At 36.9% G+C, this 144,179-nt stretch overlaps 3 protein-coding genes and 1 long non-coding RNA gene across 11 annotated transcripts in view; all 4 read right to left on the bottom strand.

Moving 5' to 3' along the window:
• The window catches only part of prom1a (prominin 1a), a gene marked incomplete at its 3' end in the record, with an annotated part of 61,921 nt that extends 25,779 nt beyond the window's left edge, over positions 1-36,142 (bottom strand). For 2 of the 6 annotated variants that reach the window (XM_082177851.1, XM_082177849.1), the window contains exons 1-3: positions 35,531-36,140; positions 7,828-7,886; positions 3,519-3,724 (exon numbers count right to left, since the gene is read on the bottom strand). In XM_082177851.1, the coding sequence (XP_082033977.1) occupies positions 3,519-3,724; positions 7,828-7,886; positions 35,531-35,762 (497 nt within the window). In that variant the 5' untranslated portion in view covers positions 35,763-36,140. Of the gene's footprint in view, positions 1-3,518; positions 3,725-7,827; positions 7,887-35,530 lie in introns of all 6 variants that reach the window. The other 4 variants (XM_082177848.1, XM_082177852.1, XM_082177850.1 and 1 more) reach the window with 4 other exon arrangements.
• Positions 36,143-40,137: 3,995 nt separating this feature from the next.
• On the bottom strand, positions 40,138-58,909 carry tapt1a (transmembrane anterior posterior transformation 1a). Of its 2 annotated transcripts, XM_082177867.1 has the most exons (15): positions 58,679-58,909; positions 57,377-57,525; positions 54,458-54,576; positions 53,164-53,196; positions 49,761-49,923; positions 45,958-46,093; positions 45,517-45,614; positions 45,316-45,385; positions 44,183-44,263; positions 43,814-43,923; positions 43,593-43,652; positions 43,352-43,420; positions 43,043-43,119; positions 41,981-42,144; positions 40,138-41,842 (listed from the first exon to the last, which is right to left on the bottom strand). In XM_082177867.1, the coding sequence occupies exons 1-15, from the start codon at positions 58,896-58,898 to the stop codon at positions 41,598-41,600; spliced, it is 1,794 nt and encodes a 597-aa protein (XP_082033993.1). In that variant the 5' UTR covers positions 58,899-58,909; the 3' UTR covers positions 40,138-41,597. The 2 variants fall into 2 exon arrangements, with proteins under 2 accessions (XP_082033993.1, XP_082033994.1); XM_082177868.1 differs by lacking the exon at positions 53,164-53,196.
• A 657-nt stretch (positions 58,910-59,566) lies between these two features.
• ldb2a (LIM domain binding 2a) lies at positions 59,567-118,311 on the bottom strand. Of its 2 annotated transcripts, none has more exons than XM_082177882.1 (9): positions 118,048-118,311; positions 103,174-103,276; positions 81,345-81,517; positions 76,610-76,732; positions 74,243-74,326; positions 72,287-72,410; positions 68,562-68,615; positions 67,779-67,912; positions 59,567-61,509 (listed from the first exon to the last, which is right to left on the bottom strand). In XM_082177882.1, the coding sequence occupies exons 1-9, from the start codon at positions 118,177-118,179 to the stop codon at positions 61,279-61,281; spliced, it is 1,158 nt and encodes a 385-aa protein (XP_082034008.1). In that variant the 5' UTR covers positions 118,180-118,311; the 3' UTR covers positions 59,567-61,278. The 2 variants fall into 2 exon arrangements, with proteins under 2 accessions (XP_082034008.1, XP_082034007.1); XM_082177881.1 differs by having other exon boundaries at positions 67,773-67,912; positions 118,048-118,310.
• Positions 77,896-80,860, bottom strand: LOC309504682. Its single transcript, XR_014208141.1, has 2 exons — positions 80,204-80,860; positions 77,896-78,348 (listed from the first exon to the last, which is right to left on the bottom strand). It is a non-coding gene; the product is annotated as an uncharacterized lncRNA (long non-coding RNA).
• Positions 118,312-144,179: the final 25,868 nt, after the last annotated feature.

Here is a 144,179-nt window from a genome sequence, read left to right as displayed (position 1 = left end):
TCCATAAAGCAGAGGCACATCAAACACTCTATTCAGTGTGCCGTTGCTATCCTGGAGTTCCTGCTATTGTGCGATCCTGCTGTATTTCTTTCTGTGGTGTACACTCGTCTACAATATGCTTTTGGGAACATGGCGACTTTAGGACAGGGAGATTAACTGCAAACTCAAAAGTATCCATGCTGAGGTCTTTGATTGAACTTATGAGCTTTTGAATTTTGCTCTTGATGATTTAATGTCCTTGCACACAGAGTCCAACATTTTTGCACGTAAAAAAATAAATACGACCTCACGTTGTGTCAATCACGTTTACACACTGCCTCCGAAACTTTTGTCCGTCAAAAAAAAAAAAATCGGATTGGGTCCGATTATCTGTGTTATTCACATCCGTAGCAAGCATTTTGAGAGGTGTTTTGACAATTCAGAGCTACCGAATGACAAATACAAAAAAACGCATACGAAAATTTCGGACTCAGTGTGCAAGGACCTTTAGGCTGTGTTCCAAAACTACCGAGCTGCCTTTGCTGTCTACTACATACATAGTTAGCTGCCTTTTAAGTGGCACCTCATACATGACCAATTTGTAAGGTTTGCACAATTAGAGACATAATTGATTTCAATAGAGCTTGATTTTTATTTTATTTTTATAAAATCATTTATTTAAAGCAACGCCATGGAGTTTTTCAACCTTCATAATATATTTCCAAGACCCTTGTGATGGTACATCGACTTACAATAGGTTGAATGACACGTCTGCCATAGCCTGACGGGGTCTGTATCACTTTTACTGGCACTACGGAACTTCGGGGTTCGGGTAGTAACCCGAGCATAAAAAGAACTACAAAATTCGACTGCTTTACGGCATACCTCACTTCCTCCACCACCCACCACCCCCCATCCCCCATTTCCTCAAATTCGGACGTGAGAGCCCAACTAGCGTTTGTTTGCCGGCTGGTATAGCGTGTTTATGTTGTTGTCATGGCTTTGTACAGCCTAATGTTGGAGTAGTGTTTTATGACAAAGCCCCTTTTTTTAGGACAAAAAAAAAAGTCAGAAGTAAGCCTATGTCTAAACGGTGTGTACAAGTTTGGTAGGGGCTGCATTCTTGCAAGTAAATAATACATGATTAGACGGACAAAATCATCTTTTAGTCTAACTAGCCTAATGACTGCAGGCTGATAGTCATGTTTGTTTATTTATTTTTCTGGTGAAAGTGTCTTGTCTCAGGCTATAATGCAAATCGATTTTTCAACTTTGCAGATTCATCTATGGTAGCTTGATATTATAATATTGACGATATATGGCTATTACCTACCACACAAACATTGAATTGAATTAGCATATCCATTCTGTAAAACAGTAGCCAATAGGCTACTATAATGACACTGGCTTGTAAACGTGAGCTACACGATCTTTTGGCGTTTGAAAAAAATAAAACCCATTAAATTATATTCATATGACATGCTGAAATATATTTATTTATTTATTTATTTAGTACCACTGTACTTGGGATGAAGACATTTCAAACGCAACGCAGGCAGTCTGCCCAAGATGTGAGAACTCCTTCTGCAGAGTTCAGGGGTATCGGCTTGTCAACAAATGCAGGTGTATCCCCTGGTGTAACCATGACAGATTTTAACAGTAGTAGAAGACAATACTGTTTCCCAACTGTAGGGGGACCCCAAGAGCAAAACTTACATGGTGTTGCTTTAAATAAATTGGCAACACTTTATTTTAAGGTGGCGCAGTTACACGTTGCTGTTAGTGATGGGAAGTCCAGTTCTTTTCCGCGAACCGGTTCTTTCGGACAGTTCGTTTCAATGAACCGGTTCACCAGTTCTTTTACGTCATCACGTAATGACGTCAATTCTATCATCCCGGCGGATAAAAATACATTCAAATAAAGGCATTTGTAATCATAACTTCAGTTAAATAATAGTACTCATCGTCATAATCATCTTGGATAGGTTTCTTACATTTACGTTTTGAAAATGAACCCTGTAGTAGGCCTAAGGCGATGCGCAAACGCGGATGTTTTACATGTCTTGAAGTGAATAAACTGGTCTTCATCATTTTCATTTTAACTTACATTTCGCCGAATTCGGCCCCTCATTCAAGTCCTTGGTTCACCTGTGCTCATGTATCAGCACAGCACATAGACAGTATAAACACAGCATCAGTTGGCCAAAAGAAAGTTCGGTTCAGAGACGCATGCGCAGTCTCTCCAGCTCGTCGGTTCTGCATCGAACGCGTCCGAAAGAAACAGTTCTCGGTTCTGTACTGGTGATCCGAGAACTGCTGCAACAACCAGTTCTTGACTCGAGAACCATAGCATATGCCTGTGTGTGAGCTGAGAACTACTGAAACCAGGCTATAGCCTTCAGTCGACAAAACTAAAAACTCGATGCATGTCTTCAGTATGTTTAATACGTTATGTTTTGATTAACACATTATAAACATTTACTTTGCACCCTTTAAAACCTTGGCAAGAGTTTACGTCAAAAATGTATATCAACTTACTTAGAAATTAAATGATCTGTTCCAGAAAATAATGTTTTAGTAGGCTATAATAATAAATGTTTAGTTTTACAATCCATTCATTGTGTTTCCAATCTTTAAAATAATACAGTGAAAAGGCAGTAGCCTATGTGATAAACATGTTTCTAACATGTTTTATTTTGTTACACTTATTGATGTTCAATAAAATACTTAAGAAACATGCATTTCGTCCCTCTGAAAGAATTGCACGCATGCTCAGCTCATCAGCTCATCGGTTCTCCGTATCGAACGCGTCCGAAAGAAACAGTTCTCGGTTCTGTACTGGTGGTTCGAGAACCGCTGTACCTGTACGTTCGGTAGTGTGCGCATGCTCAGTATCAACTGCTCGTGCTCATCACTTCTCTCAGCACAACATGTCTCAGTTCAGTGAACTGTTGGATTTACTGGAGTAACATATATGCCTACTCCGGGATATTGGTTTATTTTGAGTCGAAGGGACTGTCAGGACTCAGGCATGTCTGAAAGTGAGTAACTTTAGTAACTTGTTGTGGATCAGTGCTGACGCAAGACGCGAACTGTTTCGAACGATTCAGTCCGATTCAGTGTACTGGTTCGACCAGTTCACTAAAAAGAACCGGTTCAAAAGAACGATTCGTTCACGAACCGGACATCACTAGTTGCTGTAATAATATAGTTACACTATAGTAATAACTGTAAATTATATATAATTACAAGTAACCAACCCTAAATCAAACCCTAACCCTAACCGTCACTCTACATGTAGTTAATTAATAATTACTCATAAAAAATGAGTAAGATATATGTGATGATTTGAATACTAATCTGCTCAAAAGAAGGCATCTTGGTAGACAGACCTTTTGGAACCTCCTTTGCCTTTTTGTGCATATGATACCTTAAAATACTGCCTATGTAAGCATCACACTAGGTTTTGAAACGGAAACCGTGTCAAAGGTTACGCATGCAAGCGCATCTGCGCATTCAGACAAATGCAAAAAACTTACGTGATAATGAAGGTGGTTGTGAGTAACAATGTGGTCAGCAGTCCTCTAAGGCAGTCTGCGTTCTTCCGCTGTCTCTGGTGCATCTCTCCTCCGCAGTTATCACAGCATCGGCACAAACAAAAGAGAAGTCCCACCAGCGGCAGCAGCACGGTGAACAGCAGGCCCAGTGCCGCACACACCACAAAACCAATCTCATAATAAATCACCTGCACACAACACAAAGTTACACAGATTAGAATGTTCAATAAATGCAAACAAATTGAGTTATTATTTGAGATAGTTTCCTCAATGTAGTATAAGCCTGATCCACAATGAATTTCAGGAAAATAAATCTCAGTTAAGTCTTAATTTGCATTAAGTTATATAGGTTTAAATTTTCGGATTAGTTCATCCACTACTAAAAGGAAGGAAAGAGTGTCGTGTGTGTATGTTTTAGAACTATAATTACACTAAATGAGTACTTCATATAGAGACATATTATATTATAATGTTATTATATTATTATTATTATGTTAAACTGTTTTTAAAAGGAACATCAAGATATATCTAACAAGATACAAAATATTTTCATGGTTCATAATTTAAAAAAAAAGGCAATGAGACAAGCAAAACATTTGCTAGAGGAAGCTTTTTTCTAAGTGAAGCAACTATCCTTGTCTCAAAAGTCTTCCAAGGAAACTGCATTTTAAATGAGGGGAATTAAACCATGCAAAATTTCCATACTGTATGTAACATGATGGAATAATGTTAAACATTTTATCCATATGCTGCCATTGAATCCGTTTGCACGTCCCGAGGCATTATGGACACTTCTGAATGAGCAGGGCTCTCCTCAGGCTAGTCTGCGGATAAGCTTAATCCGCTGAATAAACCAGAGGCTTTGTCTGTCACCAATAACCCTCGCTTCTCCTCAAGGGTAGAGCCTTTCCATATTTAAAATTCTCTAAAAGTGGTTTTAAAAGCTCATTTCCCCTCATGCCTATGTGGGTAAGAACTGAAAGTGTCGCTGGAAATTACACAAAAGCTTAGCCGCTAGACTATCAAGGGGGACTTCACACATATAGCATAACACCAGGGCATGAGTTTATTGACCGTTCTGACCCTCTGCTGAGCTTCTCTAGTATCAGCATATTCAAGCTTCAGACTGGCTCATCTATGGATGTCATCCTCCCTGTTAGCGCAGCCGCACACCTCACTGGGTCATAGCTAAGCGAAAAACTGCAGGCAGCAGATGAGGACATTTCTGTGTATCTGTGATTATCTTACCAATTACAGAGATGAAAGAGACATTTTTTCGGTTCCTTGCCACTGTTGCCTTTGGCTTGCTCAGTTGGGGATATTTTGGGGATATTTAATTTAATTTTATCAATCAATAAATTCCTCTTGAAACAAACTTTGTTGTATTATTTTAATTTAATACTGTGAAGCTGCTTTGATGCAATCTGTATTGTGAAAAGCGCTATACAAATAAACTTGACTTGACTTGACTTGACATTTAATACCTGTAATTGTAATATAGGATGGCCAAGAAAAAAGTTCAATGAATTAAATTCAGTTATAGTTCAATTATTCCCCATTTTAAAACTGTATTAAAAGTGTGTAATGTTGATTTCGAGCTAAGGTGTAGCAGTTAGCGCATGGATATGTGGTACTTGATCCCAGCCTGTGTTCCCCTGTCTTGAGTGAGGACTTTTGTGTTATTTCCTGTCTTGTGCCATGTGTTGTAGTTCTCCCCAGGTGTGGCTTGTTAGTTCCCTTAGTTACTCTCTGTGTTCCCATGACAATTAGCCACTCCCCCTTGTTATCTTGTTAACCTTGTTTTCCCTTTGTGTATACTGTATATACCCCAGTGTTTCTCTTGTTCCTTGTCTAGCGTTGCCAATATACAGTTGTATCGTGTGTGTTTGTTAGCTTCTTGTTCATGTGCCTGCTGGATTTATCTTGTTCCTTGTCTAGAGTTATTTCAGTTGTCCTGTTTCAATAAATGTGTACTGCACTTGGATCCAATGCCTTTTGTCTCCAGCCGCCACATTACAGATAAATTGAATTCAGCTTGCAGCATCTTAGAAGAAAAATGTTTTAATATGCTGCTTTTTTATAAATTAGGAGTCTTTATCATAAATAATGGAGGCATCAGGGCTCGATAGTGCGAGCATTTGCGACTAAACAGAGGTGTTTGCAAACTTTCAAATGTATTTAGGAGCATGTGTGTGAATGAGAAAAGTCCCTGCAGGTTCTTAGTTTAAATAAAATGTAACATCATAAAAAAATCTTAAATGGAAAAAAGCCTGATTATAACCTGAAAACTGATTATATTAAGAGGTCTTTAATTTGGGGATTATGAATTATTGTTTTTCCCTGTTTTTTTTTAGCACACTAAACAATATCTGCCATTTAATTCCAACGTAAACACTTCCTGTCAAAAGAAGGAAAGACTAAAAAATATATATTTAACTTGTATTAAATATAAAATAACACATTAAATGTTAAATATATTTGCACATTTAACACATAAATAATTAAATAATAATTAAATACAGTTTGAAGTAGAAATATTCAAAATCTAGTGTGATTTTTGTATAAATTAAATATTTTTGTTTGCAAATCATTTGCTATCCATTAAATGGAATATTAAACAGCTCTAATTGGTTTTTCTTTAATTTGGGTGTCACAATTCCTCTTTCTCTAACTTTCTGTCTCCTTTCTATTGCACCTGTTCTTTAAATAACATTAAAAACATAAATGCCAGAAAATATTAGTTCTGCTTTTGTTCATAAATACCTGCAGTGACATTGACAACGAAACTGTTGTCATGTCACCATCAATGTCCCAATGTGTAGTGAGCCAGGGCCCTTACTGTCCTTACCAGTGCACCCTATGTCTATTACAATTTTTTTAGCTACCTAATGTTGCATTATGGATGACATAACCACAATAAAAATTAGACCATAAAGTTACACTGAAACAAACTTGTGAACAGCATGAGTACAGGGCTGGGTTCTGTAAGGGTTAGGAGGAACTAAGGGATGAGGGTGGTCAGACTTGGGCCCGGTTTGGCCCTTGACACGACTAGCAGGACACACACATTACCTGTAGCGTCAGAACAATGTTTTCTGGCTGGGAGATGCCAGATGATGAGGCATGCAGAACAGCAAAAAAAAAAAAAAAAAAAAAAACAGAACAGATGGTAAGCCAAATCAAATAAACAGTCAAACAAATAGGCAAATAAAATCACTTAAGAACTAGGAAGAACACTTGTCATCTGTAATGGGAACCAGACCCATTTTGACAGTCCCAGGGATTGAGTGAATCATGGATTTGGCCGACTGTCACATCCATATCCAGCTTTCCAAATTCTTAAGTGTTACAAGAGCAAAACAGAGCAAAACTGAAAAGTAAAGCGTGATTTTAGGTTAATTGGCTGATGTTTGACAATTTTGAGATAATCGTTCTTCAGCCTTATAAAATTTCACTACATACTTTGTAAAGACATGCTCATTTAAATTAAAGCCAACTTAATAATACATTTTAAGTGATTACCCTTGAATAAAATGTGAATAAAATTAATAAAAACCCTTCATTCACATTCTTCAGTGTCACATGATCCTTTAGAAATCATTCTAAAATGCTGATTTGGTGCTCAAGAAACATTTCTTCATATTATTGATGTTGAAAACAGTTGTTCTGCTGGATGAATTCAAAAGAACAGCATTTATATGAAATGTTTCGAACAATGTAAAAGCCTTTAATGTAATTTTAAAACAATTTAATGTGTCCTTGCTGAATATAAGTGTGAATAAAAAAACTAACTTTTAAATGATAGCCATTATAATATATAATAATTGTAATATAATATAATATAATAAATGTGAGAAATAAATGTGGTAAATTGAAGCACTTTGAGCACTATAATCGGGCTGTGTTTCTCCGGGATCATATTTCCTCTCAACAACACAGGAAATGTTGGCGAAAGTGATTCATTAAGTTTTGCCCCATATGTTTGTTTGTTCCCAAGAGTAGGATGCTGAAACTTCAAAGCAAGAGCTGTTGTTTAATTAAACTCATTTTCGTTATTAAAAAGCAACAAATAGTTTCTTCCTCTATTTACTACAGGCTATAATGCCAAAAGCAATTAACAGCTCTTCCAGAATAAGAGCATAACAGGGCAAAGCTCGCTCCGTGGCTTTCATACTCAATTAAAATATTGTTTCATAATAGATGCGTCGAGACAATGTCCCCACAACTTAACTTCGGTGGCGGAGCACGTAATGGCATGGAGGTTCAGGTAGGCACAGTCACATGCACTTACCTTCTGGTACTCGGATTGTATGGCTCCGAATTTATCCTTCGCCACTCTGATGACGAGATCTGCAATGACAGGGGAAAACAAAGTCAGCATGCTTCGGCCTCTTTCAGTGCCACCACGTCAGAACAGGTTACGTAATGTTATTCAGCATCCAGATGAAGAAAAAACACACCACCAACAACGAGCCTACTGTGGATGAGCGTAACCCTTCAGTACCGTTTCATCGAGTGCTTAGCCCCCAGCTGCCCCCAGTGCCACAATCTTGAGAGAAAATATTAGTTGTCTTCATACAAACAGACATCATAAAATTTCCTCCGGGAGCATCTGAGTTTTGTATGACTGTGCTAATAAAATTTGCATTATGATGCATTAAAGATTTAGATTACAAGCAAAAGCAATAACAAATCATATTAAAATTACAGTGAAAAAACAGTGCTCTGTAACATTAAAATGTGTGTGCAAATGTATCCACAAACAGAGACAAAGTTCAGGGGGAGGTGACAGACCACTTGTAAAAAACAAATGAATGGGAGAAATCTGAACACATAGTAGGTCAACTGTAAAAAACTAACATTTTCAGATTGCATTTTGCAGATTTTGTTTTTTTCTCCATTTCAGTAGACAGGAGCAGTAGTATAACTCTCTAGATCCTGAAGGTTCATGTTTTCCATTCCCATTGCACCATAGTCTAGTAACCACCAGCATTCAACATACAAATCACCTGGATACAACATCACATACAAAAGAAGCAATGGTGACAAACATCCCAAAACACTGAAGGAACAAGCCTCCAGTCCCACAGCTGTATGTAGACAATCATCAGCACAGAGAGGGAAATGCCTTTAACACGCCATTACAAATTAGATAGCAGAATATAAACAATGCATTGTGATGTAATATTTTAACGATACAGTAACTAAATTGGCCTTATAAAAATGAAAGAATAAATTAGAAAAATGTTTGTCTTTGTAAAGTGTCATCAAAATGGAATAATTCGTAGCGCCTCTTCTTATTTTACAGACACTCCTCTCAAACAACCTGTCATATAGAGAGCATTTCTTCTCACCATCCAATCAATTCCCTGTGGAGAAAATTAAATCTCATCCAAAAAAAAAAATATATCTCATTAAAGTCCTGCTTCAATCGGAAATGCCACATTTGTAGTGGAACACATTTCTTTTAAAATTGAGTCTAAGCCTTATAGCATTAAAGTGGGTTGAAAACATCATAAGAAATGAGTGAGAGACAGAGAGGTACATCCTCCACTTGGTGCATTGCAGGGATTTTCAGTCTGCTACGAAGAGTAGCAAAGAGTCAATAAAGTATTACTAAAGCTATTTTTGAAATGTTCAGGGCTTTGAACAAAACTAATATGTTTTTTTAATAATCTTCACTGTACCTGTACAGCCACCCTTAAAGTGACAACTTGACAAGTCTTTTTTTTTGTTTTTTTGTTGTTGCAATAATATGGGTCTAATTGCCTTCATGCATTTTCTGTAAAACATTAGAATACAGCTCCGTCATTAATGAATAACTACAGCGGAACAAACGAGCAACACAATATTAACACTCTAGCTAAGATTAACTAACAAGAAACTGATTAATGAATTAGTAAGTAATAGTGCATAGTCGAATGTGGTAGTCCAGCTAATCAATAACTACTATTTTTCATTCCTCCCAGATGACTACTAAGAACTACTATATACAGGTTCATAATTAATATGAATAATGCATAATGTATAGTTAATTCTAAAGTGAAGGTTATGACAACCCACTAGTAATGTTAGTAGTTATCAGTAGTTACTGATTAGCTAACCTTATTCAACTGAGCACTATTACTTACTAATTTATCAATCAGAGTTTCTTTATAGTTAATAGTAACTAGAATGTTAATAGTGTGTAACTCATTTGTTCCTTTGTAGTTATTCATTAATAACGGAACAGTATTCTAAAGTGTTACTGCATTTTCTACAGAGACCTCCAATGATTCCTGAAGGCTTACTCATCTTCAAAGTCAGACAGATGCAGTAATGTTTAGGGGATCATATGGCCATGAAAAAAACATCACCCATCACTGCATTAGCCAGTCTAACTATATTTTGCCGGTCCCTATAAGTCCCTGGTTAATTAGCATGACCTTAATTCAAGGAAAGAAATCTTCTTTAAAATCCCTTGGTACATGATTGCCTTACTTTTGCATCATACCCAACAATGAGGAATTAATTATACAGGGAGGAATGACTTCCTCAAAGAAATGTGAAACTCCTTAATAAGTGGCTCCCAGTCATCATGTCTAACTTCTTTTTTACCTTGAAATAACCCATGAAATAGCTTGATTAGCAGTTTTTAATATATTTCAGACTGAAACCTTCACACCTTGTGTTTTTTACCTTGAAATAACCCTTGAAATAGCTTGATTAGCAGTTTTTTTTATATATTTCAGACTGAAACCTTCACACCTTGCATGTGTAGCGAGCTTATTTCATGTATTATGAATGTTGTTCTGTTGGTATACCTTGGTTTGGCTTGTTGTTATTTTATCATGTGATCGATGTAACCTTATGACTTCTTATAGCCTATTAAGATGGCTCCTGCACTGAGTATTGTTTATTAGACATTATGTGTGGTCTTACGTCGCTGCTCAGACCGATCATTGCACATTTTTGTCTTAAATATCATAAGTATGCAATGTACTACAATATTTTATGTTGGTCAAGCATTTCATAAAAAATGCTTCATTTCATTTCATAATATTAACACGCAGACAGAGAACGAGAGAGTTCAGTGGTCTGTGGGCAGATTGGATTGTGGGTAAGGAATCAGTGGGGCATGGTCCTCCAGCTGTCTCTTCCAGAAAACTACAATTCTCAGCAAAAGGAGAGGACAAAAAGGATGAAGATTGCTGAGAGGAGAAAAAGAAGATCAGTGTAGAGAGGTGGAACAGAAGGAGTGTAGAAGAGAGAGATTAGAAAAGAGAGGCGAGAGGTTGAAGCATGTCTCTTCTTATCCTTTACCGATCGATCGGGCTGTCACATACTGTACACATACTCACACACAAACGCACAAGCAAACACACACTCAGAAATATACAGAAGCATATACTTTATCATCCAGCCACTATCTGAAAACACCCTATAATCTCTTGCATTTCCAAATGCTATCCACCAAGCCAGCTGACTTCTTAGGGTGCGTGCACTGACAGCGATTTGCAGTGACAAAGCAACTGGAAGTAATTTGTTTTCAATGAGATTTGAGGTGACATGACAGGCAGACACTGATGTGGATATGACAAGGTTAAGCAGAGTTCAACTTTACGTGATGCACCGACTACAAATGCATTTAAACGTTTAAAAATTCATCTTGTCATGTGCTTTAATGTAATTGTAGCCACCTGAATAGCTACTTCTTAATGGCAACTTTTTACTTTACTTTACTGTCTGTCTAGCCTCCATCAATCCCACCCGCAGCATCACTCAGTCAGTGTCCAGAAACTTCAAAAAGGCTAAACAAACTGTGCTGGCAGTTTCTCAGGCCTCAGGTCTATTTCTCATGGTCCTCTCTGTGAGTACATCTTCTCGTTCCTCTCTCTCTCTGACCTGGCTTGATTGGCTGTGTTTCCATTCATCTCACAGGAAGTAAACAGACTATACAGGGCTCAGCGGTGAACAAAAGAGGGGCCAGAGGTGCTGAGTGACTCAAAATACCAGCGCACAGACACACACCTCAATTTCTATGGGGTTACTTGTGGTTCCCTGAGGTGATGACATACGCCTGGTACCTTTTGATAAATATGTACACTACCATTCAAAAGTTTGTGTTCAGTATTCAGCAAGTGACAGTAAAGGCATTTATAATGTTACAAAAGTTTCCACAAAAAACACAACGGTTTTAACGTTATTAACAATGAGAAATGTTTCCTGAGCACAAAATCGGATGATTTTTGAAGGATCATGTGACATGTCATTGAAATATGAAAATTAAAATGATGGGTACATATTATGACAGAATTTCTATCCGTCAAAATGACTGACAATGATAAAGTCTAACGTTGTTCTGAATGTAGTTTTGTTACTTACAGAATATTATGTGGTAGAGAATGAACATCTGAGCGTGTCTTTGCATGTACATGACTGTTTGTTCACCTATTGGTATGCAATGTATGCCACAGTCTTCTTGTGACACCAATCCCTGCACATCATCATCACGTTTAATAAGCCATAATCAAGATGTTTGCTTCACACTAATAGCTCCCTTCCTCTTTCTCTCTGTTAAGCTTGTTTAGACTCTTTAGCAAGGAGTTGTTTGTAGCAGACAGTGGTTCTCTTTTTTTTTTGTCACACTCCCCATTAAATCTGGAAAAACGGTTGCCAGGACTTTTTATCAGTTGGCCTGCATTGTTATTCTGATGTTTTTCTGTAAAAAAAAAGAAGAAATAAACGTACAAATTTAAAAATTAATAATTTTGAATGAAATATTTTTATTTTTTTATTTTTTTAAAGGGCTTTAAAATGTATAAAAAACATATATAGTAGAATAGCCTATAATATATAAAAAAATACATAATAATAAATGAAATTATTTTTGTCAGTGGAACACAAAAGCAGATGGAAAAGGAATAATTGTTATTATAAATATCAAGCTAAAAGTAAACATAAACTTGACTTAAAAGTACATTTTGAGTATTCTGAAGCCATTCGACAGCTCTGTGTCAGGAAAAGAAATACTTTTTTGAGGCTTTATAAACATAAGAGCAACAGTGAGCGCACTATAGAGAAATAAGGAGGACAACGCAGCACATTTGAATTTAAGGAAGTGCCTTCCACACTTTTAGAACCACTTAATTATAGATACATTTTTGTCCTTGATAAAATGTGGCACCTTGTGGTACATAAAAAAAACGTGTATTAATTCTAATCTTGTAACGGCACGCATCACGTTCTTTCATCAGGGCAAACTTCTCTTTGATTCAGCCATTTTGTATCCATCCTCCACAGCACTCGTTCCTTCCTCCTCTCATCCTCCCAGCAGGACGCACACTCACATCCACGACTTTGCTTTTGAGACGTTTCTCTGCTAGTGCAGAAGAGAGAAAGAGATTTTCTCAGAAGTACGCTACTCTTTTTTTTTAAGTTAAAAACCCCACCATATCTTCATAAATATTTCATCATGAAATCTCCTCAAGGTGGCTGTGGAGATAAGCAGCCTTGAATACATTTGTAAGCCACATCACCTCACATTATCATGGCATGCCAGAGACGTGAAACTCTAAAGGGTTTTACATCTCTTCTGTTACACCTAAGACTAATATCTGTCAAGAGAAAGAAAGTGATTACAAATGCCCTTTCAGGGCACAAGTCTTCTGAAATGTGCCAAGCAATAGCTGAGATGACAATCTTGTGCCAAGAACGTACTGTAAATTTTATATGCTAGTTCTGCTAATGTTTAAATTATTATCTAGCTGAAAGCAGACACTAAATATTAACTAAACTCTCTTACTCGAAGACTGTCAAAAACCCCCCCAGCAATAATCACTTTCAATTGAATTTCATTGAGAGGTCAGAGTGAAGTAACCCATGCCTAAGTCCCTTTAAGGGGACATAAGCTATTATATAGGCAACATGTAAAGTTCTGTAAAATATATGTAAAAAAGGTGGCAAATAAAGTTAAATTCAATTTGCAGAATTTTAAACAAGTTAGGCCATTTCTTGACTCCAAAGCTGCCAAGTTGTTCTTACATACAATGATTTTTTTCACATTACTCATGCACAAAATAACCTTCCTCAGTGAGTATCAGAATACAGGGCAACTCAAATTGCTCTTTGTATATTTATATCTACATACACATTACAGGTAACTAGCATACCTTCTCTTAAAGGGATACTCCACCGAAAAAAAAAAAATTCTGTCATAATATACTCACCCTCATGTTGTTTCAAACCTGTATGAATTTCTTTCTTCTGCTGAACAGAAAGGAAGATATCTAGAAGAATGTGAGTAACCAGACAGTTTTAGATCCCATTGACTTCCATAGTAGGAAAAAAATATACTATGGAAGTCAATGGTATCTAAAACTGTCTGGTTACTCACATTCTTCTAGATATCTTCCTTTCTGTTCAGCAAAAGAAAGAAATTCATACAGGTTTGAAACAACATGAGGGTGAGAGTATATGATGACAGAATTTTCATTTTTCGGTGGAGTATCCATTTAAAAGCATTGAATCTCTATTTAAGAAAGCCATAAAAACTTTTGTCATTTCACCATTGCGATATTTTAGAGAGACATACATTTTTAAGCTTTGACAATTTCAAACGTTTCAAGTATGCTTGTTTGCTATATAAGTGTTACATAATCTTGCCCCCCCTCGGCTGCATGGCTTTTTCCAAAGACTTGAAAGCGGAGGTAGTACACGGTCCTCTGTAAAAGGGGACTGTGTGATACCATTTAGACGTACCACTTTTGGACAAAACGTATTGTCAATAATAGGCGGTAAACTCAGGAATAGCTTGCCCCTCCCGATAAGAGAGTGTCCTACATTCAACACCTTTAAAACTCACTTAAAACAGTGGCTTCTAGAAAACCAGAGATGTACTCACTTAACTGTCACACATTTATCACCCATACACTTTCACTGTTAAATTAAATGCAGTATAGAGGTGGATGAACAATGTCTTTGTCATCATGTATTTTTGTTTTGTTTGTTTGTTTTGTCAATGTATATTGTTGTCAATGTATACAATATTGTTTTGTTATAGTGAATGAATGCTGTATTATTGTTGGCTGTTGTCTTATGTTACCGGCCTAGGGACTGCAGATGAAAAGTAGTTATTTTGACAAATTCTGGCATATTTACATGGGTTAAAAAACACTTTCTTTAAGCATACTGCACTAGGTTTGTCATTGCATGTCACATGACTGATCACGACGTGGCAAGTTTAAAAAAAATTTTTTTCCATCTCTTCCAAATTACAGTAGTTATGGCGTGAACGCAGCAAAAGCTTGTTGTTTTGGTTCAGGAGAAACTGTAAAAGGTGGCTGCTGTTTCGGTTGCGGTGCTTGTTGACTAATGTCTGTCTAACTCTGCATAGCATGAAACGTGCTGCTGAACGTGCTGTATGATGTCTGCGCGAGGCTATGTAAAAACATACGTTGACAGGCAGGTAGGACATCCTTTCGTAGCCCTTGGAACGCAGTCTATGATTGGATAAACATTTTATGGTCCTACGCCTTCCAAAGACGATATAAATACATATAAATACATTTAGACCACTTAAAGGACAAGTTCGGTATTTTACACTTAAAGCCCTGTTTACAGATCGTATCTGATGAAATAGAACGGTTCAGATTAATATTTGGACACATGCTCCTGTCCCGAGAATTTTAGGTTTATTTCGCTTTTGTGGACCTATTTTGCCAAACGCGTCACACCCGTGATTCTTCCGTTGAGAGCTTGAATAATAGACACTCCAGCCCAGTTGGTGGCGATAATGCACCTTTGCCAATTGCAAGCAAACCACGGGCATTTCATTGAATACACAGAAGAAGCAGAAGAAGAAGCGGCGGAGAAATACCGTGAAGGTGCTGCGGTCTCACAGCACGTCCTATGGAGTCAATGGAGTTGGACAAAAACTACGATAAAACCTGTTGGAATGCATCTTTTTCAGCGATTTTTGATGGAACATATCAGTGAACACCCCTGACCACTCGGTGAGTTTCACGTCTTTGTAAACGAAAGTTTAATGTGTTTTTAGGACGGAATGTTCCAGTGCATAAAGACAACCATTGTGGGGGTGGGGGGGGGAAGCGAAATAAACCTAAAATTCTCGGGACAGCAGCATGTGTCCAAATTTTAATCTTAACCGTTCTATTTCATCAGATACGATCTGTAAACAGGGCTTTAAGTGTAAAATACCGAACTTGTCCTTTAACTTAGGCCCTGTCCCAAATGGCACCCTAAGCACCCGCGTTCTTTCTATTGTAAGTCCACAAGACCGAAAGTGCATATGAAGTGTGCCATTTGGGTAAGGGCCTTAGTGATCGCTTCAGGATGTGAAGAGACTTTCAACCTTTCATAACAAAAAAAGTTTTTGAGGCAATACCCTGCCTTTAATTCCTGAACAATTTCTGAATATTTTACATTATCTTTTATCATCAAACATGACGTTAATCCTGTGGAATAATCGTTTTAGAATGGGACTGATGGCAAGTCAATGCTAATAATGCACCAAATGTCTGCAAAGTCACCAAAGATTCCTGAGAGGCATTACTGTTATTACCAGGTTTACAGAGCTAACAGACGTCCAAGAGAACTGCATGAATAAGAGGATTATACTGTAAAAAAGTGCATATCAGAAAGATGCATTTCTAAGGGTGTTCTACATTTTGCTCTTGTATCCTATTTAGTGCGCCAAAAGCCTTAGGGAGATGCGCAGAGAACTAAAGCTGCCAGACTTCTCTTCCAAACAAAGCTATCGGTGCTCAGCAACCAGACTGAGGCATAGCAGTTGGCTAAACATGCTGTAAGTACTATATTAAAACATTCATTCAAAGATGAGTATGCCTTTTCTGAATGTGTCTTTATGGGTTTTGAGTCCTCATAAATACATCAAATTGAAGAAAAATACAACTAATTTAAAGTACATAAAAACTGATTAGATGACATACAATACCGTTCAAAAGTAAAAGGGCCAGTAAGATAAAAAAAAAGAAGAAAATTATTGCTTTAATTCAGAAATAATGCATTAAATTGATCAAAAGTGACTGTACAGACAAGACATTCATAAAGATTTATATTTTAAATAAATGCTTTTTTGAACATTCAAAGAATTAATCCTGGAAAAAATGTATCATCGTTTCCACAAAATTATTAAGCGGAACAACGGTTTTCAAAATTGATAATAAGGAATGAACATTTCTGAAGGACACTGATGACTGGAGTAATGGTTGCTGAAAATTCAGCTTTGCCATCATAGGAATAAATGACATTTTAAAGTATATTAAAATATAAAACAGTTTTTTTCATTTTTTAAAAAACAAATTTTTAATTGTAATATTTCAAAACAGTAGTTTTTTTTTTACTGTATTTTTGATCAAATAAATGCAGCCTTAGTGATCATAAGATCCTTCTTTCAAAACATAAAAAAATCTTACCAATCCCAAACTTTAGCAATTTTCAGCAATTTTTACAAATTCACTTGATTACCTTATAACACCAAGTTGGAAGCGTTAATTCTCAATCTTAAAATCGGAATTAAAAAAAGTTTTTGTCTGAAGCCTCTCAACTTAAATATTTATTTATGTATTATTGCAACATTGTGGCTACATTCACACTACAACAAAACAAGACTGCCACTCCTATCAAATGTTAATCCGTTCTGTACAGTGTTCATAAGGTGACAACTGCTTTCATCTTGTGACATTATATCGACACAGTGTGTGAACTGAACTACTACTTCTTAATAATGTAGTGATATAATTACCGCATATTACTGTCACAACTCAACTGACACTCTTTTGGACACTGACAGCTCACCTGAGATGTGTTTTTCTTTTCCTTGAGGTACTTGCAGTAAAAGCAAATCGCAGATACGGAGGTACATGTCTTGTCTCCTTTGCAAATTTTGATATGGCCTGTCTTGCTCTATCACAGTTGCTTCCTTCTGAGCCCTTCGGTGTAGTGGTAACCTACATAATACGTTGGAGTGAACAGCAGCTTACACAAAACAGCTATAAACAAAATACTGGTTCATTAAAAATAGCCTAATTTTGTTAATTCACATAATATTAATTTGGTGAAACACAGCTAACACCAAAGGTGTTTCTTGTTTATACACTACTCAAAAGTTTGGGGTTGGTAAGATTTTTGAGGGTGTGTTCACACTTGTAGTTCGGTTCGCTGGGTTTGTTTGGTCCAGACCCCCCCCAAAAAACCAAAACACTTAGTCCTGGTCCGCTTAGCGTTCACACTGGCATTTTTAACACTGAACCTAATGATACAGAACCTAAAGGCATAAGGATAAGCATACACAACTTGATTGGTCGAACCCAACTGTGATGGGCAACATCATGACTATGACGAGAAAAAACAGGTATGCTTGAGCATTCAGTCCTTTTTAGGGTTGCCTCTTGTGACATCATGTCCTGTTTTTGGTACGTTTACATGTCTTTGGTCCATGTTGCGCTCATGTTTCATTCTAACTACACCAGAATTCGTTTGGAAGCGGACCGAGACCCATCTTTTCAGCTTAGCTTAGAGAAAACTTAGCTCATCTATCACATGATTTCATGTAAATACACAATTTGAATTCTGCCATCTTTGCATTCAGTTCCAGAAATAGTTTCTTTTAGCCAATCACTTTGGAGTCATACAACTTACATCATGACACCGCCGATTGGCTGATGGCACCACAAGAACAAGCTCAGTCCCAAACCCTTCACTAGCAACTATACTGAGCTGTGGCCTACGAACATCTGTTGTTAGTGACTCCATTACTTGAAAATCTTCAGTTGCAACTTTGTGACATTAGCCTGAGGTTTTTCACACAGTAGCTTTTGCACAGCAGAGAGAATCAGATGTGTTCAGAATATTCTGAAGGCTTAATACCCTTGAGACTTCTGCTATCTATTTAACATGAGTGATCAAACGTGTCACTTCTCACCACCCTAATGCCATGAAGCATCCCTCCCTGGTGCCTGGTTAGAGTCCCAGAGGGTTACAATCTGTACCTGAACATTAACAATAACAATCTGTTGAAGCACACATAAAGCAATAAGGCTCCTCTGTAATTAAGGAGTCGGTTACCAAGAAGAGGAACCCAGTGTCACAACCAGAAAGAATGAATAGGAAGAGGAAGAAGAAGAGTAAGAAACTAATAGAAAAAAGAAAGTGAGGGTGGTACAAAATGTACAGTTCTCTCTTTCAAGCCCAGTATTAATAAAAACGGAATTAAATGCATGAGCGAGTTCAAGCCGCAGTTGGAAACAACACCAATCTCTTCACAGCATCTACAGGCTTGCACTGCAACACAGAAGGTCATTTTAGATAAATATACAAAGAGCAATTTGAGTTGCCCTGTATTCTGATACTCACTAAGGAAGGTTATTTTGTGCATGTGTATGTGAAATGAGTATGTACATGCATGATATATAATATCCTCACATTATCCCTGCTTTTGTCAGTTGCAGTGAAAAGGTAACAATATGTTCTCTGTAGACAAAATAAAGCCTTCCAAAAACATTCAAAATACACATACATGTACAGTGTTACAGTGCTCTATCAGTGTTTTCATCAGGAAATCAGCAAAAACTAATGCATGCATCATATGCATGATATATTGATTATTGGCCAATAAAGAATCAAATAAAAGAAATCCCTAATAATTTAATAACATGTTATCCTTAGAAAACCTCAAAATGAATATCTAGTTCTCATAGCTGTACATTCTAATAGTGTAAATGCACTTGATCGATTCTATTTTGAATTTATTTAGACAAAATAGTATAGAATTTTAATATTAGCCATTGAACGGTTTTCAGCCAGCATGAAACAGAAAATTAATTATGGGCTTATTGGTATCGGCCAGAATTATAATATTAGTGCATCCGTAATTGGAAAAAAAGGTTCAAGGTTATTCACACAATTTTAAAGAACACTTTATTCCAAAAAGGTTATATATTTTGAGAAATGTCTTAAAAGGGTACTTCACTGCTGGTAAAAAGGGCTGCCTATACAGTAGAAAGGCAAAAAAAATTTATATCGGTGCTACCTATAGTTGGGGATATTTTGGGGATATTTAATTTAATTTTATCAATCAATAAATTCCTCTTGAAACAAACTTTGTTGTATTATTTTAATTTAATACTGTGAAGCTGCTTTGATGCAATCTGTATTGTGAAAAGCGCTATACAAATAAACTTGACTTGACTTGACTTGACTACCTGACTAGAGAAATCAGAGAAAAAAGGCTGTTGTCTTCCCTTCTGCCAAATAGGTAGGAAAACTTCAACACCCATAATGCACTGGGCATGTTGCCGTCCAAGGCCAATCCCACTAGTCTGCTATGGATATGCTCACCAGAGTCAAATACTGCCTTGCTTTAGTAGGATATACTTATTAGCAAACTTTTAGTCATAATTGCGTCAACTTATATTGTTCCTGAGTGCAAGAGTTCAAAGAGTAAATGTTTAGCGGGAGGGAGATACTTTGGGTTTCCAATGAAGGATCCAGCGCATGGTAGGCAGTGGCTCAATGGAAAATCTTTTTTTCGCACCTGACAGATAAATATAAAGTTCTATAAAGTTCTAGAACCTTTTCTTCTAATAATGTACAGTAGAAGTGAATAAACCTATACAGCAATTATTGGACTCTGAGTGAGTCCACCTAACTTCCTTGTATGTGCTCCATTTCTTATTGCAACATATATCTCACTTGTTTACATCTACACAGAATGACTTTTTCAACTCCCCAGGAGACCTGAGGGGCAATAACTGCCACTTCCTTGTGGTGAATTTTTATGAGAATAATGGCTTTTGGGCGGAAAGGAAAAACACTTGCTCAAAAAAGAAACAATGCCATCCCTGGGCCATCTACTAATTAACGCACTGTACATGGTTTTTAACAGACATAACATCATGGTTTATGGCACAGATCCGCATTTATGAGGAGATTCACACATTGCTGATGACTTTGCTAAACTGGGCATTTGTGTTTCAGTTCACACACGAATAGGCTCCAAAACAAAAAGAAGGAAACTCTGTAAGTCTGGTTCAGTGACATCTAGTTTCTCCACAAGCCTGTCAAAATGTATTTATATCAATTTCAATGGCATTCAGAATATTTATAAAAACAAATATTATAGAAACTACAGATTTATACTCAGTTCTATTCTGAGAACAATCATAACCTCAAACTATAACTTACTATGCAAGCTTGAACTGTTGTCCTTACAAACTGTGCAATTCACGAGTCAGCTGACCGGACTATTACATACTGTTTTTGAAAAATGTATCAGTATTATTTTTAGGTCCACATTCAAGGTTAATGAATTAGGTGGCAGAAACTGATGGTGATCAAATATGATTATTTTTGTACACTCTTCATATAAAAATCCTTCACTGGATTGTGATGTTTTGGATCAGTAAAATGTGTATATTCTTTTATGTTCAGTTTGAGACTTGTTTGCTTTGTACCTGTTTCCTGCCTGTCTGAGTTCTCATTAGTCTCCCTGATTGGTCATTCTGTTCAGCTGTTTCCTAATTAGTTCCCTTTGTTTGTTCCATGTATTTAAGCCCTGAGATCTCCTTAGCTCTTGGTCCGTTCTTGTTTGTGTAAGATGTTTTGTATTTCTCCACGTTCTCCAGAGTGTTTGTGATTAAAGACTGTTTATTTTAATTCTCCTTCATTGTGCGATTTATATTCGCAACCGTCACGTGACACTATCTGAGTCATAATCAGAAAACAGACTGTTCTGCCCGCATTAAATATAATTAAATCTTAAAGACACAGTGAAATGCCTTGATAAGTGTAATTTTCTTTACTACGCATTCCCAAAGCTATGGAATCTACATCCTCAGAAAAAAACTGCTTGTCAGAGGGGAAGGGACCATCTTTGTACTTTATATACTCATAAAAGTTCATAGCAGTCCCTTAAAAGTTTATACTATTACTACTCTAAGGTACTAAAATGCACCTTTTAGGTGTAAGATAGGGTACAAAGTTTTCCTTTTAAAGGTACTACCCCAGTGAAAAGCTGTTGTACCCCTAAAGGTACAATATTTGCACATTTTTTCTGACAGTGTATACTACTGGTCTACTGGTCTACGCATTGCAGAAGTGTTAAAGGTAGGGTAGGCAAATGCAAGTTAGCATTGAAAGCATGAGATCCCACCCTCCCTTCAGAGCATCTCCAAAGACACGCCTCCTTCAAAACACATGAATGGGCACAGCAGAGATGGGATGCGCCGATCCGATACTCAGTATCGGTATCGGCTCCGATTCTCGCATTCTTTGCCGGATCGGGTATCGGTCATAATCAGACGAGACACATCCAATTCGGATATTTTGTGAGTATACTATTCTTTGTTATTGTTAAGCCCCACAAAAGGCACAAAAACATTATAGAGCACCATAATGTTTTCATGCACTATAAGTGTTCTGAAGCCATTCTATAGTATAATGTGAGGTAGAAATTAATATTTAAGTCGTTAAATTCAAGTTCACGTAAACTCTTCCTTCCGCTGCGGCAGTCAGTCATTCTCCATTCAGCATTGAAACAGCGCGTTGCGTTTTGTTACGACAGTCAACACGCTGAAACTCTCTCTAAGATGATTCAATGTTACTATTATTGTACTTAATAGATATTGTATAAAGGTCTATTGGTTTGCATAAAACAACTTTATCTTGCTGGACTTTATCATGTTACTTTCTACCGGTTGTCTGTTAGATCACAAAACTGGAGTAGAGAGCACTATAATTGTTCTTCACGTGCACAATAACTGAAATTTAAGACTGTTAAAAGAAAAGGCTCAATAAACTATTTCATAGATAGATACTGTATAATACACTACACATCAATATGTCTTTCCTTTGTGCTTTGAACTTATTAATGGGGACTCGAAGCGCTGCGCGGTGTGACTCCATGTTGCTTCAAGCGCATCATTCTGCGCACGGGATGCGCATAATCACTTTGTGCCGCGCTGTATTGGAGCCTTTCATATTATAATACTTTTGCGCAAGGAAAGATAATTAATAGCCTTTCTTGTTCTGTCCTATCTATCATATGTTGCTGCCTCATTAGATGCACTATACATTTAAAATATGTCTTAATTTTATAGTATATACTTGTTTTTCATGAATGTATTTTACAACCACACAAAGAGCAATGTGTTACGTTTTACCAGATATAGTGCTACACTTATTGTCTCTTATTTGTTCCCCACTAAATAATGTGTTTTTTTTTTACTAAATGATCAGATTTTGTACAATTATTGTGCACTCCTGATTTTTCTAGAGTAACTTTTACTGCTGAATTATCTACTAATCTAGTTTATAATAGCATTTTTGTCATAGATTGTGATCATATATTTTTTTGATTTGTTGTTTTTCTTGAAGTTGTCTGTATTAAGTAGATTGTGTGTAACACACAAAAGAGTGATTTTCAGTTCAACACACAGAGTTATAGAAATTCTACTTGATTTAAAAATACTCGGTCGATACTCAGAATTTTTGGTACTGGATCGGATCTGAAAAAATGGTATCGGTGCATCCCTACAGCAGAGTCTGCAAAGCGTCGATGTTTACCTCATGTCTCAAACCACATATAACGTTACAATAATTATGAACGTAAACAATTTAAGGAGCTCCTACTTGTACCACCTTCCTACTGCAGAATAATTTCGGCTTTGATAGTATTGACAGAGATGCATTAATCCGCGTCTGAGGATATTTACTGCTCCGGGTAACGTCACGGGTTGCCATCTCGTAATTACGGTTACGACATGGCGTGAACGCAGCAGAAGCTCGTTGTTTTGGTTCAGCAGTAATTGTAAAGGGTGGCTGCTGTTTGTTTGTGGCGCTCGGTGACTGTGTCTACAACTCTGCATAGCCTCATGGACCGCGCTGATGACGTGTGATGTCAGCGCGAACAGGTGCGTGGAAGGTATGAAAATACATATGTTGACGGGCAGGTAGGACATTGTATGTAATGATTGGACAAAAAAATGTTTTGGTCCTGCGACTTCCACAGAAGACATGTACATGTTTTTATGTTTAGACCACTTCTATTACTGATTGCTATGAGGATGTGAAGAGTTTCAACCATTATAACAAAAAGTGTTTATAAAACACTTACCTTTAATTTGCCATGACAGAAATTGGGACTCTCTCTCTCTCTTTGGACACAGAATAAACGCAATCCCTGCTTAATATCAGCTTACTGATCATGGCAAAGCTGATATAAAGATAAATAAGGGTCATGGAGGTGTTACTGATTAATACTGATTAGCACATTTTTGCCTTTGTTTATGTGTCCACAGTGGCTTTCCCTGATCTACTACTTTGTGATGAATTAATTGCACAATTCTGACATGTGCAAAAACACTGTTCTGTCCCTGTTAAACAGAAACTGCATCAGAACACACAATTCTAGTCAGGCATAATTTTTTTTTTGATTTTCCCATGTATTGATTCTAATGAACATACAAGAAGCACAAATTTTCTTCATGTGAACATTTGCTTACTTTTAACAACGGCACAGTTTAAAAAAAATCTAAATGAAGAGCGATATTCAACTGACATATACAGCTGAAACAGCCTCAAGGCAATAAATGTTGCAAAGAGGCTAATTTCAGCTGGGAAATGCTAGCGAGTCACGTGACAACACAATTACGTGCAATCTCCCTCTTGCGCTGTGAATTTATGGTAAGCAGATAAGCAAGGGCATACATTTTAATGAGGAAATATCAGCATCTGTAGTATTTGTACATTATACTCTTAATGCATGTTTTTTTTTAAACTACAGCCCACATGGGATGAAGCAGTGCTAAATTAGATCAAAGCTAGAGGAAAGGATGAATATATGTGTGAATATTTGGACTCAGATTGCATCTGTGTGGGCCAAGTTTTGCCAACAAAACCCACAAAGACATTCAGACCTGAATCATCCTTTTGGGAAGCAGCCAACAGAATAGGAAAACAACTTAAAGATGCACTACCATTAAAAATTTTGGGGTAAGATTAAAAAGAAAACACTTTTATTCAGCAATTAAATTGATCAAGAGTGGGAGTTGTAATAGTAATTTATAATGTTACAAAAGAGGTTACTCCTTTTTTCATATCACGTATGCTCATTTGAGCTTTTCTTTCTCATTATTATACACCATTATCGCTCTCACTTACAGTCTATATAATCCTATCAGCCATCTCACTCTGCCCATAAATAACCCCTCTGGATTTTCCCAGAAGGCCTAGTGACGTAGCTTTAGAGCCACCCTCTCCTGTATTCCCAGCTGGGATGCCCTCTCAACCTTTCAGAAGCACTGCAACTCCCTGACCTCATGTTCATGACATTCTAGTGTTACCTGGAAATGTCCTAGTATGCTTACATTCTGTTAACCAGTTATCTAAGGCCACTTTGCAGGCGTCACCTCATAAAGAGGATTTCTTGCCTCGGTTTTGATTAAAGTGGTCATATGATGAGGAATATTGGGTGTGTCATACCTATTCGGTGATCAGATATTTGATATTCCTAAACTAAACTAGAAAAAAGAACAAAAATAAGAGTAAAACGTGAAAAAAAAGTGAAACTCCAATGAAAATCCAAACTTTTGTATGTAGTACCAACATGATATCACGACCAATTCGTACGAATGATAAAAAGGTGGCTAATTCGTATGATTTGTCTAAACCCACGTGATGGGTAGGTTTAGGGGTGGGGTCAGGGGTAGGTCATTCGTATGAATTCATACGAATTGGGCAATTCGTAAAATATGTACGATTTAGCAAAAATCGTATTAATTCGTACGAATTAGCCACCTAGTAGAATTTGTATGAATTGCCGTGAGATCAGGCTGGTAGTACCTGCTGTTCTACATATGCTTCTGAAAATCCCAATATTAAAAAAGAGCAGCTGAACTTTCAGCTGGGGGTTGGTCATTACATGTGACAGTATCAAAACTTGCAAAAAATGTATTAAACTTGTTGTTAAATGGATAAAACTGAAGTTTGTAAAAGGGCTAGTTCACCCAAAAATGAAAATTCTGGTATTAGGCTAATTACTCACCGTCATGTCGTTCCAAACCCGTAAGATCTTCATTGATCTTCGGAACACAAATTAAGATCTTTTTGATGAAATCCGAGAGCTTTCTGAACCATCCATAGGCAGCAACGAAATTGCCACTTTCAAGGCCCAGAAAGGTAGTAAAGACATTGTTAAAGTAGTCCATGTGACTACAGTGGTTCAATCTTAATTTTACAAAGTGACGAGAATATTTTGTGCACGAAAAAAACAAAACAAAAATAACGACTTTATTCAACAATTTCTTCTCTTCCATGTCTGCAACATGACATCATGACTTTGCGTAAACATACACGCCACTTTCAAGTCAAGTGGCGTGTTATTTATACGCATTTTGAGCTATCCGCGTGTATGTCCACGCCGAAACGAACCGTCATCTTCCGCGTGTATGTCTACGCCGTTAAACGTCAGAGTGATTCCGCGTGTATGTGTACGCCGTTAAATGTCCGAGCGAAACTGACCAAAATGTATATCTACATCTGGGGAGCAATATTTTTTTTCCTAGGATGGTAGGGGAACACTCATAAATGGTATTAACCCCAGTGACGGGTAGGTTTAGGGACGCGGTTGGGGTAGGTCATATATATTTAGTCACCGGCGTTGATAAACACGCTGAAAATCGATTATGCGTGCTGATAACACGCCAAAAATGGAAATAGGAATTGGCGTGTCATACATACGCCATTTCATGAGATCAGTCTGTCCATGTCAGTCTCTGATGCTGTTCACGTCAGAACGCTGGCTCATTATTGGCTGGCTCCTGCGTCAGCATCACACACATGTGTCGTTTTTTTTTTGAACCACTGTAGTCACATGGACATTTTAAAGATGTGTTGACTACGTTTCTGGGATGAGGGTGAGTAATTAATGACAGAATTTTAATTTTGGGTGAACTAACCCTTTAATATTTTCCTGTTTTGTAATGTATTTCAATACCTTGATAATATTGTATACCATGATGAAATTATTGTGATACAACATGTCTAGTAATGACCAACCCTATATTCACGGATTCAGAGAAAATACTACTACTAATATTTTTTTAAATATGTGATAATACACCTTCAAGATTTGAACAAACCTTTTGGATGATGCAAAATTGTTTTTGAACGGTCTGTGTCTTTGCTAAGACTTCTGTATCTCTGGATGCCTAAATAGCCCCTTTGACTTGGCTAAATGTGGTTGTATAATCGAGGGCAGTATAGCTCAGGATCACTGCCAGTCTTTCATTACACTCTCTCAGTTTAAGCCTTTGTTTCCCTCTCTAGAGAGAGAAATCCAACCCACACAACATGCTGGAGAGTGAAAGTAACTGTGTGTATGTGTGCAGCTCTTCTAAAAATAAGTATTTCATTCAGAGGCTACAGCAATCCCACTTTCCTCTCAAAAATGCTGCAGAACAGAACACCTGATGGGTTCACTGTCTGACATCCCATAATGCCATGCTAACATGAGGCAGTGGAGGAAAACACTCACTGGAGTTTAAATGTAAATGCGATCATCACATTAGCAGCAGGAGCAGTTTAGTTATGACAGTCTAAATCTGAGGCACTCCAGAGAGGCTTACCATCAACACACAAACATCACTAATGTGGGCCACACAAACACAGAGGTTCCCGTCCCACAAGATATTTGGACATTAAGACTGAATGAATTGAATTGGACAGTTAACACAATTTCAAACCAAATGGTGTCTGTAAACAAAAGCTTAATTAACTTTTTCAGTGTTGGGGGTAATGCAAGTTACTTAACCAGATAATTTTTTCAAGTAACTAGTAAAGTAATGCATTCATTTTTAAATTTACAACAAAATATCCGAGTTACTTTAAAATAATGTTTTCCCATTTATTGACTGACACCTCTCCAGTCCCCATGTTAAGAGAAATCGGACGTGAATATTTGTGCGCCGTGTAAACATGATGGTTATTGTAGTTCTAGACTAAATGTAAACATTTATTCCTCTCACTTGCACAAAACAGATTCAATATTACTCAAAACGAATAAAAACAGTGAAATGCAAACTCAGAATATTACACAAACCTGTAATCAAAATGTTAAATAACAAAAAATACTTTATGCATTTAATTACTTTATTAACCAATATCTTCGCTGCTGACCTTCGATGATCCAATTCAACCATACTAATAAGCAAAAATGACATAAACATCACATTTGTGTTTGGTTTGTTTGAGCTGCACCCTCTACTGTACAGGCGTGAATGCAAGGCCAAATTTAGACAAAAATAAAATGGTCTAATAGTCTATATATAGTTCAGTATGGTTGCTAGATGTGTTGTCACTTTAGACAGTCATAATTAATCTGTTGTGAAGCGAACATATGACCACTTATGACCTGGTCATCATTATGCAATCAGTCTGAGATTCACACACCACAGATGCCTATAGCCACTCTCTCAATGTGGCTCAATGGCTACAAACAGTTTGAAATCCTCTTAAAGTGTTCTTGTGAATTGGCTTTCATCCAGAACCCCAGGTAAAGCACACCAAAGGTGCGGAGCAAAAGAGCAGGAGGGCAAGATCTAGGGCAGCTACAAGCCCTGCAGAGCTTAAGCACATCCAGACAGGAGCGTATCAGCTCTCAGATAAGGGACAACATGCTGCAAATAACCCTTTTGCTTATAACGTCTAAGCCAGGACCGGAGTGTTTAAGCTGTAAGCATGTCCAGGCGGAATCAGCATACTTATTCTGCGCTGATTTTTGGGAAATCTGCCAGTCTGTGGGATGTATTTAAATGAGGTAAAATGATCAGTGGGTAGCCGGAAGCATTAGTAAATATTTAATAATCAAAAATTTTTTAATAAGAAAAAACAGTCATCCTCATCTATTCACACTTTAAAAAAAAAAGATTCCGCTGCCTGCTATATGAAAATGATAAATTGGCGATGGACTGATAATAACATTTTGGCTGATACCAATGAGGAGATAATTATTTTCACTATGGCTGTTAACTGATAAAAGCAGAGATTAAAATTCTATACAAGTTTCTCTAAACAGATTTAAAATAAGAACACGGTAAACAAACTTTTAAATGCTTCTGGTACAACAGATGACAAAACTCACGGTTCTGATCATATTATGTTTTTTGATTAACTGATCGAATAATTGAGTTTTTGTTTTGTTTTGTGTTTGTTTCGAGAGTTCAAAACAGCCACCTCTGGAAGTTGTAATTCTAATTGAAAGAGTTTTTTCATGTTTAATATCGTAACGCTGCCTGCTTTTAAACAATCTATTGCTTCACGAGTTTGTACTTACATACAATAAGAAATAGTATAAAATACTACACACTTTGCAAATAAAATACACTTCGCAGTGAGTATATCGGGGCCTTCAAGTCATTCAGTCATTTATTCAACAGATTCATTCAAATTGCTGATTCATTCAGGAACGAAGCAATGACCGTCTTTATGAATGGGTCTCTGAATCAATGGCTCACTCGATGAGTTAAAAACTGTGGATTCATTCAGTAATGCATCACCAGTGTGTGTTGCTCAGAGATGCACAACAGTTCTGCTGTGGTTTTGTTTGGAACCATTTTCATTGGCGAAATTTTGCAAAAACATACAATATATTGACAATATTGTATCACATTTGCAATATCACATTTGCAGACATTCGGGATGTGTGTGACATTGCTAACCTATGATAAAATATAAGACAAAAAAACATACAGCAGCATTTTTGGGTCTGGGCCGGGGCGAGGTGCGTTAAAAGCATTAATAATAAAAATAAAAAATGTATTCCCATAATTAATCACACCAAATTAACGTGTTAAATTGATAGCCCTAATTTTGGTCCATTGGAACTCAGTTACCATTGTAATTTTTAAACAATTACTAACTAAATTAAATGCAAATTTACATTTTTTTGACACTTGATATACCTAATTTTTTATAAAATTCCTTAAAATCTAGTTTTCAAAAACCATTAAATTCGTAGCATTTCTGTGAGCAAACTAACTAACTAGCCCTCAAAATGAACCAATCACTTCGAAAAGCTTTCACTGATGATGACTAAATCGAGCCACAAACAAGGCAAAACAGTGCAAACATTAATGCATTTGGTAGGTGCTTTTATCCAAAGCGACATATTCAAGGTATACACTTTATCCGTTCAAGCATTCCCTGGGAATCGAACTCATGACCTATCACCATGTTGTTAGCACCATGCTCTTCTGCTTGAGCTACAGGAATGCATTTAATAGTATTATTAAATTAAATGGTCACACTTAAGATTAGGGTCCAATTCTCACTATTAACAAACTATTAACTGCGACTTTTACCTCAAACTCCTAATCACTGCTTATTAATAGTTAGTAAGATAGTTGTTACGTTTAGGTATTGGGTAGGATTAAGGGAGGTAGAATATGCAGGATAAGGTATTAATATGTGCTTTATAAGTACTTATAAACAGCCAATATCCTAGTAATATGCATGCTAATAAGCAACTAGTTAATAGTGAGAATTAGACCCTAAACTTAATTGATACCAATTAAATATAAACAAATAAAACCATTAATACTGATTAATAACCAATATGCTACTGAAACACCAACATTATTTCAGGAAACAGAAATGATCAAGAACGTTACTGGAAACCCAAAATAAGGTGTTTTATTAAGAACATTTTTAGAATATTATTAGGATGCCAGCTCATTTTGATAATGCTGACAGTTGGGCACTGGGTTTACTGGAGCTCATGGGCCTCATGCTGGGTTAAAGATACCCCGGGAAATCTAGTGACATGTGCCAGTCCCTGGAGCACCACAGTCATGCTGGAGTCATGAGAACACGTGACCAATCACACGCTCCCAACATCTCCAACTTCCTCCTCAAACATCTATAATGCTCACTACATTCAAATATGTGGGATGTATTTCACAGCTGCTCATAAAATAACAACCATAGTCTGGCACACTCCCACTGTAATTTTAATGTATGAATATGATTTACTACAACAACTTATTTTGAAGGTTTCTCTATTCTATTCTATTCTATTCTATTCTATTCTATTCTATTCTATTCTATTCTATTCTATTTTGAATTAAACATTCCATTCATTTGGATTTGTGTCCAAGTCCCTAGCATCAGAATTGAATATATTTGTAATGACTGTCTATTGTTTTTTTTTATGCCACCTCTAAAAATAACAGCAAAAGCCTTTAAACATGACTCCTTTTGAGGAGTTCTGGACATGAATATGTCTGGGAGGGCTTGCTGAGTGGAGGCAAGGAGAAGAACGAATGAAGGTCAAGCAGAATGAGATAACTGGGGTATGGAAAGAGGGAAAGGGAGCAATAGAGAGGAAAAAGTTCAATTTAATTTCCCCTCAGCCTCAGTGAGTGTCATAACTGCCTCTCGAGATGTAGAGGAGCAAGAGGGAGCACAGCAAGCTGGCGGCCATCTGCCATCAGCACTGATGCTTCATCCTTCAGCAACCCTGCTGGGTGAATTTTTGAAAAATATGTCTATTAAGTTTTTGTTTTTTTGTTTTGTTTTACTTTGAGCATGCAAAATTTCTTCGGACACTGCAACAGTCGTGATATCATATGACGTCACGCTCTGCAGCGTCTTTTTTTATGAACATGAATTCAACATATAACAATTAGTAATACATTCAAAAAGTAAAAATATACAATTGACTTTACTGCAAAAATATATATGTTTTATTAAATTATAATAGCCCTGGTATAAGCACTTTTGCATACTTCCTGGCATGAAAAATATTAACATAGTCTTGGTTGTCCTGTGGTTAAACAAGGATTTGTTAAGATCTACTAAAGCAGTGCTCTTCTAGCAGAAAGCACTGGCTATCCACACCTTGTATAACACTACAGCATTCAGACATATGTAGGCCAATGGGAGAAACTTATGTTGCCCTGGCAACTGCCTCCACTGCATATGTCTACTTCAGATGGACTCAGCTCATCACCTGGAATGCTAGATTTGGGATCTGCCATATAATCTGAGATGGAGCTCAAGGGTGTCCACATTACAATAGCCCCCTAATGGAATTCATAACTGACTACTTATACATAACCTTTCAAAAGTTTGGGGTAGGTACGATTTTTTTGTGTTTTTGGGTAGAACTGAAAAACAGTAATATTGTGAAATATTGTTAAAATAACCGTTTTCTATTTTAAAATAATTAAAAATATATTTCTATGATGGTAAAGCTGAATTTTCAGCATCATCACTCCAGTCTTCAGTGTCACATGATCCTTCAGAAATCATTCCAATATGCTGATTTGCTGCTCAAGAAATATGTCTAATTATCAATTTTGAAAAACATTTTTTTAATTGATTTTTGCAAATGTCTTCACTGTCACTTTTGATCCTTGCAGAATAATTGTATTTTTTTGCAAAAATAAAAAGAGAGAAAAATGAAATCTTACTGACTCCAAACTTAAAGGTCCCATGACATGAAATTTCCACTTTCTGAGGTTTTTTAACATTAATATGAGTTCCCCTAGCCTGTATATGGTCCCCAAGTTTCTAAAAATTTTAATCGGTGTAAATCGAGCTTTTGCTATCTTTCTCTGCCTTTGAGAAAATGGAAGCTCAACCGGGCTGATCTTGAATCTCCTCCTTATGACGTCATAAGGAGAAATGTTACCTCCCCTTTCTCTGCTTTGCCCGCCCAGAGAATATTTCTCGCCCATGAGAAAATGCGCTAGGAAGTAGAACGCGCGCGCGCGATTTTAGTTAGATATCATGGCTTTTGAGCGAGTGAAGCATAATAATTGCTCAATAATTGGATGTACAAATGAACATCGAATGGTCAATACAGAGCTGGGCTTGCTGAACGTCGGACAAGTAAGTCAACAAATTATATATAAGTGTGTTGCTTTACTGTTTATGGTTACCTAGCTTCTTACACGTAGAATGTGGCTGTCACATTAGCTATGCAGCTATGCAGTTACTTGCGCTAATGTAAAGGTAGACAGCATCAAGTTACACATACTGTAACGCGAGTGTTGTACATTTCTTTGTTATTTGGATAACCGTTTTCCTGTTGGTTATATGGCGCGCGCGATATCCGCATTTCAAGATCGCAGAGCTTGATGTAATTGTAATAAGATAAATTACAGACGTTACAGATCTCATGAAAAGGCAACAGTAGGTTCGCGTTAGCTACATGATAATAACTGTAAACCATCCGAATAAAGTACCGTATCCAAACATAATATTTTAAACTAACCATTCGGAAACGTCCTGCTGGAGCCGCTGAGTTGCAACTTCTTCATCCGTTGCTTCTTCATCTGGATCAGATTCTGGGTCAAACTGAAATGCTTGAAAGACTGCGTGTCTTCGTGCCATTGCTATATCCAACGTAAAAATGCACGCCACGGTACCGTTGGAGGGTGGGTGTGGCCTTGACCATCTTGCGCCGCCTTTCTCCTCCTCATTATCATTTAAGGCTACAGACACCGAAACGGCCCGTCTGAAGGAAGCTCATTCTGGGACTGGCTTGTAGTGCCTATAATTCTGCACCGAGGCTGAATTTTTGGAAAGAGATTTCAGATACAGTACTAAGGACCACTAAGGACTATATTAAAGCCTACAAAAAGGTAGCATGTCATGGGACCTTTAAGCCGGGCTCAGAGACTACAGGAGTTTTTAAATTGAGAAATCTGGAGAATCTTCATAGATTTTCTTTCAAATCTCAAACCTGCGCACAAAACAAGATTTTAAAATCGTGCCGCATCACACACTACAAGATATTGTTAAGATGATCATGCCAGATTTAGCACCTCAAGTGATCTCACGGGGAAGCTGATTTAAATAAAACGGATACTGTGTCGCGGCAAATTGCTGTAGACATTATATAAGGAGACATTATAAAGGCAGTCGTGTTGTTGGCACATTTGGACCAGCCGTTCCACCATCTCCGTTGTCCTGGACCCGTACAGCTGCTCGTTGTTTCATGGTCAAAATTTCAAAAGTTTCGTCGCGTCTCCTTGTACAGAGACACTTGTCTCTTATTGGCTATTCTGGAAGTACTAACGTAATCAGTCGCATTCATCCCGATTTAAAATCCTAAATATCAACCATCGGAACCGACTGATGCCCTGGACGTGATTTCGGGAGGGGTAAATCGGGCATAAATCGTCCCGAAACCTCAGTAGTCTGAACCCGGCTTTACACGACCAGTGGCAGATGTGGGAAATGTTTGATAAACCTGTACAGAAACAATCATTACTTTAACATTCGTTTGGTGACACTAGTGCTATTGAAATGACACACCATCTTAAAAGACAAAAATTTGCTTTGAGGAGCAAAATGAGATACAGCCCAAGGCTCAGGGAACAGAGAGAGAGACCAAAGGTGGCAGTCATGACAGCCAGGCCAATGTCTGAGAACAAAGAGATCCTAAGTCCCCCCTAATATATTTCCTGGCAATATAACTCTGTGAAACCAGAGACCTTCACATAGAGCAATTAATAGGCCATTACCGAACCATCGTCCCCCGGCGTGTTTTGATCTTACGAGTAGTTTTGAAGGTCTAAAGACACTGTTTCTTTTGAAGGAGACAGGGGGTTACCATCACACATCAGTGTCCTTACTTTCACTTGTCAAAGTCCATTCAGATTTAAGGATCAAAGGATTTGAGCATGTCTGTCTATGTCTAGGTGTGACGTGACCAGGCTTCTTAAATCAGCCCTGAAAATCCACGCTAAGAAATGACTTCCAAGACTGGCACAAACATAGTGGCAGAGAACAAATCAAGCAGGATTGGCGTTATGACGAGACTGCCGCAGCTGTACGGCTGTCTCTTTTCTGCAAATCAAACGCAGTGGGCTGAATTATCATATACTGGAGGCCTGTCACAGAGCTTTTATCATTCTAATTAATTTGCCGAAAGGCTACAGCTGTGGCTATTTTTATTTGAGAACGGAGGAGGAGAAATGAAAACAAAATGCCGACAGTGTTGCATGGGTTCAGAAGACGTATGCACAGATGACTTAGACCTACTGCTAGAGGGGGGCCATCACTACCAGATGAGGAATTAACGAGCTGCAGAAAAAGAAGGAATTATAACCTCGGAAATAGAGTAGAATTAAGTGAAATACAGAGCAGAATGTAGAATAAAAGTATATAATCCTTGCAAAAGTATGCAAGATCTATACACTCTTAAAAATAATGTTCTTTATTGGCATCTACAGTTCCATGATGAACCTTTAACATCAATGGAATCATTTCCATTGGATAAAATGTTCTTTATAGTAGAAAGTGGTTCTTCCGATTAAATGTTCTTAATGGTAAGAAAGAAATGTCATCTTCTATGGCATTGCAGTGAAAAGCTCCCTTTTGGCACTTTTATTGATAAGAGTGGGTGCTTGGTGGCTTCAGTTGTTGATTATACCAGCCCTTCCCAACCCTGTTTCTAAAGGATGACCAATAGCACACATTTAGGATGTCTACCTTATCAAGCACCTGACGCAACAAACCAGCTCTTTAGTAAAGTTCTCCAAGATCTACTATTGTGTGTATGTTTGGGGTCCCTCCAGGAACCGGGTTATATCCACCTGTGGCATGCTGGAAAATAAAAGCGCAGCAACATATGGCATTCAAGATTAGCCTTTTAGCTCATTAGGATAGTGACTCACAGGGTCACTCACAATCTTAATCTCAAGATCTACCAAATAATGACGAACACAGTGGGGGTGGAGAATATGCCAGACCAGCCACATTCACACATTCTTATTCACCATGGAGAGAGATATCACAGGTGGCAGCTCTCTCACACACTACTCGTGATATGGTATTGCTATTGGAGAAATAGTGTGGTAACATATAGAAATAACCTGCTTCAAATTAATTAGTAAGTGAGGGAAACATCAAATTGATTCTTAAAGGTGTCCAGAAGTTCAAGAAAATCACAGGATTGAGCTCACCTTCAGGAAACGGGTTAGGCTGAACCACATAGAGGAAAGCGTGCATCATGTTAAATAAAATCCCAATGGCCCCAGGCTCGTAATAGGCGACGGTTTCGTAAACTCCGGAGGGGACGAAGCCGAAATCCAAAGTTCTCCGCGCTGGAGCAGCAGGAGTGCCGGACTGCCGGTCCTGGAGTTCCCCAGACGACAAGCCCCAGCACAGAATAATCAGTCCCGTTTTCCACAGCATGATTAGTTCTAGTGTTAAAGCAATTCCAGATGATGGAAGTGGAGGAAATTCTGGGTGTACTGTGGAAGGACAATCTCGGTGATTGCAGATAAACCGCAGGTCTCAAGTCCTGCTGTCCGGCGAGCGATTCATGATGACCATGGTCCCCGTGGCGAGCGGCTCCTGCAGGTTCACCTCGCGTCTCTCTGTCGGCCAGTCAGTCAGTCAGATGCTCCGCTATAACAACACGGCTGGTGAGCGTGAGCCAGTGAGGTGTGAGTGAATACAGACTCGCTCGCGCTCGCGCTCCGCCTGCCGGGTGCTAAAGATCAGTGACGCGATTATTTAATTTAGGCAGTTTTCAATCATCTTTACCACTTTCAAACACTGATGAAAATTTGACTTTTTAAACACCCTTTTGTCCTTAATGATTCCCTCTAGTTCAGAACACGACACTGCATGTTTAGTTGTTGATATGATTTCAGTTTCATGTTGACATCAAACAAAAGTATGAAATGACATGAGGGAATTTTTTCTTCTTCATGTAGGCTATTTAAATAATTCCACTACTTTCCCGTCTTTTTAAAATCTCCCTAATCAAAAAAAGCAATGACATCATCCTCTAAGTGACATTTTGTTGTTGTTAGAAAACAACGACACAAACATCAATATTAGCAAGATTTAATAAAATATGTGATGTTTTGTGGTAGCTGGTAGCCTATTAGATGGGTTGTCTCACTCAACAAAATGTTAATATTATGGTTAAATATCAAAATGAACTATGTCTAAAATGGCCCTGTTTCATACACTATTTCATGGTAAAATTTCTCTAAATTATAGCACCAAAATAGCACTGTTATTATAATTCTCGGTGTGGCAACTTAATATGACTCTAAAAATGCAATTAAACAGACTCTGAAAGTTTCCTATTCGGTCTGAAGGAAAATCTTAGGCCTATTTATTTTGATTTACAGTAACACTAATTTATATAGCCTACATGTATCTTGGTGGAAACATCATTAGTGAAAATCTAACATCTTCCTTATGACAGAGGCTGAGTAGAACATCATCCTGGATCAGCATCTTTTGTTAGTCCCAGAACATTGTTTCCTGTCACACAAACATATTATACCGCACATTAGCCATCATAAAATCATGAGGAAATGGGAGGGTTGGTAAAATGATTGTTCAAGCCCTACAATCCGAATTTTTATAAATGGGAATCCTGGCAAAATCCATCTCCAGTCATAAGGTGCTGCACAGGGAATATGGATGGTATCATATAGTGTTGTCAAAAATATCGATATTTCGATAAATATCGATACTGAAATATCTGAACGGTACCAATACTAATTTCCTGAAGTATCGATACTAGCCGAGCTGTCGCTTTCACTTCTCTCCAAAGGCGCGTTGACAAACACCACACACGCACTCGTCTCATTCGCTCTGATTAAATAGCAAAAGTGAAGTAAATGGGGCCGATCACACCTGACGCGTTTTTTGCAGTGAGAGGCGCCTATTTTAAATTGGTTTCCAGCGAGCGTTCTGCGCGCTGGTTATGCGCCTGCTGCGCCTCGCAGTTCTTCCGTTTTAATGATGAAAGCTAGTTGCTTGAGCGCCCGGAGAGTGCGATGATGGAGGATAAACTTGTGGTGCTCTCGTGGGTTACCAGGAGCTTAACGACTTCACGAACCGTAACTACCACAACGTTAACAGAAAGTAAATAAAGTTAATAAAAGGCTGATTTGACGTTTACTTGACTGACAGGACAGCTGTTTCAGTGGTTGCCGAGCAACATAACAAACGCAGCGCACTGCTCGTTCTGTGTGATGAGTGCTGTGTGCCTCGCGTGTTCGAACCTGAAAAACGCGTTAGGTGTGATCTGGGCCTAATATAGCAAAGCACCTGAAAGACCGACACCGGGATCTATATAAATTATTTCGAGAGGTTGGTAACTCTTCTCATTTTAACATTTCTGAAACATTAACCAAGATGGCCTAGTATTGTTGTTGATATGAGTGTGTGTTGTCTCGTTTTTACACCGTAATTCTTAAAGTTAATATAATCGGACTGAGAAATCTTAGACAAGTAACGTTAAATATTTTAACTGTGGTCAAATGTAAATTAACTTGTGCTTATTTAACTTTATTCAAAAATTAGTATTTAATTCTGCAATTTGCCTTATCTTATCATCAATTTGATTACACAGATACTAATTAAACTAAACTGAGCTATTGAATGACATCTTTGAATTCAATAATGCAATGCCTTTAACTGAAAATGTAATGTTTTATCTTATTATTATACATTACTGACACTCTATCCTCCAATTTGATACTGTTAAGTGCTTTGACACAATCTGTAGGCTATTGTTAAAAGCACCAATAGCATTGTTTTCGCGTGTAATGCACACACGTTTGCATTTAAATCTGTTCATCAAAAAACGTTAATGTATTAACCAGCATTAATGCTTTTGAACCAGTGCACTACTTCAGGACATTTGTGTTCATGTAAAATATACCTCATTGTCATGTTCTAGACTTGTTATATTTAGCTTTAAATAAAAAAATAAAAACTTAATATTGTGGCAGTTTTTTTCTCCGTGGTATCGAAAATGGTATCGAATATCGATATTTTTCAAGGTATCGTATCGAAGTTAGAAATTCTAGTATCGTGACAACACTAGTATCATAGCAACACACAGGGAGGATGTTTATTTCAAACTTCTGAATTGTATCTACTTTCTCATGCAGCTTTTCATGTGTTAGCCAAATAAATTCACCCACTGAGTGGGCTCAGATTTCCTAATATGACTCATTTGATTTCTCTTTATTAAGGCATAAAGACTTGAAAACAAACAAGAACAGAAAGTACTGTACCGATCCATGGAGAGTACTTTATATTACACTACTAAACTAATTCATTGATCACCACAGACCAATTTAACGTGACAGCATATGTTAAGATAACAGTTATCATTCATAACTTGGTCATCTCTTACTGTTCAATTCCAAAAAGCCAATGGGATCAAAATCTACCAGACTACAGCAAATGGCCTTTCATTTACCACCAGGAATGTTATTCCCTACTATACTCTGGGGAAACAACTGCTTAATTCATAAAGAATGTGAGGAAGGTTCAGAATGCTGGGAGTACATGATATCAGAGCTGGAATCCACATGATTACATTCTCTTTCTTGTAGTGGATTAAAGGATTCTGTAAAGAATGCAATGGCTGCAGAATGTTCTGTGTGTCAGACATTGCCGAACAAAGGCAAAATCCAACAGTGTCAAAACCCTGACGATCTGTTTGGAGAAGAAACAATTCTTTTCCGACATGGCAAACAGTAAGATGACAGATTACCATGGTCGCATCAGTGGGCAAATACACTGGGTAGGTCCAGCAAAATACTCTCATTAACACACATACTTTGAGATAAAATACTATTAAGGATATCTATATTGATATATATACTTGATAGATACTCAAGAGTAAAATTACAAGAGGATTTCTTTATTCTAAAGCCAAATGGCCATACAGTTGCCTTAGAAACAACCTCCTGCTCTGCCTCCTCCGCGCTTACTGTATGTCTAAGCGTCAAGTAGGTAAGTTGGTATCTGTAGATCATGATGGAGAAGGAAAGGGAGGTTTGTGGTGGGTGTAAGGGAGGCTAACAATACCTCATGAACATAGAGATGCTGGCGGCGGCTGAGGGCGGATTTACTAGCTGTCCATCAGTCTGTGAATTCTGTAGGAGAGAAGGTCACAAAGTTGGCAGATTACGGTCTCAGGCTGCCCGATACAGTTAAAACCAGAGCATAACATGGACTGACAAAACTAAAAGGTGAATAAAAACGTAACATACAAGATGATGCCCAGCAAGCAATAGCCGTCATTTCACCGTCTAGGTTAACTGTATCTATAGTCTGGCTATGAGTAACCCACTTCTAGCCAAAATAGCCTTGAATTTGGTTAATGTCGTTTTTTTTACCAAAATAACTTGCGAGATGTATGATATTCCATCATGTAAGCAAAGTTAACAGTGATAAGGCGTTTGGTTTAATTTCTTTGACACGTTCAATGCATAGCTTGTGCGTAGGCACGATTGATGACTAGTCTAATCTTGGGCTATGGTTAGACATCTATTACATTTTCACTGACAGCCCAGATTTTGCCTTGTTTTAGCCTAGACGTCAGGGCTGTGTTTGGACGGCTATTAGACGTCTTTTAAACGCAAAATTGCTTGCTGGGTGGCCAAGAAAAATACACACTTTTCCTAATAAATTTGTATAAAATTTCACCTAAAGACAACAAAACAATATGGACATACTATTGGACACTGACAGCCAAACAAAAATTCAAGAGATGACTGTAAAAAAAAAAATAAGGCACAAATTGCAAAACAACTTTTATTTGCTATCCCAAAAATGGCATTACATAAAAAGTTTAGTCGTTACCCTTTATGTATGAAACCACTTTTTAGTATTATGGTACATTTTAAAAACAAAAAGGTCAACAACCTGTGCAACCCTGTTCAGAATCTTTTCAAAAATGGTCATCCAATTTTTACAATGATAACAGAACAAACTACAATATACTGAAATGCAAATGACACACACATTTCAAAACATGGCAGGAACGCTTCCATTTAGTTATTAAAAAACAGTTTCAGTCAAAAGAGAATGACGGAATATCCATTTCAAGTCACTTGGCTTTTGGTACCTCTGCACCACATGACTGTATACCGGAGGTAAATTCTAGACAGGCTGTACGGACTTAGATTGACATTCAACTTTTCTCATTGCTAAATCAACTTCTAAGCAACATTATAAAATAGTATAAACATGATATTGAACTATTAATTACTCTATAATACTTTACTTACATTTAAAACAACAAAATAATTATATCAAACAATATAGTCTCTCAGTATGTGATTGGTCACAGATGATTTGAATTTTAAAATACATAATGTGCATTAAAAAAAACATTCCTATTTTATGTTACACTTCATATGAAACAGTTATTTGCTCTTTCATAGCTGGTGTAAACGGGTCAATATCATACTCGTAAACAAAACAAAAATATTCTGTACCGCTTAAGACAATATGGCAAATCAGTGCAAATTGAAGTCTGCTGGATTGGCACCTTGTATATTATACAGAGCTAAATTATCAAGCAGCCTGGCGTTAGGCTAGACAAACATTCCCTTTCTTTTAAATTAACAATGAAAAAACACAGTAATGTATCAGTAATGCATCTAACCAAATAACACCTTTACAACTTATTAAAAACAAATTTGGCAGACTGAACAAATCTAATGGCAGCATTATTGGCAAATCTGTTTAGCATAATATTCTAAGCCAAAAGTGTCAATATGTAGAAATGTCAATATATCTATTCATTTGAATCAGATGTGAATTAGTAAATGTTTTTTTTAAGTGTTTAAAAATAAATATATAATTCATGTTTTTTATATTCTACTCAGACAAGTTTTGAATCTAGTATGTAAGACGTTCATGCCTCATTTATTGTTCAATATGTTCTGTCTCGGATAAAAATAGAGACAAACATATCCTAGAGAAACATTTACTAGATGCTGTTCCATGTGATATGCCAGCCTGCCGAGGGTGAACAGATTCTTTATTTTGATTTGAAATGCTTGACGCACTCGATCTGATTCCTTTAGTAGATATTCCACAGGAATAGAAGCAGATTCATTTTTCAGTTAGAGATAAATAGTAGCAACCTCTGAAGAACTCACTCGAAAGCCCCTCGCAATTATGCCAGACTCATACTCCTGAGTCTCCTCGACTTTAGTTCCTGAGCAGTTACTGTGGTGATGGGGTTAAAGTTCACCCGATTCGGTTGCCGCATATTGTGAAGCGGTCGATCTCCAACAGATCTTTATTTGTGGTTCTGTGTTTAAGTTCAGTAGATTGTGGTGTCTCGCTGCTGCTCTCCTCTGGTTTAGGGGGAGAATCTGGTGGCGGATCACTGGTCACCTCAGTTACAGGGGGTGGAGCCGGGGGAAAAGGCTTCGCCCTGGGGGTCGGCTGTTTGGTGATGGAGGTGGAGGGCCGCTGAACTTCAGGTTCAGCTAAAAACAGAGGTAAAGAAACAAAGCAGAAAAGCAACATGATTCTTTGAAAACTCTCCTCCACACAAAACATCATGTGTTCAGAACAGAACGACAGAATGTCTGAACAATAACTTGAATAATCCAAACTGGTGTTACCTGAGGGTGGGGGAGATTTGGCAGGGTTGGCTTTCTTGGGAGTTTGCTTTGAGGTTTGAGCAGTCGGTCTTTCAAACAGCTTACCCTCCATGTTAGCTTCTTTCACATATCGACAGGATTTTCCCAGAATAACTATACTATTCAACACTTTCAGTGTTATCAATCTGCAGAATCAGACCACACAATTAAAAAGATTAAAGCTTGTTTCAGGCAAGCTAAACACAAAATATTGCCAAAATGTTATAAACTACTCCACAGAACAATTAGCGGAAGTAGCAGGTCAGACTACATTACAGCTAACCTCAATACAAAAGTTTGAGGTTGGAAAGATTTTTGTTATGCTTTTAAAGTCTATTATGCTCACCATGGCTACATTTATTTAATCAAAAATACAGTAAGAAGAGTAATTTTCTGAAATATTACAATTTAAAATAATTGTCTATTTTAATATATTTGAACAATTTATTCATGTGATGGCAAATCTGAATTTTCAGCATCATTACTCTAATCTTCAGTGTCACATGATCCTTCAGAAATCACTCTAATATGCTGAATTGGTGCTCAAGATGTTGTAAACAGATGTGCTGCTTAATATGTTTTGTGATAGCCATGGTACTTTTCTGTCAGGATCCTTTGATGCATAGAAAGTTCGAAAGACCAGCCTTTATTTGAAATGGAAATCTTGTGAAATGTTAGGATGGTATTTACTATAAATTATGATCAATTCAGTGCATCCTTGGCTGAATAAAAGTATTATTTATTTACATTACTGGCCCCAAATGTTGAACAATAATGTATAAAAAAAAGAGCCCTATTTTCACTACATGATTTGAAAACTATACTGGCACAACCACCTCTACTGAGAAATGTAGTTTGTATTTGTATTTGTACTACTTGTATTACTGCCCAAAACTGTTCTCAGAATCCGTTCACAGACTGTATGTTAACACAGCAGGAAAACAAAACATCAAACACTAGGTCTGTCGAGATTGGGTTGCACGGTGAGTTATGCGGTAAAAATGATACATTATGTGATGCCTACAATTAGGTAATTGATTTTACCCAAGATAAAAGAGGAGCAGACAGACAGATGAGAGAGCGCCCTGGATCTTCACTGAGCTCATCACCACCCGAATCAACTGAAGGAGATGAAAACAAAACCGTATCCTCAGTATCAGAATCACATATCAGTAATATATCATTTGTTGTTTAATGTGTCATTTTACAGTTTGGAATAAGCATGTTGGTAATCTAACAACATGATACTCTAATAAGCATCAAAAATACATAGTACACATATTGTTTCAAAGAGTATTTTTTGGCTAAAATTCAAATAAAAGAGTAGCTAAACAAGTGGAAAGATTTTCTCACCAGTACAGCAAGAGGCAAGGGAATGAAGCCCATCCTTCTCGCCACTGAATCGCTGTAGTCTGTGTACGCCTGTCCGTGAATAAACCACATTTGTATTCTATTATTTTCTAACTTTTTTTTTGCCATTTTATGCTGTTTACAGATACTAGTGCGTTCAGATTTCTTTTTCAAATAGAAAGCATTTACAAATACCTATGATTACATATTACATTCACAAATCAGACAATAAATGATCACTTACATTTTGTTGTCGACTGCTGACAAGTTCAAAGGCCAAGCTGGCTTTATATTCACTGTAGACCTTAAGAACATGATGGAAATGAAGTGTTAATATGTGGTGCCTGTGTTTCTGTATATTTTAGTGCAATTTATGGCCCGGTCTAGAATGGCACACTTGATATGTACTTGTGGTCTTGAGATCGATTATCTTTGAAAAACAAATTACAAATCTGTGGCTCTCACATCAGCTGTGATGTCATTGAATTTTGTGATGAAGGCATGCTTGACGATGTCAACCGCAATTTCAGACAAGATTACCATGAAGACATCAGGAAGCAGAACCCAGAGGTGATCTGCAAGCAATATCAACACTGTTATTAGATTAACCAAGCATTTTTGAAATAGTAGGTTATGTAAGTATCACAGTCATTATAAATCTGACTGGATCTGCCTCATAAAGATGCCAAGGACCCAAAAGCTTCATTCTGGCACTACAATAAACCAACTACTAGACTAAAATGAAAATAGATTCTACTTTAAAAATGTCTGCCTTTTGAATCAAGAATAGTTTTAATCTTAAGAGTTTTAATAATTAAGAGTCATAATCAAGACCTGAGTTCCATGAAAACTGCTCCATGTTTCTCAGGCACACGATGAGGAGCAATACGTAATTGGTGAACCGTTCCTTGATATCTGTAAGACAGAAATATAAACCCAACACATGAGCAACAATGTCTGCACATCTTATATATTATATCCTCAAAGCCACTCTCTCTGCAAAATGTGAGGGGAAACCACGGTCAATAAATAAAGCTTTTAGATAGTAGGACTTCAAAGGATGGTAATCCGTACGACGCGTGCAGAACTTGAGGATTTCTTCCAGCACAAAGACTTAAATGGACGACCACAAGACTTAGTGGCCATTTGAAGGTGGGGAGAGAGTAAACAGCGGAAGGCAGAATAGGTGCTGATTACAGTATTCATAAAAGGATGGGCTCTGTAGGAAAGAGGACCTCAAACGCACCACAGCCTGTCAGCATCTCACAGAGCGTTATCAAAAAGCTCTTGTGAGCTTTGATTAGCATTTCAAAAAGATGCTATCATGTTTCTGAGTAAGCCCACACACAACTTCACCTTGCTTGTCGATCAAAGAGTCTCTAAGTGATTATAATAACGTACAGCTTGGTAGTAATTTTGAATAACCAGAACTGACGCACACTGCTGTAATATTTCCTGACTGTGTATAATCTACATTAAAACCATGTGTTGCACAAACAAAAAGGGTATGACCATTATTTTTTGGACATTTTGCATGGTTATAACAAAGTATTCTTTGCAGCAACTTAAATAGCATGGTACATGAACATCATAAATCAATTTCAGCCATTTCAGCAGTAATCATTTTCATATGATCCTTGAAATCATTCTAATATGCTGAAGTGGTGCTCAAGAAACCTTTCTTCTTATAATCTATATTGAAAATAGTTGTGCTGCTTAATATTTTTGTGGAAACATGGAAACTGTGACACATTTGTTTTTCTATGATGAATAGAATGTTCAAAAGAACAACATTTATTCAAAATGGAAAACGTTTGAAGCATTATTAATGTCTTTACTGTCACTTTTGATTAACTTAATGCACCCTTGCTAAAAACAAAAATTAATACTCTTATTAATCAAGGGTGCATTAAGTTGATGAAAAGCAACAGTATATATATATATAAAACTTGGTTTTTAAGACTCACCGCTGTTAGACATCTGAAAGAGGTTGTTCTTCTCAAATTTCTTAAACACACTTCCCTTGATTTCCACAAACTGAAACATGAACACATGCCTGTAAAAACCATGATTACACAATTCTAAATGTATATAGTGACAATAGTTCTTGAACTGAGATTTAAAGATTCTGCCGTTTGCAGAATGAGTTTGTGTGTGTGAACACTTACGTTGTTAGACATCATAATTGTGAGTAGAGATTTATTATGGGAGTTGAAGGCCACATTTAAAGTAGAGGCCTGGACCATGATGAGAATGGCATGCAGAACTGAGACAAATATTCACTGAGGAAAACAATTATATTGAACTACTTTTGTCATGGATATTATGTTATGGTGCTACAAGTTGCAGTATATTGAATCAGATTCAACAGAATATTATTTATATCAGAATCTTGAAAGTTCAGACAGGACATTCTGTTTTGATAAGAAATATGACCAGGGTTTGTGGAAATCGCTAAATTACAATTACAGCACACCTCTTTCAACATTAATATAGAATTAAAGAATAATAAATTATGACACATCATGAAATATTTGATCAAATGGGTTCTAATACGCATTATCAAAATTGTCTCAAGTATCCTAAGCACTGTAGACTGAAAAGGATACACACATAGAAGACAGCCATGAAAAAATGAGGGATAACTCCAATGTGGGCTCTCTTCCGTGACTTTGGCTCAGTGGCCGTCCAGTAGAGAGCGTCCAGAATGTCTTGCCCAAAAGAAGAGAATAGACGGTCTGCCACCTGAGAGATGAAATAACACAGATATTGAACAGACCCTGATGTCGTTCGAAAGCTGCATGCTGCTTTTTGTTATATATAAATGCTGCGAGAAAAGTTGTTCATGTGTTCAGAATACAGGTTTGAAACAAACTAAGTCAAGGCAAGTCAAGTCAAGTTTATTTGTATAGTGCTTTTTACAATACAGATTGTATCAAAGCAGCTTCACAGTATTAAATTTAAATAATACAACAAAGTTTATTTCAAGAGGAATTTATTGATTGATAAAATTAAATTAAATATCCCCAAAATATCCCCAACTGAGCAAGCCAAAGGCAACAGTGGCAAGGAACCGAAAAACTCCATCAAGTGACCTAATGGTGTCCTAAAACTCCATCAGGTGACCTAATGGAGAAAAAAAAAACCTTGGGAGAACCCAGGCTCAGTCGGGGGCCAGTTCTCCTCTGGCATTTATGAGCTAGAGGCCGGATTGTAGTTTGAACTGTGGGATTATATGAATGCCTGGCTGAAGAGATGCGACTTTAATCTAGTTTTAAACTGGGAGAGCGAGTCTGAGCAACGAACAGTATCAGGAAGACTATTCCAGAGTTTTGGAGCCAAATGTGAAAATGCTCTCCCTCCTTTGGTGGTTCTGAATATCCTAGGTATGACCAAAAGCCTTGAATTTAGTGATCTTAAAGAGCGCGATGGATTATAGGGCGATAGAAGATCCGTTAAATAGACTGGAGCTAAGCCGTTTAGGGCTTTATAAGTCAGTAGCAATACCTTGTAATTAATACGGAACTTTATAGGTAACCAATGCAGTGATGATAAAATCGGTGTTATATGATCATATTTTCTTGATCTCGTAAGAACTCTAGCGGCGGCATTTTGGACTAACTGTAGCTTGTTTATTGAGGATGCAGGACAACCAGCTAATAAGGCATTACAGTAATCCAGTCTCGAGGTCATGAATGCATGAACTAACTTTTCTGCATCAGAAACTGATAGCATATTACGTAGCTTAGCAATGTTTCTAAGGTGGAAAAAGGCTGTTTTTGTAACATATGAAATATGATTTTCAAAAGACAGGTTGCAATCGAGTATAACACCCAGGTCTTTTACTGTAGCGGATAAAGTAACAGGACATCCTATGATGTTAAAGTTGTATTGTGCGAGGTTTTGTGGGCGGTTTTTTGAACCGATAAGTATTACCTCTGTCTTGTCTGGATTTAATAAAAGAAAATTACGCGTCATCCAATCTTTTATATCTTTAACACACTCTGTCAATTTGGAAAATTTAGCGTTTTCATCCGGCCTTGATGAAATATATATTTGAGTGTCATCAGCATAACAATGGAAACTAATTCCATGTTTCCTTATAATATTTCCAAGTGGCATCATATATATTGAAAATAACAGAGGGCCTAACACAGATCCCTGCGGCACTCCATAGTTTACTGGAGTTATGATCGATTTTTCTCCATTTAAATAGACAAAATGGTAGCGGTCAGATAGGTATGATTTGAACCAGCTTAGTGCTTGTCCTTGAACACCAGTATAATTTTGTAGTCGATCTAAGAGTATTGTGTGATCTATAGTATCGAACGCAGCACTAAGATCAAGTAAAACTAGTATTGAGATACAGCCTTGGTCAGAAGCTAAAAGTAAATCATTTGTGATTTTAACACGTTTCAGTGCTATGATGCGGTCTGAATCCAGACTGAAACTTTTCATAGATATCATTTTGTTGCAAGAAAGAGCCCAGTTGAGCGGACACCACTTTTTCTAATATTTTAGACATAAATGGAAGATTTGAAATGGGTCTATAATTTGCTAGATTATTATGATCTAATTGCGGTTTCTTAATGAGAGGTTTTATAACTGCCAGTTTAAATGTTCTTGGAACATGACCTAGAGATAAAGACGAGTTAATAATATTGAGGAGAGGCTCTTCCACTACAGGTAACACTTCTTTCAGTAGTTTAGTTGGTATAGGATCTAATAAACATGTTGTTGTTTTAGATGAAGTGATAAGTTTATTTAACTCTTTTTGTTCTATAGTTGTAAAGCACTGTAATTGTTCTTGCGGGGTGATAATTGAAGCTGAATTATAAGGCGCGATTGAAGATTGAACGTTTACAATTGTGGTTCTGATGCTTTCTATTTTCTCAGTGAAGAAGTTCATGAAATCATTACTACTGAACTGTAACGGGATATTTTGTTCGGGTGACGTCTGTTTATTTGTTAGTTTAGCCACGGTGTTAAATAAAAACCTTGGATTATTTTGGTTGTTTTCTATTAGTTTGCGGAGGTGCTCAGCCCTGGCCGCTTTTAGGGCCTTTTTATAACGTGACATACTGTCTTTCCACGCGATTCTAAAGACCTCTAAATTAGTTTGTTTCCATTTACGCTCTAAAATACGGGTTTCTCTCTTTAAAACATGCGTAGTATTGTTATACCATGGTGCTTTATTTTTCTCTCTGACCTTTTTTAATTTAATAGGTGCAACCACATCCAATGTTCTAGAGAGAATGGTGCTCATAGTGCTAGTTAGTTCTTCTAGTTCATCTGTTTGTTTGGGTTCAGGCAGCAGCTGAGACAAATTAGATAAGCAATTTGAGAAATTATCTATGGTGGATGGAAGGATTGTTCTGCCTGGTCGATAACGCGGCGCTGCATGACATATTACAGCAGTACGTAATATGCAAGTTACCATGTAGTGATCAGTGACTTCATCACTTTGTGGAATGATATCTATATCGGTTGGATCGGTTCCATGTGATATAATTAAATCGAGTGTATGATTAAGACGATGTGTTGGTCCGGTGACGTTTTGCTTGACCCCAAATGAATTTAATAAATCTGTAAACGCAGCTCCTAACGCATCATTTGAATTATCTACGTGTATGTTAAAATCTCCAACAATTAATGCTTTATCGACATTGACTAATAGGTCTGAGAGAAAATCTGCAAACTCTTTTAGGAAATCAGCGTAAGGCCCTGGCGGTCTATATACGGTAGCCAAGGCTAGAGATAATAGTGATGTTTTTCTAACATCTAAGAGCGTAACATTTAGTACAAGTACTTCAAATGAAATAAACTTATAACCCGTTTTCTGAGTAACATTTAGAATATCTCTATAAATGGTTGCAACACCTCCGCCACGACCAATCAGACGGGGCTCATGCTTATAACAGTATCCAGGAGGAGTAGACTCATTAATACCGAAATAATCATTTGGTTTAAGCCAGGTTTCAGTAAGGCAAAGTACATCGAAGCTATTATCTGTGACAATTTCATTTACAATAACTGCCTTAGGTGTGAGTGATCTAATGTTTAGAAGACCTAGCTTTAGAAATAGTTTTTGTTTACTAATAGCAACATTTTCTGTTTTAATAACAATTAGATTTTTCCTAGATCCTGCATTAGATTTATTATTTGATCTCACTAAACGAGGAATAGACACGGTTTCTATGCAATGTTCTACACTAGTATTTATATCAGTTGAATTGGTGCAGCAGAGACTATGATTTGGACTTTTGGTTACTAGTCAAAGGGTATTTAACATTTTGGAGATGTTATCTGACAGAAGAGCCACGGGTTATAAGGATTTACTAAGTGTGGTTAGAGTTTTCATTTTTGGGTGAACAATTTCTTAAAAACATGATCCAAAAGAGCAGTTCGATACCTCCAGCATGTTGTAGATGATGTAGAGTTTGATGACCGACTGGCCGCGGATCAGGTGGTACATCATAGCATAGTCGACATAGTGCATCATGGAGTAACAGAGCACCATGATTAAACCTTTCAGCAGGTCACACACCTGAGCCGGCTGCAAGAACCGAGAGCCACTGGTAAAGCAAACACACAGCAGAAGTGTATTAAACAGGCCTGGGAGTCAGAACAAACTGCAGAGAAAGCTTACTGAATACATTAATTATAAATAAAACTTATGAGTTTACAAAATGAGGCCAAAAGCAATGATTACACACTAACACCACCGCAATGAAGAAAAGCTTTGGCTTTCTTTCAAACTAGAGAAACACACAGATGGGCATTTCTTCAACTACAGTCCAGGGACTAACACACTTGAATGTCACATCAGAATTAAAATGGCTTCATCATTATTTGCATTACAACGTCCAAGACTTCGATTTAAATAATTAATTATGAAAACCTATTTGAATTTTTACAACGATAATGATGCAAACACATGAAATATTCAACGATTAGTGTGTGAAAAGGATTTACATGATTGTTTTTCTATGCATCTTAAAAAACAAAGTAGCAGAGTGTGAAAAGTGTGTTTAAAGTGAGTTAATAAACATCACAAGGTCAAAAGTGGCAGTAGTTGGAGAAAGTCCCAGATGGAGAAAAACATCAAGGCACAACTCAAAACCCATGCAGATGTCTGATGTATGGTCTTCATGTACAGACAATGAGAAAATATAACAAATATAACATCGGTTTACACTGACGTCTATCACACCTTGCTTAGTTCACAGTTAAGACACTTTCAGCAGTAGATAAATGAACAGAAGGTATCCGATTTATTTGAGGAGCAGAGCAGCGATTTAGAGGTGTGCAGATATCCTGCAACCAAGGTGTGGGAAGGAGAATAAAAAAGGAAAAACTTGACAGATTTTTCATTTTCACTTGAGGCATCACACTCCCACTCACGAGGATGAATCTACATAATAATCCTAAGGAAAACGGCAAGACTGAGAACTAGCAACAGAAAGCTGAGGAATATATACATATAGATACATGTATGTTTTTGATAGAAGTCCCTTATGCTAACCAAGGCAGAATTTATTTGATCAAAATGAAATATTATTACAATTTAAAAGGACTATTTTCTATTTTAATATATTTTATAATGTTATGTATTCATGTGACGGCAAAGCTGAACTTGCAGCATCATTACTCCAGTCTTCAGTGTTACATGATCCATCAGAAATCATTCTAATATAATAGGAAAAACTTCATATTATTAATGTTAAAAATAGTTGTGTGGCTTAATATTGTTGTGAAAACAGTGATACATATTTTTCAGGTTTCTTTGATAAATATATAAAGTTCAAAAGAACAGCATTTATTTGAAATAGAAATATTTTGTAACATCTTTACTGTCACTTCTGTTGGTGAAAATCAAGCTTTTAATGTTGTTTATCTGTCTATGTGTCTCCTTAAAACTGCAGTGAACCAAAGACAGTTTAAAAAAACGCGATTTGTAATCACTGGTGTTTCTGATGTCACAAACTACCTTGTAACCAATCATGTCAACGTGTGATCGTCAACGAGTGGATCTCTGAGCTGGTGGGAGTGAGTGGAGGCGGGGCTAATTTGTATATTTATAGAGCCACATATACTAATTGAGGCAAGGGTGTAGAGTTACATTCAAGCTATTTTAAGGCATGAAGAATTTTTGGTCCCACTTTATATTAAGTGGCTTTAAGTACTATGTACTTGCATTGAAAATGAATAATTTGGTACAATGGACTTATTGTGTACATACATGTTTTTACATTGTACTTATATTTTGGAAATACCTCCATTTAATTACAGCTGTAATTAATGTACGTAATTACATTTGTAATTATACTGTTGACTCTTCCCTTACACCTTAACCAACCCATACCACCAAACCTGTCCCTAACCTTACCCGTATCACACCTCAACAGCAGCTAAAGTGTTTTACAATACAACATGAACACAATAAGTACATTGTATTTATTTTTTATGTAAGTACATAGTACTTAAAGCCACACATTTTTTTCAAGGAAAAAACTTTTAAATAAGTCATTTTGGTGATCAAAGATGAGTTTTAAGGGATATAATTATTGACTACAGGGGGACTTTAAAGCATCCTTGTTAAATATTAGTGTTATTTATTTTTATGTATATATATTTAAATGACAAAGCAGAATTTCTTTACTTTCTGAGTATAACTGTGAAGCTCAAATACTACATTACCAAAATACATAAGAGAAACTATATTTGCCACTACAATAAACAATATAATGAAATAGCACAAATAAAATTCTTTGTATCTTTAAAATATTTACATTTTTACACAAGAAACTCATAGAAAGTATTCAAATGGGTGACAGCTGGGATATGAAATCTGTCTCTATGTAAGCAAAGACTGCGCACATACTGATATTAGCCTTTTATCTGCGAGAGCTTCTGCTTGTGCTACAGTGCCAGGCTTAAGTGTAAGAAGGCGTTTCTATTCTAGAATAATGTTGAGGTAATGAGATGCAGAATTTTAATGTTGACTGAGATGTTACTGTTCATTTGCAGAATTAAAACCAAAGGCTACTGAAAGGTCTCATCCATTGTGAAGGTAGGTCCTAAAAGTAGCAGTAAATTTAATCAAGATCTTACCAAAACAGGAGTGTGACTTGTAAGCTCTTCAATTATATTTAAATAGAAATATTTTTTAACAATCTCCTAGTGCTGGAGATATGACCGTGAGGTATTATACAATCTTAAAGTGTAGCTATGGATCTGAGGATCCAGTTAAACCTCTTTGCTGTTTGATAAAGCAAAGGGAAAAGCTGCTATGACTCGAGAGATCGTCACCAAATGCACCAGAGAGAGAAAACCCCCCAAATTTTAACAGTATAAACCAGCCTATAGTGGATTGCTGATGTGGCCACCAAGTTAGTCTAGCTTGTTGGTTATGGCAGGTGGTTAGACAACAAGATAAACCAGCTTAAACTAAAATAACTAAATTTACCAAACTATATTTTTTCTTTCAGCAGGATGGCATGTAGCACTTCAATGTCATCCAGGTGCCAGACACACACTCAAGTCACACTCTACAGAAATGAAACACAACCACTGCCAGACTAGAAACTTAACAGTTCAAAAACCACTTAACTTGCCAGAAGCTGACATTTAAAATTAAAATGACTGCACCGTCATATCGTAAGCTAAACCACTCACTGAAGAGAGTTATCATGGGCAGTGACATATACACCGTACCAAGCTGGCAAATGCTACAGTGACATGCTCGTTATGTAAAATACATGGATCAAACAGAATGAAGAATGGGTCACAGTCGGTGAAGCCAGGCGTCCTACCTGCTCCGTCTGCAATAAGGGCAAACGTTAGCGCTGAAGGGAGGAGGGAGAAGCACACATTAGGCACTTTACCGCACTCTGATATGAGGAAATGTCAATACACAATTGTTCATTATGAACATGGCATTATCAAAGCACAATGAGGAGAGAGCAAGATTTGGGGCTTCATTTATAAAATATTGCGTAGAAAGTGTCCTACACATCTTACGATCTTTCCTCCAATGTGCGTACATGTGATTCAGAGAACGAACGTACACAAAACGTGTCAATCTGATTCTGAAATTATTCACAATGCTTCGAACAACTTTTATCTGCAGTCGCAAATCTTTTCCAAGTAAAGGTGGGTCAATGCTAAATACACTAATTTCTTGTGTCTTGTTGTTTGAAGACACTTGGCTTCACTGCATTTATGATACTGTCCTTTATGATTGTTGTTTGTCAGATTGTAAAATGTGACACTCCGTAATTTACCTGTGAAATTGAAATGCTAATGTTAGCAATGTTTTTTCCACAGACGAAACTCTAGCTTAAAAGATTATAAAGATGTGCATATGGGTTATAACTTGTGGCAAGAGATGTGTATGCGTACATGTCAAATGGAGTATACCGTGAAAGGATACGTGTACAACTGTACATAAGTATACTTTGATACATATTACTACTTTAAGCTACTAAAATGCACCTTTAGGGGTAGGCAAGGAACAAAGTTGTAATTTTAAGGGTACTGCCCCATTGACAAGCTGTTTTTGCAAAAAATTTTGACAGTGTACTGGTCAAAAGTTTGGGGTACTTTTTTTTTTTTTAAGAAACACTTTTATTCAGCAAGGAAGCATTCAAATGATCAAAAGTGACAGTAAATACATTTCTAATGTTACAAAAGATTTCCATTTCAAATGAACGCTGTTCCCTAAAAAACCCTAAAAAAGTATGAGAGTTTCCACAAAAATATTATGCAGCACAACGTTTTCAACATTGCTAATAATGAGAAATGTTTCTTGAGCACCAAATCAGCATATTATAATGATTTCTGAAGACACTGAAGCCTGGAGTAATGATGCTAAAAATTCAGCTCTATATAATATAAAACAGTTATTTTAAATTGTAATAATATTTTACTGTATGTTTGATCATATAAATGCAGCCTTGGTGAGCATAAGACTTTCAAAACCATAAAAAAAAATCTTACCAACCTCACACTTTTAATGGCAGTATATCTTTTTGAAGATAGATGAGTTTTGTATGTGTGTGTGTGTGTGTGTGTGTGTGTGTGTGTGTGTGTGTGTGTGTGTGTTACCCAAGGCCGCAGCAAGGTATCGTCAACACCCTCAGGAAGGCCAGTAGAGTTCTCAGGGGCAGCAGAGTGAACACGTACAGAAAGGCATCCAGACACAGACAGACCCCGAAGATCATCAACTGTAGGAAGACACAAACAGAGCTGTTAGCACATGCACTCACATATGCAATATGCAAACCAGAAATCCATTTGTTTAGTCGCATTCGGTCATGTTATACAGAAACCGCACTGACATCATACTAAGAAACCCCTCGGCCCTGAATCCTGATGCGTTACATGCTTGAGCGCACCGAGGCGTGTAATGTGTTGAAGGAGGCTTTGAATATGTCTGCCAGCACTTCGTAACCTTAAAATATTTTTCATCTTCAGAAGGCACTCCTTCGTTTCAGAGAAAGACCATTAAGACTAAATTAAAACGTTAACATACACCACAAGCAACTGGCTCTTTAAAGTCTGAGTGTGAATCCTGAGGGACAGTTTTTACCAGCAGCAATAAAATAAGGAGTGCTTGTTGGGAGATAAACACAGACCACTAGAACCCTCTCAAAAAAAGGCAACGAAAATAAAAGGCCAATACTTTTACAGACCTCTCAATAAAACTACATATCCTTTATATGTCAGAATTTGTAATTACATTTACGGTTTCTCAAATTTTTTAGTTTAATAAATATTTTGCAATAATAACGTGAACTATACAGTTATGTAGCTCAGTAATCACTACACATTTTTAAACAAACAAATATGTAAAAAAATTTATAAATTATACCAACCAAAGTTTTCTAGAAAAAATGGTCTCAGAAGTAAAATATTTTTCATTACATTACATTGAAAGTAATACTTTTATTCAGCAAGATGCATTCAATTGATCAAAAAGTGACAGTAACAACATTTATAATGTTACAAAAGATTTCAATTTCTTTTGATCTTTCTATTTATTATAATCCAAAGAATCCTAAAAAACAAATGTATCTAATATCAATATCAATATCAATGTATCAAATGTAAATATATTAAGCAGCACAAATGTTTTCAACATTGATAATAATGAGATTTCTTCAGAACCAAATCAGGATATTAGAATGATTTCTAAAAGATCATGTGACACTAAAGACTGGAGTAACGATGCTGAAAATTCACAATTTTACCGATTTAATAACTAAATGCAGTCTTGGTGAGCGTAGGACACTTTTTACAAAAACATTTAAAAGTCTTATTGAGTGTTGGAACGGTAGTGTAAATATATGACAAAATTTTTGACAAAACTTCAGCTGTCATTAATAAAATCTCGAAATCCACTGTTGAAGTTTGCAAAGCATAAAAACATGGTCCACACTTTAGACTTTAGATTAGGGTCTAATTCTCACTATTTACCAACTATTAACCACGACTTTGGCTTCAATAAATTCCTAATTACTGCTTATTAATAGTTAGTAAGGTAGTTGTTAAGTTTATGGTATTTGGTAGGATTAAGGGATGTAGAATATGGTCATGTAGAATACGGCATTAATATGTGCTTTATAAGTACTAATAAATAGCCAATATCCCAGTAATATACATGCTAATAAGCAACTAGTTAAAAGTGAGAATTGGACCCTAAACTAAAGTGTTACCAAACATGTTGGGTAAACTAAAGTGGCAACAAAATACTGGTCAGTACGGTCAAGTGACAGTTTCATCAACCAGGGCCCATCAGCCATCTTTATAGTTGAGCCCTGCGAGATGATGGAAGCATCAGCCTTACCTGCTCAGAGAAAACACACTGGCCGACAGCAATCATTCTGAATGAAGGTGGATATCTATTACACAGCTGACATTGACTGAGTGGATGTTAGTTCCAGAAAAGCGTGTAAAATCGTGGCACACGGGAAGCAGCAAAGCTGGTTTTGGGTTGTATTGTCTTCAGTCTATCTGTACTGACCAGGAATCAGTAGTTCCAGATCTAGCCTCTCATCTGTGCACTGGAAACATAATGAACAAACTATTTCCAGGTGAGCACTTGACTGTCGTCTCACTGGTGTTTGGAGAGTTTGCTGAGCTCTTTCTAGGGTTTAAGGGGCGGTGCGACTTCAGGGTCACAGAGCCGTCTTTGTGTGCACATACCTCAGCTGTCAACATAACACACAAACCTGAGTAGTGCGAGTGTGATCCTGAGGTCTTGCTATGAGAAAATACGACATCTGATACACACTATATGAATCATTACCATAAGGCTAATAAAATAAATGTATTTGACCATCCTTCAAGGGTTATTGATTTCTTATTGATTAATGAAATTCTGTCATTAATTACTCACCCTCATGTCGTTCCAAAACCGTAAGACCTTCGTTCATCTTCAGAACACAAATTAAGATATTTTTTGATGAAATCTGAGAGCTTTCTGTCCCTCCATTGACAGCAACGTCATTGCAACTTTCAAGGCTCAAACTAACCCTTTCAATAACTCAATATCTGTTTTCAATAGCTCAATATCTCCATCTGGTGGCAATAAACACTTTTATTGTGTTTATTAAGGAAAGGTGAAAAAAACTGAAAAATGATCTTCAGAAAATTTGGACTAAACTGCTCAATTCATATGGATTAGTTTTACAATCTCTTTATGAACTTTTTGAAGTGTCAAAGATATAAAAAAATACCTTCATTTGTGTTCCGAAGATGAACAAAAGACTTACGGGTTTGGAACGAAGCAAGGGTGAGTAAATGATGACAGAATTAAAAAAATTTGGGTGAACAAACCCTTTAGCTATTTGGAAAAGTATCAATGCATGAAATACATGTGTTGTATTGTATTTGTATTTGAAAATGCAGCTATTTGTCCTCGGATTTACTCAATTCACATGGGTCACACTTCAGAATCGTTGCCATGCTGAGGTGCTCCTTTAGGTTCCACCTCAAAAGAAAGAAAAGAATTGTGGGACCCACCCTCTCCAGCTCTCTGGGGATCCTCATGCAGGTGTACACCCTTTCCCTCCGCTCCGTGTACTTGGCCTCGTTGTGCTCCAGGAAGTATCCCCTGGTCAGCTCGGCACACATGAACCTCAACAGAGACGGCTCGTCAGAGTCATCCAGGTCTATGGGGTACAGAGGAAATAAGGGGTTCAATGCTATTCAATTAAAGGCTTAACATTTAAAATGGTGATCATCATAGAATCATTTCAGCATTTCTGCAAAAATCTCAAAATTACAAACATAACATGCATAACAGACTAAATAATTATTACAATAAACTGGAAAGTGGTAAAAGAAATCAAGCATGCGAGTGGAGAGAAAAATAATAGTGATAGCAAGGCTAACTATTCAGACATTTTGACATTTTCGGCATCTGAAAAGTGCAAAGTCTGATGACTGCCTTCTCAACAGATAACAGACATTCTTTTATATCTATTTAGTAATGTCAATGCTCATGTTAACTTAAATATACAAGCTTACTGAACTTGGATATACAAGTAAAAACATTATTTGAATTTATAGAAAGCGCATACGACATTATCCCCCCCTCATAAGTTCAAGTCCCGAAGCTGGTTTCCTCATGTTAAGATGAGTTTGCACCCCTGATATGTCCTGCAACATTAGGCTACATATGCTGCATTTGAAAAGTAACTAGTTGCAATGCAATGATTTAAGTTGTAACATCAGATACTTGTAAACAGATTTGGGGGGAATGATTTTAGGATGCCCAAAATCACAATAAAAACAACGGGCATTCATGTATACCCCTAGATAGATAAAAAAAATAATAAAAAGTCAAATTTGTCCACTCATTGCAGTTCTTATCTTCTTTAGTCTTTGTAGCAAATACATATCCTCTAAATAGGGCACATTTAGAGGACACCCTCGGTCAGCTTTTAAGTGCACATTTCTCTCTGGAACTGTTTCTAACCCCATGTTTACTTTGGAACAGAACTAGACAGGCTGTTTAAGAGAAATTATTCGAAGACCTCAAATGACCCACTCAGGCTCCCCATGAGCACTTTAGACTAGACACAGAGACTAGCAAAGTTGATATCTGAATGAATGCAACAACATATCTGCGTTCTGTAAACATTAAATTAACACAATTTAGAACTGGTTTCAGTGACTGCTTAGTATTCACCTAAACATCATTGTAAACGCTTTAGATGTGACCACATAAAAAGACTGGCATATCCATTTAGTATAATCAGATAAACTAAAGCCACGCTGGAAGCAAAAGGCGAAGGTCAGTTGACAGATGCTCAAGCTCACCTGAGTGCTCGTGCTGCTCGTCTTTAACGGCGGGTTTCTCGTAAAATCCGATAGTTTCCGTCATTTTCGCTGCCGACCCAGATACGTTTGCCCTCCTCGATATCGCTGCATCACCCCAGGAACATTTGACCCTTTTGTGGTCGTCATTTTCGGAATCTTTTTCGTCTGACGTCCCGACACCCAGCGAATCCGCCATCTTCGCTGTGGCGTCATCAAACATTGTGCACACGTGATATTGATAAACAGTGCACAATTGCGATCAAATAAAAGTATGCAGAATAAGCACGTTATAGAAATATCACAGAAGTTGCAATAGAAATTATAGCACACAAATAACTTATATATACTTAACTCGAAGAAGTTTTCACCCAAAAAAGAAATGTAATTTATTTACTGAAAATGGATACATTTAAAAATTGAAATGTATATATATATTTTTTAACACATTAATAAATATACAAAATAATACAAGCAGGAACATAATGCATTTTTAAGTAAAAATGTTTTACTGCGTGCTCAGTGTGTGATATTGAACACAGGGTGGCGCTATTGGGACTTTCTTGAGACTCTACAAGAGGAAGAATGAAGAGCACACTGGAGATCAGGAACTCAGGAAGATTGTAGACTGTAGTCATAAACATAAGTACTTCGACGAGAGATGTGCAGCGGTAGCCTATTCCATAAAAGTCAGGTCGGAGCAACACACACACACACACACACACACACACACACACACACACACACACACACACACACACACACACACACACACACACACACACACACACACACACACACACACACACACACACACACACACACAGAGCTTAGAAGTGTGGGACAAAGTAAACCTTGAGTAAGAGGGGGCAGAAATATTGATGCAAAAAGTTTTGTAAGCACAATTTATTGGCACACAAAATGGCAAAGCATACATAGAAGAGTTTTGGATATGACACAAAAAACACCTCTGCTAAATATTTTACAAACTGTGCAGAGTTTCAATAATACAAGGATAAAACGGTGGGTGGCTGATATTGTGTCTTGTCATTTTGTTGGTTTTGGAAATATCTCGGGCTTTGAGAATATTCAGGAAATAAGTTTTGTAATAAAGTACAGAAACAAAGAAACTAATTAAAAAAAGAAATATTTGGCTCTTTGTCATCATCATCATCATCCTCCTCCTCCTTTCAATAATTAAAGCACACTGTATGCAACTTTTAAAGGGACTTAAAAATCCAATGTACAGTATATGGAAAAAGGTGCGTGTATCTAGCTACATAAATTACATAAAGCTGTATAAACATGATCACATAACTTGCTGAAAGGGCACTGCATTTTGATGAAATGATGATTTTCAGATAAAAGGGCTGTTTTCATACGTATTAAAAGCAGTGTGAAGCTTTCCATAATGAATGTTATTTCAACTCATTTAAACCTAATGAACAGAATATTTGTGGCTGGATTTACAGTAATCTGTATTTAACATTCTCATTTCTCAGTATGGTGTTCATTCCTGAGTATGAAATCCATTATATATTAAAAAAAAAGTCAAATAATTCGTAAATGTCAAAACAGCTGTCGTTTACGTCAAGGTTTGTCGACTTCAATGACATCAGATGAAGCAGAATGCATTTTTACTGTCGAAGTCAAAACCCTGGTTACTGTGCTTTCAAACTGATAACCAAAGTCCAGCATGACCTCAAAAGTCTGGCAATAAACATGTTACAGATTTCAAAATGTCATGCAGAAAAATAACGTATTCCATTTTGAAATGAAGTCAATACTGGGAGAGAGACGAAAGATGGACAAATATGCGTTTCATATGTGCCTGCCTGTCAAAAAAGTAACTCCTTATCTTGATGGTACAGTACAAGGAGAACACATAATAGTCACAAATTAATAAAATAACACATTGACTCTGAAATCAAATAGGAATATTTGAATTAAAGTACAATCTGTAAATGGTAACTGCCAAAGTTTTTTCTTCTATACAAGCTGTCTTTGTTAATACAGTCTGTTGTGTTGAAGAAATGCTTGGCGGTTCACTTTTAATTGAAAGCAGAGGGAAGAAGACAATAGCCAAACGAATTTCCAATAAAAATGCAAATGTTCAGGGATTGGTCTCGGTGGATGCCTCTGCAGTTCCAGTCTTCAGTTAGAGGACAGCCAACATGACCATCTCTTCAGCATTGGTTGACGTTGAGTGTGGTTGCCAACTGAAGTCATTATGGAGATATGTGATGAACTGCGAGACAGACGGTAGTTTTTATTTTTACATTGATTATTGGGCTAAAGTTGTCCCAAATTCAGGTCACTGTTAATTCAGACCTCATTCAGCCTTAATAAAGTCAAGTTCCTCCAAGAGTCACATTTCTTGCGCTGCTTTGTAGCCTAGCTAGATGATTTAAAAAAAATCCAGTGAGCAAATATTGCTGCCAAAGTTTGGTCAGTGAAGTTCCTAAATGTTACCCAAAATACGGAGTGGAACCATCAGTAACACCATGACATGGGATTTACATCATCGAGGGTAAAAAGTGAGGTCAGAGAGAGAGAGAGTGCGCCGCCCTGGTGGTTTAACGGGACATTGCGCATGTTGTCTCCTACTGAGAGGGCTGCGAGGCCGTACTCTCGGGCTTGCTGTCCTGCCCTGTGGGCGGCTTGCTGTTCCAGGGACTGTTGTTGCCGAGTGCCGGCGAGCTCGTGAAGTCGTCGTCATCGTCCAGACCGTTGGTGGCGTCGTATTGTGTGTTTTCTAGCCGCGTGATCAGACGCTCGTCCTCATCGCCAAACTCCCCGCCCATTAGAGTGGGCTCACCTACCACCATCACGTCCTGCAATAAATACAGTGACACAGTCAACAAAAGAACAACAATATTAAAGACAAGTTTCATACTTGTGAAGAAACTTTGGGTACAGATGAAGAGAAATCTATCTGTAACAGAAACGAGATCAACACTAACAATGTTGGACAGTGACCAGTAATCCCTAATAAAATAAAATATTTAATCTAGGGTTGGGAAATATGCATATTTATATACATTATTAGTAACATCATATTTAAAAAAATTATGTATTAAATATAGTATATTAAACATATATTCAATTAAATATATAAAGATTAGATGTGATTAATTGATTAAATTGCGATTAATTAGTTACAACCTTTTTAAATTGTATTTTAATGTGCTAAAATAATATGTGTGTGTGTGTATATATATATATATATATATATATATATATATAAAAAATTTAAAAAATTAAAATTAAATGTATACAATATACAAACATTATTTAAAAATATTATATATTAAATATACAGACATGATTAATTGCAATCAATTGTGTGATTAATTAGTTACAATTTTTAAGCCATTCACAGCTTGACAATATCAGACCTTTGTTTTAGTGCAGCACAAGTCATCTGTTCTTTCCTCTCTCTCTCTCTCTCTCTCTGAATTCTCAGGCTCAACTGATCAGTTAACTGGAGCACACGCTTCGTTGATCGTGTGTCGACACGCTGCAGCACGGGAGCTCTTTATCTCTACCTGTCTGCCTCTTTGTCTGTTCCTCTAGCTCCCATTCTGAGTCTGTGTATGATTGCCCACCGTCCAATTGTCTCATATTGAAGGGGACAGAATATTAGATCCATATGGGACAGAACCACATCAGCATACGGAAGTTTAGGAGCCCCACAATCCACATGAGTGAGCAAACACAAATGAGACACACGGATGGAAACTCAAACAATATTTGTCTTATAGGTAAGAGAGAGAGTTCAACAGATAATTTGAGTCCCAGCATTAGCATCGGGGAAGTGAATTTGCATTTAGCGTGGTTATAGTAGACTGCGTTCATATCCGTTTTGCTGAGACGCATTAATGTGGGCAAATATAAATGACATGTGCATTTATAATCAGACACCAATCAGTCAAAATGCAAAGTGACTAACCGTAAATATAGGCTGACCAAATTATTACTACAAGAAGAAAAAATGCACATGGAAATAAATGAGGAGTACAAATATATTTTTAGCACTTTTATTTGTTATCTTTTTGCACTTTGTACTGTTAATCAGAATATTCTGATGAAATGCAGAGAAACCTAGTCAAATGAATGTGCATTTTTTTCCACTGGATTTGTTGCTTTTAATTAAAATGTCTAAAATACATTTTAAAATACATTTCTTTTCCATTTGTTGCTTTTAATTAAGATACATTTATCTAAAATACAAAGCATTAAAAAAGTTTCTAATGAAATATTAATGCAGTCAAGTTCTCAAGTGTTATAATTTGGGCGAAGCTAAACTGAAATGTGTGTAGTAGTGTGTGACACTTTAGTATGACATTAAATTTTTTTTTTTTTTTTTTTTTACAACAGAAGCAATGAAATTGAATGTCAGTGTGCCTATTAATCATTGTGATTGCATTTCAAATGCAGTTTTGCTTTTAATTCAAATTTCTGCAAATGGCAAACGTGCTATCAGCCCAGCAACACTTTAAAATAAGGTCAATTCGTAACATTAGCTTATGTAACAATCAACTAACAATGAACTTTACATCATTTATTATGGTGGCTATGCATACAGTACCGTTCAAAAGTATGAGGTCGGTACAATTTTTTTTATGCTTTCGAAAGAAGTCTCTTCCGCTCACCAATGCTGCATATTGTGAAATATTATTACTATTTAAATATTTTAAGCCATATAAATTGAAAGGGATAGTTCACCCAAAAATGAAAATTCTGTCATCAATTACTCCCCCTCATGTCGTTCCAAACCCATAAGACTGTCGTTCATCTTCGGAATGTAGTCACATTGTGACTTTTAATTTTTGGGTGAACTAACCCTTTAACATTAGTTAATGTATTGTGAACATTCATATTAACAATAGTAAATGCATAAATTAGCATTATTCTAGATGAATAAATGAAATGAACATTGTTAGTTCATGTTATCTAATATGCATTATCTAATAATGTTAACCAATTGAACCTTAAAAGTGAAGTGCACCTTGTTTTCCTGTTTATTTTCTGGTTTCCAGCTGTGCGAGTCCTCGTACCCTTCACACTCCTGGAGCTGCTCACTTTGCATAACCTGTCTCGTGATTCAGCTCTTTTACTGTTGCATCTGTGTTTATTTGAGCGATGACTCGTGTCGTTTCGTGAGGGGTTTGGCTGAGACCCCAGAGTCACTGTCAGTCCTTCCCACCCCTCTGCTTCTTAATTACTCTCATTCATTAAGGTGGGCTTTTTGACTAAATAACAATATCCACACACTGATTTGTCAATTTGCATAGCTAATTAAGTCATTAGCTGAAATGTTACCGATTAGACAAAAAAAAAAAAAAAAAGAACGGCGCTTGCCAACGAGCCTTGAATTTGCCATCTGTTTTTGAACGGCAACTGTCGCCCTGCAGTCTGGGTTTTAAACCAGGGGCCAGGATCACAAACATTAGCACACACACACACACACACACACACACACACACACACACACACACCTACAGGTTTCCAGCTGGTGGTTTGACGAAGAGCTCTAATTGCTATCAAATGGAAAGGCTGTCCAGTGCTCTTGTCTAATTAGATGTAGCCTGTGGCTAAACCCACACTGAGCCGCCCACAGCTAAACACAGACTACCTGAATGAATGTTCCCAAACTGGCTCAGCATCACCTGGATCTGAGCTCGAGGTGCACAGAAAGCCCTCATTTGAGCTGGACATTTTTTTAAGACTGGAGAAAAATTTCAATACATTACCATAACCAGGCATATTACACATGTACAACTATCCAACTTGTTATTATACTATTGAAATCATAATTTCAGGCCAAAAATATGATCACAAGAGGGCACTGTTGTAATACTGTTGAACACAAGACCCCCTCCCCAACCTGGTGATCACATGATCAGCTCATTGTGATTGGGCTCACGTAGGAGGCCGATCAGGCAGCATGCGATGACTGCACAGACAAAGCCAAGTGGCCACGCTACATATGTAACCGGCGTGTTCCTCTCCACGATGCACGGCGACATTGCTTACAATGAGGCTCGCTGCTTCGAATGGGGAGTAAAATGAAGAGCGTTGTGACACACACCCGTATGACCACAACCACACACACACACACACACACACACACACACACACACACACACACACACACACACACACACACACACACGATCTATATGATAATGAGTGCTGGCACAGAGCCAGTTGCTCACACCAACAATTTGCTCACTGCTTGTGTGAATGTGTCTGCTGTCCTTAAAATGATGGACACTGGCTAGATACAAGCAGGGAAAAATATATGCAATTAGAGTTACCTACAAACAGAGAGAGAAATCATATATATATATTATATATATATATATATATATATATATATATATATATATATATATATATATATATATAAATGTTATATGGTCATATATAATGGAATTATAAGGAATATTTAATTTAAATTCCAATTATATCATACAGATCAGGGCTGTTATTGTTAACTAAATCTAAAAAGCTGAAATAAAATATAAATATTATATGAAAGGCTACACTTAAAAAATGAAACTAAATGAAAATTAGAAAATGAAAAGAAATATTTTCCCAAAACTAATAATACATTTTTTTGTATTTTTTTTTTTACAAAAGTTCAAAGGAAAATTACTAAAACTTAAACTCAAAATAAAAACTCAAAATTGAAAAATAGTAAGCAAATTCATTATTTTAATAAATAAATACTATAGTAGTATATATATATAAAAAAATTTTTTTTCATATTTTATATAATACATTTATTTTTTTATTTTATAATAATATAATATGAACTTATAATTGACTATATATTAGGCATTGGCCATCCTGTTCACTAGATATTGGCATTGGATTTTGAAAAAAAAACCTGTATATATACACATGTATATTGTTCGATCATTATTAAAAAGCTGAGCTGAAGAAAAAAGTTAAAATAAAGGCTTGATACAATTGTATTTTTTTTGGTTGAGAATTCTTGTAACGAAAAACAATTTTTTTGCCATCTGAGCATGTAAGCAAACAGCTCTGGGTGTCTCTTCTCTTTAATCTCCTCTTTGGCATTCATGTATCCAAGTGTCCCTGAACTCCAGGGGAAAAGCCACGCACTACAAATCCCATCATCCATCTGCAAACAAATTTACCGCCTCACAATACCACTCCCCAAAACAGCTTTAGCACTCGTGAGTTGTGCGTTTGACCCTGCGGTGTGCAAACTGGGAGAACACATCAACCGCTAGAGTAATGCCTGAAAAGGAAGCCTGGGGGATAAAGAGGCACTCTGGGATAAATGCCTCTGTATTGGGGTTAAACACTGTAAGTGGGTAATATAGGAATAGAAAATGAGGGCTAAGGAGTCTCTCTCTGTGAAGGTGCTGAGAGTGTATTTACTTTGGCATTGGAATTGAATATGTTTTATATGTGTGTAATGGCCCAAAACTCAAACCATGAACAAAGTAATATCACATTATTATAACATGTCAACACGGTAATGTGTCAATAGTTGTAAAAGGAGCAGAATCAATACAGATAAAATACAGTTTAAAGGAAAGTTCACCCAAAAAAAAAAGAAAAAAAAAGAAAAATCACTTGTCATTTACTCACAATGATGCTGTTCCAAACCTGTATGAATTTTTTATTTCCGTGGAACACAAAAAGAGAAATTTTGATGGTGCTTGTCACTTGTAATTGCACTATTCAATGCAATTAAAATAAAACATAAAAGTATTCCATACAACCCATCCGCTATAATATGTCTTCTGAAGCCGTACAGTAGTTTTGTGTGAGGAATAGACTGAAATTTAAGTCATTGTTCACTGATAATCCCATTCAGTGTGCCGTTTAACAATTGCAAACACATCACTGAATCAGTGAGTTGAATTTGAGAACCAGGTCGACTGAGTCAGATTTATAAACAAATAATTAAATCTGGTTTTATAAAAAGAATCAGTTGATTCACTGAAAAGATTTTACTAAAAAGAATGATTTGTTTATGAATCAGAAGTTTCCTCTTTTTTCATGAACGTGCCAAGAAGAGCAATGGCGAATGCCAAGAATATTTATATAGCGCAGAAGTCAAATGGACTACTTGTATGATCAGTTTTTTATACTTTTTATGTAATTTTGGAACTCGACGGCCCAAGTCGTCATTAGTTTTCATAGGGGTGTGTATATATGTATGTATGTGTGTGTGTGTGTATATATATATGTATATGTATATATATTTATTTATATTAACACACACACATGGCCCTAGACAGTCCATAGACATAATGATTTTGATACTGTACAAACTGTATATTCTATCCCCAACACTAACCCTACCCATGAACCTACCCATCACAGAAAACTTTATGCATTTTTACATTTTCAAAAAACATAATTTAGTATGATTTATAAGCTGTTTTCCTCATGGGGACCAAAAAATGTCCCCACAAGGACAAGGATTTCGGATATTGCCAACTTTGTGGGGTTTACCAGGCCACGTGGACACATGCACGTGAACTGTTTATAATGCACACTTTTTAAATACTGTGCATATAAAATGTTTATTAAATTTCAGCAATTATATTTTCAAATTTTTTATCATATATTTATTTTGTATATATTTTTATAATATATTTTATCATATGTATTTAGTAGGCTATATATTGAGCATTCTTTAGATACTGGTATCAGATACTGAAAATAAAACTTTTTTACTACTAAAAAGCTGAGCTGAAAGAAAAACAAATAATTAAGACTTTTATGCAAATAAATAATTTTCTCAACAAAAAAAAAAAAAGCACCTTTTGTGTTGTACGGTAGTTAAACAAAGTCATATGGGTTTTAAATAACGTGGGTGAGTAAAACTGACAGAACTTTTCATTATTGAGTGGACTATCCCTATACAACGGAATGAGTTCTTGTCAAACAACTCGCTGTGAATCAAAACTACAAGCGGCACTTAATATGTGTTTTGACAGCATAATTATAATCATATCCTTAGGAAAGCAATCAGAGCAAAATAGCATTAAGGATTTTGGATGGTTCCAATGTGTGTGTGTAAATAAGAAGATTTGATGCTTACAGGTACCTGGCTGGCCAGAGTGAAGTTGTTGGCAGGGCTGCGTTTCTTGCCGCCAGCGCTGTTGCCTAGGCTACTGTTAGACGCACTGCTGGCGGAGTTCTTCCTCTTTCTTCTCTTGGTCGTGGTCTGTCGAGTGGGCTCTGCTCTCCAGCAAACACACAAGCACACACAGACGAGAAGTATTAATAAAAGACAAACGCACACACACTCACAAACATGCCACAATGCGAGTGCATGCACACGGAGGAAGAAAAAAGACTTTTCCAACATAGCACAAACACAAACACATATGGGCGATTACACAGGGAAACAAATGCATCATGCTTTTTTCTTTTTTTTGCGTGAGAGAGAGATTAAAAGAGCATTCAAACATCTCCCAAGACATGCACTAGTAAGAAAGAACCTCTGCTTTCATTTGCATAAATGCTCAACAGTGCGCACTGCAGTCTCTGCAGCCATGCATGCACGCTTATATCATTAATGTCTAAATGCTGTTTACTTTCATTAAATATCACAGTCTTTAAAATGAGATTTATAAGTCCTGGATAACTTATGTAACACATTTATGTAACCTGTTTTAAAATACCTTTTAATGAAGAAATTAAACAAGTTTTAGTCAAACAAATTGCCTATTTATATTGACTACTGAAATATCCACCTGCAATATCTCTCTTTTTATGCTGAGCATTCATGATTCAAACAGAGAGGAAAATGTTTTTCATAGGTTTCCATTTAGACACAGAATGAGGTTGCCCTATTAGAAGATGATTCAGAAGACGAGACAAGTACCTTTTTTGTGATTTGAGGGGAACATTTCTGTTTTGAAGTTCTGTGGATGTCCAGCTGAAACCATATCCAAAGCAAGATTTATTTTCCAGAAAATACTTTATATACTTAATAAATTAAGTAGTTATGCATATCCAGGACCAGAAGACATATGCAAATGTAAATGGCAAGACTGCTGATAACAGCAGATAAAAAATAAATAAATACATATATAACTTTAATTGCACAATTGTTTTATTCACACATGTAGAAATCTTTATCATAAATTAGTTTACACACTTTTTGTAAATTTATGACTAAATAATTCTTATAATACTTATAATAATAATAATATTTCTTAAAATAACAATACATAACAGCAGCATATTAGAATGATTTCTGTAGGAACATGTGACACTGAAAACTGGAGTAATGATGCTTAAAAATCAGCTTTACAGGAATAAATAATATTTAAAATACATTTGAACAGAAATAAATCACATTTAAAACATTAAAAAATAAATAGTAAAATGTTTCATATTATTTTACAATATAACAGTTTTTACTGTATCTTTCATCAAATAAATGCAACCTTGGTGAGCATAAGATACTTCTTAAATCTTTCCTAACCCTAAACTATATACAATATCCATAAAAATAAAAGTTAGCTAATGTTGTAAAGAATGTTCTGTACAGCCATGTATTGTTATTATATTAATTTAATTTCAGTATAACAAATATTTGGCACATTGTTAGTCATTAATGTAATTTTTAATGCAATGATGCCTGAAAATAAAATTCATTTTAGAGGTTGGACACACAGGGAGATGTGTCCACATTGTTTGTGTGTGACAGATTTCACATCATATCCAAAACAGACTGTACAAGGACATTGTTTAGGTTTTTTGGAGAATAACCTTTATTTTTGTATTTTTATCAGTGCAAGTGTGTGAATGACGTACTAAACGAACTCATTTCCACACATACACATATACATGTGAAAAAAGGGCCAAAAATGTACTTATCAGTGTTTAAAGGCAACCTTCTTTCCTTCCTGTTCCTGAACACAAATGCTCTCCAGATTTTAAAAGAATGGGAGGAAAGAGGGAAGCAAAGCTAATAAGGAAACGACAATTACAGAAGATCCACTTCGATACGAATTGTGAGAAGGCCAGTGCTGACGACTAACGAGTGGACGAGGGTCGTACAGGGTTTCATCCACAGGGAGCGGATGAAGGATGTGTTTTCAGTCTCATACATGTCATGCTGTCACTGTTTAGATCATAATGTATAGTAAACCCTTTGTGTGTTCTAAAGACAAGTTTAAATCATTGCCATTGATTGATTTGACCCCCTGAGGAACATGCAAGCGACACACAAAGGCATCAAACAAGATACATCTACTGATGTCTAATCCCTTCGTCATCTGCCAAATGCAGAGCATTTAAAATCCACATGTGGTGAAAATCTAGTTTTTTAATGTTGTCTATGTCTATGTGGTGTTTTAAATATGCTTTAAGACAAACCATGTGCAAATTCATAAGTAAGAACCATTACTGATTATTTTCTCCTTTAAACTGCAGTGAAAAAAAAACTGCAGTCTCAAAAACACGGTTTGAAATCGCCTATATGCCTTTCAAAGCGTTTGTTAGGATGCTGATTTTTAGAAGGCAACTGTATGACTCTGAGATGGCAAACGGGAACATGGTTTGTGTAACATTAGCAACACATTATTAGCTGTTTGATAACGTAGTCAAGCAAAAGGCTAATCATATTAATTACTGTTACGTGTCCGACGTTGTAGAGAGCGACACATAAAATGCATTACCATTCTGATACATCGACATCGAGCCTGTATAATTCGCTCTTCTACTTCTTCTGAATCAGTTTCTGGTTCAAACATATATGGCTGAATTTAACCAGTATTTCCACTTACCATCGTGCAGCGTTTATACAGTAAAATTGACCGAGTGGATCTCGGAGCTCTGAGCTGGTGTGAGTGAGGGGAGGCGGGGCTAATTAGCATATTCATGGATCCGCGTATACTAAATAAAGCAAGGGTGTAGAGTTACATTCAAGCTATTTTAAGGCATGAATAATAAAAAAAAATCACAGAGGGGAAAAAAAAGTGTAATTTTGGTGATCAAAGATGAGTTTTGAGGGATACAATTGTTGACTACAGGGGGACTTTAAGAGATTTTAGAAAGGATATGTAAAAAAAGAGAAGACTTGTGACCATCCTGTTTCCATTAGACAGTAGTCCCAAAGTAGCCCCAAAAACTATAGAGAGAATATAAATATAGGGACTGCAGTCCGCCAGATCCAGGCTGTATCCAGATCTGATGAAGGACCTGCGCCTGGACATGACGACAACGCAGTCCTGAAGTGTCAACTAGGCTCTCCCCTGTGAAGGCCTCCTTCCCTTCCCTTTACCTCTGTACAGATAAAACGTTGTCGCGAGTCACCACGTGGCTATGCGGACGCGATAATTAATTCTGTATTATAAATCTTTAAGGCCAGACAAGTAGTTTGTTGAGGGTTGATTTGTAAAGAAGGTCTACACGCCTGCGCACATATATATTCAAACGCGCATACATTTGGACTAAACAAGTGATGTGCATGTGTCTGTGTTTGCACAGACGTTTGCACAGAGGTTGCGTAGGTTTGCGCAGAGATAACGGATAATCGTTTGCACCTTGGAACCTATTTCCGGGAGTGCGTTCTCGAGCCACCAGGCACTGTTTGGTGCAGATGGGCGGACAACATAATTTCTGTTAGAACGGTGTCGTGTTAGCGGCCCCTAAGTTAATAACTAATGATCTTCGCAATGGAAGTGAATCAATCAATCAAAACTAACTTTAGCTGGACTTTATCCTAGAGCTGCTGTAAAGCCAAACAATCTCTGTTACTGTAATTTCCTATTATCTCTGTACAGCTGCTTTGAAACAATTAATATTGTTAAAAGCGCAAAATATAAATGAAGGTGACTTGATTTAACTATTTGCCCCACACACAAATATATTGTGCATGTATGTATATATACACATTTTTACTTTTGGATGCCAAGGAATCCTACATATGATATTCCCTTGTGAGGGACACATTGTCTAAATGATAAAAGGCAACTCTATAATTACAAGTATAAAGACCCATTTTATCTGAAATGTGTAAAATATTCTAAAATCTAGAAAATATTCTTTCTATTAAGTTGACACTGATCTTTTTGATGTATTCTATCTCTCAATAGAATACAAAACCTCATAATACTCATAATTTATTTATATTACAATATATTATGATCTTCATTATAATACATTCAGATTTTTCTATATATTTAATACAAATTATTAATAAATTATTTTTATTTAATACATTTTCTCTGCTTAATAAATTAATTGCTCTTTAAATACACTACAACAAACACTTTGTTTATTTTTTTTGACATTCATACATTTTTAAAGTTTGGCTTACGTGTCCAAACACTTTGGGGTCACTTTAAAACTAGCAGGTTGTCTGTTCTAGTATTATATACAGCCAATAATGATGGAGAGGCCCACCTAAGAATGTAAAACCACAAAATTCCCACTCGTTTTCCCTGATAGGTCCCACCGAAGAGCTGAATTAGAGATTATATTCCCAAAGACCATGATATTAAACACACACATCCGTGAGGATCCGGTCAGAGCACAAATTACTGCCATTAGGAGTGTCCCCGTCCCGTAATACAGTGGACAGTGATTTGCGGTTACCTGGAGGGGCCACCATTCTTTGCCACTTCTGGAACAGACAGGTCTTTAGGCAGTCTCTCGGGCTAAGGTTGTAGGTCTTGTGTCGAGACATTAACTCTTGCATCGGCTCCAGAATGACACACAACTGGAAGAAACGCACATAAACATACACATGAAACATCATCAGTTACTGTCAGTTTACCCATTTTAAAGATTTAACAATATTAGCATTTAAATCACACAGCGGGTGGCCTGAAATTCACACGGATACGCACACACACACAAATCATTTCCCACTGACAGGATCCTATCCTAACGCTGATGTATCCTCTCACTTCCACAGGTCCAGGGAAACAATCTCTGGATCCGGGCCCACAGAGCAGGGCTATTTCTAGTCTGAATGTGAGGAAACCTACAAGCTTCCTTGTCCATCTCGCCGGACAGTTGTCTTATTGCGTCCGAGCACAGGAAACATCCTCAGTGTGGATCTACTGATAAACGTGCTGAAACAAATGCAGTCTTTTCAAGCGATGCTAATGAGTCACTTTTACGAGGTATTTTTACAGCAAGCCAATGCAAGGATCGTGAGAAATTACCCCTGAGAGAGGGAAAATGATCTTGTTTACGGGAATTACAGTGCACTGCTAAAATCCCAGAGGTTGACCCCTCAATTAAGTCAGTCAAAACAATTATGAATGATTAATCTTTTTCAGAGCCGAATGAGTCTGAGGCTTTTTTTAAATAATGGGAACATATGACAGTATATATATATATATATATGGTATATATAAAATACATGATGGTATATACTACTGTATATGTATATGCACCATGGCTGATCATGTGCAGTGAAAAAAAACAGGTGCAGATTTAGCTGAGGGCGCATAGACTTGCTGTTACAAGAGCTGCGTATAATCCAAATTTAATTCACAATTCAGCTTAGGCTGCTCCACTGCATTTTAACTCTGCGTTTATAAGTGAGACTGTGCGTTTAATGCGAGCAACAACAACAACTGAGAAAGACACACTCAGTGGAAGAAAAAACGGCTGTTCTGAAAACCTTGAAATGGCCTTTTTTCCTTCGCTTCTCCCAGCAGCTCGCGATAAACAAGTTTGTGTTTTCTCGAGCTCAGTGCAGAGAGAGATCCACAATGCCGCACCTCAAACGGGAACGCTCATTAATGTTATGCTAATTCTCTCTATCCAATTCATTTTCTCTCCCTCTCTTGTTCTCCCATTTGCAAAACGGAGCTGTCACTCACACTGAAATGACGAGAATAAACAAAGCAACTGTGAAGCTGGTTAATAAATTCTGAGCAGTGTTAACACACACACACACACACACACACACACACACACACACACACACACACACACACACACACACACACACACACACACACACACACACACACACACACATTTAGTCACATATAAGTGTACAAATTTACATACATATTTTATATTGCATTTTTCACTATCTATGCACAGTCTAAGAATAACAGTAACATACACAAGTTAAAAGGAATTACCATGTTTAATTACCAGGGTAATATCATGAGTTTTTGGACACATACCATTGGTATACAGCAGTGGTTCTCAGCCTGTTTGACTTGAAGGCATTCTGTTAATATCCCACCACCCCCTCCCCCTCCCCCTCCCCAATATAAGATATTTTCAGTATTTCTCTCTTATTTAGAGATAAAAAAAAGTTCTACAAATGTTTTAGAAAACATGTCTTGATTTTGTATTGATATATAAATAGACAGATACATAGATATAGATAGATGGATGGATGGATGGATGGATGTTTGCTGAGGGCCCCTAGTGGTCCCTGGCCCTCTGGTTGAGAACCACTGGTATACAAGATACCATAATACCATAGAATTATCATCTGATACCATCAATGGACCATGGTTTCTTCACAATACTTTTTCTGTAAGGGAGACTGAACAAAATCATTTTTGTTCTGCTTACCCTGAGGTAGTTGAGGGTGAAGTTGGTCAGTCCCATGCGGGTGATGTTTTTCGAGAGCTGCTCCAGGACTTGAGGGTCTTGTGCCTGTAGGTGGACAAAAAAAAGAAACTTATCACTTAATACAACCTCCCCCAAAATCCACAGCATGTTATCGACCAAAAGCAACTCATATGGCTTTTCTAATGCTTCATTTCTGAGACCCCAGATATGACCACATATTCACGGTGATATTCAGATCTATATTTTGAATATCTGAGGGGCGAGGATTGGGGGACATGTGTCTTTCTCTGTGTCTATGGTGGTTGTAACACTGGAAGAGCTGTTATTTCTGTGTGCTGTAGAGATTCTAGTGATGCAATTTATCTGAATCACTGTGATTACGCTGAATACATTTTTGATTCAGATTTTGGGCATTGAATCAGGGGTGTGCTGCAGCTGCTAATTAATATTGATTGACTACATGTAAATTGAAATGTTATAGTGAATTTCACTATGAATTACAAACTAATGCAGTTTTTGTTCTTACTGGTAAATTATTGACCAGATTCATCAAGGTAAATTGTGTTAAGCAGCATGAGATGATTGACATAGCAATGACATCAGCCAATCATTGAGCTCCTGTCACTTGATTGGTCGGGGCAGTGTAAACTAGCAGAGTAGAGCCGGGGTATTCAATTAAATTTCCAAGTGGTCCGGTCTCTATATTTACTTCCCAGTGGAGGTCTGGACAACACATTTAGTAGAATAGTTCTAAATTTCCATCTTGACAGCAGTAGTACTTTGTAAAATTGGATTTAATTCTTTAAAGGTCAGATGAGATGTTTCATCAGGCTATTATTATTTTTACACTACAGTGTGTATGGCAGAAGGCTATGTGACAGAAAATAGTGTATACTGTATGGGGGTTCAGAGTTTTCCTCTTGAAGTCTGGACCATTTTTATATTTAGCTTATAACGAGTATCTAAAATACAAACAAGCAATGTACATAATAATCAAAACACTCTCATCTTGATCAGAAAACAGTAATTCTAGTAATTTCAAAATTTTAGTTGTTTCCTTGCCATCAACAAACAACTGTCCCAATTATAACATTGTTTATTATGAAATGCAATTGACATATTGATTAATAATGTTAAATGTAGATGAAAAAAGTCTTATAAAAAACTTGTCTATTTAAACGGTCGGAAATCATATGATAAAAATAATTGTATTTGCTGCAATCTTATTTTCGGCAGTGTTTTAGAGAAAATATTAATCTATTTTGCTGCTCACCGTGTTTCTGCTACTGTTGTTAAAATAACTGGCGATTTAGCGGTAGAGATGTTTGTCCATCTTCCTTGTATGTTGCATCAACATGCAAAGAATGGAAAGGGCTCGATAAAAAGGATATAGCGCCTAAAAATCCTTACCATACACGACCCTGAGCGCTTGTGGTGTGTTTAATGCGTTGCTCACTTTGAACTCTAGAAACGGTTAAACGGTGCTACCGCTGTCAGTATGTCTCATGGTACGGTTGTAACCAGGCCAGGGTCCGGAACCAGACCGCAGTCCGCTTTGAGCATCTAAAACACGGGTCCTCCAATGTGCTCATATTCTCATTAGCCTTGATCAGATGAGTTTGACTCAATTCTTTGCAGCTTTACCCATGTGTACGAGAATGAGTTGATCAAACATGCTGCAGTAACTTTTGCACTATCCTTGTCAAAAATCTTTCAAAGCCCTTTCTCCCTCATTCACTCTCTCTCCCTCTCCACCAGAATACATGGCCCCAAAGGGCCCAATTTAAGAGCATGTGAATTTTATAAGTTGCTGTGAACAAACTTTCTAAAACTACACTATCTCTGAATCTACAAGGGGGAGTGATGAGTTAAAACTCAAATGTGATTTAAAGCTAAATATATTGCTTAAAAAGCAACGAGTCATTAAAAGTTAGGTTTTACTCAATTGACTTTTTGATTGTACTTTTTTAAAATATATTTTCCATCCAAGGCAGCTTTGATGTCTCATAATAAACAATAATAAAAAAAAATCTTAGTTTATGCCATATGTAAATCTATGTTATCAGTTCCGTTTTACACCGTTATTTTAAATTGTAGTAATATTTCACATTATTACTGTTTTTACTGTATTTTCGATCAAATAAATGTCGTCTTGATAAGAATGAGAGCCTTTAAAAAATATAAAAAATCATAAGTTTGAATGGTAGTGTAACATTTGAGTTTGGAAAGGAAGCAAAGATCAAAAACCGCTAAACTAAATTTTATAAAATGAATAGCTTTGCAAAATAACTGATATACTGCACACACACCTCCAACCAAACCAAGTGGTAGGACAGCCCTAGGATGGAGTGATGATATCAAACTCACGTGCATGGCTAGAATGCTCCGTGGGATGAGTTCCCGATACTGTCTGATGTTGAAGTGCCACGTCTTGATCCTCATCAGATCATCGAAGGCGAACTCCAGAATCAACCTGCCCTCCGTACACACCTGAGAATGCAAACATTGAGAAATCTATGATGTCTTCAAAGACTACAGTCTGCTGATATGTCCTTTGTGTTAAATGTCTCTCTCATCGTGATGAAATAAGTTTAGAGAAAAACGCAAACTCAAAGAGTTTCAGAATGCAGGTGAGATTTATTCCGTCAATTCAGATATTATGTCAGAGTAGTTCGACTTTTCAGAGTTTCAAAGCTATTTCCTAATAAAAGGTGTTTATGTTGTATACCTGAACTGAAGGACAACGAAATGGAAATACTTGAGACGAGCTTACACAAAAACAAAACAACAAAATGCTGAATACATGCAGAGGTCATAAACCATTAGCAATTACTAAAAAAACAGGATGAGAAAAACATTTTGCTGAATATAGAGCTGCGCTACTCATAGCCCCAATGTTCTGTTGCTGGGGCAACCGGAGGATGAGGAGGAGGAAGGGGGATTGGGGGGGTGGGAGCGTCAGCTGATTAGTTGGCATGGCAACGGCAAAGATGTAATCCCGCCAGAGCCACTCTAATCAATGCCCTCAGCACAGATGGTCTCTGGAGGATCAACAAGAAAAGAGGCTGGCGGGAGAGCACAGCGCCATCACATGACCACACTCTTTCACATTCGCTCGCTCTCCCCACTTCTTTCATCTTCTGCATGCTTTTCCTACTCTCTGAATCGTTTTTGGCTTGTTTCACTCTTTTCCCATCTCTCCTTTTTTTTGTCCGTCATTCCATCCCTTGTTCAGCACCATCGCTCAACAACGCAACATGCTGAGGAAAAACTAAAAGCGAAGTGAAAATGAAAATGAAAGCATCTGTCTTTTCCTCTCCCTCTATCACTGTACTGCTTCATCGCTGTGCTTCAGGATGTGTTTAAAATTTCAACCGGTCTAGCCAATCATTAGAATATAAAAATATAGGGGATTCTTCATATGATTCTTCATAGGATTATATGTTCAATAGAGGATATACATGCATAACAGAAAAAAACTGTCATAACCATGTCATTTTCATCACATCATCATTTACTTTGTGATGGAAATGACATTTTGGAATCTCCTTAGTCTGGCTTAAGCTAATTTCAAAGCTAGCTTTTTATGTATCCTTAATGCACACAACAATACAATTAAAAGCTTGATTGCAAATAAAACACCATGGAATTCATTTTTAACAAGTTGGTTTACAAGTACACTAACTTTTGAATAAACTTTATGGGTGAAAAAGCTGTTGACAGGTGAAATGTGTGTAACCTAGGATATTTTCACACACTAAATATTGAAATGGGCAATGGCGTATGTAAATTTTACTTTTTGTTTAGATACTTTTAAACTAATAATTGAATAATGAATTTTCATAGTTCAAGCCAGTAGTCTGGCTCTGGGATAAGAGTAAACTATAATCTATAGACAAATGCCATTTAAAAAATGCCCAAAAATAAATAATGAATGCATGGTGAAATAAAATGAAATATATCTATAAAATAAAATAAACGGTTTCCAAGACAAAAAAAAAAAAAAAAGGTTAAATCTGTCCATTTTTATGACCCTGGTACATAAAAAGAACGATATATATATATGAATTTGGTTCTCCACTCTGTACAAATACACAAATTAGATCCTATACCAACTAAACTACTGAAAGAAGTGTTATCTGTAGTGGAAGAGCCTCTCCTCAATATTATTAACTCGTCTTTATCTTTAGGTCATGTTCCAAGAACATTTAAACTGGCAGTTATAAAACCTCTCATTAAGAAACCACAATTAGATCATAATAATCTAGCAAATTATAGACCCATTTCAAATCTTCCATTTATGTCTAAAATATTAGAAAAAGTGGTGTCCGCTCAACTGGGCTCTTTCTTGCAACAAAATGATATCTATGAAAAGTTTCAGTCTGGATTCAGACCGCATCATAGCACTGAAACTGCGCTCGTTAAAATCACAAATGATTTACTTTTAGCTTCTGACCAAGGCTGTATCTCAATACTAGTTTTACTTGATCTTAGTGCTGCGTTCGATACTATAGATCACACAATACTCTTAGATCGACTACAAAATTATACTGGTGTTCAAGGACAAGCACTAAGCTGGTTCAAATCATACCTATCTGACCGCTACCATTTTGTCTATTTAAATGGAGAAAAATCGATCATAACTCCAGTAAACTATGGAGTGCCGCAGGGATCTGTATTAGGCCCCCTGTTATTTTCAATATATATGATGCCACTTGGAAATATTATAAGGAAACATGGAATTAGTTTCCATTGTTATGCTGATGACACTCAAATATATATTTCATCACGGCCGGATGAAAACGCTACATTTTCCAAATTGACAGAGTGTGTTAAAGATATAAAAGATTGGATGACGCGTAATTTTCTTTTATTAAATCCAGACAAGACAGAGGTAATACTTATCGGTTCAAAAAACCGCCCACAAAACCTCGCACAATACAACTTTAACATCATAGGATGTCCTGTTACTTTATCCTCTACAGTAAAAGACCTGGGTGTTATACTCGATTGCAACCTGTCTTTTGAAAATCATATTTCTTATGTTACAAAAACAGCCTTTTTCCACCTTAGAAACATTGCTAAGCTACGTAATATGCTATCAGTTTCTGATGCAGAAAAGTTAGTTCATGCATTCATGACCTCGAGACTGGATTACTGTAATGCTTTATTAGCTGGTTGTCCTGCATCCTCAATAAACAAGCTACAGTTAGTCCAAAATGCCGCCGCTAGAGTTCTTACGAGATCAAGAAAATATGATCATATAACACCGATTTTATCATCACTGCATTGGTTACCTATAAAGTTCCGTATTAATTACAAGGTATTGCTACTGACTTATAAAGCCCTAAACGGCTTAGCTCCAGTCTATTTAACGGATCTTCTATCGCCCTATAATCCATCGCGCTCTTTGAGATCACTAAATTCAAGGCTTTTGGTCATACCTAGGATATCCAGAACCACCAAAGGAGGGAGAGCATTTTCACATTTGGCTCCAAAACTCTGGAATAGTCTTCCTGATACTGTTCGTTGCTCAGACTCGCTCTCCCAGTTTAAAACTAGATTAAAGTCGCATCTCTTCAGCCAGGCATTCATATAATCCTACAGTTCAAACTACAATCCGGCCTCTATCCAATGCCAGAGGAGAACTGGCCCCCGACTGAGCCTGGGTTCTCCCAAGGTTTTTTTTTTTTTCTCCATTAAGGCACCTGATGGAGTTTTAGGACACCATTAGGTCACTTGATGGAGTTTTTCGGTTCCTTGCCACTGTTGCCTTTGGCTTGCTCAGTTGGGGATATTTTGGGGATATTTAATTTAATTTTATCAATCAATAAATTCCTCTTGAAACAAACTTTGTTGTATTATTTTAATTTAATACTGTGAAGCTGCTTTGATGCAATCTGTATTGTGAAAAGCGCTATACAAATAAACTTGACTTGACTTGACTTGACAAATGACTACAAAATATCTGCTATTATGTTTTTGACTATTTCTCTGAATGCAGCACAAGAGTAAAGCTGAGATTTTGTAATCAGTTCCTCAAAGACTAGTGGGTCTCTATTCCTCTGCATGTCTGTAATAAGTACATGGGCTCTTGTATGGATTAAAGTGGATTAGTCCATAACAGTATGTGAAAATAATCGAAAGAGCTTGATGGACAAGGTAGAAACATAAAATCTGTTGATAAGTGGTTTAACCCTCTGATGCATGATGTCCACTACAGCTGACAGATCTTTAGAAGTCATTTTTTTTAACTATTCAGGGTGTGACATTACACCAAAACCACAATGGGCCGATGACCTTTGACCTTTTTACATAATTCTATGGCTTATTATTTTTATTACTATAATTCAATTTTATTATTATTATTTAAGACAGCAGGAAAAAAAAAAAGTGATGAAGCATCAAGTACCTATATCTTATATTCCAGATGACCCAGACGGCCTGGCCGAGGCATAAACATGTCAACAGGGAAGTTACTCTAATAAAACAAGTGATACCATCAACCATGTTGGTCTGCTTTAAATCAATTGCAAACAGCATATTTAATCAGTAAAACAGTTAGCTGACACCTAATGTTGCCTTTTGTCAAACGCAAGTCTGTATTATGCTTGCTTTTGTGTCTCACCAGAAATCTCACCAACTTGATTTTATTGTTTGTTTGTTTTTTACCATGACTATGAAACCAATCAGAAACTGAAGTATATAACAACACACAGAGTGAGTATTGAGTAATAGATTCATAAAGAGCTTTCTCAGCAGAGTCCAAAGCATGAAAAATATTTCACGAGGATTCCTAACAACCTCCATCAGTAAACGCACAGAATAATAGCTGTGATTAAAGTAGTAAATTATCAAGCCTGCCATGTTTGTTTGTCCTATTAGACAGTTTATGTGTTTCAGACGCTCCTTCCACTGATGTTACAACAATGAGCAAAAATGCACAAGAAAAAAACTTTTTGTTGACAAAGAGAAACTGAGTGCACCTGCAACTCATCGTCTATTCATACATCTCAAAACTCTCTGTGTTTTGCCTGGATAGGACATGGTGTGTCTCTCTCTCTCACTCTCTTACACACACACACACACAAACCCTCTTTACCTTGGTGAACATGGGCTTGCCGTGCTGTGTGACCATGGTGCACTGATCGCAGTCTACAGTGATGCAGGAGTTGTGGAAGGACTCTTTGGAGTGTTTCAGGATGTAGTAGAGGTCTGACACGCCACCCTCAAATACTGTGCTGAAGTAACGAGGGATGAGGGTCCGCCCGATTGCTGAGGAGGGAGATAAGATGTCATTTACATTGCATTTCATTTTAATTCATTACTAAATGACTCGAAATGACTTAAAATCTGTTAATTTCTCACTCTTTGTTGCGCTACATTATTAGTAAAGTAAGATGTTGGTCCCCACATCCAAGCCATTTCTTGCAACTCTTAGTCCTTTCAGTTTCTACAAGTTTTTCACAAATGTGTGACATCATAGTTCAAACACACACATTTTAATTATACATTTCTGTTTTTAACAGCAAGTAGTTTTTTCAGCATTTTCATAGTATCCCAGCTAACAAAAATATGTTCTGAGAATTGTATTCCCATTAAGTTATAAAAACGTTATTTCTGAAAATCGTTTTAAAACCTTTTTTTTTCTTGATTATGCGAAAATTTAAGGAAAATTCCATTTGATCATTTTGCAAACATTATGAGAATGTTACTTTGGAATGTTCTATGAACCTTCCGAAACAAGTAGTAACACTCAAAAATCTTTAGACAAACGTCCAACTAAAACGTTTCAGGGAAAAATGTTCCATGAACTATGTACATTGTACAAATAACAATTTTGTGGAGAACATTATTAAAGTCCAGCTAACTATAAACGAACAGCCTATTAACATACTGGAAGATTGTTCATAACTTGAGAGGAGAACCTTTCAAGAATGTTAGCCAAAGTTCTGAGAATAATCCCTGTAAGCTGGGATGCTCGATTTTGGGGTGGCAAACCCCTGGATTGGACTCCTAGTGCCAATTTCAACACTCATCATCTATTTATTTACAAACAACGTAATGTTGACCAATGTGCTGTACAATCACACAATAAAATTACACAAATAAAATGTACCTTCACACAAATAATGACTAGCAACATCTGTTAAGAGCCTCTTGCCAATTAGCCTACTGAACCAAACGCTAATTCAAGTACATGTAATTTCAGGTTTCGTTTAAAATAACCTAAAGAAGGAGCCAGTCTAAGATGTAGAGGTAGATTTTGGCTAATGTCATTTTGTACTAAATATTTGGATGGTATCTGGTTCTCTACTTAAAAAATGCATGCACTTTAAGTATGTACACAAAACACTTAAGGTATAATATAAAACTGGGCTCTGCGATGCTGTCATGAAGCATTCCTACAACATTGAAAATATTCTGTGACAGAAAGAAAACTAATAAATAGACTTAATAAAAGACAGATGAAAGGATCCTTCATTCCCACACCATTGGTCACCAGTGAGATGGTAAACTGAGAATTGTTTGTTAACAATTGTTGAAGATTAGCCTAACTGATATGAAGTATGTTAATTCATTTTTGTAAACTGTTTACAGTAACCTGCCTGAGGTCTCACAAAAAGTTAAGTTGGAATACTTATTCTTCCCTGCAGCTGGAGATAATTATACAACCTTTTTGTTGTTGTTTAATAATGAACAAAGACAGAGCCCCTGTCTGGATTTGTGGCCTCGGGAATATCTGCATGGTTCTTTTTTTCTCTTCTTATATTCTTGCTTCACTCTATATCATATATATAAACAAATTTATTTTTAAAACTCACGAATCCAGAAAGTATGCCCTGTAACAAAACATTTCCAATCATGGTTTCCAATAACAACAAACAAACAACATCTAAAATCTATAAATTTAATCGGGAAGCAAAAATGTAAGATATATATTTTGAATATATCCAAATATAAGTTTTTTTTACTTAAACATAGATCTCAATGAGGTCTCAGATGACAATGGAGTGAGAAAATTAAACTTACATTTTTGGTAAAGCTAAGAAGATTTAGTCAGTTCAGTTATCATATATTCTCTCTCTCTCTCTCTCTAGAAAGAAGTGAAGTGGAGAGTTTTTTTAAATGTATTTTAAAATGTAATTAATTCCTGTGATGGCAAAGCTGAATTTTCAGCATCATTATTCCAGTCTTCAGTGTCACATGATCCTTTAGAAATCATTCTAATATGCTGATTTGATGTTCAAGAAACAATTCCTGTTATTATCAATGTTGAAAACATTGATGTCACTTTTGATCACTTTAATGCATCATTGCTGAATTAAAATGACCAATTGCTTTCAAAAACAAAATCTTACTGACCCCAAAATGACATATGTCTGAGTCACCTATTGAAAAGCTTTACATGCACATTTAGTTGGACATCTTTGGACAAGAAAGTAGCAGACACGCCTGCAGAAACAACTTGTAATTTTTGCGAGTGGCTTTGCAGTCTTAATCATTTTAATATTGAAACTGAACGGACGAGCAGCCTTATCCAGCTTAGCGTCTGATTTCAGGCAGAAATAATCCATCTTACAGTCAAACTCCCCTTTGAGAGAAATTATGTTTGTGCCTCCAGCCCTGAGGGAGCGGAACGGGGGTGGTGAAGGGAAAGAGAGAGAGAACTTCATTTACCCAGCTTCCCTTAAGACAGACGCCACTGCCGCCACTGGTTAAAACTGCACGGGCAGAAGGAGAAAATGAAACAGCTGCAAACGCGGCCTGTTTCTTAAATTGGCTAAAGTCTGGCATGACTAAATCAACACATAAATACTTGGCAGGGGGAGAGAGTGAGAAAAACGGGAGAAGAGGAAAAGGGGAGGGAGGGAGAGCCCTAGCTTGAGCGTATAAATGAAGGTCTCCCTAGTGGTTAAGACACAGAGTGAGCCGACGACGAGAGCTGACTGTTAATGAGAGAGTGCGAGAAAGAGAATGGTAGAGCGCTTCGAAGGGACGGTGAAAATAAATATGAAATGATCATGAATGAAAAAATAGGCACAGAATACAGGCGCACAGAAAGTGCTAGAGGGAAGGAAGGAGAGGAAGAAAGTGAGAGAGATACAAAATGAAATACTGACAGGCAGGGTGACAGCGAGGGGTGTCATGCTGAAGGGAGATGTTGTTTCTGCAGGCACACCTGACTGCCTGCTAAAGTTCTAGAGCACTGTGGCATAGCGGACGCTATGCCTAACCAAGGGGCATAAAATCACACACACACTAACACACACCAGTGAAAACTAAAATAACAGACGAGCGTGTGTGTGCGTATGCATGGTGGTACCAGGGCAGCTTGAACACACAAGGAGCTCTATAATTCCTAGAGAAAGCTATCCAGGAATAACTGGATTGTGCTAACCAAACAAACCTTATCCAATTGGTCTGTTTTAACATCCTATACGTCCAGTCTTTAAATACATGGAAACCTACTGCCAGGTACCACTATATTATCCAGGGATTGACCTCCACTGTAACAAATACAGAGAACTTAGATATTCTATAAATAAGACTTACTTAAGTTACTTTTAAAAGTAATGCATTACAATTCTGTGTTACTCCATAAAAATTAACTAATGGCATTACTTTTTATGGAAAGTAATGTGTTACTTTACTTTTGGGCTACTTTTTCTCACCAGGGCATAAAGTTTATTTGTGTTTTTTAACATACAAAGTTCTGTAATGAAACTTTAGATGGCGCAGGCTAATAGGTCCTTAACTCAAACGCTTGGAATCACATAATTCTCTATAGGGCACAGCTGATTGGTTCCTGCTGTATCAGTAGCCAATGAGATTGTGTGCTCAATACTTTGTCAGCATTTGCCTTAGCAGTGCAGCGCGCTTTCAGAAACCCTCCACCTTCCCCAGCTCCACCTGTATAGATCTGCTACGGGTAAATTCATGTACGCTATATTGTACAGCAACAGCATGTCTTACTTGCTCACAGCAGCTTGTCATATGTATTGGCAGTAGCAAGTCCCGTACTTTCTCTGCAGCAGCAGCAGTAGCAACAACCAACAGGAGCCGCAATAAGCAACGGCAGAAGCGTAGCAGATCTATTCCGTCAAGACCAAATATATCAAAATTGTCATACCCATTACCATCCCTACAGCTTTCCTGTAGCTCAGTGGTAAGAGCATTGCATTAACAACGCAAGGTTGTGGGTTCGATCCCAGGGGATTGCACATACCCATGTATAAATGTATAGGATAACGCAATGTAAGTCGCTTTGGATAAAAGCGTCTGCCAAATGCATAAATGTAAATGTAAAAATCCCAAACACTTTTAGTTTATTCAGTGTTAATACTGAATCTGGTTTTGTGCAAATGAGATGAGTAAATGCATGCACACATTTTAGTGTAGATTCTAGATTTACAACATGTTCACGTTACAACATAATTGAAAACGTAAATCAGATATTTTGTCAATTTAAAATGTGTTACTTTACTAGTTACTTGAAAAAAGTAATGGATTACGTAACCTGTGTTACTTGTATTGCGTTACCCCCAACAATATTAACGCCTACACACAAATCACCACATAACTTTGATATACATATAACCTGTAACTTCTTGTGCCAGTAATAACCAATAAAAAGGAAATACTTTCCTTAAGTCATTTATTTTGAGGGAAAGCTTAATCTCCCCGCTCATACTGGCACTGTTGCACACTTGTTTATTTTTTCATGCTGTATTCATTATCATTTGTGCCAGATAAGAAAGAAATGGCGAAAGGTCCTAGTAGGATGTAGATTTTCCTTTGCTACCTTTAGAGGGAGCACTTCAAACAGTCTCTCTTTAAAATGAAAGTTAGTCTCAGCAGGATTCTGACAATAACCCACATGTTTTTCTGCGTCTTTTTTGTCTGAGCATGTGTGGCTCTTTTTGCGTGTTGTGAGGGGACTCCAGACTGATTGGCCCATCTACAGAAGCGAGCACTCCAGAGATTGGATTAAGCAGTCACTTGTTTCGGCTAACACGTCGTGCAACATATGCCTCTCAAGTAATGTGTACCCAAACACGCAATTTACAAATAATTAACGTTGTGTTAATTAGGCACATTAATTCACGCTGTGCGTAAGCTCCAGGACGGATGCCAGCACTCACAGCCAAAAAGACAAGAGAGGAGTTTCGTTTCAAGTGGCACAGCAGACGGAGAGGAGAGGGTGAGAAGGACAGAGAAAGAGAGAGAGAGAGAGACATTGAAAGACACAGAGAGGTGGACAGAAAGGTTATGCAGAGAGACAGGCAAAACATACATAAATAAAAGACAGACAGAAGTGATTTTGCATGCAAACAAAGGTCAAACCATTGTGATTATTTTCTCACCCTCATGTCGTTCTAAACCCATTTGACTTTCTGTCTTCAGAAATTCTGAAGACTTGCACCAGTTGCTCTTATCCACGCATTTACAATGAATGGGGACTGGTGCTTTTAAGCTTCAAAAAGAACACAAAAGCACCATAAATGTATCATGAAAGTGGTTCACATGACTAGTGCACTATATTTTAAGTCCTCAGAAGTCGTCGTACAAGGGCTTCATGTGATGCCAAAATTTCGTCGTAAAAAGTCGTATTCACTGACAATTTTGACATATGTTCTTGCTGCATTCAATCAGATTCTTTTCAATCAGAACCTATTGAATCATCATTTCAATGAATCAAAAATCTTAAAAATGAATCAGACTGATCCAGTTCTTGAATTCACTGTGAATCACAGCTGGTCACAGTGGTTTCCAGCTCACTGGAGTTCACTGCCATGTGCATCACTTATATGATGTTTTTGCTTCTTTGTTGAAGCTTTAAAGCCTCAGGTTTCAAGGTGACTGAATGTATGGAAAAGTTCAACCAGTATAACTCTTCAAAACATCTTTTGGTGTTACACAGAAGAAATAAAATCACGAAGGTTTGGCCTGCTCTGGTTTGATTATAGAGCAAATGCAGTGCTCTGCAGTAGAAAGCATGCTGGGAAAAGAGTGTATTGTGAGAAGGAAAAAGAAGTGAATTTCCTCCAAAAAGCTAAGTCTGAACTATACTTCATCACTTATAATTTTATAAACCTAGAACCACAGAGCTATGTTATAAAACATCTGGAAAGGTTTTAAAATAATAATAATAAATCCACTTACACGCTCAGTTCTGAAACCTATGAGCGTTGTCTTTTTAATGCATCATATAATTTTGACGCTTCTTCACTGTGAAGACAATCCCATAAGGCACCGTGACAAATTCAGTTTAAAAAATAAATACAAGATGGCGGATGAAGGTAGAGAATATTGACTATAAATACAATTAATTCAATACTAAAAAGTAATCAATACAAATAGTTTAAATAATTATAAATAATAAAATAATGATTATTTACCCCAAACTATTAATTTATATTTTAACATATAATAGAATTGGGGTTGGTAAGAATTTTTGTTTCTGAAAGAAGTCTCTTATCCTCACTGATGCTAAAATTATTTGATCAGAAATACAGTAAAAGTAATATTGTTGACTAATACAATTTAAAATAACTTTTCTATTTTAACATATTTCAAAATATATTAAAGGGGTGGTTTACTGCTTTTTTTCTTTGCATGATTGTGTTTGTGGGGTGCAATATAACATGTCTTCGGGGTTTTTTGTTTTTTTTAAGTCTTATTTTTCATAAATTTCACCTTTATTGTAAGCTGCTTTCTCCTCTGTCATTTGAACGACTGGTTGACTTCCTGATTCTATGAAACCACTCCCTCGGAAACAGGCAATGGGCTCAGATTGGTTAGTTGGGCCGGTGTGTTGTAATTGGCTAAACTGCGTAGTGCATGTTGTCCGGAAACTTCACGCCCATTACCTTTACGGGCGAAAGTTGCATGTGCTCCGGTCAAATGTAAATAATGGTGTCAATACTGCCGTATCAGTTTGAGCCAGATCAGACCCAGAAAGCGGCAATGAAGAGAGTCAAGCAACCTCCGCAAACACGGCTCTTACAAAACGTTTCTGAATGGTAAATTTTTTATTATTATTATTATTCTATTCTAATCTACTATTATTATATATGAATTCCGATATGCTGTTACTTTAAAATGCTACTGCTGCTTGTTAGCTTTTGAGATACGGTTTTCTCCTGATTAAACATTTAATATAACTGAATAAATGACTGAGTAATACAGTTTTTTAAAGTTATTGTTTTAACTTCAGCAGCTGAAGTTTGCTGTTGCGATTAGGCTATATAATTTTTTGTAACTTTATACACGTTTGTCTTATACACACAAAATAGCATCGAACTAACTGGCTATAAACAAACAGCGTTGGCATTGGTTTACGTTCCTGATCAAATCGATCGTCATAAAATATACATGGAAAATACATTTACAAAATTAGTACATAATTACAAATTCAGGTTCAAAATGTTTGTACGCGTTTGTACGTGTAAGTGGCTACTAAAGCCAGCGCTGGCATTTGTTTACGTCCTTGATAAAACTAAAACATTACGTCTGAAATTATACATGCAAATACATTTAAAATGATTAAGTCTTACTTACAGGTTGTGGCCCAACAACTGTTGTCTCTGGTTGTAAAGTTGGAACTGCTTCATGTTTTAGTAAGAGTTTCTTGTTGAATCCGGCATTGAATTCGTGGAGATTCTGGAAGCTGTCTTCCGTAAAATGCGCAGCACAGAGAGCTATTACGATTGACATTTTCAGGAACATAATCAAACATAAATTTTAGCCATTGTTGACGAACTACAGCGTCCATATGAAGCCCGAACACAGAAGACCTGGCAGCTGGGTGAAAATAACACACTTTCGACGGCATGGCTACAGCTCTCCACTAACTCTTCCTCTTCGACAAAGCCGCAGAAATATGGCCATGCCCCCTTTTTTGCATGGGTTAGTTACGTATAAAACCCGGGAAGTATCTCGTTGTAGTCCCATTCGAGTCGTTTTTGTAGGCATTAAACTTCCTGATTTTTAAAAGACGATATCTCTGCTTACGTTGAACTTTCAGCGCAGCAACTTTGCAGATAATGTTCATGCACCAACAGCAACATTACACACTATTTAAAATGAAAAAAGTGAAATCACAATCAACCACCCCTTTAATTTATTTTTAATTCCTTCAGCAAAGCTGAATTCTCAGCAGTCATTACTCCAGTCTTCAGTGACAAACATGATCCTTTTTTGTAGAAACAGTGACACATTTTTTCCCCAGGATATTTTTTTTTTATGAATTTTTTATGAATAGAAAGCATTTATTTTTAGATATTATTTTTTTGGTATCAATATATAGGTATTTACTGTGGTTTTGGATCAATTCTATTTCATATAAATATATATTTTTTATAAATATATAAAATATATTTTATCCCAAATTTGTTTGTTTCAGTGTGTACTGTGTTCATCATCCGTTCATCATATAAGGAGTTCTCCACACACAGTGTCCACAGGAGACTATACTGTCTATTGATTTCAATACAGGGGAGGAATAATGTACAGGGGAGGAATAATAATGGAGGAATAATGTAATACGATTACATTGAACGGAGCTTATATGATGAACGGAGCTGCTGTAGACAGCGAGGCATCTCACTAGGTTTTGGAACACTGGCTGGGATGGCTTTCCCCAGGTGAGATCCCATTAAAAAACAGGTGAATATTTTTAGAACTGAGGAAATGCTGAAAAGAACTGCAACAGCAGCATCATTAATTGTGCTTTATGGGAAGGGAATATTGCACCCAGTTTTTAGGTCACACTGTGACTTTCCAAACAGCAGGCCAAAAAGTGCACAATCTAGCCTGCTGTGAGCGAGCTAGACTTTATTTCCACCATTACAAATAACTTGTTATTTATAAAATGTGCCGTAAGAACCTACGAGGTTGTAGCAACGAACGTGTAAGCGAGTAAAAATGAAGAAAGGGTGTCAAAGCTCGGCGCAACAGTGAACTTATCAAACACCACAACTGCGGTTTTACTTATTCGACTTCAATATTGACTGACTGCAAGAAGCATCCAACATTTTCATTTGGCACGAGACACTCACAGTCAGGGTTCCAAAAAGAATGTGGTTTAAAAACAGAATAAAAAAAAACAGAAGAAAAGCTCTCACCCTGCCCTTCCTTGTCAGTAATTATCTCTCTGGGGACAATCGCTCCATTCCAAAACACAACCCACACTTACATTCTCTCTCTCACACACACATATTCCCAGCATAAAAATGCACAAGCAGCTCCCATGACTCCATGTTTTACCCTCTCTGGTGGGACAGTTAGATTCAAAGTGTGAATTATGAATAAGTAACGATTAGGTATGGGTTCAAATAGAGATTTGAGGATATACAACCTGCCCCTCTCAGAGGAGAAAGAGGTGAAACTGGAATAATAATATATACCAGAGAGAATTTGTCAAAAGATTGTGTAGTGCTTTTGCTATCTAGCTGATCATTTGCTAGTTTCCAGTTCAATCAACTATTAACCTCTGTTTTTTCTGCTGTTTACAATATGCAATTCAAAATGTCCAGGGATGTCAACAGTATAGTCTAGTAATAAGCCATGCCACTGTTTTCATTTACATAATTAAATATAAGCAATTGGTTGCATATTTGCCAATATAAATCTGGTTCCATCACCTTGATAAAATAAAGGCAAGGAAATAAGTGAGGAAATAGGTAAGGAGGACTAATGAACACACACACACACACACACACACACACACACACACACACACACACACACACACACACACACACACACACACACACACACACACACACACACACACACACACACACACACACACACACACACACACACACACACACACACACACACACACACACACACACACACACACACACACACACACACACGTTGGGTTTCCATGATTTATGGGGACTTTCCATAGACGTAATGGTTTTTATACTGTGCAAACTGTAAATTCTACCCCCCTACTCCAACCCTACCCCTAAACCTATCACAGAAAACTTTCTGCCATTTTAGATTTTCAAAAAAGAGGAGTCTGTATGATTTGTAAGTTTGTTTCCTCATGGGGATCAAAAAATGTCCCCATAAGGTCAAAATTACTTGTATTACTATACTTATATACTATAACGTAGAGAATGCCAACACACACGCACACACACATAACTAGTGTGGAATTCAGTGCCCAGAATATGAAATATTCATCTTTCATAAAACTTTAATTCAATCCCTCTTTTTCTCTCTTCCTTCCTTTCTCCTTATCTCTCAAACTTTCGTCAAAGTGCATTGATCTCAGAGAAAAAAAAAAGAAAAAAATGAAATGATGACATATATATATAGTCGATAGGGCGAACAAGAATTTGGTTATCCTCAAAATGTCTGTCTGGAGTGTCTGGACAACCCAAACCCTTGGGTTGGTCTTCCTGCTGATTAGTCTGACAGTTTTCTGCAAGCCATATCGAAAACGTTTATGATACTTTTATTCTGCTTATTGCTTTTGTCATTTTTGGAGCTTGGCAGACTCAATATGTTCACTATGAATTGAAGTTTAACAAGAGCCACATAACGATTCCTAAAAAAATTATCTTTTTGTGTTCCACTGAAAACAAAACAGCATATAGGTTTGGCACGCAAGAGAATAAGTAAATGTTGACCTAATTTAACATTTTAGGTGAACTACAAAAAAAAAAACTCTTGGTCATGTCTTAACATGGGTTTGAGTTATTTTAGAGGTCAGAGTGTGTCAAATGATCTGTGCTACGGTGACCGATTGGAAAACTGATCCAGCAGATAAAAAGATTGTGACTGTGATACACCACAGAGAATATTCTGACTCATCACATCTCGGTCTCATTGATGTGGAGGATGGGTAGAGAGCGAGAGAGGGAGGTTGTCTGATAGATTCCGAGTTCTCCCCTCTTCAGCGGTAATCCCCGAAGACATCCGCGCCAAAACGAGACACAGGCGAACAGCTCCACTCACCCACAACCGCCCTCACAACACGCTTGGCCTCACACCACTGCCTTTGTGTGTGTGTGTTTGTCTGAATATGTGCTGTGCTTTTCCCATGAGTCCTGATCCACACCTCCCCCCTTTCCCCTCCATCCATAATTCAGGAGAGGCTGGCTTGGCCCACTCTCTCTCCCAGCTACACTGCTCATGGGGCACATGCTTCCTCAAGGGCTCCCGGACGGATGCCACCACAACCGTATCAACCAGTATGACTTCCCATCATCTTCCAGATTTGATTTATTGAAATGTCTATCCTCCATCAACATGGAAACAGTGACTCAATAGGAGACAGCTGGAGTTGCACTTTCAGTATGGCAATATATGGGGAACATTTTTGGAAGTGAAAAACTTTAACCATGTAAAGCCTGACATGAAGTAAAAAAGAAAAAAGAATAATTTTTCCATTCAAGGTTTATTGAACCTTTAGACAAAATATTAAAACATTTTTGGATGGGTTTTTTGTTGTTGTTGTTGCTACGTATCACATTACATCAGGCTTTTACAGCTCATATATTATGATATAGGAGAATATATAGAGCTCAAGGAGGGGGAAAAAACACCTCGATTTTATTTAGAGGTCCAAACTTAGCAAAAATGCAATTTGGTCAGTTGCAGATATTTACATGGCCAAAAAGTAAGGTGAAATTCTGATAGCTTGTAATGTAAATCAGTTAGATCTTTATAAAAGTATAGCAGAATACTAACATAAAATGCATATAAAAACATGGCAAAACATAATACAATGCAGAACAATGATGATTGAGAGATAAACAAATAAACGTTCCTCAAAAGTATGATCACTGTTATTCACAAATGAATCTCTAAGGCTTGATTACTGTAATGCTTATATGCCAGAATTACTTATTTAAAACCTACATATCAGATCTTTTGAGCCTCCATTCTGCTGCTAACTGTTCCAAAATTGTGATTAAAAACTAAAGGCGACAGGGCTTTTTCAGTATGTGCACCAAGGCTTTTGATTACCTTACCTTTCTTATGGTTTTCTTTTTCAGATATCTGCATTAAAGAATCTCTTAAAACGTGATTTTTTTAAAAATATAGATATATAGAATAAGCGTTAGTATTAATGAGTCAAGCTGTTAAAACAGTTTAAACATTCTCCTAAATATTACAGAACAAAGAAAGTTTCTAGGTTCTTTAAAGCACCAGAACATAAAGTAAATACTGAAGAACAGAATTCAAAGTTCATTGTGGAACATAAAAAGGTTCTCCTACAGCATCACACTGTAAAACGGCAACTTTTTGTTCGCAATATGAGCACATTTACTTTGAAGATATGGGCAGAATGTGATCCAAGACAATCTCTTCATCAAGTATTCCATGTGTCAGAAACATCTCCAAAGTTTCTGTTACACCACAGGACTCTTGAAGCTTGTATCATTGTCACTGTCAGGATTCAGTGCAGCATTTAAGCCCTCTTTTAGCCCTCTGCTGGGCTCAAGATGATGCTTGTAGATATGGCCTTGTCTCTGCCACTGATAAAGAGCATGTGGGAAGTCTTGTTCCAAGAGGTAATTCCTCCCTTTGTGCCACGATCAATCCAACACCACCCTCCCATTCCTCTTGAGTGAATTATGAAGTGGGTGGGAAGGTTCCCTGCCGGGTTTGTTTAAATAACCTCCGACTTTACTGCTGCGCGCACCTGACGCCGGGCCTACAGGAACAATGCCTCACATCAGGTAGAATAAGAGATAGAATGCTTGAGGATGAGATCGACAGAAAATGATGGTATGATGGAAGGAGGTTAAAAAAAGGACAAAGATAACGGCTTAAGGAATATAGCAAATCTGGTTCCTACCACATTGTTTATGTTACTTTTAATTAGTACACTTATTTTTTACCACCAAATAACTGATCATATATCAATTTAATATACAATTCTGTTCAAAACTTAAGGTCAATAAGATTTATTTTAAAATAAATTAATACTTTTATTCAGCAATGATGCATTAAATTGATCAAATGAAGAGATTTATAATGATTTATAATTTAAAATCTTGCAATAAAAATGCATCACAGTTTCCACGAAAATATTAGGTAGGTTTATAACATTGATTAGGAAATGTTTTTTGAACAGCAAATCAGCATATTACATGATGTCTAAAGGATCATATGACACTGAAGATTGAATTAACGGCTGCTGAAAATTCAGCTATGCATCACAGGAATAAATTACATTTTAAAATATACTATAACAGTTATTTTAAATTGCAATAATATTTCACTACATTACTGTTTTACTGTATTTTTTTTTATCAAATAAATGAACCCTTGGTGAGCATAAGAGACTTCAAAAGACTTAAATCATAAAAAAAAATCTTTTGAATGATAATAAACAATTTAAAAATGTTAAAAAAGTCTCAGGTTTATGTATATAGCCCGGTTCCCTGAGGATGGGAACGGAACGATGCGTCACCGCAATGACTCGGCATCGATGTTCCCTTGAAATTGAACCTCAATCTTAATATCTATAGTGTGTATATGGCTGGTGACATTAGTTGACAAGTTAGTTAAGTTAGCGAAGAAGTCTGATGAGAACATCAGCAACATCCCTTTCTGAAGACTGGCATGTCAAAAAGTACATATGCTGGTGGTCATCACTACTGAACTTTTTCACAGTAGAGATATGTTTCAGTCAATGGGGGCAACAGGACTTTGGGGACATCAGCAGAAAACAGAAAAAGAGGGAGTTCAGGAGTGAACAAAAAGCAAAACAAGACGCTGGGAGTTGAACTGAGTCCACATTCGGCACACAACAGCGGTGAGGAGGGGAAACAGAGCTACATAAACATTTAATACCCTGATGACACATATATATCCTCCATCCATTAGTTTTACATTAGTCCATTATAAAAGAGCCTGACCAAATGCATGCATTATCAATATAGCTAGCTATGTGTCTCTGTAAGAGTTTGTGTACGTCTACAAACTACTTGCCAAAGCTTGAGTGTCCTTTTCCATAAGGTCTCTGAGTGTATAAGAAGAGAGCACCTCACGTTCATTATGCATGGACCATGTCGACTTTCTGGAAGGTTCTAGGCTCAAAAGTGCACCAGGCTCCTCATAACTCCTAATTTTTTCATGACTCTGTATTTATCAAATCTACCATGCAGTGTGACTGCATGTCTGCCCCCATTCCTGGGTAAAACAAACATGCACACACACACACTACAATAACAGTGCCCTGCTCATTTCTGAGAGCTTTAATGGATACGGTAAACACTCAACCAGTTACCTGTTTGACATGATCGACCACTTTTCAGGGACACACACTTTCTGTATCTGTATTAATATGAGGTTAGACCAGGGTGCACATGTGTGTATCATGGCTGTGCATGCACCAGCCACACACTGACACATGCTCTCGCATACACGCGCACAAGTCTGATGCTGATCCGGAGGCGAATTAAAGGGATAGTTCACTTTGAAATACATTTTTGGTATGTTTTAGCTTACCTCAAGGGCATCCAAGATGTAGGTGTCTTTTTTTCCGCAATAGTTTCAATTTTGATATTTTTAGGTCAAACCGTTCTTGTCTGTCAGTCATATAATGCAGGTCGATGGTCACTGTCTCAAAACACAAGCACAGAGTCCAAATTAAAACAATTCCCCGTCGTCCAAATTAAACAATTCCCCATCGTAAGTACACATTGATGGCCTAAGACACGAAACGAGCGGTTTGTGTGAGAAAACGAACAGTATTTATATTGTTTTTACCTCTTATACGCTGCCATGTCCAAGTGATCTGATCTGACGTGTACGCAGACAGGTGCATAGATATATACACTAGATGTCGCCTTAAAGACATTCGTTCCAATGAACTGCCGTAGACAAGGCGACATCTAGTGTGTATATATCTATGCACCAGTCTGCGCACACGTCAGATCAGATCACTTGGACATGGCTGCGTATAAGAGGTAAAAACAATATAAATACTGTTCGTTTTCTCACACAAACCGCTCGTTTCGTGTCTTAGGCCATCAATGTGTACTTACGATGGGGAATTGTTTAATTTGGACGACGGGGAATTGTTTTAATTTGGACTCTGTGCATGCTCTTTGAGGTGGTGACCATAGACCTGCATTATATGACTGACAGACAAGAACGGTTTGACCTAAAAATATCAAAATTGAAACTAGGCCTACTGCGGAAAAAAAGACACCTACATCTTGGATGCCCTTGAGGTAAGCTAAAACATACCAAAAATTAATTTCAAAGTGAACTATCCCTTTAAGACGGATAGTACAGTCGATATTGTTTTGTTATTGAATAAGGAGACAGCAGGAAGAGCAGAGAAAGACCCATCCTATCTCAAAGCTGTTCTCTTTTCCTGCTGCCCACACACATACACACATATGCTCAGAAACAGTGCCATTAGACACACACATACATTTTCATCCAGTGCACAGATGCATTTAACATCTCTGTAATCTCAACGGTATCAATCCAGACCCGCAGATACACCATACGAGAGCGCTCATATAAAAACACACAGAGACCATCTCGAGGTTGTTTTGAAACTTGGGCTGTCAGTCATCTGAGACCTGTGTCTTTGCCAGCGCCGGACTGCAGCTGAGCCTGCTCAACCCCCCACACTGTCAATCACAGCTCGCTCTGTCTCTCTTTGCTGTGTTTTCCTTCACAAGTCATCTTAAACAATAGACTCTCCACCTCAAAAAAGTTTGAAAGGTTTATGTAATCTAGGACTGGCAATTAATTCGCTGTCGGGTGGAAACCTTGTATGTCCGAAACCACTACTTTTCAGGAAGTGGAAAAAACACTGTCTTTTTAAAATAATTAAACACAGTCTTATTGATATTGTGGCTTATTTTTAGTTATATTGTGGTTTTGATATATGGTCAGACACTTGCAGGTGTCATTATATTATTAACATTGTACTCCAAAATCAAGCTCCAATGGAGTTACAAGGTTTTAGACCAGCGAATTTCAGACATACATGTTCTTTCCATCATTAGAATGGCCACATCTGAGGCAGTAAGTGCATCACATTACATTTCCATTAACTTATCCACCTTATTCCTACGCCCCATGACGCCTCGCAGAAAATTATGGGTGTAACTTCCTTTAAGCTGTAAACAATCAGTGAAAAGGCTCGCTCTATGAACGCAATATGTTAAAAAAGTGTCACAATGAGATGACATTAATCTACTCACCCTTCAACCATTGAACATTAAAAGGAAATTTGAAAGTGTAAGAGCATCAACAAGGTATTTCAACAGACCAAATAACCCCAAAAGCGCGAGTCTTTCCACAGCAATAACAGACGGGTTAAATATCACTGTAGTAATATATATCTGTATTATTATGTAAGTTATGTTGCCTTAATCAAAAATATTCATAAACTTCAGCATTACGTGACACTATTTCAAAGGGATTTCTGTCATTTTGACAGATTATAAATTGCATTTACCTGTGAAAACAAACCTAGAAAGAGACGTGAGGATTTGAGGAGAATAACGAGATTCTTCCTGTATTCCAGTGAATTATTAATGGAATATATCGTAAATTAAATTCGGGAGAACAGACCACAAATGTGCAGTATATGTTGTCCTTTTCATACTTTTACAGCAGATTGCAAAAGGAAAAAAAGAAAATAATCACGAGGAAAAGATAGAATATCTATCTTGCCATAGATATTCTTGTTATAACATGTCACGTTAAAATACCAAGTATAACGTTATTCTCGTGATGCCTGAAAGTAAATCATGAAAGAAAATTGACAGCTCATCCAGTCAAACTGACGGATCATCTTTATTTGTAGGGCAACCTTATGATTTGAAATGATTCGTTTCAGCCTTTTTGAATGGATGTTCCCCAAACCGGAAGTGACACACCCATAATTCAAAACGCAGTAAGGTCGTCAGGAATAAGGTGGATAGGTTGTAAAGTTTATTGTAGCTATGTGTGTGCTTTTTTTGGACAAAATTCTCATGTTATAAAAGATGACAACAAATACTAGAATAAGGCACTCTGCTACACAACACAAATACATTAAACATTAGCCTTTACATAGATGGATAGTGTTTCTTGAGTACTGTGGGTACGGCTCCTATCTCATTCTGTACTGCCTGTTGTCAGTAGAAGTGTGGTCACATTAGCAAAATTTTTAGCAAATTCACATGACCAACTTGAATTCCTATTGAAATGACTAGAAGCATAATTGTGGTTAGGGAAAGCATGTAGCAGCAGATGACTGGGATGAATGCGGGGGCAAACTTCCCCACTATCTGCTTTAAGCCACGACGAAAGGAATACTGTTTCCGGGTCCAAGCCTTTACTCCTTTCAATTGAGAATACCATCTCAACAGCTGTTTATGAGAACTGTTTATTCATTTCACACATTTTAAGCTAAGCATATTAAAACTCACAGTGTATATACATTATTTGGGGTCACTGCATCCCGGACACCAATAATTTAATAATTCATAAAAAATGAATCCCTGTCTGGCCATTTTAAATTTTGGTATGCCGATAAAGGTTAGGATCATGATTTTTTTGGTAGTATAGCACACCGTGAGTGTACATTAGCATAATTTGTTGCTTGCTTTTGGCATCTTATTGACCCAGAAACAGTGACATGTGACGTTGGACTTGTGCAGATATTGTAGGTGAAATACAGTACATGAAAAGAGCTAAATCGCTTGTAACCCCAAACAAACACAAAGACGTTCAAAAGCAATAAAAAGTAAAAGAGCATGTCAGCTTTATATTTGCATTAGGCAATGGCCACCCACCCAGCATGTAACAATTCTGTAGCAGGCCAGGCACAGGTGTCATGCACCAACAACAGCATAAAGTGTTCAATTCTAGTCACTTTGGGAACAACATTTTTACATTTTCTTCATTACTCCTTATGTGTAACGTTACTGTACCTATGAGCTACAAACCACTATCAAAACACCCAATAACAGTGCACCCCAAAAAAAAAACACCCAAAAAAAGCAGCCTAACGTAGCAGTACAGTGAGGGTAGCAGGTGCACCATTGTACATTAATATACAACATGAATCTAACCATAAAGTTACACTGTACATTGCTGGTGTTTTGATACTGTTTGATGGAAAATGTTTGACCTGTAATACAGAAACATTCACAAGTTTTTCGTGCATTTGTTTATCAAATCCAAATTCAAATTGGGCATCACTAGTTCTGGGCTGAGTTTCCCAAAGCATCGATCTACTTAGGTTTTGCGCATCGACAGCCCTGATTTACTATATAAACATATAGCAGAATACAAAAGAACACATGGCATGATTGCTGGAATTATTGTCAAGTTTCTCAGGTCGGTAAATTGTAACATCTTCGAGATTTATCAGTGAAATTTTACTGGGGCTTATAACATGTTTGACTCAATTCGAACCTGATTAGTGAGTGTAATGTCCTCAGCTTCTTGACTTGAATTGACATTGAATCATTGACGCAGATGTCATTCTAAAGCAACGGCAACCAAAAGCAAAGCAGATTCCAGTCTTCATCCAAATCTGCTAATACATTCCTCTTTGTTTTGTTTGTTATTGTCTGATGAAGTGTTGCAGTTCAGTGGTGGAAGTTTTCTAGGGTATCGCAGTTGCAAGGGCATTGCATCATGCTTTGAAATTCGTCCTGGCCTTGCCTCAACCCAAAACAAGAACAGTGTTTCAGATCAGATATTAATTATTCCCCCGCTAATAATGTCCATGAGGAGAAATGTGAAGAAGAAAGTGAACTAAAGCACTTCACAGTATTTCAGGAATCAGCTAAAAAAAAAAAAAACAGAAACAGAAACAGAAACAGGCTGTAGTATCTGTGATGGTCTTCTGTTCAGGTTTAGGTGCTGCAGATCAATGAGCCAAAATGTTCATTTGTAAGATTCCTATCTTCAGATGATAAATGTGGTGGTATATTTCAAATGAAGTCACATACATTGTAAGTCCTATTCCAAAGACAAGTGAGTTTCTGTCTCTAGCCTACATACTAACATACGCAGCTGGCTTCTAAGGCGTAATGGAAATGCATAAGTGACTGATTTGGAACGGTCTACATGGCAGCAGCTCCACGCTCCACACTCTTGCGTGAAGCATGCAGGGGACTTGATCACTATTGATTTCAATGGATTTTGATATTGTGGACTAATATCACTAAGCTAATGACACATTCTAATGTGCATTAAAATAGTATACAATAATATTGGGTAAAATATGTTATAGATGTATTATACATAAATTATTATTTTAATTACTTTATTAAAATAGATAGAAATATATAATAATGATAAACAAATACATATACATTATGATACATTATTACAAGCAGAGGAGACAAGAAATGAGAGTGAACTAGAAGGAAAATACTTGTCCTGGAGAATGAGATTGAGAGAAATAGAAAAGAGACAGAGAAAGTGAGGCCATTTAAACTAATGTATTTCAATAATCTATCCATTATCCATCCCTACACAATGGTACTGCGGTGAAATAACGCCCACATCTCACATCGTACATGTTTGTGTGTATAAGTGCAAAGTCCTTGCATCTTAAGCTTCAATGCCTCTTGTTTTTCTGCTTGTAAGGGATATTTTGAAATGTTTGGAGATGGTTTGAGGACATTTCTCAGTACTGAAGGAATCTGCTGAGGGTTTTTATAACTATATGGAATTTTTATAACCATCATATTAATGTTAAGCCTTTAATTACATTTATTTAACAAAGATATATTAAAACAAAGATATTATTGATATTCTTCATATTTATTTTACTAGCATAAAATATAAACAGTTTCAGTATGAAATTAAATTTAGATATAAGGTTAAAAGAACAAAACATGTTCAATCAGAGTCCTTGTTATTACCTATTTACAATAATGACTTGCTGACAGTACATTATCCTGTTTATTCAGCTACTTACCAAATAAATAAATAAATGTGCATATTGATTTAAGATTAAATTATTTTATTAGTTTACTTGTAGATTATCTTAAAGCTTCCGCTAAGGTTACCAAGGACACCAAATCAATTATACAGGTTAGTAAAACATCTGACCACAGAATCAAGTATTCCAGAGAGTGCATTAAAAATGAGAGACTGGAAGCGTACGATATGACCTTATTTCGAATAAATAATTCATAAACAGGTAAATACATTAAATCAGGACATGGTGAACAAAAATTGGATTAGATTATCTTTGATCTGATATCTTGCAATGTAAAGCAGAGGAATGAGTTACTCAATAAAACCTGAACAGTGATTACTGTAAACATGTCATGCAAAGACAAGCAAGGATAAACAAGCATACTGATGTGAGGCTATACTGAAGCAGAAAATCCTTAATGATCCTTGGTGGAGTGAGGATCGAGAAATGTATAAAGGGCCCGAGCAAATGTAGTATGCAGTGCTTGTGTATGTGTGTGTGTGTGTGTGACAGTGATGGAGTGAGGGTGTATGTTTGTGGCTGAAACTAAGAGGAGTCATTTCTGAAGACTAAAGATGAGCTGTCACAAGAGACGGACTGAACTCCCCCTTCAATCGATATGGGGGATTGGTTCCCTATAGGCCTCTGGAGCCGATGCAAGATTTTGGTCTTTCCACTTTTAAACACTATATCTGAAGATTATAAAATATTACTTTCTGAAATGTAGACTTTACATACAAAAAACCCTTTGAAACTATATTGGGGAAAATACATCTTAAATGACAAATTAAACATTTTAGTGTTTGAATTTTACATCTTTGTTCAATTATAAGAATTCAAACTGCACAAAATGAAGAAACATATTCTGCCATGTCTTGAAAATAGGCTAAAGCTGCAGCTATTGTAATGCAGTCAAATGGCATATTCATTTGGCATAATAAAAATATATATTTCTGAATCTATCAGCACTACAAAGAACCCTGGGAAGGGAGGGGGCTTCAGTCAATGTTTGACTCACTCGTTCTTTGCAACAGGCAGAGTGTTCTGCATGACTAACCAAAAGCAGAGAACTCAATAAGGAAAGACAACGCAGCTCAAATCATCAGAGATAGATATATATAGAGAGAGAGAGAGAGAGAGAGAGGGAAAGTGTGCAGAAGAGAAAAAAAGACCACCACCACCACCACCACCAAAAAAATAAAAATGGACAGACTAGCAGAGCTTTAGCAAATACAGCCAAAACTACATTAGGGAGCTCACTGAAACAATAACTCTCTAATGGTTTTTAAAGTGGCAAATTCTAGCAGACCTGAAGATAAAATAATTAGTCAGTTTACCAATTACAACACTTTCTTAGTATAGTTCTCAATATGACAAGGAAGGCGATTAACACCCGTGTTGTTTTCATGTGACATTTAGGGGCAGTTTCTGAAAACTTGTTCCCTGGAAGAGCAATATAAGTGGATAAAATCTGGAACTGGCGGGTTTAGTTGAATCAAAGTTCTCTACTGATTTTTATAAGATTGGTATCTTCCAACATTTTCAGACTCCATAGACACAATGGACCCTATCTTACACCCGGCACAATGCAGCGCCAAGCGTGACGCAAGTGTTTTTTGCTAGTTTCAGTCCAACGCAGTTATCATTTTCACGTCCTGCGCCAAGTTGTTTAAATAGCAAATGCATTTGCCCCCATTTGTGCGTCCATGGGCGTGCTGGTCTGAAAACGAGGTGTGTTCTGGCGCATTGTTGGCACGTTGCTATTTTGAGGCAACAGAAATAGACTGACCATTTTTCCCATCGTTAAACTAGCAAAAGTGGATTCAGACACGCCCTAAGTGAACTTGCGCCCTGTGCTTTAGACCATGCGCTTAGATCGTTAAAATAGGGCCCAATATCACAATCATGTACTCGCTTGCTTGTTTTTTAACTGGCACCAGTTCAAGCACAATTGCAGACAAGACAACATGGCACAAGAAAAAGGCTTAAATCTTACTGTATCTTTTTGGTCCATCCTCCAAACAGAAGGAGAGGGTCAATGTAGCATCCTCCTCAAAGAACTCTGTAGCAAACGCATCCCACCACAGACTATCACTCTCCTGGGGAAGAAGGAGAGTCACGGTTAATTAATGGGAGTTAATTATATGGTGTGATATGCTTTGTCAGTCTCAGAAGTCTATTTAATGAGGAAAATGAGGAAACATTTTTATGTTTTGTGTATAGCTCCACTTGTTTTGGGGATTTTATAACACTAGCATTCAAAAGTTTGGGGTCAGTAAGACTTTTTCAAATTAAACCATAAAAATATGAGGAAAACATTTATTTATTTCAAATATTTTAAATGTGAGAGGGGAACACTAAACTTGGTTAAGGTATTTATCTGATAAAATTATTTGTCAAAAAAGGCAAACAACAGCTACAGGTTTTATTTTACTATTTAAAAAAGCTCACAGGAAAAAACATACACTGACAACATAATCAGTTATTGATTTATCTTGTTTTTGCATGTGTTCATAATTTCTTTGTAGGAAAAGTTATGACCACACAATTTGGCATGTTTCACTGCAATATCACAAATAAAACAATTGATTTCAAGCAAAACTATGACATATGCTTACAAAATTTTCATGTGACCACGAGAGCATCAGTTCAGTGGAACCTACCATCCCTGATGTCGTCTTCTTTCTCTTAAAGGGGTCATAATTTGAGAAATCAAATGTTCCGTGACATATAAGAGGTCATTGTTTTGTTTTGAGTTTCAGAACTCGAAAGTTCCTTGTTTTTCCAAAAACAGCTTTTATTGAAACCGAGCTTAGAAAACGATTTTGTCACATTATTACGTCATAGTGTGACGAAAGTCCGCAACTGATAGTTGTAATTTGCTGTTCTTTCCTTTTCTTCAGCATTTATGTGGTTAAAACGCTTGTTTTTCATGGCAACGGTGTGTTATACTTAGCAACGGTCTGTTATCAAGAAATAACAGACCGCATTCTACGTTAGAAGTCAACCAAGCCATGTAATAATTTTATTTAAAACACGACACTGCAAATGACAACGTATGTTTTTCACTTTATCGAATAGTATGAACTATGAATAGTCTAAGAATGACAGTGTGACAAACAGTGGCAGTCCTAAACAAACAGTCATAATTCCATTCACATGAAGTTATCACAAGTTATCATTTGCCAACTATAACTGTGGTAACTCAAAAAGTGCTTAAACTTTATTTGCAACAACCAAGATTGATAAAGCATATGTAATAAGCATAAATGTAGCACTTAGGCAAATGTTTCAACTATGTTGCAAGATATTTTTCAACGTCGAAAGTTTTCAAAATAATGTTACAATAGCAGCGGGAGTTTACTTGCAAGTTTTGAATGCGAATCAAAACGAAAAGTTCAAAAGAGACAGTCAAACCAGGACAGAAAATAGCTTATTACAGTACTTCTAAATTAGGATGTTTTTTTATGTAAAAATCTTGATAACATCATAAGTGGACCTTATTATAAAAAATGCAGTTCATGACCCCTTTAAAAGCTCATTTTGCATCCATTCTGCGATCTAGCATTCAAATTACATGAGCCCAGAGCTTCTAAATGCAAGATTTTTCCTTAATTAAAGACTGGTTATGTAGAGGGCACCTGTGCACTGTTATTAAAAGTCGACAACAACAACCAAATTCATTATAAATAATGTACATCCAGGGCACCTAGAAACTCAAAATCCACTGCTAATGGAAAGATTTACTAATTCGGTTGAATTAAATTAAGGCCACTCCATCAGATGGGCACGCTAGCTCAGAACATCCTCAGCGTATGTAAAATTAGACTCCACGGCATCCTGTGATTGACAGAGCTCTGATTCTAACAGACGTCGTTTAGGCCAACGTTGCCATCTAGCCAATGTTGCCTGGTGACAGATCACAAGCCCTCTCAGATGTTTACAATTAGGGCTGTCGACTTCAGGCAGCGTCACATTCCACAGTGGCCGACCCTGGAGACCTTTACTCCCGAGTCTTGTATTCGAGAAGCGCTGTTTTCCAGCGCTGAGAAAGCGTTCTCATCTGCTCCGTGTTTTGGGAGTGAGTCAGTGTCCTATTACAATCTGCTGTCTTAGTCACTTGTTGTAAGTGAATGATCAGTTTTGACACCTTTTTCCATTCAATAAGGCAGGAGGCTGATGTTGTCCAACACAGCTGGTTGTTAGCACAGCACTATCACCCATGACACACACACACAGTTTTGGCTAACACTCTTTTCCGTGCTTTCTACTTGTGTATGTGTGTTTTCATGTGTATGTGTGTGAATAAACCTGTAGTCACACTCAGCAGGATGCATGACTTCATCAGATAGTCATGTTTTCTTCATTTTTAGCTTATTTCCCCATCTTGGTCTCTTGTGGATTGGCAAATCTTTGAGGTTACAACCTTCCTTTTCTTTAATCACTAGGCCAATTGACAGATTTCATGAATCAGTTAGATTCTGATCCAAAAACTGATCCATAAACTATTTTGTAAACTATAAATATACTGTCATTTGGTGCATCACTAAAATATTAGGTTAAAATTAACCAGTTCAAATTTATTTTCTCTTTATTTTTTAGATATAATAACACTCAAATGTTATCTTGTACACTAACATTTAATTTGCACAGTTAAATTGTTTATAAGTTTTATTATTTAGTATTAAGTTTTTATATCAACTTTTTTAATGGTTCTCCAATTCGTTGTTGCAATATAAATAAAAATTATTTAATGGTGGCTGTCATAACTTTAATTAAAAGCTTTTCATTACAAATGTATTCAAACATTCAATAAATGAGACATCACTAACATGTTACTCAAGAATATAATGAATATGGAATCTAATGGATATATTAATAAAAAATTCTCCTCTCTAGAGTTATTGTTTTCGAGCTGACTAATACGCTATGGTCATTGAATGGCTTTTCTGAGGTAAATGTAACATTACGTGACATTGTTTACAAGCTGTTTTATTGACGTCTTTCTGCAAAAAACTGATTAAGCGATTACATAAGAGATTTCAATAAGTTGTATTGTTTCTTTCAACATACCTTCTGATGTTCATTCAAGTTTATTTCGTGCTATAACTAAGTAACGAGGAAGAGGTGATCGGTTCACGTGCCGCTTGAACTGAGGCACTACAGCGATCTGTCATGCCACATTAAAGATTTATTGTTTGAATTTTAAGGTAAAAGTGAAAGAATTTGAAAGCTGAGACTGTTTCAAATGTTTAGTGAAGTTTTGTTAACGTATCAACCGAAAACAGCATAGACTAAGAAATCAATCTTGGGATTTAAGTATCGATTTTGATCAAAATTAAGTTTGATTAAAATCGATGAATCGTTATTAATCGTAAGTCAGCCCTACAAATCTCTTTCTTTCTTTCTTTCTTTCTTTCTTTCTTTCTTTCTTTCTTTCTTCCTTTCGTCAGTGAGTGTCATCTCCTTTTTAGCCATATTGCATGACAATCATGTAGTTGTGATTGAAATCCCACGACTCCCTGAGCTCTCTGCAGTTCAATATCTCTTTGCAGCTCATTGATGGATGCTCTTGAGCGGAGTTTATCAAACCGTGTTTGTATCAGCAGGTGTTGACTGCTCTCTTTGAGTGTTCATTGATCTCCTCCACTTCAACATCTTCCTGGTGCTGAGGTCAATGGCCCGCAGGGGGATCCATCAATGCTGTACAGTCACCACCAACGACCTTTGACCTCAGGTTACGTCCTAGTGCATAACACTGATGAAGTAATAGTTTAAGTAGCCTTTTTAGACTATGGAGTGGACCTTTTTTTTGTTATGGTCACTATATATACACTATTGTTCAAAATTTGTGGTCAGTCAATAATTAATACTTTTATTCAACAAGGACACATTCAATTTATCAAAAGTGATCCTGAATTAATGTATCAGTTTCTACAAATATATTAATCAGCACAACTATTTTCAACATTGATAATAGTAATAAATGTTTCTTGAGCACCAAATCAGCATTTTAGAATGATTTCTAAAGAATCACGTGACACTGAAGAAAATTCAGCTGTGTCATCACAGGAATAAATTACATTTTAAAATATATTAAAATAGAAAACAGTTATTTTAAATTTGAAAACTGCAAATGGGTGACCACATACATTACATTAAGAAACTGATTTTCAATGTCATTAATAATAATAATAATAACTTTTATTTTTATATTTTTATAGCAGCTTTTTAAAGTGTTTAAAGGGTCAGAATATAATAAAATGCATAAATTAATATTATATGTTAATATATATATTTACAATAAATATCTCATGATTACATAATCTATTATCTTTTTATCCCTATTTTAGTCTTGTAAATCACAATCAACAAAAGACATTCAGTGAAATCACTTCAATATAATGAAGACAATGACCCACAAGTACAAAACTGGTGAAAGGGTCTTCCATTATGCTGAGAAAACAAGATATCGAGCATATAGGTTGAGATAACATGGACGAAATATTGAGTTAGCATGTAACATAATTACTTTACACTGTCATTGTTTTAATTACTTTGATATAAGCTAATTACGGAAGAGCATTAATGGCTGCTAACAGCATTATCAGTATCTGCACCAGGACTCAGAGTTATAGGATTTCATTTATCTGGAAGGCAATCTGTACCGTCACAATCGATAGGAAATCTGATTGCCCATTTGCACTAATTAACCCTATTTAATGCCTCAGCAGCCCTTGCAAACAGTATCCGTAAACTTGCGTACAGGTGTGTGATGTGCCAAAGTTGGAAAGGAAGGACTGGATTTTTAACAGTTGAATAGGATCATTTCTTATACTGTACAAAAGTTCCCTAGCAATGTGATTTGCATTTATAGTGATATATCTGTGCCCCCCTGTTGCGCTGTTCTTGTATTTCTTTTTCTTTCTTTTTTTTTTGTGCTCTTGACTGACTGATGGAATAAACCAAAGCTGCTGCATTTCAGAGACATAGATCATGTTTGATAAAGATGACATATAACACTGCAGCCAAGAGAGAGAGTCGGCTATAGATCAGTAATCTGTAGCTGACATGGAAAATGAGAGGTTCCTGCCTCCAGTGCAGATTGTAGCTGTCTAGCATGCTATAGCTGATAGTGAGCTTTGATGTACTGCGCACAGATCAGTCCTTCAGGACCTCAGGTGAACTAACATGGGCGTCTGCACGGGCTGCCTGAAGATAAAGCCGTATTGATTGGAATGTCTAAAGGGATTCATCAATGTGCCAATGGTGGCTCTCGACCCAGTCACCATTCCGCAGGGGCCAAGCAACTCAGATTTATGGTAGATCCAAGAGCTTAGAGAAACAACAACGTCCCATATCCTTGGTAAATAACAATAGCAGGTGCTTTTTACAACACATAGCTACTGTAGACACAACAACTAACTGAACTTTTTACACACACACACGTTTTTTTGGGGACAGTGGCCCTCCAGGATCAGACCTCTCCTCTAAACCTATAGCCATCACAAAAACATTCTGCATTTTTACATTTTCAAAGAAGATGGTCAAGGTAAAAAATGTCAACGTAGGGTAGGTTTTAAACAGACCTCTCACACACACAGTCAGTTTTTTTCAACAATTTCACTAGTTTTTATCTTTATTTGGATTTGGATTTTTGAAAAAGTTCCAAAATTACTTTCATTTCAGTTTTAATGCTGCACATATTTATTTCATTCAAACAAATGCAATGTAAGTCACATCGGATAAAAATGTTTTTGCTAGATTTGCCAAAAATTTGTAAGCTTAATCTTCATGACTTTTGTTTGAGACTGTTTGCATTGGAAAACAATAGGATGTCAACAGTCAGGCTAGTTTTTGTTAGCATTTATTTATATATATATATTTTTTTAATTCATTAATCATTTTTATTTTATTTTATATTATGAAAATATTTTCCTTGTAATATAGTTTTCGTTTACAATAATAACCTTGCACGGTTGGGTATCGAAAATCTATTCAAATTCTGGAATTTGGTCAGGAATCGGATAATTAAAATTTCTATTTGCACTTGAATGGACAAAAACACATAAAAAAAGTCAAAATATGTCTAAAGTGAACGTAAACAGTTGACAAAGAAAACGCATGTGATCCGTGCAGCTCTTAAACTGACAACAGCCTAACACTGTCTGCTGCCGTCTCTAGAATAACGTTAATCAGACAGCAAAAAACAAAGGGAAAATTCACTCTCTCTTGCCTGCATAACTTTTGTAACTATCTTTGTAATGTACATTTTATTTATAAAGTGCAGTTTTATTTTACATTTGATTACAGTTTCTGTACCTAATTACCTAAAAATCTTAAACACTGTTTATTTCAACAGTATCTTTGTTCAGTTGTAATTCTTTTTTCAAAAAAATAATTTTTTTTCAAATTTGTTTATTTGTGCTTTTGTAATTACTAAGTGTTTACTTGTGTTTAAAATTTTTTGATTTAGAATAAATGTAAATGATAACTAAGTTTGTTTGTTTTCTACCTTATTGGAATCGAAATTAGGAATCGATAAGAATAACACTGTAACCCTATCTAACACTGTAACCCTTCTGCCATCATCTAAATTTAAATGTATAGCTTGGCAAACACCAGCTTCCAATGGTTGTTGGATTGTGCTGGATCAGTGTGTTCACCCTGTTGGTGTTTGTTGTGAACGTTTGAACAAGACAGCTGTGTTTCCTAACCACCTAAATATAAGTCTATTTTAGAATGAATTCCGGCATTGTGTTACAGCATTAATAGTACTACGAGAAGAATCAACATTTCTGTTTTGAATGGTGCGATGCTGAAGGCAACCTAATCGCTCACACAACGTGGGAATTGGTGTAAATTGCCCTTATATATCCACATCTGCAAACTGACATTTAAAAAGTCCTTAGCCAGGCAGACTCCATTTAGACTCACCTTTCAGGACTCATGAAATGTACACAAGGTCTTTGATGAGCTGAACAGAGCTGTGTGTGGGCAATCATGTGCAGGGTTTGTACAACTGCTGTTGAACTTCTTCCACCTACATCAGTGACAGCCACCGACAGATCTCAGGGAATACTAACTATGTAAACAAGCCAAAACCGCAGTAGAAATGGCAGTAAGCACGTAAACAATTCATGCATCAATTCATGATACCTCATTTAAGTAAACAAAGACAGCATAAACAACATTTATGGGTATTATTTTAGCAAGCTATTCTCGTCTGCTTGTCCTTGTTCTGCTGTTTTAAGAACAATGTCGATAATATTTGAGTATAAGGTTAAGTGCACATGATCTGAATTATGCAAATGCAATAAAGGCACGGGGAAGTGAACTAACATCCTTCAGAAAGTCCTCACCCTCAATGACACACAGCACTGAACACAACTCCAGAACTGTGCCAACATGTATTTTTGTTTGTTTGTTCAATCCGTTCTAAAGTTTGGGGTCAGTTAGGCTTTAAAAAAAAGAAAAAAGAAATTCATATATTTATTCAGCAAGGATGCATTAAACTGATAAAAAAATAACAGACTTTTTTTTATATACACACACATACATTATATTATATATATATATATATATATATATATATATATATATATATATATATATATATATAATGCTGTTCTTTTGCACTCTCTATTCATCAAATAATCACAGTTCCCACAAAATATTAAGCAGCACAACTGTTTTCAGCATTGAGCATTGATAATAATAATAATAAATGTTTCTTGAGCCCAAATCAGCATATTAGAATGGTTTCTGGATCATGTGACACTGAAGCCTGGAGTAATGAGGCTGAAAATTCAGCTATGACATCAAAGGAATAAATTACATTAAATAAATATTAAAATAGAAGTTATTTTTAAATTGTATTAATATTTCACAATGTTACTGTTTTTACTGTATTTGTTAATCAAACAAATGCAGCCTTGGACTCAAAAACATTAAAACGTCTTGAATGGTAGTCTATATATTTCTAAATGCATGTTTGTGCTGTAGTTGACACAACATTAAAGCATTTTCAGCAATTTTTGTGCAAATAGGTAAAGATGCATGAAGGTTCACATTCACAACCCATCCGAATATTGATGAAGTGCAGTAAAAACCAACACATGCAGAACGTTGACAGCAGAGAACTGCTTTATTTGTGTTCACTGTTTTATCGATGATAACACATTTATGGCTCCTCAAAAACATCATCACTCAGGGCTGGACAAAAGGAATCAAAAATATGATCTGTACAGAAAAAGTCTAAAAACAGGAAGTTGGTCAAAATGGGCGATCCCTCTTTATCTGTTATCAGCGCAACAGTGTAGCCTGGAAGGAACTTTGGGAAAGCCGCAGGAAAAAGGTGGGACTATTGTCCTAGTATCCTGCCAGTTTGAACGCCACCTTATTGTTCCAGAGAATCCATGTTTTACTTCTGTTTTGTTTTCAATGTAATATGTCACATATAAGCCAGGACCCCATAACCTGTTTTTGCATAATGCAGCCAATTGATAAGAGAGTTGTGCGTTATATTCGTCCCATAGTGAGTGCAAAATAAAGTTTAAGTCCACTGCTACTACAAAAAATAAAATGCAGATGATACATGTGTATTAATCTGATAGTATCACTGATATTAAAATAATTAGATAGATCTCAGTCCTATATGGCTGACTGCTTAACAAAACTCATACATCTGGGCACGTCAATTGATGCTAGACTTTTCATGTGCTCTTAAAACTCAATTATTATCCATCACCTGCTTTCTACAAAATCAATTAAGCAGCATGTAATATAAATGATGATGGACATGGTTAGACTGATCTGCCATTTGGTGCCATTTTAAGCTCTAATGGGACTGTGGAAGATCTGCGATGATTGGTTTACCTCGAGGACTTTGATACTGAGTTTCTCCACAGTGAAATGCATTATCGATCGCCCTCAGATCAAAACTAAACCCGCTGTGAACTCGCACCGCTCCTTTGCATAAATGCATCCCATTCCAAAAGCATTAGACATATTAATATAGCAAGTCTTTCATTTGTTTTCTGCCTGGCGACCTCTTCTTTTTTTCACTCTCTCGGAGCTTGTGAATATTAAGACGCATTATGCTAATGATCTTATACCAGCGGAGGTCGACAAAACTCCTCCTCTGAATGTTAACCAGCATGCTTGTTTGCATATGCTTATGTGGCAGGTTATCCAGCAAACCTTTTAAACGGCAGAAAACATGTTTGATGCTCTTTCAGGATGCATGCCTCAAGGCAAACAGGCAAACTCTATGGCTTCTGTTAAAGGAGCACACATTTTTTTGTTCATGCAGCGCAGGCTGATACAGCAGTCAAAATGAACCTAAACGGCGTGGATGCAGCATAATGAAAAAGCATGCTATTTTATATTATAGCATTGTTCAGTTCAGTCAGCCATGACAATTTTTTTCAGCAAAAAAAGCATGGTAACTAAGACAAAGTCTATACTAAGTATCAAAGTCCATTTCAAGGAAAGTCAGTTCATTCGGCAGCCATATTTGCAATAGCGATGTCCTGAATCATTCTTTTGAACTGGTTCTTATTAGTGAACTGGAAGAGCCAATTGACCAAATTGGACTGAACTGTCTGAAACAGTTCGCAACTCGAGTCTGCACAGATCTACAAGTTACTCAATCAAAACTCACTTTCGGATGTGCCTGACAGTCACTCCTACTCAAAATGAGCTGATATCCAGGAGAATATGATCCTATGAATGATGCCCATTTTTGCCATCTCAATCAAGCACTCCAAGAGTGCTCAGACTGAACTGAGAACAGTCTTTCGGACATCTCTGACATGCTAAGGACTGTCTGCTGAGGTAGTATGTTTCTGGTGTCTTTTGCTGAAAAGCATAAAGTACAACAAATAAAAAGTATTGAAAATATAACAGTGATCTGATGGCAGTAGTTCTTGACTTGAATGAGGGAGTGAAATTAAAGCTTTTTTTATGGTTTTTCATGGTTTATGTAAAAAGGTGAGTTGATTTTGACTAGTTTATTTGATTTTGACATTTAAACATCTGCATCATTATTGGGTGTTTTCATCATAGAATTGCGTGATTACGTAAACAAACTGGTGAATCAGAAGTAAGTTTTGATTTTGTCATAAAGTATGCGATTTTGAATGCAGCAAGAGACAGTAAATATTGAATGCATATTTCTTCTAAATGCAGATTTTATATATATATTTTCATACTAAAAGCCTAAAAACGTCCATTTGGATTTCACAAGGACCGTAAAGCTCTAGATCTATAGCCTCGCCCCAAACTCAAGCTATCGATTGAGCTCAATTGTGATGCTCAAACAAACAGCAATGATTTGATAGCACCATAGAATCACATTGTTTACAAAATCAACCAATAAATGACTTGTTGTCTCTGTGAGGCTGGGTTAGCAGAAAGTATTTCAACAAAATATTACACATTTCACCTTTAATTCATTATAGTTCATTTATCTAGCGTTCCGTGACAAACTCTCTGGTGCTCTTTAAAACGCAACACTAACTGCTCTGCTCTGAAGTTAGTTTGCTGCCAGCAAATGGGATGAACAGTTTTAGCCTTTGGACAATAAAATACATCAATCACCAGTTTCTGTACTGAGAACTCTCAAGTCAAGAGTCGGGACTCTTGAGCCCTCTTGTCTAGCTTTCCTGAGCTCTTTCCTGCTTTTGTCCAATTCTACTTTCACTCCAGTCAAGTGATGTGCACCGTGGAGCTTAATTCCCATGTTAAGCGCTAATATATAGATTAGTTAGACTTATTGGACAGTCATTAAATGACTGATGCAGAGAAATATAGAGCCAAGTGATTATCAAACACCTTTGTTTGACAGTGGCTACTTCAGCACTGCGCTCCCCCTGTTGTTTCAGTGTTTGCCTGGAGCTTTTAAACTAAGAAAGTCTGGATGTCTACATGATGGATGGCTGTGGGGGAACTCTCCCTTCTAAAATCTGTGCTAAATAACACTGGCTTCAAATGCACATCCGCGTGCTTGACTAATAAACATTGCGCTCATTGTTTGCAAAGATATTAGCAATAGCGTTGTGCTATTATTCCGCTGTGGCAAGGCACTAGACCTATACAAGCTTCAATTTGCAAGAAGGATACAAGATATCAGACCTTTTACAAACATTTCTAGCGTCTGCCAGATGGATTTGTGTGCACAGAGCAAAGACATTTGTTCATTCGAGTCCTCCACCCTAAACAGAATCCTCAATGAAACTCACATGTTGCAGGTATAAAACAGCAAACGAGACATCAGAATGTTTGTTCCAAATTTGTCAAGAACGATGTACTCTAAGTGGTGAGCATGAACTGACTAGTATTTCATCCAAAGTCTATTTAAGTGCAATGCAATACAATTCAGTTATTTGAGTGAGTGAATTATTGATTTCAATAACACTGTTTATTAATTTCAGAAACCTTATCCAATATTAACCCTTTAATGAGAAAAAAGTTCTTAATCTACACAAAATGTAATTATACTTTGAAACTTTAACATTATTTAAACAAATCTCTATAAAAATAAGTGATTTTTCTTTTTCTTAATTGTATTTCTCTCTTTTTACCCCTTTAGAGCTGCATAGATTGCAACAGTTTCCAGAAACAAATCACATTTGTCAACTAAACTCATTGTTACCCTCACAATGAAATATCTTATCAAGATCGATCACACATAAAGATTTAATCTTAGCAAATGCCCTTTTATGCCAAAGTGAGGTTGTGAAGATTAAAATGATATATTGGCACATGTTTATTAGGCTCTTTGGTAAGTGCCGTTTCAGAGTGGAAGTCTACAGGGTTTGGGCCGTTGCTTATGCATTATTCAAGATGTTGTTCCATTGCATCTCTGCAATAGGGCTGAAACGATTAGTCGACATTGTCGACAACGTCGACAATAAAAAATTGTCGACAAATATCTTTGTTGTCGAGTAGTCGTTTGATCCCACGTGACCTAATGTAAGGGCCTGCAATATCGCGATTTGACCGCTACGGCGCTGTAGCGCTAGAGTGTAATGCAGCCGTTACAAATGCTATTGCGGTAGAAGAAAACACAGCGCGAATTATGACGGAGTGCAAACGAATCCGAACTAGCAAGGTGTGTAAAGTTTCACAAAACTGCAAACCAAGAATGCTGTCGTATGCAATACATGCAAGGCGGAACTTGCTTTTCACGGGAGCACAACATGCATGTTAAAACACTTAAAGAGGAAAAACCCGGCACGAGACGAGCCGGTGAGAGGTGAATATTCTCCAGCTGAAGCTAAATAACTAGCAGTAAATCTCTTTTTAGAGAATGCAATACTTCTAATAATAGCAATAATAATTAACAATAATAATATAATTACAGTAATGTGATGATTTATTTTTGCATAGAATAAAGCTTGATCGAGCTTAGGAGTCGGGCTGTTTTTATTATTGTAGCTCTATTAGGTAACGTTATTACAGTCTTATCCCTTGCCTGTATTTTGTTACATATTCATGAAGACTTACAAAAGGAGATGTTATGAAGAATATCATGTCAGTTAATTTTTTATACTGTAAATTAAAAGGTGAATGAGAATGTCTCTGTCAGCTCAGCTCAATTGTCATATCAATAAAAAAAAAAAAAAAAAGATTCTTATAATAATTGTTTGCAGTTTAAGTGTGTCTGTAATGCAGCTGATAATTTTTTTTGTTTATTTTTTTCTATTGAAAGAGAACAGAATATTTAAACAATGCTTAGAGAGCATTTGTGTGTGATTTGAGTTGGACAGAAATCTGAAAACTTAAAGAGAATGACCTGTTTAGTTGCTCAAAGTTGTTTAAAACAACCATTTCAAAAGCTGAAGTGATTTTCTTTTTTTATATTATAGTTAGAATATGTATAACTCCGTGTTTTAACTAATTAAAAAGGCTGAATAATCGTTCCAAACGTACTGATTAGTCGGCGAAATAATCGACGAATAGTCGATTAATCGTTCTAATAATCGTTAGATTAATCGATTATCAAAATAATCGTTTGTTGCAGCCCTACTCTGCAATACAGGCCAGGTCTCCTTAAAGTTACAACACCTCCATCAAACACATGAGCAGAGGCACACGTGTAAGAACTGCGACAGCGATAGGCACCAGTGCCATCATTAGCATATTTAATGCTGTTTTTCAATGGGACGATTAAGGGAATTCTGTCTATGACATCACAAATGGGCAAGACTGGTTGTGATAGCAATAAATGCTATAATTGGATATATTCTTTTTTTGACAGTTGAGTGGAATACGGAGGTAGAGGTCGCAAGACTTGCATTATAACCAGCGGATCTTTGAAGAAAACATGACTATTTCCCATTGGGATCAGCTTTACAGACATGTCCCTGTGTCACAGCACAAATATTTACAGCTATCATTTACAGATGTTTCACTGATATTTTAAAAGTACAATAAAGGATGTCAAATGCTGACAGTGTTTTAAGTGCATATAGTCTATGTTTCGTTGTGATTAAACTGTTGTTAAAAATTTTTTGTCCCAACTAGCCTAACAGAGTTTGTCAGAATAAACAACTTCATATCGAACAATATATGTGAGTTCCCAGCATGCACTGCAGAATGAATAAATTAAGTGTTTACTGTTATAGATTTATTTTTATTGTTTGCTTAATGTATTAACTATATGCTGTTTTTGTTGTCACTGTTCTTTTTTTGTGTGTGGTGATACTATAATCTTTATGCTTGTTCATTATCACCGTTATTTAGGTTTACATGCCTACATCTAATTCAATTGATCTCTCCTTTAGAGGCAAAGATTGCAGAGTTCCCGTGAGTCATAAAAAGCATACAATGATGACGATTCAAATATTTTGTGTTGTTAATTGAAAATGTGCTGCATGAGAAATCTGTAGTTGCCTTGACAACAATTAATTGGCTGAATGTGACATTTATTTTAAAAATAGTGAACAATAAATTCAAATGGACTATTATGTTGCCATGATTTTTTTGTTTTCCCCCTACAAAATATTCATTATTATTATTAATAATTATTAAAATAAACTGTTAGGTGTGGATGACAACATGCAAACATTTAAGTTCTGAATGCATTCAAAATATTCAAATCAAATAATGCTTTTCATTCCAGTGCTGATTTCACTTTTGCAGCAAAGTTTGTGGGACTATTCATTTTCTCTTGCACGCCAAACGGTTCTGCTTTTTCATAAAGTGCTTTTGGCATCTTGTATACACTTAATCCTTTTCCTTTATCATTTAAACTAATAGTCAGGTTATTAGTACCCACAATTGTATAGTTTTTATAGTAGAAATTAATTAAATAAAAATATTTATTTAAAACAGTTGTGTTGCTCTAATAGAAAAGCATCATTCCTCTGCGCTCGTGCGCTGTTCATTAACTTACTCCACGTGGATTTTAATAAGTGATCAAAGTGGATGTTGATTCTGTACGCAGCGCCTAAATTATGTAAATTCAGAAAAGCTCACCAGAAAGTCTGAAATATGTCCCTAAATGCGCATTATGTTCTGAAAATGTATATTAAAATGCGCTTTTTTCCACCCGAAGCTGGAAATAATTCCATGGTGGAAGTGCATTGGAATTTTGAGGAATCACTATCCCGAATACAAGTGGTCTGAGGCTGAGCAAGATCATCACAATGCACAATACACTTGTGCAGCCATGCAACTTACAGTGATTACAAAGTCAACCAGTTGCCAAACTAAAACATATGCTATAGTTTCAACACTTAGTTCACACTCTTAGTTTTGTGCAATCAGGTAAAGTGCGAATAATTTTGCAAAAGCACTGGCCAGCATAACTTTTCCCAAACTACAGCTGTCACTGTCTCATGTGGAGCGATGCCAAACTCACCTCTGTCCGGGACTGAAGTCGTTTGTTCATCTCATAGATTCTGTACTCAGGCTGCACCATGTACGGTGAATGTCTCCGGTAGAACGGTCCGAAAGGGGACGAGTAGAACGGGTCGTGCGGAGGGTTGGACATGTTGATTCCGTGTCGCGTTTACAGCAGCGCCGAAGATTCAGCATCCATACAGCGCGCGTGCAGGATCTCCAAACGCCGCGAGACAGCAGCAGCAGTCACTGGCTGCACGCGGAGCGAAGAGATGAGAGCGCGCGGAGGAGGCGGGAGAGGAGGAGAGCAGAGGAGGAGGGCTGGGCTCTCATTGGATAGCCGCAGGCTGCACTGGAACATTGTTGAGGGTGAGCCAAGCAAGTCTTACCATCCCACCAAAAAGCAACTGGCCTTTATGTTAATGTTTGTGTTCGGCAACATTCACATTAGCGTGTCAGTTGTGTTCAAGCGGGGCTAGTTGTCACACGGGGAAGTCTTCACTAGGAGGACTTTGTCAATAGGTCACTAAAATGTTGTTTTCTCCAGAGTTAGTTTCAAGCATTTAACGTTAGTTCAAAACTATAAAGTAGTACATGATAATTTGTGAATTATAGGCCTATCCTTCAGATTAACTTTCCAGTCGTATTATTATTATAATTTTTTTACTGTGGTAAACTTGCAATAGATACATTGAAGTCAATACGGAAGTTGCGATACGTATTTTCTTCCCTATTGTGACGTATTTCCGAGTGAAACAGCTTCTCGAACAAGACAAAATGTAGGTAACTGTATGAACTGTATAATGATTCTCTATAGATCAGTGAGGCCAATGTTTGATTTTGTCCATCGGAAATTTAATGGATTGTTTGATCGTTGTCGTTTGCTATTGCTGTGATGTCATGTGAATGACAGGTTGTCCCGCCCTCGCGCCAGTAAACACGTCATCAGAGAAGAGAAGAGATGTGGCTGCAAGAAAGCGGGGAAGTTATTTTTGATTAATGATTACAAAGACACATATAATTTAATATAAAAATAATGATGTGCATGGATAAATAATTTATAATAAATAGGCTACTGCAGTATTCCATAAAAATAAGAATAGTCCATTTTGATTATAGTGACTTTAAGGCCACGTATTGTCAAGTTTAAACTTGTTCTTATGACAACAAATCTCAGGTGGGTGTAGGTTGTCACATGGGTTTTTAATGTTTTACAATTTTGGTCAAGCATACGCCCAATGGAAACACGTCAATTTCGCAAAAACTCCCATTTATCGCAACAAAGTTTTTACGCTCGCTTGAGGTGGTTGTTTTTTAGGTACTTTGAAAAAGAAATATTTCGCAAAACTGCAATGGAAACAGTTTTTTGCATTTACAGGTCACCTGACAAAGATGACACAGTATGTTTGGACAGAATACGAGACAGAGTTCTTTATTAAATTCATAAAGACAAAAGAATTACAGGAATACTGGATTCTAAACCTCAAAGAAATGCCACAATCAAGACCTTGAAGCAGACATGAGGGAGAAACACCCAGAAACACCAGCCGCTCTAAGTATAAAGGTCTTTCCTTACCATTAATGCTTGGATAACACACATACGTCTCCTTCGAATAATAATAATGGCCAGTGCAGTGGCTGGGATAAACATAAACCTATCAACATCCGTCGCCATGATTTTTTTGTCAACATTTAGAAAAAATCACAAAAGTTTTGCGCAAATCTGTAATGGAAACGCTGCCTATTGTGACAACTACCCCACGAACATGAACTGTATCTTTCTTTAAGGTGAAAATATTCAATAGCTTTAGACCTTATGCCAGGGCCAGAATGTAATGGAGCTCTAAGAAAACATGCACAATTTCAAAACGTGGGGGTAAAATGTAACCATAATGAATTAGGCCCTATCCTATTTGAATTAAATTGTAACATAATAGGTATCTTAAAATGCTATGCCTAGTTGATGAATTATGCATACTATTATGGATTATTTCTTTTAATATATTTAATGATTTAATCCAAGCATTCAACATACTGTAAAAAAAAAAAAGACAGGTATGTTTTATGTGGTCAAAAAAATTATGATCAAATCATGAACCTCACATAATATAAATCTGGATTGAAGAGGATATACAGAGAGTATACAATTAAATGACTTCAGTTAAGAGTAATAATGTTTAAAGGACAGAATATGATATAATGCGTGTGTACATTTTGACCCATCTTGAATAAGACTGACAAATGCACTGTTAATACTACTAACACAACTATATTAATCTCACATTGTAAGGCTTATAGGTTGCATCTATACATGCGATTTTGCACTTCTGTTAAAGGAACCCTCCACTGTTTTTTCTTATTAAACTATGATATTCCCTTAACTAAGACAAGTTGATACATACCTCCCTCGTCTCAGTGCGTGCACTCAATCGCTCTGGCGCGCGGCGACACTTTGATAGCACTTAGCTTAGCCCAGTTTATTCATTAGGGACCAAACAGAGATGAAGTTAGAAGCGACCAAACACCTCTACGTTTTCCCTATTTAAATACAGTTACACGAGTAGTTACACGACCAAGTATGGTGACACAAAATAAAACGTGGCGCTTTTCTAAGCGGGTAAAAAGGATAACTATAATGTATGGTGGAATAGCACTTGGGAGCACTTCGACTCGGCGCAGTAAAAAGTCACTGGGCTAAAGGCTGGTTCACACGGCAGGATAATTAGGCCGATTTTAGCCCCGATTCACCCCTTCCGACAATCTTAAGGATGCTCCGATTATCGTAAAATAATGTGATCAGATATTCCTGCCGTGTGTGGTGTGTTAAGGCTGCTCTCGTCTGCTCGGAAGGACGTCGGGACCGCTCCGATCTCAAATCGGGGATATCCAACATGTTGGATTTATTTGGCCCGATTTCTTCTCGTGTGTGGTGTCCCCCGAGCACGCAGCCTGTGGACTGTGGAGTGTAGCCAATCAGAAAGCAAGGTGACGGGAAATATAATCAAAACAGCCGGCAGCATGGCGCACCAGAAAGTCCGGTGGATGTCAGAGATCATCGCCTTTTCTTTTGATAATGTTTTTTTTCGGTTAAAAACAAACTACAAACTATCGCCACTGCATCCTCTTCGTCCGCCATGATTGTTTACTCTGAAGTCATGTTTGATCTCGAGGTATTTTGCGCGATTTCCCGTCTGATCTGGGAATGCTCGGGAGTCAAATCGGTTTGTGTGTGATGTGTTGATTTTGCCGTGTGGCTGCGCACCACACACTGTACGACCAAAACTGTTAGACCCGTGATTTTTTTCTCTCAGGTTTGGAAAATCGTCCCGTGTGAACCAGCCTTAAGCTAAGTGCTATCAAAGTGTCGCCGCGCGCCAGAGCGATTGAGTGCACGCACTGAGACGAGAGAGGTATGTATCAACTCGTCTTAGTTAAGGGAAAAAACGGTGGAGTGTTCCTTTTAATACTGTATGATACAGTATCCTAATAACTTATAGCTCCAAAAATAACCTCTATCATTTAAAACTAAAATAATATAGCAATTTTATAGCACCTCCATATATCAGAATAATGGCCACACCTGAGGCTTCTCTGGTGTAGCTGCATCAGTTGTAAATAGAAACTGCACTATACAAATGGGCTTTGAAACTTTACATTACAGTATGTTGCTGGAGTTATTCAGAATTGGAAAATTATTCAATGTCTATTTATTTTTTATGCTAATTTATTCTAATGCTGATGTTGATACATACATTTTCACATTGAGTGTTAGAAGCCTTTTCAAGTCGAGCCCAAAAATGCTCTTCGAAATCCATTTTCTCAATTCATGCTAATTAGCCATTATATACTAATTATTCTTATATTGTGTGTTCTGTGGAAGTATTTGAGGCTCAACCATCTTAGACAAATGAAAGTTGAACTCCAAACACTCCAGGCACAGAGATAGGTAATTATGAAAGTTGGGGTGAAAATCTATTAATAAAACTCTTAATTAAAAATTACATTATTTAATATCTCAAAAACTTAAAAAAATTTAGAAGAAATGGTTGTTTGCCCAAAGCACACTTCTGCAGAGTGTGACCAAAGGCTATGCAGCTCCAAAAAAAACCCAACTATTTTTTATTTATTTATTTGCCATCTACTTTTAATTTTAGGTTTAAGGAGAGAGCGTCTGGAATTGGAGTGTTTTTTTCATTCATTAGAAGTAGAGCCTGAGCGTGGAGTTAGTGGTGTTGAGGGAGATATATGTGGTAAGGTGAAAGAGGAAGAGCACTTCTGGGGGAAATCGAAATGGGTCAGGACACATATAGACAATCCTTCGCCAGACTCCCCACTGTTACTATGGTAACATACCATGGTGCGTGGCGGATGCCGCCTTTTCGGAAGGTTTGAACCCAAACACACACACACACACACACACATACATAAACATTGCTTTACCTGCAGAAATCTCCTAGATTTCTTGTTTTGAAAATGTACGTTTACAGGTTTTTTATGTAAACTGGGGCATAGATAAAATAGACATCCTAAAAGCATGGCCTGGGCCCTAAAGATACATTTTATATGTTTTTTTTGTTTTGTTTTTGTTTTGTTTTGTTTTTCGTGTTGAATGATCATAGTCTTGCAATATACTATTTTACAATTTTCAATCTTGCATCCATTCTGCTTTTATTTTCCAATGCTCCAAAACACATAACAATAGATTATGTTAAACAACAGCATCATCAAGCCTCAAGAACAATTTACTCTATGAAAAAGCATCTCAGTCTATCAACACAAACAGACTTAGGGAATTTAATAATGAATAATGGTGTGATCTTGTTCATGAGTAATACTTTACAAAGATCTTCACTGCAGGACACAGAGGTAGATGAAATGTGATTTTGACCTAGGACATGCCCACACACACACACACACACACACACACACACACACACACACACACACACACACACACACACACACACACACACACACACACACACACACACACACACACACACACACTAATGTTTTCTGAATATGGATGAAATGTACCCCTGTGCTCGAGGAAGAACTGCTAGTTTTGCTGGAGAATCTCATTAGCATCGTAATAGCTTGCAGCCTTATTTGCATATTGCCAAGAGTGATTTTTTCCCCCCTTTGGATAAAGGAGAGAAAGAGAGAGAGAGAGAGAGAGAGAGAGAGAGAGAGAGAGAGAGAGAGAGAGAGAGTTGGTAAAAAAAAAAAGCGAAAACTTTGAAGCTCCATATTTTATTTCATTATTTAAGTTAAATAAATTCTAATTGAAAGACGCCTTTCAATTATATTTCCCTGCTTGTATTAGATACAAATAGTTGACTTGTTGAGCATTTGCAGAGAAAACATCCATTACTGCTGAGATAAACACTATTAAGTTTTTTTCTCATTATGAAAAAAAAATCACTAAATAAACAAAAAAATCATAATTTGTCTCTCAATTAATCTGAAACTTCAGGACAACAAATGTGTCACCTGAGGGAAATATTAGCATTAAAGAACCCAAACACATTTTTGAAGGACTACAGACATTATCTCAGAATTAGAATAATTAAAGACAGTAATATTTTGTGTTATATGTACAGTTGAAGTGCAATTTCTTGCAGTTCAACTGTAGGCATGAGAAATCTCTTCTGCATACTTTATTACAGTTGACCTTTCCATTTGGTATTTCATTTCAGTGGCGTATGACATGTTTGTAATGTGAAAGCAATGTTTGCTTAAATACGGTGGCTCTGCAGGTGGTCACCAAACGGCGGTATCTCTGTCTCACACATACTCATTTTCCTTGATGGTGACATTCTAAAGCCAAACCTAGAAATCTGGAAACCTTTTAAATTTCCTACTGTAAAAAAAAAAAAAAAAAAAAAAAAAAAAATCTAATTTCACAGTTTAACATGCTTGGCTTGTCTGACTTGTGTCACTTGAGCATGCAAAACCTAACTGTTGACTTTCCCCGAGTGATTTATGGGAAACAATTATCTTGACTTAGTTTAGTTGCAAGCTGCATAGAATAATGTATTTGTGTATTTTGTTCATACATTATATCTTGTGCCTGAGTAGCGAACATAAAAGAAAATTAAGGAAGGCTGTACTTAAAGAATCAAGGTAATTATTCTTACTAAACCACAAGAGTAAACTAAACTGATTGGTTTTTATACTGAGTGCTTCCCATGGAGTAAATATCCCTATATCAGAGTAGTATATTGTCAAAATATATTAGACATATTATACATTTAAAATCTGTTTGTAATTATTGTGTGTGTGTGTGTATGTGTGTATATATAGATATATATATACAAATATACATATATATATATATATATATATATATATATATATATATACTGTATATACATATACATATACACACATACATTTATTTATGTGTGTGTGTAAGGGATAATCCATGGCTAGCTGTGCATTAAACGATTTTAATGTGCGACGTGAAGGCAAAAAAACACCGACAACTATATTATATATATAAGATTTATTTATTTTAATATATTTTAAAATGTAATTTATTCCTGTAATGCAAAGCTAAATTTTCAGCAGCCGTTACTCCAGTCTTCAGTGTCACATGATCCTTTAGAAATCAAGAAACATTTCTTATTATTATCACGGTTGTGGTGCTTAATATATTTTTTGAAACTGTGAGATACATTTTCAGGATTCTTTGATAAATAGAATCTTCAAAAGTGAATATTTGAAATTCTGTGAGATTATAAATGTCTTCACTGTCACGTTAGATCAACTTAATGCGGAATAAGACTTAATGCGGAATAAGAGTTAATTTCTTTAAAAAAAATCTTACTGACCTAAACTTTGGAACAGTAGTATATATATACATATATATTATTAATAAATTACTTTAATAAACTATATATAGGCTGCATATATAAGATAATTGCTACACATTTGGTATATATAATTGTATAAATCTTTCTGTTACTATTATTCCATCATTGTACCACTACAACACTGAACTACACCAACAACTGGCGCTGTATCGATTGAAGCCTTCTGTCTTTCTCTCTTCAGCACTCAATGTTTTTCCCTCTCGACGTTTTCACTCATTCGCTCTCACCCTCTGCCCAGTCTTGAAGTCTACATAGATCTTCACCATCATCGAACATCTGTTTACAATTTCAGTCATGGGGTTGAGGCCCTGCACGAACACTTACATATCAACTGACTCAACAGTCTCATGGTGATCTGTATCAAAATTGATAAATGACTTTGTCCCAGTGTCCTGTGATTTGATTTCATCATTTCACACAGGGAAACACCCAGTTTTATTGATGGAGAAAATGGTAGAGGGAGGGAGAAAGAATGTCAAATACAGTACAACCATCTATAAAACCAGCAACACACACCGATTCCCTCCCCCATCTCGACTTCCTCTCCTCAAGCTTGCTTCCCATCCCCCTGCAGGTCAGTTAATAAGAGAGGAAGCCTGCCTGAACCTCACAGTCTGACTGAATCACACACACACAGACACACACACACACACACGCACGCACACGCACGCGCGCGCACGCACACAAAACGAGCATGTGAACCATGGCACATCTTTTAACACCCACAGACAAGCACATATGTTGACTGTTCATCCACATAACTATTTAAAAGAGTATGCATTCAAATTGTTTGTGAATATGTGCTGTGATTTTTGTGTGTATTTGTCTCTCTAGGGCACACACAGTCCAGTCTCAAGGGAATAGTCTTAGGCTGAACGTTGCAGGAATGAGGGAGTGGAATTTTACCCACACTCCACCTCAGCATGAGACCCGAACACACACACACACACACATACACACACACGCACGCACGCACGCACGCACACACACACAAGTGCACCTTCTCTCTCAGCCTGTCTGTCTTGTTCTCCATAGTTGCTTCATGATTATTCCTTCTATTCCACACAACAGAAAATGACTAACATGTGTTGACAAATGTTTCCACCTCTCTGTGGATTCAAAACCAGTCCTAATGACTAGCATCTTACTCACATCTGATGTTTTGATGTTTCACCTGACTATAAGAAGTAATGCATCTGATTGAAGTTACACTGCATGCGTATACCTTCGGCTGATGTACACCAGACGTGACTCTGTGATGATTGAGCTGAGAACGAAATCTTTTAAGTGTAAATGAGACAAGCAACAGATAAATTATGCCAATGTGTTCTCTGCTGTCTTTAAAAACCAAAAATAGTTACACTGTTTGTAGAAATGCATTTGTCTCTTTTTGCTGTGACCACACGCATGTGCAGAGCAAAAATACATAGTTTCACAGTGGTGAAATGTCTTAAAGGCACCCAGAAATGAAAATTCTGACATCATTTACTAACCCTTGTGTCGTTCCAAACCCGTAAGACTTTCATTAATCTTCAGGACACAAATGAATATTTTTCTGGGAGATTTCCCTTCATTGAAAACTCTGACGCTTCAAAACGCTCATAAAGAGATCGTAAAATAAATCCTTATTGAGTGCCGTAATCCAAGTCTTCTGAAAAAACACGATCGCTTTTTATGATGAAAATTTTTTAATTTAGGCTTTTATTCACATATAAACATTTATCAGCAAACATAAACAGAAGCTCAGCCTTACATGTTTAGGTCAGTAATTGATGACAAAATGTAATTTTTTGTGTGTACTATTACTTTAATTAGCATTATAAAATGGATAGTTAGGTAACCGAAATGTGCTACATTGTGGTAACTAATGTGGTATCTAAATGAACTGGTTTTAATTAAGTAATAAATAAATAAATAAAATAATATGACTGAATCTATCTGACTAGATTAGGTTACACCAATGAAAGTTATTTTTATCTGTTAGAAAAAGTAGAAATAGATCATTTGCATGTTCCCAGCTAAGAGGAAATGTTCTCAGAACATTCTGGCGGGGTTCTTTCAAAGTTATGAACAAATATTCTTCCAGTAACATTCGGTAACCTTTCCGTGACTTAAACGTTATCAAAATGTTCTTATAGAACATATTTTTGTTAGCTGGGTTACCTTTTAAATTGTAAAAGCACCCCTTGGTGATGTAATGCACAGCTTCATTTATGCATGCTGTGCATAAAATGCAACAGATGCGTACACACATGTACACACACAGACAGAACATCAGCGGCCAGAGCTGCAGGCATTCAGACTGAGAGAGAAAGGCAAAACCCTCTATCGACAGATTACTCGCACACACATAACTGGAGATTACCCCGACAGCCCAGATGAGATTATCGCAGATTCTAAACTCATATTGTTGAAGATAGCAGTCGGCTTCTACACTGAACATTCTGCACACAGAACTGGACCTGATCTGGACTGTAATGATTGAAAATTAGCATCTGATTTGCAAATGTTCTGGATGTACCTTTAATAATGTTTCTTTAATGCATTAAGTACTTTGGAAGTTCATGTATGTTATAACAATGGTCCAAAAAGGATTTGGACAACCACATATAATGCATGAGTTTCATTGCATTAGATAATAAAATATCAAACTGAGTGGCTTCTGCAAACAAATGATGCCAGTTCTTTTCTGTCACTTTTATAAGCCATTTTTACAATGAGTTTAAAGGGATAGTTCACTTTGAAGTTAATTTTTGGTATGTTTTAGCTTACCTCAAGGGCATCCAAGATGTAGGTGTCTTTTTTTCCGCAGTAGTTTCAATTTTGATATTTTTAGGTCAAAGCATTCTTGTCTGTCAGTCATATAATGCAGGTCTATGGTCACCACCTCAAAGAGCATGCACAGAGTCCAAATTAAAACAATTCCCCGTCGTCCAAATTAAACAATTCCCCATCGTATATATACAGATGTCGCCTTAACCTCTTCAGCTCTGCGACATATTTTGGATTTTTTTGAGAATTAGGCATACCTGAATTTAAAAGAGCGTCCTACCCACATACATTGGAGTAAATAGATAAAAATGGTCTCATTTTACAGAAAACACTCTGAATTTTAACACAGTGGTGGAATATTGCATATATTATATTGTATATATTCACAATTTTATGATAAACACATATAAAAAGTAATTTTTTGATACAGTTTTTAATTAATATTTGATTTAAAAAAAAATTTTTTTTTACCTTTTTTTTTTCTATAGCCCTTCAGAGAGTTTCTTTTGATTCCATTAGGTGGCAGTAAACAGGGGAAAAAAATTTTTTTTTGATATCTCCTTCTAAAAAAAAGTTATTGAGATTTATCGGAAAGGAGTCACCGGTGTCTCCAAGTCTACTTTTACAGTCTCCATTTTTGATTGCTAAAAGAATTGGGCATACCTGAATTTAATATTGCGTCCTACCCACATACATTGGAGTAAATGGATAAAAATGGTCTCTTTTTACAGAAAACACTCTAAATTTTAACACAGTGGTGGAATATTGCATATATTTTGTTGTATTTATTCACAATTTTATGATAAACAAGGATAAAAAGTCAGATATTGATTAATTTTTTAATTATGTTTTTATTTGAAAGTCTGTAATTTAGGACCTGTTTGGTGTATTTCCCTGCGGAAGGTTTCTTTTGAATCCTCTATGTGGCAGTAAACCGGGACAAAAAGAATTGTTTTGATATCTCATTCTAAAAAAAAGTTATTGAGATTTATCAGAAAGGAGTCACCGGTGTCTCCAAGTCTACTTTTACAGTCTCCATTTTTGATTGCTAAAAGAATTGGGCATACCTGAATTTAATATTGCGTCCTACCCACATACATTGGAGTAAATGGATAAAAATGGTCTCTTTTTACAGAAAACACTCTAAATTTTAACACAGTGGTGGAATATTGCATATATTTTGTTGTATTTATTCACAATTTTATGATAAACAAGGATAAAAAGTCAGATATTGATTAATTTTTTAATTATGTTTTTATTTGAAAGTCTGTAATTTAGGACCTGTTTGGTGTATTTCCCTGCGGAAGGTTTCTTTTGAATCCTCTATGTGGCAGTAAACCGGGACAAAAAGAATTGTTTTGATATCTCATTCTAAAAAAAAGTTATTGAGATTTATCGGAAAGGAGTCACCGGTGTCTCCAAGTCTACTTTTACAGTCTCCATTTTTGATTGCTAAAAGAATTGGGCATACCTGAATTTAATATTGCGTCCTACCCACATACATTGGAGTAAATGGATAAAAATGGTCTCTTTTTACAGAAAACACTCTAAATTTTAACACAGTGGTGGAATATTGCATATATTTTGTTGTATTCATTCACAATTTTATGATAAACAAGGATAAAAAGTCAGATATTGATTAATTTTTTAATTATGTTTTTATTTGAAAGTCTGTAATTTAGGACCTGTTTGGTGTATTTCCCTGCGGAAGGTTTCTTTTGAATCCTCTATGTGGCAGTAAACCGGGACAAAAAGAATTGTTTTGATATCTCATTCTAAAAAAAAGTTATTGAGATTTATCGGAAAGGAGTCACCGGTGTCTCCAAGTCTACTTTTACAGTCTCCATTTTTGATTGCTAAAAGAATTGGGCATACCTGAATTTAATATTGCGTCCTACCCACATACATTGGAGTAAATGGATAAAAATGGTCTCTTTTTACAGAAAACACTCTAAATTTTAACACAGTGGTGGAATATTGCATATATTTTGTTGTATTCATTCACAATTTTATGATAAACAAGGATAAAAAGTCAGATATTGATTAATTTTTTAATTATGTTTTTATTTGAAAGTCTGTAATTTAGGACCTGTTTGGTGTATTTCCCTGCGGAAGGTTTCTTTTGAATCCTCTATGTGGCAGTAAACCGGGACAAAAAGAATTGTTTTGATATCTCATTCTAAAAAAAAGTTATTGAGATTTATCAGAAAGGAGTCACCGGTGTCTCCAAGTCTACTTTTACAGTTTCCATTTTTGATTGCTAAAAGAATTGGGCATACCTGAATTTAATATTGCGTCCTACCCACATACATTGGAGTAAATGGATAAAAATGGTCTCTTTTTACAGAAAACACTCTAAATTTTAACACAGTGGTGGAATATTGCATATATTTTGTTGTATTTATTCACAATTTTATGATAAACAAGGATAAAAAGTCAGATATTGATTATTTTTTAAATTAAGTTTTTATTTGAGAGTCTGTAATTTAGGACCTGTTTGGTGTATTTCCCTGCGGAAGGTTTCTTTTGAATCCTCTATGTGGCAGTAACCAGGGAAAAAAAAATCTTCTTAATATCACCTTCTAAAGAAAAGTTATTTAGATTTAACTGAAGGGAGGAAAAATGAGTGAGGTATGAGAATGTAGCAATTCTTGTATTTTATTATACACAAAGATAATAAACTTCAACAAAATAAATTAAATGTTTTAGAGAAAACAGTGCAAAAAACAGTGCAAAAACACAATCTAAGATATAAAATAACTATATACAGCATATAGTAACTATAAAAAGTCAAAAAGTTACTATAGAAGAAAGAAGAAGAAAAACAAGCCCAACTTGTAGTTTGTTTGTTTGGTTGCAACTGTTGATGAAATGACAAGACATTATTTAGAGTGTCCATCAGTGTGCCATTTTCTAAAACAGTTTCTAGATGGCACCAAGCACAAGGGTACATTGCACTTTGTACAGTACATAGGAGGCTTTACTTGAGGCCTGAAAGTTTGCACAAAGCACAAACTCTCCTCCCACTTGCGGCATCGGACCCAAAGTACTCTGGAAAACATTGTTCACCTGCTGCTGTGGCAGATATGGACGGCTCTGGGGCATGAGATGTAGAAGCGGGCGGCTCTGGGGCATGAGATGTAGAAGCGGGCGGCTCTGGGGCATGAGATGTAGAAGTGGGCGGCTCGGGGGCATGAGATGTAGAAGTGGGCGGCTCGGGGGCATGAGATGTGGATGCGGGCGGCTCTGGGGCATCTGGGGCACCTTCTGGCTGAGAGGACTTTTGTTCTGATATGTGCAGAGGTGCTGGTAAAGAATGAAACTGTTTACCACTGCAATGTCTACAAAATGAAAAAAAAAAAGTCAAATGCAACAAATGCGTGGAAAATTACAAATCTGCATGTAACATTATTTTAGCACATGTGGGCGCAAAAAAGTAGTAAAAAACTTAAGCTTATTTGAACTATGGCATGCATATGTGCACGTTTATTTTTGCACATGTATTTGCATGCAAAAATAATCTCAATTATGCATGCAACAGACATGCACACATACATTTACGCGACAAAAAATAACTAACGTTACGCACACGCTTAGCAAAATAACCCATGCTAATTTGAATTAGCGCGCATGCATGGATGCATGCATGGGATCTGATTTTTCTTTTGGCACGCACATGTTATTTCTTTATGTCTGTTGCATGCATATTTTGTATTGTTGCATGCATTTGTTCATGAAATACACAAATACAATGTTTATAAGTTTACTCACTCAAATTCAGGGTCTTCGCCCTCATGGGATGCTACTTGCCACGCTGCAAGTTTCAGTCTCTCAGTCGATCAAGCTCCTTCAAAACCGAATCCACACCAACAAAAAACTTTCTTGAAGCCATTGTCCAAAGACAAATCGCTCCAACCAGTTGTAAAAAGCACGCAAAAACTCGAAAAAATACTGTCCAAACTATCCAACTCATCCAACATCAACTCCTACTCATCTGCGATGATCGCACGCAGCCGCTGGAAAATCATGAAAATGTCCCCGCCTCCTCAACTTTGCAACGTGAGATCTCATGCTCTGAATGGGCTAGAAGCTTGATTGACATGTCTATAGAAAGCTGAGAGTCTTAGCTTTTCTGACGTATGACGCAATACGTGATGACGTCATCAGAAATCGATGCTAACAAAGACAATCAAAACTATGGATAATAAGAGTATATGTCTGCATCGCATGTTTTGATCTGGACATCGGTGACATATTACAGTGTCGTTTGGCCATGCATGCTCATAGACATGTGAAAATAGTCTCATTTTGAAGAAAACAACCTAATGAACGAGCTGATATTGCGTTTAAGGCTAGTAGCTCCACACGATTTTAGTGATCCGAACAGGAATGTGACTCATGTGTTTGCTCGTTCAAAGGAATCAAAATAATCGTCGCGATTCTTTTGTGAATAATGTTACTGTAATGTATTGGATCGGTGAAATAAACTCCACAGTGATATTCTTAAGAGTGAGAGCTTTCATTTGATATATGACTTGTCTATTTTTGGCGAGATTGTGTGATATAAATATGAAATGTAATATTATTTATATGATTTTCTCAAGGGGGGGTCTATGCGGGGGGGTCGAATTCAGACCTTATTATCTTCTTATATGTAACATACATGCAAAAGTGATGGGGTGTTCAGGAAAGCTGAGGTTCTAAGCTTTCAAACAATACCATATATGTGTAGTTTTGTGCTGCACAACCTATAGATTTTTTAAAATGATTATGATGATGCAATATTGGACCCACCGGTGGGTCCAAGGCCTTTCCAAGGCGTGGCCAGAGCTGAAGAGGTTAAAGACATTCGTTCCAATGAACTGCCGTAGACAAGGCGACATCTAGTGTGTATATATCTATGCACCAGTCTGTGTACACGTCAGATCAGATCACTTGGACATGGCTGCGTATAAGAGGTAAAAACGATATAAATACTGTTCGTTTTCTCACACAAACTGCTCGTTTCGTGTCTTAGGCCATCAATGTGTACTTACGATGGGGAATTGTTTAATTTGGACGACAGGGAATTGTTTTAATTTGGACTCTGTGCATGCTCTTTGAGGTGGTGACCATCGACCTGCATTATATGACTGACAGACAAAAACGGTTTGACCTAAAAATATCAAAATTGAAATACGAATTAACTAATGAATACATTAACTAATAAAATGTACAGTATACTTTGAATGCAATGTAAATCGCTTTGGATAAACATGTCTGATAAATGTAAAATGTAATTGATCTATCCCATAAAAAACCATATTTGTTAGTGTATCAGGTGTATCAGGTTGATTTAGTCTGATTAAACTTAAAAATGAACTCAAGAATAAAACCAATTAATAGATGTTCACACATGAAGCACATTATTGAGGTTACCAGAATAAAATACATTTTATTTCACAGTGTAGCACAGGTGTTCATCACATTAACTATCAACAGAAAGTGTCACAATATTCATCCATTCGTTTTGAACAACAAATCTATAGCTTTATCATTCAAAACTATACAAAAAACAAAAAGTGTGTGTGTGCTTTCTTTCTAATAAATTACACTTGTCTGTGTAGAACGGGGAGGTGTGACCATCCACATAATATGCACATAAAGTCATTTCAGCGTCTGAGCACCAAACCGGTTTCTATCTGTGTTGTCTAAGACGGGCTCCTTTGCTGTTTTTTCCCCCCCTTTCTTTTTTGGATTTAAGCCTTCAAAAATTCCTTTGGGGATTTTCTGTGCTTTTCTGTGCAGTCACAGTAACATTGACCCCTCTCTGCCTCTATCTCTCTCTCTCTCTCTCTCTCTCTATCCATCCAGCTTTTTCACCTGCTGTATCTCCTTTTCCAGAATTCTAATCTCTCACCCAACTCTCGTTTGTTTTCCTCTCCTGTCACATATATCTTAATGTTTTTCATTAGTGCCCAGTATGAGTGTGGTAGTCATTTCTCTCTGTAGCTGTGCCACAGTGACCAGCCCTGATGCGGGTTTGGCACAGAGACCACAGACCGCATGACAGGGGTCATTTGAGGGCCATGTTCCACACTCTAGGGGGCAAAAGCCAGCTTGTTAAACTGGCCCCCGGCCAATCACAGCTTCCGAATCGCTCATTTCTCCCAGTCAGTGCTCAGAATGAACCACTTCATCATATAACAACATATTTAACTACAGTTAAAAAGGAGTTTTGCAATCGTACACAAAGTTATTTTATTGTGTGTTAGAATTAATTAAATTAGACAAGGCAGTCACTGGAGGGCCATTTTAAAATTTAGCATATGACACTCATTTGTCATCATTAAAAGAAGGTAAAAACAATATGTAGGAATATGTATATGCAATATGTAGGAAAGCAAATGGTGCATCATCATCAGCTCTACTTCTTTCTTTTGTTTTCTCATCCTTTTTAGTCTGGCCGCGGTCCTATGGCAACACAGATGTCTTCCAAAGATGGAAAGAGCACAAATAAGAAGAAATAAAAAAAATAAAAAATAAATACTGGGAGGAATAAAAAAAAGAAAATCAAGGAGGCAAACACATACGATGAAAAAAAAAGTGTGTGAGAGAGCAAAAAACAGATTAGCAACAGGCACTTTTTTCTGTTTTTTTTTACTGCAAACATTTCTCAGGTTACGATTGTAACCATGGTATCCTGAGAAGGGGAACAAGACACTGCATCTGGATCGGCGCTATGGGGAATGCCATCAGTGTGACCAGAGTTTGAATCACTTTCATTAGCCGACGACACTACCGGAATGCCCATGATTATAAGAAGGTGCCAACAATAGACATCATCCACTTCTTTGTCTGAAAGAACCGGGCAGTCGAGGTCGAGGCATGGCAGCGAGACGCAGTGTCTCGTACCCTTCTCGGGAAACTGTGGTTACAGTCGTAACCTGAGCCGTTCCCTTTCGAAGTGTAACTCAACATTGCGTCTGGTCAATGCTATGGGGAAAAATACCCACTCCGCCATGCAGAGAGAATGCCTGCCTCATTAGCTGTGCCTATGCACAACCACAATGGCCATAAAATTTGACATGTTTAGCCGGAGTCAGAAGTGTCAATCATACTGGGCTCATCCTAAGTCTCTTAGACCATCAAGTGGTAGTATTCCCTCGACCATTATCAGAGCTAATATGCCCCTTGACAAGGAAAGTCACGGCCTTTTTCAAACTTCATCCCTTGTGTAGAGGGAGCAAACACAGGGGTTTTCATTTAGAATAAGTATACAGCCTCCTCGTTACAAAAAAACTCTAACCTCTAGGAAGCCGCAGGGGAACTTCAGCTCTACTACCCCAGAACGATTGGGAATAGTGCTCACACCCTGCCTGGACTAGTCCAGGGCCCCAAGTCTCCTAGCACCTCATAAAGGTACCTGATAACAAGAAGAACTGCCAGAAGACAAATTAACCTCTACTGGGGACCGATTGAGGCTCCAACAGGGAGTGGACGACCCTGATTTAAAAGCCCTGATAGTAGGGGAGGGTTCTACTCTACACTCAAACCTGTCCAGGGTCTCAAGACTCCCAGCACCTGACAAAAGGCATCTGATAACAAAAAGAGCTGCTAAAAGCAAATATAACCTCTACTTGTTAGGTTCTCCTGGACCGCTTGAGCTTCAACAGGGAGTGGAGGACCCTACTTCAAAACCCCATAGTAGGGGATGGGTTCTACTCTACACTCAACCCTGAAGAACAGCTTGCCAAAGGGAGCCTGCTAAGTGCTAGTTATGACCCAGTGGCTTCCGTCGCATCATCCAAGTGGATGCTGTACACTGGTGGTGGTTGAGGAGAGATCCCCTGATATGATTGTACAGTGCTTTGGGTGTACAGTATTACATATGAAAGCGCTATATAAATGCCTCAATCATTCATTCATTCATGACCCTCGACACTGCTATCCTTCTAAGAAAGGAGCCACCAGGGAGCCATCCTACTTAAAGACCCCTCTTGGGGGAGGCAGCTCAACTCTCTGACAACCCTGAGGGATGTTACTTCTCCTCTGTGATTCAGTCTTGTTTACCAAATCAATTCCTCCAATTACTTTCTACTGTCCCGCCTCTGTGCTCTACTCCTGGTCAGAGAAGAAGCATGAGAAACTACGCTCAACCTCTGGCCCTGCATCAAGTCCTAAGCCTCTCCGTGGCCCCCATCACTGCCATTGAACCGCAGAAGTTTATTTGGTAGCCTGGAGGTCCAAATCCATGGTCTGGTACGACGTGGCTCTGTGACCGCCTAAGGAGACAGTCCCTGCCCATGGTCCAAGTCTTTAAGCAGATCCGCATGGTAAGCTTGCAACACCAACATCGTGTGCAAGGAACCAACGGCCTGACCTGCTGCCACATATGCTCTGCCGTTCAAACACAAGGTAGTTCTTAACGCAAGGCAGGGTCAGAGAGGGATGGTTATGGCCTGATGGGAATTGCTCATCAAAAGTGCCATGAGCGTCCTGTCTCTTGCGCCCCCGAACCAGATCTAGTCTAGTCGTGGCACTGGCCATCACCTCCAGCAACAGTTTCTTTTCTTTTATTTATTTATCAGAAACCGGCATAAAAGTATTGAAAAAGGTCTCCCCGTCAGACTCTTCAATTTGAGAGTGCTTGTACAAATTCTGACTACTATCCCTCGGGTAAGAATCAAGAAAGAACAAAGCTTCTTACCAGTCTCTTTCAGTCAGTCTCGTGAATGCATCATAATGAGCACATCCAGCTTCGAGGAGTTGAACCCTCGGAGTGTTTGTTTTACATGCGCAATCAAACAACCATCTCCTGAAGACAAAAAAGTTGATGATGTCTATTGCAGCCTCTTATATACATGGGCGCCCCGGTACCATGGACTGTCGTCGGCCAATGAAATTGTCGTGTGTCGTGTGCTTCAGACACAAATTGATGTATAAAAAATAACATCTAATATCTATCCACATTTTTTGTTGCTCATATCTTAGATTTAATTTATGTAATCTTTTATCTTAAATTAAGTTGATATCAAAACGTTTCAAAATAATTTAGTCTGTTCAACATTTCATTTTAATTAGGCTAAGATTAAACTTTAATTAAATTTTAACATCAATCATGATAAGATTAATTTCTAAAACAAAAAAGAAAAATAGTATTTGGGAGAGCACTATGACTTTTATGATTGTATATAATACAATTACCATTTATTTTCTTATTTAATTATTTGTCCAAGTAAATTGCAGGTGAGGTCTTGACTCCTCATTATTTAATATTGTTACTTGTTCACCTCAACTAATTTTCCCATAGAAGTTTGTTCACTGTTACACTTGGAATGGATAAACAAGTTTTCCATATTTCATTGCAGTCTTGCTGCTTCTGTACGCTCAAGCACAGGTGCAACTTACGATACACCACCAGGACTCAATTCATGACATCATCATGTATTTATACTGTAAATCTGAATATTTCTAAATGCAGTTTTTTTCTGTGAAAAACAAAAAGGTTCATTGTAGAAAACAATGCTATTTGTAAAATATAAAAAGAGAGAAAGAAAAAAAAAGGACAAAGACAGAGGAAGAAAAAAAAGAAGAAGATTTTCCCGGGTCCTGGATTTGCAATGGCATCCTGTGTTCTTGGATGTGCCGTTGCCAAGGCAACAGTAACTTGGTGACCTCGTTATTTCAGCCTAATCCAGCGCTGAAATTATGGTTGCTCCACCCTTTTGCCTGGCTGCCCTGATAACATAATCATTGCAAATGAGGCACAGGAAGAAGAGGGAGATAGAGGGAGAGGGAGAGAAAGAGAGTGACAGAGTTAGACTGAGATCCAAAGATGAGAAGAGAATGAGAGAGTGAGAAAAAGAGAGGGAACCACAGCACTAACATGCAGAGAATGACTGCATGAGTGAAGGAGTGTTGGTGTGACTGATGAATAAATCAACAGTGAATCAAACCATAACATATAACTACTACTGTAGTTTTTGAATAAAATAACTCTTGAAATTGCTTGGAGACCAACCATTATCTTGTTTCAAACAAGATAATTTGGCCAGCTTGCAAAAAAAGATACCATAACTGCACTTAAACTGTAATCTGACAATACACTCTCTTTATAATGAGGAACTAACAAGGCTGCAAATTCACAATTTACATATCTGACATGCATTCAAAATAACCAGACATTGCAATAAAGTTGAATAGGAAGTAAAACCTAAGGCAGTTTTTTTTTTTTTTTTTTTTATAATCTCAGACTGTATTATGACATATTTAAAGAAAAGGGTTTTTAACTGGGGTCGACTGTTTCTCTGCTCTTAAAGACTTTCACCTGAATATACTCACATTTTAAATTCAAATGAATGGCTTAATAATTAATTAAAACGTAAACTACCATCTAAAGGTGCACATACTGTAGAATGATTAAAAAATACTTACAAATAAACATGGGAACTAATATGAATCTATGCCTCTTTAATAATTCACCAAATTTGCATGTCATTATCTGCATATCTCATTACCTCTGACAGAGACACTTACATATTCAAAAATATCATTAGGCTTATATTCTATTGCATAAATTAGCATGAATAATGCAGGGCTGAACTTTAACTGCTAGATAAAATTGTGCTGATGATTTAGTTTCTTTTCAGATCATCATATAGTATATATTTGATAAAAAATTAGAGTGATCCGAGTCAGATGTTTCACAGTAGTGTCAATTGTCATCTGCTTAAGTTAAATGAACTGTCACGCTGTAATATGCTGGTGCACTACAACATTTTTTGGGGGGGGATATGTAAAGATATTTGTATGTGTTGCACATTATTGAAAGCATTCATATCACACACATTAAGGAGGGAAAATGTTCAAATTAACCTTTCAAAAACAAAGTTGGAGCAACTTTACTGAATGTAGCATGCATGGTGCAAAGAATGGCAGAGAACAGAAATATTATTCATGAGAGGGAACTCCCTCCAACTGACTGGTGAACCAGCATTCACAATCTTAAACCACTGATCGTATGATCATTCACATTCTATTTAAACTTTTGTCTCAAACAAACAGAAAATGCTCTCAGAAAGGCCTAATAATTATATAATAAACCATTTAAAAATATACAGAGCAAAAGCCTTGAACAGTTCTGGATTTGACAGTGCTGAGAAAGTGCAGAGCAGTTTAAAGTTAACACCTGAAAAATGAAGTTTTTACATTTCTGAATAACTGATAACTATTGTGAAATTCTCAGGCACTGTCTCTACAATATTATCTGAGGACTTTAGTCCATTTATAGCTCGTCACGCTTATAGAGAATCTGTAATTTGATTGACGCTTGCACATAAAAGGATGTAACAAAGCTATGTAAAACCTTTTATGCATAACTAGTTACAGTATAGAGAATCATTTTTCCAACCACGAGGCACAATAACACACAACTGAAAGTAGCTTGAGAAATTATTGATTTGTTTAAAACTGCTCAGCGTTTTGACATTCATGTGGATATTGACTCTGTTTGAAAGAGGTCATGGCAACATTAACAAGTTGGAATGTCTTTTTACCAGCCCAATTCATAACATTAATTGAAAATGCTTCTCTGTCTTCTTAAAAAATATCCAATATAGTTTTTGCCTGTGGTGGTTTTCAACCTCATGTACTCATCTCTCTTTGGTCCAAATATACTGTATAGACAGCCCAGCATAGTTGAAACTAATGCAGAATTTAGCAGAGACATTCAAAATGTGGAAGCCAAACAGAACAAGAAAAATCTAAGTAAATGAGAGCAAGAAGACAGAGGGAGAGGTAAAAGAAAGACCAGTGAATCTATGAATAACAAAACCAGACATATTTACTTATCTATCTAGAGTAGGACATATACCGTAGACATTTTATTTATTTATAATTATTACTTTTATTAATTATTTGACTGAATCTTCTACCACTACCCCTAAAAGAAAACAGGGGTAGTGTGTGTGTATATATATTGTTGTATATATCCCATATGTTGGAAAAGTTATTTGGGAAAATCAATTAATAACTAGCTAGCCTACTAATTACTTCTTCAACAGTATTTTGGATTACTGTACTAAGTACTCTCTCTAAAAATTATTGCATTATTGCATTACTTATTACAAATTACTTTCTTAATCCCATATCAATCTCGAACAGTTGAACAATAGAAGGATGAAACTCCTTTTTTAATTCTTTCAGATAAATAATATAAAATTGCATAAATTATTCTAGAACCGACCAAGGTATTTAAAGGGAGGTCACATTAAAAACATACATTTTATCATTAGACTTACATTTTGATATTAAATCCACTATTGTTTTATAAATAATTGATCTATAGTCTATACAGTATTTATTGAAATTATATCAGAAGTAACTGTAATTAAATTACGGACAAATTAAGAGTACTTTACTTTTAAAATGAATTAAATTACAGAAATGAATTACTTAGTAATGCAGTATACCCAGCACTGTGTGTGTGTGTGTGCTAATAAAATTGTTGATTTAGGCCTACACTGGACTACAATCTTTTCTGCATATAAATATTATACATTTACTTTATTTAAGCATTACTTGATTTTCTGCATATAATTAATAACGTAAATGATGGATATTGTAGTACTTTTTGTGTAATATATTTCTATCGTGACGAAAGTCTAATCGTAGTGTATTAATAACTGACTAGGAGATAAGCAGAGGAACACAAGGAGAGAAAGAGTTCAACGTGTTGATTGTTGTGCAGGTTAGCGAAGCTGCTTACTAGTGCCATCTAGAGGTGTCTGAGGTCATGGCAAATACTGCACAGGAGGTGAATGCTACATTGTGATTGTTGTAAATTGTGCAACATCAGACAACTCAGTTTACATTTGTGAATAGGATACAAATGGCAAAAATGTGCATGCTAAACATTTGGAAGAGACAATTTTTGTCCTCTATCATTTACTCTGTCCTTTGTCTTTTACACACAAACACAAAAACACACACACACTCACCTTCCAGTGTCCTCACACTCAAGTTACCATGGCTGAACTAACCACTTCCATCTGTAAGCTCTTCATTTATACCGTCACCACGCTCGCCAGACAAAATGGCTTCCACATGGCAATCAGACAGAACAACAACAACTGCAGGGAGAGAAGGAGATTTAGCCAAACAAAATCCAGCACTGCAGAGAGAACCCATCAGCCAGACAAAACAAAACAAAACAAGATACAAGCCAAACCTTGTCTTCAGCACATCCTGACTGAATACAAACCACCTGTTCAAATAAACAGATAGACAATAAATAAATGAGAGAGGACAAGATATTTTTAATAGGCCTATTACTGTGGGCTTAGTTTTAACTATACGTATATCTGCTAGAACTAATATCTCTTAAAGGAACAGCTGAACTCAAAATATATTTATTTTATCATTTGCTCAATGTTTTTGTAAATCCATATGCTGCTAATTTTTTGTTCATGAAGCACAAAAAATAAGAAGGTTTACCTTCATCCAGTCTTTTGCATCAAATTACTATTCTGGTTATGTTTTGCAGCAGTGGTAGCTAAACTAGTGTAGGATGGTGAAGAATGTAGTGTATAATATAATATGAAACCCCCTGCCTGTGTAATTCTGTATCACCTAGAAGAATCTTTTAATCTCATCCCAGATGTTTCTATGTTTATATACGGTATAGAATGTTTTATAGATGTTAAAAAATTATTCATTTAGGCATATAACCTGTTCTCATATACAGTTCTGATAGGTACGCGTTAAAGCAACAATATGTAAGATTTTTGTAATAAAATATCCAAAAATCACTTGCACAGTGTGATATATTTCCTGCAGTTGTGTACTTACAATATCCCAAAAGTTCCCAAAGATTTTTAATTTCAGAGAAATTCCAATTTTAAATAATGGCTCGTCCCTGGTCATTGTCACCTGTCAATGAAGTAAAATCCGCGTTATCCCTGGTTTCTGCTCGTACTGCCATAGTAACCATGGCGACAGACGTGGACAACTGCGCTACATCTAGCGGCACGCTCACGCTGTTGTTGTTTCGTCCAAACATTGTGGATCATGGCAAGCAGACTTTGGGACAAAACGAGGATAAATATCAGCGTGGCGTTTTTGAGATGCAGAGAGCTCCACGTCCGTGACAAACTTTGACTTGACAGAGACACGCAAATGTAGAGGTGAGCAAATGTACATGAAAATAATCAATGTTATATAGCTCAACATGATGAAATGTTAGAATATGATAAGTATGTTATTCTAATGTTGATCTAGCTTACTGCTAGTCTCATACAGATAAACTAACACATAGAATAACATTATAACTAATTCAACACACTCAACAAGTGAAACAGCGCTGCGTTACCTCACAAGTTTCATTCGTCTAATAAACTGACCTGTGTGAGTATTATTCAGCACTTGCGGGTAAGTTAGTTTGGTAGAATGAAAGGTCCTCATTCCTTTATATCCGCGGGACTCGCGTGTGGCGCTGATATCTGTCTCTCATTAGCAATCGTTCCCTGCTTCATACCACAGTCAAGTTAAAAACATCAACGTATTCACTCATCCATAAACATTATTAGATCCTTCGGCATGACGGCAAGTTCCATAATTCCGCTAATGCGTCGTCAACATACGCCTTTGTTATTGTAAGAGGTTAGCGACCCCTAGCGGCGAAAAATAAATAAATACATATTGTAGCTTTTTACAGCTAAGGGTTGTGGATGATAGGCATTTGTTTACATTTACATTTGTTGTAATGTGTTACCATGTGCCTGCGTGAGTAACGCCATCTCATGTATTGTTCATGTTTTGTAATTTCAGATAAGAAATAATTTCAAATACATGCACAAACTGTTGTATGAGGTGAAGGAGTAAGGTATAAGTTAAATATGCTGACCAGTTGATAACTGACGAGGTGCTCATAGAAAAGATGAATGAAGCATCTAGCGTTGAGTATGAAAGACAAGCGAAGCTAAGGAAAAACAGCAACAAAGTCACCAAGGTCAGTGAGATAGAAGCTGAACTGGGAACGCTGCAGAAAAACAGCGGTACAGGAGGAGCTCATGCTGGTGTCCAAAACACCTCCGCCCAAGTGGTTAGGAGTAAAGTTAAAAAAATAAAGTCTTATAGTCAGAAGGACACTGAACTATATGAACTAGTGAAACCATCTGAGGGACAGATGGTTGACTGTCCCTCCTCGGTGGAAAGCAAAGAAGGGGTGCAGAGAATGTAAAGAGAATAATGTGGGAGACCAGTGCATGCACTGCTTCAAGTGTGGACAGGTAGCAGTGCCTCCTCTGGAGGCAACAGAGGCTACCTCGCAGCAGATGATGGCCAGCAGGGGGGAGGATTCCACCTACGTAAGTCACCTTTCTTCCCAGTGTCATTTAAAGTTATTGAATCTAATTAGAAAGAAATGCATTATCAACTGCTTCATAGATGGAGTGGCAACTAAAACATTGTGTGATATGGGATCACAAATATGCCTGATTAATGAGGAATGGAAAGCGAGCCACCTTCCACACACCACAGTACGCAGCATGGAAGAAATCATGGGCTGTGGAACGTTGGTAGGAAAAGCTGTTAACCAAACATCAATTCCTTTCATAGGCTGGGTGGAAGTAAAGTTTCAGCTGGGAGAAGAGCCTGAACAACAGCCTGAATTACTGGTGCCCATGCTCGTTTCACATGACTCTGTAGTGGCAGGAGAGTCAATTGTCGGCTATAATGTCATTGAATAGCTGCTCAAAATTGGTGTGGAGCACCAACTGCCAGTCAGCTCGGCAACGGTGAACAAAGCTTTTTCACTGGACTGCAAGAAAACCGTTAATTCAACTTGTGCAGAACAACAGAAGTGATTCATCAGAAGGGATGGTGAGAGCAGGTCGACTCAGGACAGTGATACCAGCAGGTCACACAAAGTGTGTAAAGTGTAGTGTGCGAACAGTCCAAGTTGTCTTTGAGCCGACAGTGAGTCGGAGGTGGTCAGATGGACTTATTGTTGCAGAGACCATTATCCAGTGGCAAAAAGGAAGCTGGTCCCGAGTTACTATCCCTGTTACAAATGACAACAGTTATATCACCCTCCCCCCTCGCATGCTGCTTGGGAATGGCCAACAAGTGAAGGCAGTATACCTAGTGGAAGCCAGACCAGCTCAGATATCATCTGAGCAGCTGAATTCTAGTGAAAAGAGAGAGAACAGTTTAAGATAAAAATCAGAGTCAAGGGGTGGAGTAGAAGCAACTCAAGCTCAGGAGGACACAGAGGGGTGGGACCCACCAGTGTCCCTGACACACTTGACACCAGACCAGCAGGTTCAAGTGCGGCGAGTGCGAGAAGGGTGTGATGCATTCTCGAAAGACGATGATGATGTAGGCTGTATTCCCTCCTTGCAACTCAAAATCCGGCTGAGTGATTCCACTCCCTGGGGGCTGTTCGAGTGGATTAGGATTCCCTTTGGCCTATCTTCAGCTCCAGCAGAGTTTCAGCGTAGCATGGAGGAGTGCCTGACTG

Source organism: Leuciscus leuciscus (genome assembly GCF_965113295.1).
Source record: "Leuciscus leuciscus genome assembly, chromosome: 8".
NCBI classification, from domain to species: Eukaryota; Metazoa; Chordata; class Actinopteri; order Cypriniformes; family Leuciscidae; genus Leuciscus; species Leuciscus leuciscus.
The sequence above is the reverse complement of the archived record's forward strand: the minus strand, read 5'-3'. Positions and strand labels throughout refer to the sequence as shown.

What these genes read in the sequence shown, in the direction of transcription:
- tapt1a (XM_082177867.1), bottom strand. Translation starts at nt 58,898, where the DNA reads ATGTTTGATGACGCCACAGCGAAGATGGCGGATTCGCTGGGTGTCGGG. An exon ending in TCATCTACAACATGCTGGAG is followed by an intron (nt 46,094 to 49,760) that starts GTATCGAACTGC and finishes TTCATCTCTCAG; the next exon opens with GTGGCAGACCGTCTATTCTC. An exon ending in CATGGCTGTCTTCTATGTGT is followed by an intron (nt 45,615 to 45,957) that starts GTATCCTTTTCA and finishes TATTTGTCTCAG; the next exon opens with TTCTGCATGCCATTCTCATC.
- ldb2a (XM_082177881.1), bottom strand. Translation starts at nt 118,179, where the DNA reads ATGTCCAACCCTCCGCACGACCCGTTCTACTCGTCCCCTTTCGGACCG. An exon ending in AAGAATGGTGGCCCCTCCAG is followed by an intron (nt 68,616 to 72,286) that starts GTAACCGCAAAT and finishes ATATGGTTTCAG; the next exon opens with CTGGACATCCACAGAACTTC. An exon ending in CCCCTCAAATCACAAAAAAG is followed by an intron (nt 67,913 to 68,561) that starts GTACTTGTCTCG and finishes GCTGGAGAGCAG; the next exon opens with AGCCCACTCGACAGACCACG.